The 143,734-nt window shown below is 45.8% G+C and overlaps 1 protein-coding gene across 10 annotated transcripts; it reads left to right on the top strand.

The window, feature by feature from the left end:
• The first annotated feature begins 52,311 nt into the window (after positions 1-52,311).
• METTL16 (methyltransferase 16, RNA N6-adenosine) lies at positions 52,312-142,469 on the top strand. Of its 10 annotated transcripts, XM_065532251.1 has the most exons (12): positions 52,312-52,441; positions 54,677-54,846; positions 60,561-60,688; positions 79,793-79,992; positions 85,128-85,268; positions 90,882-90,997; positions 96,205-96,347; positions 115,880-115,949; positions 120,223-120,312; positions 137,528-137,701; positions 137,828-138,167; positions 141,819-142,469. In XM_065532251.1, exons 3-12 carry the CDS (start codon positions 60,561-60,563, stop codon positions 141,872-141,874), a joined length of 1,458 nt encoding a protein of 485 aa, XP_065388323.1. In that variant the 5' UTR covers positions 52,312-52,441; positions 54,677-54,846; the 3' UTR covers positions 141,875-142,469. The 10 variants fall into 10 exon arrangements, with proteins under 10 accessions (XP_065388323.1, XP_073874310.1, XP_073874311.1 ...); XM_074018209.1 differs by lacking the exon at positions 54,677-54,846; XM_074018210.1 differs by lacking the exon at positions 60,561-60,688.
• The last annotated feature ends 1,265 nt before the right edge of the window (positions 142,470-143,734 follow it).

Below are 143,734 nucleotides of genomic sequence, written 5' to 3'. Positions count from 1 at the left end.
CTTCTTTTTTCTTTCTTTCTTTTTTTTTTTTTTTGGAGACGGAGTTTTTGCTCTTGTTGCCCAGGCTGGAGTGCAGTGGTGCGATCTCGGCTCACTGCAACCTCTGCCTCCTGGGTTAAAGTGATTCTTGTGCCTCAGCCTCCCGAGTAGCTGGGACTACAGGCACCCGCCACCATGCCCGGCTAATTTTTTGTATTTTTAGTAGAGACAGGTTTCTCCATGTTGCTCAGGCCAGTCTGAAACTCCCGACCTCAGGTGATCTGCCCGCCTCGGCCTCCCAAAGTGCTGGGATTACAGGTCTGAGCCACTGCGCTCGGCCTCTTTTATTTCTTTTCTATTTTTGTTGTTATTTCTGCAATAAAAGCCACACTTGTTGTATGTTTTCAATTTAAATAAACAGTATTGGTCCAAGAATCTTTTTCTATTCCTTTCCAATACTGTTTTCATGTTTGTTTGAGACAGAGTCTCGCTCTGTTGCCCAGGCTGGAGTGCAGTGGCCCAGTATTGGCTCGCTGCAGCCTTCACCTCCTGGGTTCAAGCGATTCTCCTGCCTCAGCCTCCATAGTAGCTGGGATAACAGGCGCATCACCACGCCCAACTAATTTTTGTATTTTTAGTAGAGACGGGGTTTCACCATGTTGGACAGGCTGGTCTCGAGCTCCTGACCTCAAGTAATCCACCTGCCTCGGTCTCCCAAAGTGCTGGGATTACAGGCGTGAGCCACTGCATCCAGCCCCAACACTGTTTTTCTGACCTTCTCCAGCCGCTGCCTGTCCACCTCGCTCCTAGATCCTACTGCCGAACAGCAGCACATGAGATAAACCCAAATATTCCACTAGTGCTGGACACCAGCTCCTCATTTTTACAACAAAGCTGCAGTGAACATCCTTGCACACGACCCCTTGTGGATGGGCGAACTCTCAGATGTACAGAATTCACCTCCCAACCTAGGCTGAGATTGCTGATTGCTGGGTCTTGTATCCTTGACTTCCCCAATTCAGCCACATTTGTTTCTTAAATACCTGCACCAGTCTGCATTCCCATAATGAGAAAGAAGGATGATGATTTCTCTGATCTTCACTCTGCTATTTTCTAACGCTAATTTTTTCCCCTCTGCGAGGTATAAAATGGTATCTCATTGTTTTAACTTGCATTGCTTACCAATGAGTTTGAATATCTCTTAATTTAGCCGGGCGCGGTGGCTCAAGCCTGTAATCCCAGCACTTTGGGAGGCCGAGACGGGCGGATCACGAGGTCAGGAGATCGAGACCATCCTGGCTAACACAGTGAAACCCCGTCTCTACTAAAAATACAAAAACTTAGCCGGGCGAGGTGGCAGGCGCCTGTAGTCCCAGCTACTCGGGAGGCTGAGGCAGGAGAATGGCGTGAACCCGGGAGGCGGAGCTTGCAGTGAGCTGAGATCCGGCCACTGCACTCCAGCCTGGGTGACAGAGCGAGACTCCGTCTCAAAAAAAAAAAAAAAAAAAAAAAAGAATATCTCTTAATTTTATTTTATTTTATTATTATTATTATTATTATTTTGAGATGGAGTCTCACTCTGTCACCCAGGCTGGAGTGCAGTGGCCGGATCTCAGCTCACTGCAAGCTCTGCCTCCTGGGTTTACGCCATTCTCCTGCCTCAGCCTCCCGAGTAGCTGGGACTACAGGCGCCCGCCACCTCGCCCAGCTAGTTTTTTGTATTCTTTTAGTAGAGATGGGGTTTCACCGCATTAGCCAGGATGGTCTCGATCTCCTGACCTCATGATTTGCCCATCTCGGCCTCCCAAAGCGCTGGGATTACAGGCTTGAGCCACCGCACCTGGCCTTTATTTTATTATTTTATGAAATGGAGTCTGGCCCTGTCTCCCAGGCTAGAGTGCAGTGACTCGATCTCGGCTCACTGCAACCTCCACCTCCCAGGTTAGAGCTATTCTCCTGTCTCAGCCTCCCGAATAGCTGGGACTACAGGCCCGTGCCACCACACCCGGCTAATTTTTTGTATTCTTTTTTGTATAGACCGGGTTTCACCGTGTTGGCCAGGATGGTCTCAATCTCCTGACCTCGCCATCCGCCCTCCTCGGCTTCCCAAAGTGCTGAGATTACAAGTATGAGCAATGGCGCCTGGCCGGGAACTGCTTCTTTTACAAATTGTCAGCTAATGATGATGTTTAGCACTAACCCCCACTGCACTTTGAGTTATTCACTGCTCCCAATTCCCGAATCTTTCCAGTCACCCTGCTGCTTTTTGCTTTTCGTGGTCTTACCTCTCTGCAGGACCTAGCCGAAAAGAAAAAGCTGAAACCTAAATCAATTATCGCTAATCCTTCCTGTCTTCCAAAATGGGGTCGACATCACTCATATATCTTCTCTGCAACTGTTCTCTTTGACCTGTGGATTTATTACATTTTTAGTTCTTTGCTGTGACTTTATTGGAGTAACAGGAAGAACCAAATAAATATTCAGATTTAGGCCAGAACTATGGCTCTTGCCTATAATCCCAGTACTGTGGAAGGCCAAGCAAGGCAGATCACTTGAGTCCGGGAGTTTGAGACCAGCCTGGGCAACATGATGAAATTCTGTGTCTACAAAAAATGTAAAAATTAGCTGGGTGTGGTAGCACATGTCTGTAGAGTCCCAGCTACTCGGGAGGCTGAGGCAAGAGGATCACTTGGAGATGGAGGCTGCAGTGAGCTGAGATCACGCCACTGCACTCCAGCCTGGGTGACAGAGCAAGACCCTGTCTCAAAAAAACAAAAAAAAAGATTTGATAGGCATGTTTAACCAGACATTCATTATCGATTTTTTCCTATTTTACCTTATTTTATTTTTTTTTGAGACAGATGGAGCCTTGTTCTGTCACCTAGACTATAGTGCAGTGGTGCAGTCTCGGTTCACTGCAACCTCTGCCTCCCGGGTTCAAGCAATTCTCGTGCCTCAGCCTCCTGAGTAGCTGGGATTACAGACGTGCACTACTACACCCAGCTAATTTTTGTATTTTTTGTAGATACTCGGGAGGCTGAGGCAGGAGAATCACTTGAACCCACAGGGCAGAGGTTGCAGTGAGCCAAGATCGCGCCATTTCACTCCAGCCTGGGCAAAAGCACGAGACTCCATCTAAAAAAAAAAAAGAATTTTTATTTTTCAGGCTGAATAATATTTCATGTACCTGTATACCACATTTTATTTATCCACTCATCCGTTTATTATTATTGAGTTTAGAGTATTGATCTTTTTTTTTTGAGACGGAGTCTCGCTCTGTCGCCCAGGCTGGAGTGCAGTAGCGCGATCTCGGCTCACTGCAAGCTCTGCCTCCCGGGTTCACGCCATTCTCCTGCCTCAGCCTCCCGAGTAGCTGGGACTACAGGCGCCCACAACCGTGCCCGGCTAATTTTTTGTATTTTTAGTAGAGACGGGGTTTCACCGTGGTCTCGATCTCCTGACCTTGTGATCCGCCCGCCTCGGCCTCCCAAAGTGCTGGGATTACAGGCGTGAGCCACCGCGCCCGGCGAGTATTGATCTTCTATTTGGTCTTACTGCTAAATTTTATTTCTAAGATCTTGTTGATTCTGGTAAGGTGTATATATATATATATATATATATATATATATATATATATATTTTTTTTTTTTTTTTTTTTTTGAGACAGAGTCTTGCTCTGTCACCCAGTCTGGAGTGCAGTGGCGCGATCTCGGCTCACAGCAACCTCTGCCTCCTGGGTTCAAGCAATTCTCTTGTCTCAGCCTCCTGAGTAGCTGGGACTAAAGGCGCCCGCCACCATGTCCAGCTAATTTTTTTGTATTTTTAGCAGAGACAGGGTTTCACCATACTGGCCAGGCTGGTCTCGAACTCATGACCTCAGGTGATCTGCCCACCTCAGCCTCCGAAAGTGTTGGGATTATAGGCGTAAGCCACTGCACCCAGACATCCTTATATTTCTCATTTTTAAATTTGGTCTATTTTACTGGCCATGACATAAATGTTACAACTTTAATGGCTTAAAGCAACATACATTGGTTATCTTATGGCTTACAGCTACATACTTTTGTTATCTTATTACAATATATCAGAAGTCCAAAATGAATTTCACTGGGCTAACATCAATGTGCTGGTAGCCCTGCATTCTTTTCTGGAAGCTCTAGAGGAAAATTCTTTTTTTTTTTTTTTTTTGACATTTTCCACTTTCTAGAAGTTGCCTGCACTCCTGTGCTGGTGGCCCCCTTCCATCTTCAAAGCCATCAGTGTGCCAGGCCTGGTAGCTCACACCCGTCGTCCCAGCACTTTGGGAGGCCAAGGCAGGAGGATCACTTGGGCCCAGGAGTTTGATATCAGCCTAGGAACATGGTAAAGCCCTGTCTCTACAAAAAAAAAAAAAAAATTAGTTGTGCATGGTAGCATGTGCCTGCAGTCCCAGCTACTCGGGAGGCTGAGGTAGAGGCTGAGCCCAGGAGGTCGAGGCTGCAGTGAGCTGAGACTGAGACACTACACTCAAGCCTGGGCATCAGAGAGAGACCCTGTCTCAAAAAACTCCACACCTCCAGCCAGCAGAGTCTTTCTCTCACAGTATCACTCTGACCCTCCGTTTTCCTTCTTGCATTTATAAATGTTTTGTGATCACATTATCCACCCAGATAATCCAGAATAATCTCCCAATCTCAAAATTATTGTAATAGTCACATCTGCAAAATCCCTCCTGCCATGAAAGGTAACACGTTCACAAATACAGGGAGCTGGAACATGGACATCTTTGGGGGCCACTCTTCTGCCTACAGTACCTGCTTGCCCTTATACTCCTTTTAAAAAAAAAAATTTGTTGTTTTGAGGCAGGGTCTCACTCTGTTGTCCAGGCTGGAGTGGAGTGGCACAATCTGGGTTCACTGCAACCTCCAGCTCCTGGGCTAAAGTGATCCCCTTACCTCAGCCTCCCAAGTAGCTGGGACTATAGGCCTGTGCCAGTATGCCTGGCTTTTTTTTTTTTTTTTTTTTTTTTTGAGATAGTCTTGCTCTGTCACCCAGGCTGTGGTACAGTGGCATGATCTTGGCTCACTGCAACCTCCGCCTCTCAGGTTCAAGAGATTATCCTGCCTCAGCCTCACGAGTAGCTGGGATTACAGGCACCCACCAACACACCGGCTAATTTTAGTATTTTTAGTACAGACAGGGTTTCACCATGTTGGCCAGGCTGGTCTCGAACTCCCAACCTCAGGGGATCCGCCTGCCTCGGCCTCACAAAGTGCTGGGGTTATAGGTGTGAGCCACTGTGCCCGGCCACCTGTCTAATTTTTGTGGGTTTTTTGTAGAGACAGGTTTTCACCATTTTCCTCAAGCTGGTCTTAAACTCCTGGACTCAAGCTATCCACCTGCCTCAGCCTCCCAAAGTGCTGGGATTACAGGCGTGAGCCATGGCACTCGTACATCCTTATATTTCTCTCTCTTTTTTTTTTTTGAGATAGGGTTTTGCTCTTGTCGCCCAAGCTGGAGTGCAATGGCGAGATCTCAGCTCACTGCAACCTCCGCCTCCTGTGTTCATGTGATTCTCCTGCCTCAGCCTCCCGAGTAGCTGGGATTACAGGCATGCGCGACCACACCTGGTTAATTTTTGTATTTTTAGTAGACACAGGGTTTCACCATGTTGGCCAGGATGGTTTCGATCTCCTGACCTCAAGTGATCCACCCACCTCGGCCTCCCACAGTGCTGGGATTACAGGCATGAGCCACAACGCCCGGCCTTGGAATGTTTAAAATAGGGCTTTTGACAGCAAAGAGTGTTACTAATTATAGTAACAAGGAAGTTGATAACCCTCGTGACGCAATGGAAAAATATTTGATCAACGTGTATAACCTTTTGTTCTTGTCAGTGAGAAAGCTCTTATTGAAAGTAAGAGACAACCCAAACAAGGTGGCTTGAATACTAAACATAACATAACAACTTCCGTAACTCAAAGTCCACAGGTCAGCAAGGCGCAGTGGCTCGCGACTGTAATCCCAGCACTTTGGAAGTCCGAGGTGGGCAGATCACAAGGTCAGGAATTCGAAACCAACCTGACCAACATAGTGAATCCCTGTCTCCACTAAAAATACAAAAAAATTAGCCAGGCGTGGTGGAGCATGCCTGTAATCCCAGCTACTCGGGAGGCTGAGGCAGGAGAATCGCTTGAACCCGAGAGACAGAGGTTGCGGTGAGCCGAGATCGTGCCATTGCACTCCAGCCTGGGCAACAAGAGTGAAACTCCATCTCAAAAAAAGAAAAAAAAAAAAAAAAGAAAGTCCACAGGTAATGCAGCTTCAGGGGTAGAACAATAAAGCCTGGTTCTGTTTCTCTGGATTCTACACCTCCTTCCTGTGCTGTCAAATCCTCAGGCTGGCTTTCTACAGAGTAACAAGATATTGGGCCGGGATCATTTAGGACTGTGGGGGGTGGATTCTCATTCAAACCTGGAGGGCTTTCCACAATCATAGAGAGGAAGATAGGATTATTTTGCTTGATTTATTTAGACCTAATGTGGTATTGCTTCTTGGCCTTTTAGCTAAGATCAAGTGTAGACCTAATGTGGCTTGCATCTGGAACTACAGGTGAGTTACATCCTACTGAAACCATTTTTTCATTTAAAAAAATAATAACAGATTGGGCGCAGTGGCTCATGCCTCTAATCCCAGAACTTTGGGAGGCCGAGGCGGGCGGATCACCTGAGGTCATGGGTTCGAAACCAGCCTGACCAACATGGTAAAACCCCATCTCTAGTAAAAATACAAACAAATTAGCTGGGCATGGTAGTGGGCAACTGTAATCCCAGCTACTTGGGAGGCTGAAGCAGGAGAATCACTTGAACCTGGGAGGCGGAGGTTGTAATGAGACGAGATCGCACCATTGCACTCCAGCCTGGGCAATAGAGTGAGACTCTGTCTCAAATAATAATAATAATAATAATAAATAGCAGTGAGGTCTCACTATTTTGCCCAGGCTTGTCTCAAACTCCTGGGCTCAAGTAATCCTGCCTAGGCTTCCCAAAGTTCTGGGATTACAGGCGTGAGCCACCGTGCCTGGCCCTACCCAAACGATATGACTAACCCCAGAGAAGGTGGAGTGGACGCTGGAGAGACAATCAGAATGTCAACCACTCTTTGATTCAGCATTGGATTTCTAAGAATTTTTCCTATAGAAAGTACCTACTTGCTGCTACAAGAAGAAAGTGACATAAAGTCTGGACAGGCAAAAACAAGAGCTAGCCACTAAAGGTAAGGTAGGAACAGACACCGAATGAAGAAACGATCACCTATAAAGTACCGTCTATATCAGTTATTGATCACTGCCTTACAAACCGTGGCCAGACTTAACGGCTTGCTCACGAATCTGGATCAGCAATTTGGGCTGGGGTCACCACAGTGCTTCTACTGCTGGTCTTTCCTGGAGTCATTCATGTGTCTGTAGTCCTCTAGGGTCTTAAATGGGGCTGGATGGCCTAAGATGACCTCACTCACATGTCTGGCATTTGGCTGGTTGGACATAGGCAGGCTGCTGCCTGGGCTCAGCCCTGTTGGCATAAGGCCTTTCTATTAGGCCAGCTCAGGCTTGCTCACATCACCGGTCTTAGGGTTACAGCCACTGTCAAAAAGGGGTAATTCCTTTTGTGCAAGCGCTTTTCAAGCCTCTGCTTGCATCACATTTGCTAATGTCCCGGTGGCCAAGCCCAGATTCAAGGGGTGGAGGAATAATCCCTATCCTTTGATGCAGCGTAGTCATGTGCAAAAGGGATTTGCATAAAGGAATGGGAAAAACTATTGCAGCCAGCCAAGCATGGTGGCGTGTACCTGTAATCCCAGTTATCCGGGAGGCTGAGGCAGGAGAATCGCTGGAACCCAGGGAGGCAGAGGCTGCAGTGAGCTGAGATTGTGCCACTGCGCTCCAGCCTGGGTGACAGAGCAAGACTTAGTTGCAAAACAAAAAACAAAAAACAAAAAACAATTACAGCCACCTTTGTAAACAACTGATCATTCCTACCACCTACTCAATGTATGTTTTAGTTAGTAAATATCATGTGCCATGTGCTAGACCCAAGGTTTGAAGGGAAAATCGCTTGACAGGAAATCGTTTTTCTGTCCTCAAGAATGTTTGATCGAGCGAAGAACAAAGACAACTAAATGAGCACCGCAGTGCAGCTGAATTTGTACTCCAGTGAAGTTTAGGGGACATTACGCAGGGAGGTAGAAGGCACGGGATTCACACGGTGTGGGGGACTGAGCAAAGGCTGCCTGGAAGAAGGGATGGCTGAGGAAGGTCCTGAGACCAAAGGGGCAAAATAGAGAAGTAGGAGAAGAAGCAGGGAACAATACAAATTACAATTAGCAGCTTCAACCAGCCTTTACCCTCCCACCATCCTCCTTTCTTTCTTTCTTTCTTTTTTTTTTTGAGACGGAGTCTCACACTGTCGCCCAGGCTGGAGTGCAGTGGCCCGATCTCAGCTCACTGCAAGCTCCGCCTCCCGGGTTCACGCCATTCTCCTGCCTCAGCATCCCCAGTAGCTGGGACTACAGGTGCCGCCACCACGCCCAGCTAGTTTTTTGTATTTTTTAGTAGAGACAGGGTTTCACTGTGTTAGCCAGGATGGTCTCGATCTCCTGACCTCGTGATCCACCCACCTCAGCCTCCCAAAGTGCTGGGATTCCAGGCGTGAGCCACCGCGTCCGACCTCTTTTTTTTTTTGAGATGGAGTTTCACTCTTGTTGCCTAGGCTGGAGGGCAGTGGCGTGATCTCGGCTCACTGCAACCTCCGCTTCCCGGGTTCAAGCGATTCTCCTGCCTCAGCCTCCCAAGTAGCTGGGATTACAGGTGTGCACTGCCACCCCCGGCTAATTTTTTGTATTTTTATTAGAGACAGGATTTCACCATGGCCAGGCTGGTCTTGAACTCCTGACCTCAGGTGATCCGCCCGCCTCGGCCTCCCAGAGTGCTGGTATTACAGGCATGAGCCACCGCACCCAGCCTCAAAATTTTTTATCTTTAATAAAATAATATAGGAACAGAGTTTTTTGTTTTTTTTTTTTTTTTGAGACGGAGTCTCGCTCTGTTGCCCAGGCTGGAGTGCAGTGGCGCGATCTCGGCTCACTGCAAGCTCCGCCTCCCGAGTTCACGCCATTCTCCTGCCTCAGCCTCCCGAGTAGCTGGGACTACAGGCGCCCACAACCGCGCCTGGCTAATTTTTTGTATTTTTAGTAGAGACGGGGTTTCACCGTGGTCTCGATCTCCTGACCTTGTGATCCGCCCGCCTCGGCCTCCCAAAGTGCTGGGATTACAGGCGTGAGCCACCGCGCCCGGCCAGGAACAGAGTTTTTTAAGAGTCCACTAGAAGGAAAAGGCTTAAAGTTTCCTTAAAGCAGCCGCCTTCTGCTCCCCAACTCCCTACCCAAGTCCTGCTTCTCAGATCCAACCACTTTGAACTCCTTTTTAGCTATTTTTTTCTGGTATTTATCACCATATCTCCAATAACAAGCTTATATTGGCATTTCTTAAAATTTCAGTTGCAGATATCACCCATGGGCTTCCTTGGAGGCAACTTAAGGATTTATGAACTTGGAGGATTTAACTGTCTTACTTCACCTCTTCGCCTACCTTCTCAACATCTCTTTTCTGAGACTGAGTTTTGCTCTTGTTGCCCAGGCTGGAGTGCAATGGTGCAATCTTGGCTCACTGCAACCTCCGCCTCCCGAGTTCAAGCGATTCTCCTGCCTCAGCCTCCTGAGTAGCTGGGATTACAGGCACCCACCACCACGCCCGACTAATTCTGTCTTTTTAGTAGAGACGCGGTTTCTCCATGTTGGCCAGGCTGGTCTCGAACTCCCGACCTCAGGTGATCCGCCCACCTCGGCCTCCCAAAGTGCTGGGATTACAAGTGTGAGCCACCACGCCCGGCCCTTCTCAACTTCTTTTAACACAGTTTTGGCTAAAGCCGTATTTAGCGTCTTCCTTATGATGGCTATGTAGATACCAGTGACAAGTACATGTATTTCTCTTTTGTTTTCCCTGGGGTGAACATCTTGGTTTTTTTCATGTGCTCAGCTTTGTTGGAACCTGAGTCTTCCCACACTCTCCAAGGACTCTGTAAACCCGTCCTAATCCAATTTTCCGCATAGTCAAACTTGCCAGCTAGTCCCTCCGTTCTGTTTTCCTCGCGGGCCCCTCTGCAGCCCCTCACCCCACCTGGACAGGCCGCTCTCCAGGCCGCCGCAAGGTTCCCTTTCTGAAACTTTCCTTTGCTGTCCTCCTGGGAACCCCAAAGAGAATTGTTTTATAACTATTTTTATACCTTTCAAAAACCCGACCGGTTCATTGTAGAAAAACTAAAAAGGCACAAGAAAGAAAAATAAAGGTGATATATAATTTTTCTACCCAAACATAACCATTGACATTTTGGTAGATATCTTCTTGGTCTTTTTCTACACATCAGTATACATCAAAGAGGGCAGAGTGTGGGGGAGGCGGGGGGGATGCTATTTTGAAAACCAGGCTCGGGGGTGCTGCATTCCTGATCCCGGAAGAGCAGCAGGAAGATTCCGCTGTGCAGGAAAATGGCTTGTTGGGCCTCATCCGTTGATGAATAGCAAAAGTGCCGCCTGCCCCAGGACGCGGTTAAGAGAGCACAGGAGAGAAAATGCTTTTGAAAAAACAGAGCAATCAAATGCTTTGCCGGCAGGCAGTGGTAGGAATTAAAGACGTTGAAGACCCACTGCAAGGGAAGAAGTGTCTAGAGTCACACAGTCTACTATGGTAGTCACTAATCTCGTGAAGCTATTTCTTTATTATTAATTAATGTATTTATTTATTTTGAGACAGAGTTTCACTCTTGTTGCCCAGGCTGTAGTGCAATGGCACGATCTTTGCTCACTGCAACCTCTGCCCCCTGGGTTCAAGTGATTCTCCTGCCTCCACCTCCTGAGTAGCTGGGACTACAGGTGTCTGCCACCACACCCGACTAATTTTGTATTTTTTTAAGTATTTTTAGTAGAGACGGAGTTTCACCATGTTGACCAGGCTGGTCTCGAACTCCAGACCTCCAGTGATCTACCCGCCTCAGCCTCCCAAAGTGCTGGGATTACAGGCATGAGCCACTGCGCCCAGCCTATATTTTTAAAGACAGAGTCTCACTCTGTCAACCAGGCTGGAGTGCAATGGCACAATCTTGGCTAACTGTAGCCTCTGCCTCCTGGGTTCAAGCAATTCTCCTGCCTCCGCCTCCAGGGTAGCTGGGATTACAGGCACGCACCATCATGCCCAGCTGATTTTTTGTATTTTTAGTAGAGACGGGGTTTCGCCATGTTGGCTAGGCTGGTCTCGTACCCCTGACCTTAAGTGATCCGGCCTTGAAGTGGAAATATCTTCATCTGAGGCAGCAGGCACGTGAAAAAATAAATAGGCCTGGCATAGTGACTCACGCCTGTAATCCCAGCACTTTGGGAGGCAAAGTGGGAGGTTCGATTGAGCCCAGGAGTTCGAGACCAGCCTGGGCAACATGGTGAAACCCCATTTTTACCCAGGAGGACGAGGTTGCATTGAGTGAGCAACACCTGGGCACTCGAATCTGGGTGGCAGAGCAAGACTGTGTTGCAAATAACTAGGTAAGAAATATCTTTTCTTTCTTTCTTTTTTTTTTTTTTTTTGAGACGGAGTCTCGCTCTGTCGCCCAGGCTGGAGTACAGTGGCGCGATCTCGGCTCACTGCAAGCTCCGCCTCCTGGGTTCCTGCCATTCTCCTGCCTCAGCCTCCCGAGTAGCTGGGACTACAGGTACCTGTCACTGCGCCCGGCTAATTTTTTGTATTTTTAGTAGAGACGGGGTTTCACCGTGTTAGCCAGGATGGTCTCGATCTCCTGACCTCGTGATCCGCCCACCTCGGCCTCCCAAAGTGCTGGGATTACAGGCGTGGGCCACAGTGCCCAGCAATAAGAAATATCTTCAGGCAAGAGAATGGCAGGTGGTTATTTTGGACAGTGATATCCGATGTTCAATTTTGAGCCATACTGCACACTGTAGTGTGTTGTGTTTCTCTACCTCAAATCTTCAGTAAAGGCCAGACGCTGTGGCTCACAACTGTAATCCCAGCATATTGGGAGGCCAAGGTGGGTGGATCACTTGAGGTCAGGAGTTCAAGACCAGCCTGGCCAACATGGTGAAATCCCATCTGTACTAAAAATACAAAAATTTGCTGGGCATGGTGGCAGGTGCCTGTAATCCCAGCTGCTCAGGAGGCTGAGGCAGGAGAATCGCTTGAACCTAGGAGGTGGAGGTTGCAGTGAGCTGTCTCTACCAAATATACAAAAATTAGCTGGGCGTAGTGCCGTGCTCCTGTAGTCCCAGCTACTCGGGAGGCTGAGGCAGGAGAATCGCTTGAACCCGGGAGGTAGAGTTTACAGTGAGCCAAGATCACTCCATTGCACTCCAGCCTGGTAACAGAGTGAGACTCCATCTCAAAAAAAAGAAAAAAAAAAAAATCTTCAGTAAAGTCTGCTGTACACCTGGTTTGAGAGAAGTGGTAGAGTATTTGGGAGAAATGAAGGAATGAGATGGCACAGCATGGAACAGCATGGTGGGAAAGCAGAATGGGAGAGACAGAGTAGAGACTGAGAACCTCCACGCATTCAACAATGAGCTAGCTCCTTGAAAAATCTTAGGAATTTGTTTTTCCTTTGTAGAGACAGGGTCTTGCTCTGTCACCCCAGCTGGACTGCAGTGGTGCCATCACAGCTCACTGAAGCCTTGACCTCCCGGGCTCAAGAGATCTTCCCACCTCAGCCTCCTAGGTAGCTGAGACTACAGGTGTGTGCCACCACTCTCAGCTGATTTAAAAAAAAAAAAATTTTTTTTTTTTAGAGATGGGGTCTCACTGTGCTGCCCAGGCTGGTGTCCAACTCCTAGGCTCTAGTGATCCTCCCACCTCAGCCTCCCAAAGTGTTGAGATTACAGGCATCAGCCACCGTGCCTGTTCTAGGCACACGTAATCTACACAACTGAAAGATGACCAAGTCCCTGGAAGGGCAGGAGGAGCAGACTCAAGGATTTCTTTCAGGAGTGACTCCCAGAACACTCCCAATGGAGTCATGATCTCTGTCACCCACAGGAGCGCTGAGTCGTAGGACATTCTGTTCTAGTGACAATCCAGGTACCAGGAAGCTGGGCCCAAGAGGTTGCTGCCACCGCCCCCACCGATACACGAGAATGTGGAATTCTGCCACTGCTACCTCCTCAGACCTGGAGACGTGACATGGGTATCACATGGCCTTCTTGCCAAAAGCAAACAGCTAAGAACAACAGGAACACAGCAAGACCCCCTTCCTCTCCCTTCCCTTCCATTCCCTCCCTTCCCCTTCCCCTCCCCTCCTCTTCCTCTCCTCTTCCCTTCCCCTTCCTTCCCTTCTCCTTCTCCTCCCTCCCATTCCCTTCCCCTCATCTCTTCTTTTCTTTTTTTCTGAGATGGAATCTTCCTCTGTTGCCCAGTGGTGTGATCTCAGCTCACCATAACCTCCACTTCCCAGGTTCAAGTGATTCTCCTGCCTCAGCCTCCCGAGTAGCTGGGATTACAGGTGTAAGCCACCATGCCTGGTTAATTTTTGTATTTTTAGGCCGGGCGCGGTGGCTCAAGCCTGTAATCCCAGCACTTTGGGAGGCCGAGACGGGCGGATCACGAGGTCAGGAGATCAAGACCATCCTGGAGAACACGGTGAAACCCCGTCTCTACTAAAAAATACAAAAAAAACTAGCCGGGCGAGGTGGCGACGCCTGTAGTCCCAGCTACTCGGGAGGCTGAGGCAGGAGAATGGCGGGAACCCAGGAGGCGGAGCTTGCAGTGAGCTGAGATCCGGCAACTGCACTCCAGCCTGGGTGACAGAGCGAGACTCCATCTCAAAAAAAAAAAAAAAAATTTGTATTTTTAGTAGAGGTGGAGTTTTACCATGTTGACCAGGCTGGTCTTGAACTCCTGACCTCAGGTGATCCACCCGCCTCGGCCTGCCAAAGTGCTGGGATTACCGGCGTGAGCCACCATGCCTGGCCCACTTCCACTTTTCAAATCTCGAAGAAATGCATTTATTAATAAGTAGCAACCTAGAACCCAGGTTGCGCCCAGAATCTGAGCTGCAGGCAATCTGGGAAGTGCAGCTTTCTCCTCCCAGCCTCCACAGCACAGGAAGGCCCGCTGGAATAGCTGCTGAGGCTCACCCTATGCTACCCAGCAGAGGCTGGTCACCTCTAGGAAATCTCATGGTCTCTGTGATGCACAGAGCTATTTTTGCCCTTCCTGCTCTCTGTAGCCCTTTCTTCTAATAATAGAAGGCTTTCCTTTGAGGAGCCACATCTCCTACTTGCAATGCATATGATTGGGCGTGACTGACGCCAGGCCCCAGTCCCAGGGGAGGGCACATGTACCTACCCTGAGTAACTAGTATATTCCATCTCCTGCCTGTAATCCCAGCATTTGGGGAGGCCGAGACGGGTGGGTGACTTGAGGTCAGGAGTTCGAGACCAGCCTGGCCAACATGGTGAAAGCCTGTCTCTACTAAAATACAAAAATTAGCTAGGCATGGTGGCGGGCGCCTGTAATCCCAGCTACTCAGGAGGCTGAGGCAGGAGAATCGCTTGAACCCAGGAGAAGGAGGTTCCAGTGCGCAGAGATCGCACCATTGCACTCCAGCCTGGGCGACAGAGCGAAACTCCGTCTCATAAAAAAAAAAAAAAAAAAAGAGAGCCGGGCGCGGTGGCTCAAGCCTGTAATCCCAGCACTTTGGGAGGCCGAGACGGGCGGATCACGAGGTCAGGAGATCGAGACCATCCTGGCTGACACGGTGAAACCCCGTCTCAACTAAAAAAAAAATACAAAAAACTAGCCAGGCAAGGTGGCGGGCGCCTGTAGTCCCAGCTACTCGGGAGGCTGAGGCAGGAGAATGGCGTGAACCCGGGAGGCGGAGCTTGCAGTGAGCTGAGATCCGGCCACTGCATTCCAGCCTGGGCGGCAGAGCGAGACTCCGTCTCAACAAAAAAAAAAAAAAAAAAAGAGAAAAAAAAAAGAAAAAAAAAATTAGCAGGGCATGGTGGCACATGCCTGTAATTCCCAGCTGCTTGGGAGGCTGAGACATGAGAATCGCTTGAACCTGGGACGTGATGGTTGCAGCAAGCTGAGATTGCACCACCGCACTCCAGCCTAAGCAGGCGCGAGACTCTGTCTCAAAAATAAATAAATAAACTGTAGCAGGACAAGCCACAGACAAAAGCCCTCAGACACCGAGTTAAAGAAGGAAGGGCTTTATTCGGCTGGGAGCTTTGGCAAGACTCATGTATCCAACAACTGAGCTCCCCGAGTGAGCAGTTCCTGTCCCTTTTAAGGGCTCACAGCTCTAAGTGGGTCTGCATGAGAGGGTTGTGATCGATTGAGCAAGCAGGGGGTACGTGACTGGGGGCTGCATGTACCGGTAATTAGAATGGAACAGAACAGGACGGGGATTTTCAGAGTGCTTTTCTATACAATGTCTGTAATCTATAGATAACATAACTGATTAGGTCAGGGGTTGATCTTTAACCAGGCCCAGGGTGTGGCGCTGGGCTGTCTGCCTGTGGATTTCATTTCTGCCTTTTAGTTTTTACTTCTTCTTTCTTTGGAGGCAGAAATTGGGCATAAGACAATATGAGGGGTGGTCTCCTCCCTTAAAACTAGTATACTCCATCTCCTGTTCTTGCTTGGTGTGTAATTCTTTACAGAATATATGAAAGGACATGATAGCATATCCCTGGAGACAGCCAAGAAGGGCAGGGATAGCCATTTATCTTGGACTGCTGGGATATTTACTAACCTAGAAGCCAGAGGCAGAATACTATGATTCGATGTCATTTTCTGCTCTAAGATTTGGTAATTGTCAGGTCTCAGTGATCCAGATGAGCCAATTATTCAACAGCTATCTTTCAGAATTTCTTTTTTTTTTTTTTTTTTGAGACGGAGTTTTGCTCTTATTGCCCAAGCTGGAGTGCAATGGCACGATCGTGGCTCTCTGCAACCTCCGCCTCCCAGGTTCAAGTGATTCTCATGCCTCAGCCTCTCCAGTAGCTGGGATTATAGGCGCGTGCCACCACGCCTGACTAATTTTTTGTATTTTTAGTAGAAACGGGATTTCACCATGTTAGCCAGGCTGGTCTCGAGCCCCAGACCTCAGGTGATCCGCCCGCCTTGGCCTTCCAAAGTGCTGGGATTACAGGCGTGAGCCACTGCACCCGGCCTCTTTCAGAATTTCAAACTGTCTACAAAGAAGACAGTCCTGATTTTATTTTATGTTTGTTTTTTAGAGACAGCATCTCATTCTGTCGCCCAGGCTGGAGCGCAGTGGTGTGACCGTAGCTCACTGTAACCTTGAACTCCTGGGCTCAAGCATTCCTCCTTCCTCAGCCTCCTGAGTACCTGCAACTGCATGCGTACAGTCTCGCTCTGCCGCCCAAGGCAGGACTGCAGTGGCGCGATCTCGGCTCACTGCAAGCTCCACCTCCCAGGTTCATGCCTTCTCCCGCCTCAGCCTCCCGAGTAGCTGGGACTACAGGCACCCGCCACCACGCCCAGCTAATTTTATTTTTGTCTTTTTAGTAGAGACGGGGTTTCACCGTGTTAGCCAGGATGGTCTCGATCTCCTGACCTCGTGATCCGCCTGCCTCGGCCTCCCAAAGTGCTGGGATTACAGGAGTGAGCCACTGTGCCTGGCCTATTTTATTCTGGAGATGGAGTCTCGCCCTGTTGCCCAGGCTGGAGTGCAATGGCATGATTTTGGCTAACTGCAACCTCTGCCTCCAGGTTCAAATGATTCTCCTGCCTCAGCCTCCGGAGTAGTTGGGATTACAGGCACCTGCCACCACACCCGACTAATTTTTGTATTTTTAGTAGAGACAGGGTTTCACCATATTGGCCAGGCTGGTCTCCAACTCCTGACCTCGTGATCTGCCCGCCTCAGCCTCCCAAAGTGCTGGGATTACAGACGTGAGCCACCGCACCCGGCCCTAATTTTTGTATTTTTAGTAGAGAGGGAGTTTCACCAAGTTGGTCAGGCTGGTCTCAAACTCCTGGCCTCAAGTGATCCACCCGCCTCAAATCCACCCAAAGTCCTGGGATTATAGCCGTGAGCCACTGCACCAGCCAGGACAGATGATCTCTAATGGCCTTTCCAGCTCTGAGATCCTGTTTAAGCTCATGACCCAAAGTCACCAAGAAGGTGTCAGCCCTAACATTTTTCTGGGGGAGTAAATCAGAAAGGAAAGTAAAAGCTCTCAGTTAATGAAGGGGCTGCTCCTGAGATCTTTGGGCGCTTCCTGAATTCATGGGCGTCTTCCTGGCCATTTGTTCCCATCTTACTGTCAAGCTTGAGGTTTCAGGGCAGGAACTGGCACACGCGAGACCCAAAGCCAGCCTCATGAGCAGGACCTTGAGTTCTGCTGAGTCCTGCCACAGTTGGAGTCCAAGGGTTGAAGAGTAGCTTTTCCCGGCTGCTGATCAGGGCCTTTTACCGGCCCAGCCCAAGTGACTACTTGGCAGTGGACTTTGTGTAATCTATTGTTAGGTGCCCCAGAAGTACCACTTTGGCTGACAGCCTCATCCACACCGGGCCCCACACCCCACAGGACCTGTGACCTCTGAGTCTGTCTGTCATCAAGGGCAACTCTCCTAGAGGATTTTCCAGGCTGAGCCACTTAAGAGAGGTGTCACAAGGGCGAGCCTTTTTTTTTTTTTTGAGATGGAGTCTCGCTCTGTCGCCCAGGCTGGAGTGCAGTGGCGCCATCTCTGCTCACTGCAAGCTCCTGCTCCCGGGTTCACACCATTCTCCTGCCTCAGCCTCCCGAGTAGCTGGGACTATAGGCGCCCGCCACCGCGCCAGGCTAATTTTTTAAAATATATTTTTAGTAGGCCGGGTGCGGTGGCTCACACCTGTAATCCCAGCACTTTGGGAGGCTGAGGCAGGAGGATCATGAGGTCAGGAGATCGAGACCATCCTGGTTAACATGGCGAAATCCCGTCTCTACTAAAAATACAAAAAATTAGCCAGGAGTGGTGATGGGCGCCTGTAGTCCCAGCTACTCAGGAGGCTGAGGCAGGAGAATGGCGTGAACCCGGGAGGCGGAGCTTGCAGTGAGCCGAGATTGTGCCACTGCACTCCAGCCTGGGCGACAGAACGAGACTTCATCTCACATACACACACACACAAATATATATATATTTGGTAGAGACGGAGTTTCACCATGTTAGCCAGGATGGTCTCGATCTCCTGACCTTGTGATCCGCCCACCTCGGCCTCTCAAAGTGCTAAGAATATAGGCATGAGCCACTGACCTTTCTTTTTTTTTTTTGAGACGGAGTCTTGCTCTGTCCCCCAGGCTGGAGCGCAGTGGCCGGATCTCAGCTCACTGCAAGCTCCGCCTCCCGGGTTCAGGCCATTCTCCTGCCTCAGCCTCCCGAGTAGCTGGGACTACAGGCGCCCGCCGCCTCACCCGGCTAGTTTTTTGTATTTTTTAGTAGAGACGGGGTTTCACCGTGTTAGCCAGGATGGTCTCGATCTCCTGACCTCGTGATCCGCCCGTCTCGGCCTCCCAAAGTGCTAGGATTACAGGCTTGAGCCACCACGCCCGGCCTGACCTTTCTTTTTTAACATCATAATTGCATAAGTTTTATCCTTTGGCTCAGCAATTCTATTAGTGGTAAAAATTTTAAAGAAAATATCCAGATTACATACACATAAAGAGTTTATGCTGAGGCTCACTGCAAATTGTAATCACTCTTTATGTGATTACATACACATAAATAGTTTACACAGGCGTGGTGGCTCACAACTGTAATCCCAGCACTTTGGGAGGCTAAAGCAGGTGGATTGCTTGAGGTCAGTAGTTCGAGACCAGCCTGACCAACACGGTGAAACCCTGTCTCTACTAAAAAAATTACAAAATTAGCCAGGCATGGTGGCTCACGACTGTAATCCCAGCTACTTGGGGAGGCTGAGGCAGGAGAATCACTTGAACCTAGGAGGCAGAGGTTGCAGTGAGCCGAGATGGCGCTACTGCACTCCATGGGCAACAAGGGTGAAACTCCGTCTCAAAAAAACACACAAAAAAACAAACAAACAAAAAGTTTATGCTGATAGACTAGTAGATTTTTTTTCTGGCTGTCTGAGCAAGCCGATTGCTTTGGACAATCATCTCTGTATCGGGTGGATTGGAAAGGGTGGCCTTAATTGTCTGAGTCTGTGTCCCAGCTGTCTTACTGAGGGAGGAGGGGCGGGCAACAACTTGCAGCTCCGCAGACAGTACAAACCACGGTTGTTCAGACACCCACAGTCCGCACCCTTCTCCTTTTTCACAGAGTGAACCACCTGCCTATGCTGCTGTCTTTACTATCAGCCTCCCCAGCTTCACCTTAGCTTCCTCAATGACATCGGGTCTTGGCTCATACACAGCTGTCTGCCCCACCCTGTCTGCCAAAGGTCACTGGTGACATGTGCCCAGATATTTTTGCAGCATTATTTATGAGGCGGGATAATAATTTAAGATGATAACGAGTTTCTTCTTTCCCTTTCTCAAAATCCCTTTGAATCCAAGGCCACCATCCCTTCTAGGATAGAACCAGAGAAAAAAGTCAACAACATCTTGGCTTTTAAATGCACAAGCTGTGCATTCAAGAGTAAAACCAAAAGACTCAGGAAGAGGTATGATAGCCGGACACAATTCTCCCCACCTCCGCTCCAGATAAGATTTTATTAGAGAGGAAAGACAGGTGGGGCGTTGGAAGACGAAGCAAAAGAGCAGGAACTGTGCACCCAGCCTCATCTGAAGTTCAATAAACCCCTTTTAATTGGCTATTGAAAAGATCTTGATTCCTGAGCAAGCCCCAGGAGGGCAGCAAGCCCCAGAGGCAAATCTCCTACCACAATGGCATGGACACTATGGAGTAGAAATGGTAGCTTGGCATGTCTAGGCTTGGGATCAGAAACAGATTCTCGGCCGGGCGTGGTGGCTCACGCTTGTAATCACAGCACTTTGGGAGGCTGAGGAAGGTGGATCACGAGGTCAGGAGTTCGAGACCAACCTGGCCAACATGGTGAAACCCCGTCTCTACTAAAAATACAAAAATTAGTGGGGCACGGTGGCAGGTGCCTGTAATCCCAGCTATTTGGGAGGCTGAGGCAGGAGGATCACTTGAACCCAGGAGGCAGAGGTTGCAGTGAGCCGAGATCATGCCACAGCATTCCAGCCTGGGTGACAGGGCAAGACTCTGTCTCAAAACAAAAACAAAAAGAAATAGATTCTTCCAGCTTCTACACTCTACTCCTTTAGAGAGGGGGGATCTCATGGCTGTGATAAGAGAATGACACATGGATGGATGAGGATGTGGCCACAAAGCAGGTTATCCAAACTCAGGACAGACCCTTCCTGCCTCCCACTCATACATTCCCTCAGTGCTGCTGTCCTACCCTCTTTTACCCCAGCCTGAGACAGACAGGGATGATTTATCTTGTACACCTGGAACAGGAGACCACCATGGAACAAGGCTAACCAAGATCAAGAAGCATGACCCGGCCGGGCGCGGTGGCTCAAGCCTGTAATCCCAGCACTTTGGGAGGCCGAGACGGGTGGATCACGAGGTCAGGAGATCGAGACCATCCTGGCTAACACGGTGAAACCCCGTCTCTACTAAAAAAATACAAAAAACTAGCCGGGCGAGGTGGCGGGCGCCTGTAGTCCCAGCTACTCGGGAGGCTGAGGCAGGAGAATGGCGTGAACCCGGGAGGCGGAGCTTGCAGTGAGCGGAGATCCGGCCACTGCACTCCAGCCTGGGCGACAGAGCGAGACTCCGTCTCAAAAAAAAAAAAAAAAAAAAAAGAAGCATGACCCCTCCCCATTGGCTCTTTGGTGACATTTACATAACTCCCTCAGCAACAGAGAGGTGAAGACTTGAGAACAGCAGAGTCTGATTAAGGCAGTTTACCTGGGCCCAGCGCGATGGCTCATGCCTGTAATCCCAGCACTTTGGGAGGCTGAGGCAGGTGCATCACCCGAGGTCAAGAGTTTGAGACCGGCCTGGCCAACAGGGTGAAACCCCGTCTCTACTAAAAATACAAAATTAGCCGGGCGTGGTAGCACACGCCTGTAATCCCAGCTACTTGGAGGCTGAGGCAGGAGAATTGCTTGAACCGGGACCCGGGAGGCGGAGCTTGCAGTGAGCCAGGTTGGTACCACTGCACTCCAGCCTAGGTGACAGAGTGAGACTCTGTCTCAAAACAACAACAACAATAAGCAAACAAGAAAACCACAAAACAAAACAAAAGAAGCAAAAGCAATGTTTAAAAGAAAACCCTCAAAACATAGTTGAAATAAAATTTGGGAAGTCAATAGACAAAACAGACAAAGTGTTAAGTGTTTGTCTTTGGGAAGCTGTGAGTAATTTTTTTCTTTTTTTCCCTAAATTTCCTCTATGAACATGTATGTATGTATTATGCATGTATGTATGTATGCATGTATGTGTGTGTGTATTTATTTATTTTTGAGACAGCCTGAGATCTGTCACCCAGGCTGGAGTGCAGAGGCATGAACACGGCTCACTTCAGCCTTGACAACATGGGCTGAAGTGATCCTCCCACCTCAGCCTCCTGAGTAGCTGGGACTATAGGCACCCACCACCACACTCGGCTTATTTTTGTAATTTTTTTGCAGAGACAGGGTCTTGCCATGTTGTGCAGGCTGATCTAAAACTCCTGACCTTAAGCAATCCTCCTGCCTCAGCCTCTCAAAGTGCTGGGATTACAGGCATGAGCCACCATGCCCAGCCCATGTATTTCTTTTTGCAGGTTGAGTATCCCCTTATCTGCAATGTTTGCAACCAGAAGTGTTTCAGATTTCAGGTTTTTTTTTTTTCAGATTTTGGAATATTTGCATTATACTTATGTGTTGAACATCTCAAATCCAAAAATTCAAAATCTGAAATGTTCCAATGAGCATTTTCCTTGAGTGTCATGTTGATGCTCAAAATTTTTAGATTTTGAAACATTTCGGGTTTCAGATTTTGGGATTTGGGATGCTCAACCTGTAATGAAATGTATGCATCAAATATATATGTATTATATATTTAACATATACATATTTAAATATGTATTTGTGTGTTTTTTTTTTTTTTTTTTTTTTTTTTTTGAGACAGAGTCTCGCTCTGTCGCCTAGGCTGGAGTGCAGTGGCGCGATCTCGGCTCACTGCAAGCTCCGCCTCCCGGGTTCCCGCCATTCTCCTGCCTCAGCCTCCCGAGTAGCTGGGACTACAGGCGCCGCCACCACGCCCGGCTAATTTTTTTCTAATTTTTAATAGAGACGGGGTTTCACTGTGTTAGCCAGGATGGTCTCGATCTCCTGACCTCGTGATCCGCCCGTCTCGGCCTCCCAAAGTGCTGGGATTACAGGCTTGAGCCACTGCGCCCGGCTTGTGTGTTATTTTAAGCATGGTTTGGATCCATGGCTTAATGCTTTGAAGAGGCTGGAGAAAAGCAGAGTAAAAGGGATTCTGCAGACCCCGTTTAGTATCGTCCTGCTCAGTCAGTCATCAGCTGTCTCCTTCTTCTTGCCTCGTGGTAAATGTTGGGTGACGTCATGGACAGAACGAAACAAGAAATGGCAGACTGTGATGAATAGGAGCCTTTGTTCATAGGAAAGGCAGGAAACCCACGTACTACTTTACATTTTAAGTCAGCAGTTCTCAAAGTGTCATCCTCAGATCAGCAGCCTCAGCACTGCTTGTTAGAAATGCAACTTCTCAGCAGGGCACAGTGGCTTATGCCCGTAATCCCAGCACTTTGGGAGGCCGAGGCGGGTGGATTATGAGGTCAGGAGATTGAGACCAGCCTGGCCAACATGGAGAAACCCCATCTCTACTAAAAATATTAAATTAGCCGGGTATGGTGGCACATGCCTGTAATCCCAGCTACTCAGGAGACTGAGGCAGAAGAATCGCTTGAACCCAGGTGGCAGAGGTTGCAGTGAGCCAAGATCGTACCACTGCATTCCAGCCTGGGCAACAGACCAAGACTCAGTCTCAAAAAAAAAGAAAAAGAGAAAAAAGAAATGCAAGTTCTCTGGCTCCACCCTAGACCTTCTGAATCAGCAACTCTGGGGCTGGGACCCAGCAAAGTGTATTTAATAAGCCTTCCAGAGAATCCTGCTAAAGTTTGACAATGACATTCTTTTTTTTTTTTTACATCAAATTTTGTTCAGTAAACTTATTATTTTTTTTCGGTAAACAGTTTTATATTTACAGAAAAATGGCAAAGATAGTAAGTACAGACAGTTCAATATCCTCCGCATTCAGTTTCCCTATTAACACCTTACAATAATATGGTACATGTGGATAACTGCTTTTTTGATTAATAATCATGGAAGAGCTGGCTTGCGATTAGTCATTGGAGTGGATATCAGTATGGAGGCTGGAAGGAACTAAGAACTCTGCTTATCATCATTTTGACCGCCACCTCTGCCATGAAGTGGTGATATGTTATTCGTCTAATTATTTCTATTTTATTTGAATTATTTCATTTGATTCTCAGTACATGCCTGTGAAGTAGGCCAAGGAAGTTATCCCCACCTTACAGATGAAAAAAACTGAGGACCAGAAAGATCACACAACTAATAATCATGGGGCTGATGTGTCTTTGTCTATTTGTTTGTTTTTGTTTTGTTCTGTTTTGAGAGAGGGTCTCATTCAGTCGCCTAGACTGGAGCGTAGTGGCACAATGCTGGATCACTGCAGCCTCAACCTTCCGGACTCAAGCGATCCTCTTGCCTCAGTGTCCTGAGTAGCTGAGACTACAGGTGTGCACCACCATATCCTGCTAATTTTAAATTTTTTTGTAGAAACAGGGTCTCCCTATTTTGCCCAGGCTGGTTCCAAACTCCTGGACTCAAGCAATCCTCCTGCCTCAGCCTCCCAGAGTACTGGCATTACGGGTGTGAGTCACTGCGCCTGGCTGACATGGCTGATGCTTATTAAACATTTCCAATAAGGCAAGTCTTATTGATAATGTGTCAATAATATGTCAACAATTTATATGTATTATCTCATTTAAGCCTCAAACTAGCATAGAAGTTTTTACACAAATAAAAATTTAAAAGGCTGGACGTGGTGGCTCACGCCTATAATTCAAGTACTTTGGGAAGCCGAGGCGGGCGGATCACCTGAGGTCGGCAGTTCAAGACCAGCCTGACCAACATGGAGAAACTCTGTCTCTACTAAAGATACAACATTAGCCAGGCATGGTGGCGCATGCCTGTAATCCCAGCTACTCAGGAGCCTGAGGCAGGAGAATCGCTTGAACCTGGGAGGCGAAGGTTGCGGTGAGCTGAGTTTGCACCACTGTACTCCAGCCTGGGCAACGAGAGCGAAACTCCATCTCAAAAACAACAAAAACAAAACAAAAAATGAAAAGGAAATAAAAATAATTTTAAAAACCCTGAAACTCAAATAACTAAGCGCTACTGTTAGATCTTCATTTTACAGACAAGCAAACGGAGGCCCAGAAAGACTAAGAAACTTACCCTTGGACATACGACTTGAAATAAAGGAAACAGATCTAACCTGAGAAGTCTGACTTCGGGTCCTCCATCCACAGCCATTAAACTATATGGTAAATATGGCGACTGAATTCCCTTTCCCAGAATCCCTTCCCCAGAGTTCCCTTTCTTGTGTGTTTCCAGTTAGCATGGGCCACAGATGATTCTTTTTTTTTTTTCCCACCCCTGAATCCAATTGAAGACTACACAAGAGAGTCTTGTGAGAGACTGGAGGGCTGGATTGAAGCAGAAGCTGTTCCACAGCTGACACTTGGTTATCTGATGCCTCAACTCATTGGCAGGAGGCAGCAGCTACACCTGGAATTGCTTCACCTTCCCCTGAATCTTCCTTCAGCTTCTCTGACTCCTGGGCCAGGTGTCAGTGTTTATCTCTGTGCAATGAGCCCTGGTTTCTCCCGGACACCCACACCACCAATATTAGAAGCAATAAGAACTGCCACGGTCTCCAGCTTGCCCTCATGGGCTCCCGTTTACGCTAGTGAGTTCCAGCTCATTCTCCACTTTACCAACTGCCTGCCCTGGGGACCTCAAACTCCAGCATCAGATGTGAAGACACCAACCATGTAGAAACTGCTTACCCAGCAGCCTTCACTTTGCATGGCCATGCAGGACCACAGATAGGACAGTGCAAGCTGAAACCATACAACGCAATTCTTTTTTTTTTTTTTTTTTTTGAGAGTTTCGCTTTGTCACCCAGGCTGGAGTGCAGTGGTGAGATCTCGGCTCACTGCAACCTCTGCCTCCTGGGTTCAAGTGATTCTTCTGCCTCAGCCTCCCAAGTAGCTTGGACTACAGGCGTGCGCCACCATGCCCACTTAATTTTTGTATTTTTAGTAGAGATGGGGTTTCACTATATTGGTTAGGTTGATCTTGAACTCCTGACCTTGTGATCCACCCACCTCGGCCTCCCAAAGTGCTACGATTACACCGCGCCCGGCCCTTTTTTTTTTTTTGAGACAGAGTCTCGCCCTGTCACCCAGGCTGGAGTGCGGTGGCGCAATCTCGGCTCACTGCCAGCTCCGCCTCCTGGGTTTATGCCATTCTCCTGCCTCAGCCTCCTGAGTGGCTGGGACTACAGGCGCCCGCCACCACGCCTGGCTAATTTTTTTTGTATTTTTTAGTAGAGATGGGGTTTCACCATGTTGGCCAGGATGGTCTTGATCTCTTGACCTTGTGATCTACCCGCCTTGGCCTCCCAAAGTGCTGGGATTACAGGCATGAGTCACTGTGCCCGGCCATCCTTTTCCGACTTTTACTTTCAAAAAGTAGTGCTTAATTTCCCTTGCCTTGAATGTTGGTTGGACTTAGTGGCTTGCTTCTGGTTAATAGTGTATAGTGAAGTAATGGTTATGTGACAAAAGATGTTGAGTTTTCCTTCTTGCTTGCTTTCTTGTATTACTCACTCCTAGGGTTACCATGGTCCACCATGCTGTGAGGATACTCAGGCAGCCCTGTGGAAAGGTCTATATGGTGAGGAACTGAGGCTTCCTGCCAACAGCTGTGTGAATGAAATATGATAGAAGTGGACTTCTTTTTTTTTCTTTTTGAGACAGAGTCTTGCTGTGTCACCCAGGCTGGAGGGCAATGGTGTGATCTCGGCTCACTGCAACCTCCGCCTCCTGGGCTCAAGAGATTCTCCTGCCTCAGCGTCCTGAGTAGCTGGGATTACAGGCATGCACCACCACGCCCAGTTATTTTTTGTATTTTTAGTAGAGACCACCATGTTGGCCAGGCTGGGAAAGCGGATTCTTCAGTCCCAGTGAAGCCTTATGATGACTATAGCCTCAGCAGATATCTTGATATGTTGACTGAACCTTCCTGAGCAACCACAAGCCAGACCATCCATCTAAGCTCCTCCCAAATTCCTTGACCCCAGAAACTGTGTAAGATAATCAGTGTTTATTGTTGCTTAACATGTTCCCCCTTCTATGTTCGGGGTAATTTGTTATCCAGCAAAAGATAACAATCAATAATTGCAATTAGGCTAAACACTCCGATTAGAAGAAAGACGTTCTCAAACTGGATTTTGAAAAGAAGCATATGCTTCTTTTATTTATTTATTTACTGATGGAGTTTCGCTCTTGTTGCCCGGGCTAGAGTGCAATGGCGCTATCTTGGCTCACCACAACCTCTGCCTCCCGGGTTCAAGCGATTCTCCTGCCTCAGCCCCACAAGGAGCCGGGATTATAGGCACGCGCCACCACGCCCGGATAATTTTGTATTTTTAGTAGAGATGGGGTTTCTCCATGTTGGTCAAGCCGGTCTCAAACTCCTGACCTCAGGTGATCTGCCTGCCTCCACTTCCCAAAGTGCTGGGATTACAGGCGTGAGCCACCACTTATAATACACACTTTAAATATAAGGATGCAGAAGGTACATCATTCACTCAATAACAGAAAATAATAATCATAGAATAAAACGGACAAGGCTGGATGTGGTGGCTCACGCCTGTAATCCCAGCAGTTTGGGAGGCTGAGGCAGGCAGATCACAAGGTCAGGAGACTGAGACCATCCTGGCGAACACGGTGAAACCCCATCTCTACTAAAAATACAAAAATTAGCTGGCCGTAGTGGTAGTCACCTGTAGTCCCAGCTATTTGGCAGGCCGAGGCAGGAGAATGGCTTGAACCCGGGAGGCGGAGCTTGCAGTGAGCTGAGATCGCACCACTGCATTCAAGCCTGGGCGACGGAGTGAGACTCTGTCTCAAAAAAAAAGGGCAAAAGACTTAAACAGACATTTCTCCAAGAAGGTATACAAATGGCCAAGAAACATGTGAAAAGATGCTCAAAGTCACTAATCGTTGAGGAAATGTAAATCAAAACCTCATTCCCTTTAGGATGGCCACTACAGAAAAAAAGCAGAGAATTAAGAGTGTGGGCGAGGATGTGGAAACATTGGAACCCTCATGTACTGCTGGTGCGAATGTAAATGGTTAAAAGTAGCAGGACAGTTTGTTTGTTTGTTTGTTTGTTTGTTTGTTTTGAGATGGAGTCTCGATCTGTCGCTCAGGCTAGAGTGAAGTACAATCTCGGCTGACTGTAACCTCCACCTCCCAGGTTCAAGCGATTCTCGTGCCTCAGCTTCGCGAGTAGCTGGGATTACAGGCCAGTGCCACCATGCCTGGCTAATTTTTGTTTTTGTTTTTTTTTAGTAGAGACGGGGTTTTGCCATGTTGACCAGGCTGGTCTCAAGCTCCTGGACTCAAGTAATTCACCTGCCTCAGCCTCCCAAAGTGTTGGGATTACAGGCCCCACCACCACGCCCAGCCAGCTCCTTAAATATTTTTATATAACATTACAAACCACATTATTTCAGTAATTTCTATATATTGTAGAAACAGGCACAATCTGGGAAAACGAAAATTATCACAAGAAGAAATGATGAATGGTAAAAGAATGTCCCAAGAAAGAAATATTGTTGAAATTAAATCCATTCCCACAAAGTAACTCCAGACCCAGATGGCTTTATCATTGAATTCTACCAAAATAGTTGAAGAAGAAAGAATGCTACTTTTATACTAACTTCATACCTGGGCCTCAGTTTTCTCATCTGTGTAAGGCAGGTGTTGGACCAACTAAATTCAAAAGTTTCACTCTTGGCTGTTTACTGGGAGGCCTGGGGCAAGAGCAAAGGTGAAGATATTTCACTTTGAAAAAGGCTTCACAATTCTGTGGTTTGATATGGCGGGGTGCGGTGGCTCATGCCTGTAATCCGAGCACTTTGGGAGGCCAAGGTGGAAGGATCACTTGAGCCCAGAAGTTCAAGACTAGCCTGGGCAACATAGTGAGACCCCGTCTCAAAAAAAAAAGGTTGTGTGGTTTGGTACTGGCTAATCATCAGAGGACGAGTGAAAGCCGCCTGGGCTCTGTTCTCCATGGTCTGTAATCTGCCATCATCAGAGGATGAGTGAAAGCCGCCTGGGCTCTGTTCTCCATGGTCTGTAATCTGCCATCATCAGAGGATGAGTGAAAGCCGCCTGGGCTCTGTTCTCCATGGTCTGTAATCTGCCATGGATGTTCCCATGTGAACTGAAGTGGGTGCTCCTCCAGGGGTCCTATGATCCCTACCACCTACTTTTCCTCCTAGGGGAGCATAGGAAACTTAAAAGTATCCTGTAAGAAGGACAGGAGCAGTAGCTCACGCCTGTAATCCCGGCACTTTGGGAGGCTAAGGCGGGAGGATCACCTGAGGTCAGGAGGTTGAGACCAGCTTGGCCAATATGTGAGCCGAGATCGTGCAACTGCACTCCAGCCTGGGAGACAGAGCGAGACTCCTTTTCAAAAACAAAAACAAAAGCAAAGTATCCTGTAAGACGAACCCCAGGATCAAGGGCAGATGTGGTCTTGAGTGTAATATTAATTTCAAAACTTCAACTATCCAGAACCTACAGATTTACCTCTCTAAGCACCAAAACTTTTTATTTTTACCATCTTGCTTGGAAACTGTGCTAAACATATTCTACCCATCTCTTCTTTCCTAGGTATAGGTTAACAAATCTATGTTCTCTGGCTTTTTGTTCAGAATATAGGATTATAGTGATAAATATCAGTTATTGCGATGTCAGAGAAGCAATTAGGGAAATTATAATACATATAATTATCTGCTCGTATACCAACTAAATCTTTCCCTTTGTTTTTTATTTTTTATTTTTGAGACAGAGTCTCGCTTTGTCACCCAGGCTGGAATGCAGTGGTGTGGTCTCAGCTCACTGCAAGCTCCACCTCCTGGGTTTACACCATTCTCCTCCCTCAGCCTCCCGAGTAGCTGGGACTACAGGCGCCCGCCACCACGCCCGGCCAATTTTTTGTATTTTTAGTAGAGACAGGGTTTCATTGTGTTAGCCAGGACGGTCTCGATCTCCTGACCTCATGATCTGCCCGCCTCGGCCTCCCAAAGTGCTGGGATTACAGGCGTGAGCCACTGCGCCCGGCTTTTTTTTTTTTTTTTTTTTTTTCGAGACAGAGTCCTGCTCTGTCGACCCTGAGTGCTGGAGTGCAGGGGCAGGATCATGGCTCATCACAACCTTAATCTCCCAGGGTCAGTAATCCTCCTCACTTCAGCCTCCCCAGTAGCTGGAACTATAGGCTCATACGACCATGCCCAGCTAATATTTATATATATATATATATATTTTGTACAAATGGGGGTTTAACCATGTTGCCCAGGCTTTTCCAATTTTCTGTGATTTTTTTGAATTCTCATCTGCTATTAAAAAAAAAAAATCTTCGGCTGGACGTGGTGGCTCATGCCTATAATCCCAGCACTTTGGGAGGCCGAGGCAGGTGGATCACTTGAGGTCAGGAGTTCGAGACCAGCCTGGCCAACATGGTGAAAACCCATCTCTACTAAAAATACAAAAAGAATTAGCCTGGTGTTGTGGTGCAAGCCTGCAATACCAGCTACTTGGGGGGCTGAGGCAGGAGAATCGCTTGAACCCAGGAAGCGGAGGTTTCCGTGAGCTGAGATTGCGCCACTGCACTCCAGCTTGGATGACAGAGTGACATGTGTCAAAAAAGAACAAAAACAAGGCCGGGCGCGGTGGCTCAAGCCTGTAATCCCAGCACTTTGGGAGGCCGAGACGGGCGGATCACAAGGTCAGGAGATCAAGACCATCCTGGCTAACACGGTGAAACCCCGTCTCTACTAAAAAATACAAAAAAACTAGCCAGGCAAGGTGGCGGGCACCTGTAGTCCCAGCTACTCGGGAGGCTGAGGCAGGAGAATGGCGTGAACCCGGGAGGCGGGGCTTGCAGTGAGCTGAGATCCGGCCACTGCACTCCAGCCTGGGCGACAGAGCGAGACTCCATCTCAAAAAAAAAAAAAAAAGAACAAAAACAAAAATAAAAATCTTCTGTATGTTTCAGGGTGTTTTCAGTTATCTTAGGCATGATGTGTTATTTATTTATTTATTTCTATTGTTTTTTGTTTGTTTGTTTGTTTTGAAACAGTCTCACTCTTGTCTCCCAGCCTGGAGTGCAGTGGTGCGAACCTCAGCTCACTGCAACCTCCGCCTCCTGGGTTCAAGTGATTCTCCTGCCTCAGCCTCCTGAGCAGCTGGGATTACTGGCGCCCACCACCAAACCCAGCTTATTTTTGTATTTTTAGTAGAGATGAGGTTTGCCATGTTGGCCAGGCTGGTCTTGAACTCCTGACCTCAGGTCATCCACCAGCCTCGGCCTCCCAATGTACTGGGATTACAGGCGTGAGCCACCACGCCCGGCCATTTTTATTTTTATTTTTTTTTAGAGACAGGGTCTTGCTGTCTTGGCCAGGCTGGAGTGCAATGGCACAATGATAGCTCACTGCAGCCTCGAACTTCTGGGATCAAGCAATCTTCCCACCTTGGCCTCTCAAGTACCAAGAATGACAGGGGCATGCCACCACACTCAGCTAGTTTTTTGTTTTGTTTTTTAAAAATTTTTTGTGGAGACAGGGGTCTCGCTATGTTGCCCATACTGGTCTTCAACTCCTGGTCTTGTGCAATCCTCCCACCTGAGGTTCCCAAAGTGCTGGGATTACAGGTGTGAGCCACCATGCCCAGCCTCAGTATTATGTGTTTTCTTAGCAGCTGCTGATCAGACTTTTCTAATCTGCTGCTTCTATTTTCCTTTAAGAAAAGAGATAGGGCTGGGTGCAGTGGCTCATGCCTGTAATCCCAGCACTTTGGGAGGCCGAAGTGGGTGGATCATGAAGTCAGGAGTTCGAGACCAGCCTGACCAACACGGTGAAACCCCGTCTCTACTAAAATAGAAAAATTAGCCAGGTGTGGTGGTGCGTGCCTGTAATCCCAGCTACTCAAGAGAGTGAGGTAGGAGAATCGCTTGAACCTGGGAGGCGGAGGTTGCAGTGAGCCGAGATCACACCACTGCACTCCAGCCTGGACGACAGAGTGAGACTCCATCTCAAACCAAAAAAAAAAAAAGATTATTTGTGAGCCCAGGAGTTCAAGGCTGCAGTGAGCTATGATCATGCCACTGCATTCTGGTATGGGCAACAGGGCCAGACTCCATCTCAAAAAGAGAAGGGAAGGGAAGGGAAGGGGAGGGGAGGAGAGGGGAAGGGAGGGGAGGGGAGCTAAGGGAAGATGATTAGGCATGTTAGGATTGTGTGTAAACACCGTAAAGGTAACATGGGAAAATGTTATAGTGAGATATTAACCATCCGTGGCTCCCACCTGTCCACTCATGGTCAGAGAGCACCAAACCACATAGTTCTGAAATCTTTTCCAATTAAAGCCAAATGTCCTCCACTTTGCCCTTCGACTGGGGCCTGCCAGAGGGAGCCCAGAGACACACCAAGGGCGGGCACTGGGTGAGAACTGCGAACCCACTGTCTCCCGCTCTTCGTTCAAGCAGGTAATAGATCTTGGGCTGCTTGTCTCTGGAGGCCTTGGGACTCCTGGGGAAGAGTTGGATTGAGAAGGGATGAATTTCTTGAGGCCAGGATGTCTTATGACCTGGGGTCCTTGAATATGGATGGGAAAAACAATTGCATCTTTTTAAAAATTATTATTGAGATGGAGTCTTGTTCTGTCACCAGGCTGGAGTGCAGTGACATGATCTCAGCTTACTGCAACCTGGGCCTCGCGGGTTGAAGCGATACTTTTGCCTCAGCCTCCTCAGTAGCTGGGACTACGGGCGCCCGCCATCACGCCCGGCTAATTTTTGTATTTTTAGTAGAGATGGGGTTTCGCCATGTTGGCCAGGATGGTCTCAATCTCTTGACCTCGTGATCCACCTGCCTCGGCCTCCCCAAGTTCTGGGATTACAGGCGTGAGCCACTGCACCCAGCCAAAAAATTACATCTTTGTATTCACTAATTTGTATCTAAAATATAGATTTCTGGCTGGACGAGGTGGCTCACGTCTGTAATCCTAGCACTTTGGGAGGCCCAGGCAGGTGCATCACCTGAGGTCAGGAGTTTAAGACCAGCCTGGCCAACATGGTGAAAAATAAAATAAATAAATAAATAAAATATAGCATTTCTTTCCATTATGAGCATAGGCAACAAACTACTGAAGTATTAATGGTACCTGTGCCTTTGTCCTCAGCAGAAATCAGATATTTTCATATCATATTATGATGGTTGCACTATGTTGAAATGCTCTTTACACTTATCACTACTTTAAAAATATGAAAGCCAGGCGCCGTGGCTCACGCCTGTAATCCCAGCACTTTGGGAGGCCGAGTCGGTGGATCATGAGGTCAGGAGATCGAGACCATCCTGGCTAACACGGTGAAACCCCATCTCTACTAAAAAATACAAAAAATTAGCCGGGCGAGGTGGCGGGCGCCTGTAGTCCCAGCTACTCGGGAGGCTGAGGCAGGAGAACGGCGTGAACCCGGGAGGCGGAGCGTGCAGTGAGCCGAGATGGTGCCACTGCACTCCAGCATGGGAGATGGAGCAAGACTCCATCTCAAAAAAAAACAAAACAAAATAAAACGAAAAGCCTCTCATTGGATTGCTCAGAGGCTGTGATGGAATTGCTGAACAGTGGCTAAGTATGGCCGTCTTCATGACACACCTGAAAGGCTGTGGCCCTGGGAAAGGCGTGTCTGGCCTCTGCATTTGTTGCCTCCCAGCTCAGAGAACCAAACTGGGACCCCAGACATCTTTGCACTGAGTCCACTCTCCAGTGCCTCTGTTAGAGGCTACATGGGCAGCCGCACCAACAAAGTCAGCTCTCCGTCTAATCTCTCATTTCTCCATTTTGTACAAAAACTCACAACTCATGGCCTGAAAGAAGGACCAGCCAAAAGCTTCTTCCTCCTCCTCATTTTTTTTTTTTTTAAGATGGAGTCTTGCTCTGTGGCCCAGGCTGGAGTGCAGTGGTGTGATCTCGGCTCACTGCAACCTCTGCCTCCCGGGTTCAAGTGATTCTCCTGCTTCAACCTCCTGAGTAGCTGGGACTACAAGTGCCCGCCACCAGGCCCAGGCCCGGCTAATTTCTGTATTTTTAGTAGAGGCGGGATTTTGCCATGTTGGCCAGGGTGGTCTTGAACTCCAGACCTCAAGTGATGCATCTGCCTCGGCCTCCCAAAGTGTTGCGATTACCGGCGTGAGCCACTGTGCCCGGCGCTTCCTTCTCCTTTCCATGTTTTTGTTTTTTGTTTTGTTTTTTGAGACAAGGTCTCACTCTGTCACCCAGGCTGGAGTGCAGTGGCGCAGTCTCAGCTCACTGCTGCCTCCGCCTCCCGGATTCAAGAGATTCTCCCTGTCTCAGCCTTCTGAGTAGCTGGGATTACAGGGGTGAACAACTGCGCCTGGCCTACGTGGTGTTTTGTTGTTGTTGTTGTTGTCTCTTTTTTTTTTTTTTTTTTTTGAGACGGAGTCTCGCTCTGTCGCCCAGGCTGGAGTGCAGTGGCCGGATCTCAGCTCACTGCAAGCTCCGCCTCCCGAGTTCACGCCATTCTCCTGCCTCAGCCTCCCGAGTAGCTGGGACTACAGGCACCCGCCACCTCACCTCGCCCGGCTAGTTTTTTTGTATTTTTTTAGTAGAGAGGGGGTTTCACCGTGTTAGCCAGGATGGTCTCGATCTCCTGACCTCGTGATCCACCCGTCTCGGCCTCCCAAAGTGCTGGGATTACAGGCTTGAGCCACCGCGCCCGGCCTTGTTGTTGTTGTCTCTAAGACAAGGTCTTGCTCTGTCACTCAGGCTGGAGTGCAGTGGTGCACATCATGGCTCACTGCAGCCTCGAACTCCTAAAGCCATCCTCCTGCCTCAGCCTCTCAAATAGCTGGGACTACCAGCATGCGTCACCACGCTTGGTTAATTTTTAAAATTGTATAGACAGGACCTCGCTATGTTGCCCAGTTTGGTCTCAAACTCCTTGGCTCAAGCGATTCTCCTGCCTCAGCCTCCCAAAGTGTTGGGATTACAGGTGTGAGTCACTGTACCCAGCCTCTTTTCTATCTTGTCCACAAATTTCCTCCCTGAAATAAAAGACATTTCAGAGGTGAGAAAGAGTACTAGCCCTGCCCCCTTCAACTCTTACAGAGAAACTATTTTCCTATCCCTGCTTCCCTGATAGGCCTCTCTTAACTTCAACCCATCCCAATCCCTGCAGGGAGAGGGAGTAGGACCTGAGGGGGAGGTAGGACTAGTGTCCAGCTTCCTTGTTATTCCCCGCACCCTAACCTTTCCCCTCTACAGCTGGACCTAGTGTGGGAAGAGTCCCTGGCCTCAACTTGTCAAGTTGTGCAATGGACCGGCTGACAGGTGAGGCAGGCTCTTCCCGCCCCCAGAGTGGTAGCCTTATTAACTGCTTAGTAGCCAGCATCTTCAAAGGGCTGAGTGTTGAGGCCTTGGGAGGAGCTGGGGCAAGGCTGAGCTAGTGGCTGTGGGTCCTTCTCCCTCACCTCTATCCCTCAGGAGACACAGGGGATCTGGGTTCTGGTCCAAAATCTGTCACGGAAGAGCTAAGCATCCCCGGTCCATTCAAGTCTCCTTCCCACCCTAGCATTACTTTTTCCATTTTTAAGACAAATGATTAAAACTAGATGGAGCTGGACCCAGTGGCTCACATCTAAAATCCCAGCACTTTGGGGCCGGGTGCAGTGGCTCACGCCCGTAATCCCAGCACTTTAGAAAGCCAAGGTGGGCAGATCACCTGAGGTCAGGAGTTTGAGACTAGCCTGGCCAACATGGTGAAACCGCGTCTCTACTAAAAAATACAACAATTAGCCAGACGTGGTGGTGCATGCCTTTAATCCGAGCTACTGGGGAGGCTGAGGGAGGAGAATCACTTGGACCAAGTAAGCAGAGACTGCAGTGAGCCTAGATTACGCCACTGCCTGGGCGACAGAGCAAGATTCCGTTTCAAAAAAAAAAAAAAGCCTCAGGAGAGCTCTAGGCCAACTGCTGAGCTTACAAACAGTGAGAAAGAGCCAAGGAAGGCTCATCACGAGAAATGCAAAAGGAAACCTAGAGGCCTAGCCAGGTGTGAGGCTGGAGGATGCAAAAGAGGAACAGTGGGAATGGTTTGGAGGCAGTACGATAGGAGAAGGTAGATGCTGGAATGACTTACTTGTCCAAAAATACAGTGTCCCACATAGTCCTGTTGTCATCAGAGAAAAATGTCGTATTAGCCAAACATGCAATCAGCTCGGCTGGGAAATGAGGCCATGCTTTCGTGACAGATGTAGGCTGTGAGACACAGACTGGGAGGAGCAGGACAGGGGCTGGTCGCAGTCTGCGTGGTGGAGGCGGAGGTGGAGTTTTACAAGCTTCCATTGGCCTCTTGAGGCCTAACATCTTGTTTGGTTTTTTTTGAGATGGAGTCTCCCTCTATTGGCCAGGCTGGAGTGCAGTGGCGCAATCTCGGCTCACTGCAGCCTCCACCTCCAGGGTTCAAGCGATTCTCCTGGCTTAGCCTCCCAAGTAGCTGGGACTACAGGCTTGTGCCACCATGCCCACCTAGCTTTTGTATTTTTAGTAGAGACGGGGTTTCACCATATTAGCCAGGCTGATCTCGAACTCCTGACCTCATGATCTGCACACCTCAGCCTCCCAAAGTGTTGGGATTACAGGCGTGAGCCACCGCGCCCGGCAGAGGCCTAACATCTTGCTCCCTGGTTGCTAGTGCCTGATGGAGGAGAGATGAGGTACAGAGGGTAAATAACCTCAAGAGATTCCAGTAGTGGCTAAGGAACTTTGTCTTTCTCTCATTTTATTTATTTACTTTTAAATTAATTAATTAATTTTTTTCTGAGCTAGTGGCTCAGAAATCCCAGCACTTTGGGAGGCCGAGGTGGGAGGATCCCAGCTACTTGGCAGGCTGAGGCAGGGGAATTGCTTGAACCCAGGAGGCGGAGGTTGCAGTGAGCCAAGATCGTGCCACTGCACTTCAGCCTGGGTGACAGAGGAGACTCTGTCTAAAAAGAAAGAAAGAAAAAAAAAGGTACAAAAATTAGCCAGGTGTGGTGGCGTGCACCTGCAGTCCCAGCTACTCAGGAGGCTGAGGTGGGGGGATCACTTAAGCCCAGGAAGTTGAGGCTGCAGTGAGCTACAATGGTGCCACGGCACTGCAGCCTGGGCACAAAGGGAAACCCTGTCTCATTAAAACAGAAAAAGAAAAATCAATGCTGCTAAAAGCATCCTGGGTGTTTAGGTTTCCTAGACTCCAAGTGTAAGAATTTCTCTGGGATATGTACCCTGGAGTGGAACTATTGGGTCAAATTATTTTTCAGAGTGGTCAGACCCACTTACATTCCCCCCATCAGTGTTCCTATTGTGCCACATCCTCACCAAGACTAGGTTCTGTTCTCCCAGTTTCCAGCAGCCTATCTCTGCTGGTGTCCCCGGAGTGGCTCTCACCTTTCCCAACCACAGCCAGTGGACATTTTTTTTTGAGACCGAGTTTCACTCGTTGCCCAGGCTGGAGTGCAATGGTGCAATCTCGGCTCACCGCAACCTCCGCCTCCCGGGTTCAAGTGATTCTCCTGCCTCAGCCTCCCGAGTAGCTGGGATTACAGACATGCACCACCACGCCCAGCTAATTTTGTATTTTTAGTAGAGATGGTGTTCTCCATGTTGGTCAGGCTGGTCTTGAACTCCAAACATCAGGTGATCCGCCTGCCTCGGCCTCCCAAAGTGCTGGGATTACAGGCATGAGCCACTGCGCCCGGCCACCAGTGAACTTGTTAATGCTCCAGTGAACATGCTGAGATACTTCTAGTCCTGTAGTCCTAACTGAATGACATAGAGGACAAGAGAGGGGAGGAATTGCCAGATTAGGGAGAGACTAGGGGACTTGCGGTCTTTCTATGTGACTCTCAGAATCCCTGGACTTTCTTAGAGAGTGGAGGCCAGCTGGTGGATTTGTTATTAACAGTTCTGTTCTAACCCAAAGCACACGACTGCCTGATCCTCTGGGAAGGATTGAAGATGCCTAAGTAACTGTGTTTCCTCTCCGACCCGCGACAGCCTCTCCTGCTTCTCAGGCGAACCTTGTTTACTTCCCTCTCCTCTTGAAGTCAGTGTTTCTCCAAGTGTGGCTCACAAGCCACTCACATTAGAATCAGCTGGCGTGCGCGGTGGTTCAAGCCTGTAATCCCAGCACTTTGGGAGGCCGAGACGGACGGATCACGTGGATCACGAGGTCACAAGATCAAGACCATGCTGGCTAACACGGTGAAACCCTGTCTCTACTAAAAATACAAAAAATTAGCCGGGCGTGGTGGCGGGCGTCTGTAGTACCAGCTACTCGGGAGGCTGAGGCAGGAGAATGGCGTGAACCCGGGAGGCGAAGCTTGCAGTGAGCTGAGATCCGGCCACTGCACTCCAGCCTGGGCGACAGAGAGAGACTCAGTCTCAAAAAAAAAAAAAAAAAAAAGAGATTCTTGGCTGGGTGCAGTGGATCACGCCTGTAATCCTACCATTTTGGGAGGCCAAGGTGGGCAGATCACCTGAGGTTGGGAGTTCGAGACCAGCCTGACCAACATGGAGAAACCCCATCTCTACTAAAAATACAAAACATTAGCCAGGCATGGTGGCACATACCTGTAATCCCAGCCACTCAGGAGGCTGAGGCAGGAGAATCGCTTGAACCTGGGAGGCGGAGGTTGCGGTGAGCCAAGATTGCACCACTGCACTCTAGCCTGGGCAACAAGAGCAAAATTCCATTTCAAAAAAAAAAAAAAAAAAGCAGATTCCTGGCCAGGCGCGGTGGCTCACGCCTGTAATCCCAGCACTTTGGGAGGCCAAGGCGGGTGGATCACCTGAGGTCAGGAGTTTGAGACCAGACTGGCCAACATGGTGAAACCCCATCTCTACTAAAAATACAAACATTAGCTGGGCATGGTGGCACGTGCCTGTAATCCCAGCTACCTGGGAGGCTGAGGCAGGAGAATCACTTGAACACAGAAAGCAGAGGCTGCAGTGAGCTGAGATCACACCTTGCACTCCAGCCTGGGCAATAGAGCAAGACTCTGTCTCAGAAAATAAATAAATAGGCCGGGCGCGGTGGCTCAAGCCTGTAATCCCAGCACTTTGGGAGGCCGAGACGGGCGGATCACGAGTTCAGGAGATCGAGACCATCCTGGCTAACACGGTGAAACCCCGTCTCTACTAAAATACAAAAAAAATTAGCTGGGCGAGGTGGCGGGCGCCTGTACTCCCAGCTACTCGGGAGGCTGAGGCAGGAGAATGGCGTGAACCCGGGAGGCGGGGCTTGCAGTGAGCTGAGATCCGGCCACTGCACTCCAGCCTGGGCAACAGAGCTAGACTCCGTCTCAAAAAAAAAAAAAAAAAAAAAAAGAAAGAAAATAAATAAATAAATAAAACGTTCAGTTGTAAGAGAACACCCAACTCAAGCTGCCTTAAACAATAAAATATATGTTTTGAGTTAAGAGTATTTATTTTTTATTTATTTATTTTTTTGAGACGGAGTCTCCCTCTGTCGCCCGAGCTGGAGTCCGGTGGTACAATCTCAGCTCACTGCAACCTCCACCTCCTGGATTCAAGTAATTCTCCTGTCTCAGCCTCCCAAGTAGCTGGGACTACTGGCACGCACCACCATGCCCAGCTAATTTTTGTATCTTTATTAGAGTTTTAGTAGAGATGGGGTTTCACCATGTTGGCCAGGATGGTCTCGATCTCTTGACCTCATGATTCACCCACCTGGGCCTCCCAAAGTGCTGGGATTACAAGCGCGAGCCACCGCGCTCAGCCGAGAGTATTTAAAAACACAATACCCCACGTGCATCTTTTCCTTTACTCTTCCAGGGCCTAAGAGACTACTAAGCTCCCAGACCCCTGCACACAGGGCCCTGGAAGTAATCGGAGAGCCTATTCTGCAGAGGTGCTGGAAAGGACAAGTACATAGCGGAGAGGGAAGATGATGCCTAAAAGCCAGACAGTCATTTGAGCTCTGATTCAGCCACTTACTGGCTGCAATACATTCTTTAAAATTCTTTGTTTTTTTTCTTGTTTTTTTTTTTGAGACGGAGTCTAGCTCTGTCGCCCAGGCTGGAGTGCAGTGGCGCGATCTCGGCTCACTGCAAACTCCGCCTTCTGGGTTCACGCCATTCTCCTGCCTCAGCCTCTCGAGCAGCTGGGACTACAGGCGCCGCCACCAAGCCCGGCTAATTTTTTGTATTTTTAGTAGGGACGGGGTTTCACTGTGGTCTCGATCTCCTGACCTCGTGATCCGCCCACCTCAGCCTCCCAAAGTGCTGGGATTACAGGCGTGAGCCACCGCGCCTGGCCAAAATTCTTAATCTCGACTGGGCGTGGTGACTCCAGCCTGTAATCCCAACACTTTGGGAGGCTGAGGTGGGAGGATCACTGGAGTTCAGGAGTTCGAGACCAGCCCAGGCAACACAGTGAGACCCTGTCTCTATTGAAAGAGAGAGAGAGAGAGAGAGAGAAAAAAAAAAAAAGAAAGATTAGAAGAGGTAATGTTTGGGCCAGGCACAGTGGCTCATGCCTGTAATCCCACCATTTTGGGAGGCTAAGGTGGGTGGATCAATTGAGCCCAGGAGTTTGAGACCAGCCTGGACAACATGGTGAAACCCCGTCTCTACAAAACATACAAAAATTAGCAGGGTGTGATGGTGGGCGCCTGTAGTCCCAGTTACTTAGGAGCCTGAGGTGGGAGAATGGCTTGAGCCCAGGGAAGTCGAAGTTGCAGAGAGGCAGAGGTTGCAGTGAGCCAAGATTGCACTACTGCACTCCATCCTGGATGATGGAGACAGACACTGTCTCAAGAAATAAATAAAACAGTGTTTCAACGAGGGGTTCACAGACAACTTATGGGGATTTGGGTTTTTTTTTGGGGGGGCGGAGTTTTGCTTTTGTTGCCCAGGCTGGAGTATAGTGGTGCGATCTCGGGGCTCATCGCAACCTCCGCCTTCCTGGGTTCAAGTGAGTCTCCTGCCTCAGCCTCCTGAGTAGCTGGGATTACAGGTGTGCACCACCATGCCCGGCTAATGTTTTGTATTTTTAGTAGAGACGGGATTTCACTATATTAGCCAGGATGGTCTGGATCTCCTGACCTCGTGATCTGCCCACCTCAGCCCCGCAAAGTGCTAGGGACTACAGGTGTGAGCCACCGCGCCCGGCCAGGAAACTGTGGGAAGAAGAGGAGGAGGATGTTTCAGAAAGAGAGACTAGTTTGGGTGAAGAGAAAGGGGCAGAAAAGAACACAGAGTATGTTCAGAGACCAGATGATGAAGTTGGCTGGAAGGTGGTTAAACACTGAAGGAAGTGGTAGGTTGGAACTGTTGTGAATGGCCTTGGATTCTGGGGTGAAGTCTTATTAAATATGGGTAGGAGAGTCAATATTGAGGAAATGCCAATCCTCTTGAAACCGATCTCTCTACAGAAAATGTAATGACAATAACAAAATCCCAAAAGGATTTTTGTAGAAAACTTAATAAAATGGTTCTAGAGTTTATTTAGAAGCATCAACATGTTAGGCAAATTCTGAAAAACAAGATTAACATAGCGGCCTTATGTTATGTGATACTGTATAGTAATAGAAAGCTGCACTAATTAAAACAAATGTGTACATGTATAGAAATAAGCTGACAGATCAATGAAACAAGCCTAGAAATAAACTCAAGCATATGTGGGAAGTACATAAATTACCAACAGGACAATTCAAATCGATGTGTTAAAAATGGTATTCACGTAGGCCAGGCGCAGTGGCGCATGCCTGTAATCCCAGCACTTCGGGAGGCCGAGGCAGGCAGATCACCTGAGGTCAGGAGACCGCACTGGCCAACATGGTAAAAACTCGTCTGTACTAAAAATACAAAAATTAGCCAGGTGTGGTGGCATGCACCAGTAGTCCCAGCTACCCAGAGAACTGAGATAGGAGAATCACTTGAACCCAGGAGGTGGAGGTTGCAGTGAGCTGAGATCATGCTACTGCTCTCCAGCCTGGGTGACAGAGTGAGACTCCATCTAAAAAAAAAAAAAGAAAAAAAGTAATAATAAGGTATTCATGCTGGGTGTGGTGGCTCACGTCTATAATCCCAGCACTTTGGGAGGCTGAGGTGGAAGGAAGGATTGCTCTAGGCCAATAGTTCAAAACTAGCCTGGGCGATATAGCAAGACTCTGTCTTTTTTTAAAATTAGCTGGATGTGATGGTGCGCACCTGTAGTTGTAGCTACTTAAGAGGCTGAGGTGGAGGCCGGGCGCAGTGGCTCATGCCTGTAATCCCAGCACACTGGGAGGCCGAGGTGGGCGGATCACGAGGTCAGGAGATCAAGACCATCCTGGCTCCTGGCTAACACGGTGAAACCCTGTCTCTACTAAAAATACAAAAAATTAGCCAAGTGTGGTGGCGGGCGCCTGTAGTCCCAGCTACTTGGGAGGCTGAGGCAGGAGAATGGCATGAACCCAGGAGGTGGAGCTTGCAGTGAGCAGAGATCGAGCCACTGCACTCCAGCCTGGGCGACAGAGCGAGACCTGGTCTCAAAAAAAAAGAAAAAAAAAAAAAAAAGAGGCTGAAGTGGGAGGATAATTTGAGCCCAGGTATGCATGGGTGCAGTGAGCCAGGGTCATGCCACTGCACTCCAGCCTGGTTCAACCTATGAAAATCTATCAACGAATATACAACATTAACAGAATGAAGGAAAAAAATCCCCATATGATTATCACCATTGATGCAGAAAAGCATTTGACAAAATTCAACACCCTTTCTTAAGAAAAACACTCAAAAAACTAGTAATAGAAGGAAACTATCTCAACATAATATAGGCCATATATGAAAATCTCAAGCTAACATTATACTCAATGGTGAAAGACCGAAAACTTTTCCTTTTTTTTTTTCTTTTTCTTTTTTTAAGAGACAGGGTCTTGCTCTGTCACGCAGGCTGGAGTGCAGTGGCACAACCAGGGCTCACTACAGCCTCAAACTTCTGGGCTCAAGCAATCCTCCCACCTCAACTTCCTGAATGGCTGGGACTGCAGGTGTGAGCCATGGTGCCTGGCCCAAAAGCTTTTCAGGAACAAGACAAGGATGCCTGCTTTTGCCGCTTCCACTGAACATGGTACCGCGCCGGAATAATTAGGAAAGAAAAAGAGATAGAAGACATCTAAATTGGAAAGGAAGATGTAAAAGTATCTCTAGTCATACGTGACATGATCTTATAGTAGAAAACCTAAAGATTCCACCAAAAAACTGTTAGAACTAATGAATTCAGAAAAGTTGCCAGATGCAACATTAACACAGAAAAATCAGTTGTATTTCTGCTTACTAGCAATGAGCAACACGGAAAGGAAATTAAGAAAACAATTCCAGACTGGGTGTGGTGGCACACGCCTGTAATCCTAGCACTTTGGGAGGCTGAGGTGGGCAAATCATGAGATCAGGAGATCAGAACCAGCCTGACTAACACGGTGAAATCTGTCTCTACTAAAAATACAAAAAATTAGCCAGGCGTAGTGGCACGTGCCTGTAGTCTCAGCTACTCGGGAGGCTGAGGCAGTGGAATGGCTTGAACCTGGGAGGTGGAGGTTGCAGTGAGCTGATATCACACCACTGCACTCTAGCCTGGGTGACAGAGTGAGACTTCACTTCATTTTTTAAATTTTTTTGAGATGGAGTCTTACTCTGTCACCCAGGCTGGAGTGCAGTGGCGTGATCTCAGCTCACTGCAACCTCTGCCTCCTGGGTTCAAGCCATTCTCCTGTCTCAGCCTCCCAAGTAGCTGGGACTACAGGCACCCGCCACCACGCCTGGCTACTTTTTTGTATTTTTAGTAGAGATGGGGTTTCACCATTTAGGCGAGGCTGGTCTCGAACTCTTGACCTTGTGATGTGCCCACCTCAGCCTCCCAAAGTGCTGCGATTACAGGCGTGAGCCACCAGCCTTCACCTCACTTAAAAAAAGTAATGAAAATTGGCCGGGTGTGGTGGCTCACGCCTGTAATTCCAGCACTTTGGGAGGCTGAGGTGGGCGGATCACCTGAGTTCAGGAGTTTGAGACCAGCCTGACCAACATGGAGAAACCCCGTATCTACTAAAATTATAAAATTAGCCGGGCGTGGTGGTGCATGCCTGTAATCCCAGCTGAGGCAGGAGAATCGCTTGAACTTGGGAGGCAGAGATTGTGGTGAGCCGATATTGTATCATTGCACTCCAGCCTGGGCAACAAGAGTGAAACTTCTTCTCAAAAAATAAAAAAATAAAAAAAACAATAATAATAAAATAAATAACAAAACCTTTTTCCCTCCTTCACCCATTCCCTGGCAGTCACCTTTCTGCTTTCTGTCTCTATGAATTTGACTATTCTAGGTACTTTATAGAAGTGGAATCATACAGTATTTGTCTTTTTGTGACTGACTTATTTTGCTTAGCATAATGTCCTCAAGGTTCATTCATGTTGTAGCATGTCAGAATTTACTTCCTCTTGAAGGTGAATAATGTCAATATTCCATTGTATGTATGTGCCACAATTTGTTTACCCATTTGTTCATCATCGAACACTTGGCTGGCTTCCGCCTTTTGGCCGTTGCTAAGAATGCAGCCGTGAACAAGGGTGTATAAATATCACTGAGATTCTGCCTTCCGTTTTGGGGGGTATATATCTAGAAGTGGAATTGCCAGATCACAGGGCAATCCTATCTTTTTTTTTTTTTTTTTTTTTTTTTGAGACGGAGTCTCGCTTTGTCGCCCAGGCTGGAGTGCAGTGGCGCAATCTCGGCTCACTGCAAGCTCCGCCTCCCGGGTTCACGCCATTCTCCTGCCTCAGCCTCCCGAGTAGCTGGGACTACAGGCGCCCGCCACCACGCCTGGCTAATTTTTTGTATTTTTAGTAGAGACGGGGTTTCACCGTGTTAGCCAGGATGGTCTTGATCTCCCGACCTCTTGATCCACCCGCCTCGGCCTCCCAAAGTGCTGGGATTACAGGCGTGAGCCACCGCGCCCGGCCCGGCAATCCTATCTTTAATTTTTTGAGGAGTTGATCATTTTAGAGTATAATCCATATTCGTGTACATTTTGATTCTGTTTTGTCTGTCTGTGGTGCTTCTGGATGAGGTGTGTGTAGTGAACATCATCACTCTTCAGCAATATTTTGAGCACATGGAGGGACGGTGCGCCTGCCCTCTTCCCCAACCCAAGTTAGGTGGGGACATCTGACTTGATTTGGTTGTCAATGATGTGTGTCACTTCTGAGTGGAAGCTCTGAAAAGCCATCCTCTCTCTTTCCTTGCTGCAGGGGTCCTGGGAGCCCACGTTGACATGGTGGTGCCACAGGCTGTGGCTATGTGGATCACAGAATCATCACACGGAGGATGGCTGTCCTGAGCAGCTGCTGAGGCTGAGGCCACAGGAGGCTTTGCTTCCCCTCTGAACTGTCTTTTCTTGCGTAAGTGTCAGGCTGTGATGTTTTTTTCCAACAGATTTGATTTTCTCTTCTTTTTCTTATTTTAAATCTTTTTTTTTTTTTTTTTTTTTAGACAAGAGTCTCACTGTCGCCCAGGCTGGAGTGCAGCAGTGCGATCTCGGCTCACTGCAAGCTCCACCTCCTGGGTTCACGCCATTCTCCTGCCTCAGCCTCCCAAGTAGCTGGGACTACAGGTGCCTGCCACCACTCCCAGCTAATTTTTTGTATTTTTAGTAGAGATGGGGTTTCACCGTGTTAGCCAGGATGGTCTGGATCTCCTGACCTCATGATCTGTCCACCTCGGCCTCCCAAAGTGCTGGGATTACAGGTGTGAGCCACTGTGTCCAGCCTTAAATCTATTTTTAAGTCGTACAAATGATGTATGAATCCATTATCATTGTAAAACATTCAAATGATATAGACAAAATTAAAGACTCTCATGTCCCACTTCTAACATTCCAACCCAGTTTCCCTGAGGTTTCCCTAAGGTAACCACTGTTTTCAGTCTAGGGTTTTTCCTTTCAGATCTTTTTCTATGGCTACTTTTATGCTTTAAATTTTCATATTGAAATGTGTTCTGGTTTTACTTTATACAAACAATATCAAACCGAACCTACTGTTTCACAATTTCCTTTTACCTTATTCCATATTTTGGAAATTTTCCGTGTCAGTAGATATAGATTTCCCTTTTTTTTTTTTTTTTGAGACAGGGTCTCGCTTTGTCACCCAGGTTGGAGTGCAGTGGCATGAACGTGGCTCACTGTGGCCTCGACCTCTCTGGTTCAAGCCATCCTCCTGCCTCAGCCCCTCAAGGAGCTGGGACCACAGGCGCACACCACCACCCCCGGCTAATTTTTGTGTTTTTTGTAGAGATGGGGTTTTGCCACGCTGGCTTCCTAGGCTGGTCTCAAACTCCTAGGCTCAAGCGACCCACCTGCCTCAGCCTCCCCAGGTGCTGGAATTACAGGAATGAGCTATCGTACCTAGTCAATTTTATTTGTTTTTATGGTTATTTTGTTTCTTAATCCATATGGGATTCTTTTTTGTATGGTGTAATTTTAATTTTTTTCCAAGTGGAAAAACATTATTTGCTATTCTTGCACATTTTGTTCTCCAGCCTAATGTTATCATCATCTTAAGCTTCCTATAAAAAACTTCTTGGCATTTTAGATGGTATTCCTATTCATTCTGTATTTTTTCAGAGAATTATCACATTTTCTGGGGTGTCAATAACACTAATTCTGAATTTTCAGCTCGATTTGAAATTTACTATTTAATTTTTAAAATAAGTATGTTCTGTTTTATGAGACTTGGAACAGGAAGCAGGGCAGTAGTAAGATGTACATTTATATTCAATTATTCCACCAGCTATTATTATTATTTATTTTATTTATTTATTTATTTATTTATTTATTTATTTATTTATTTAATTTTTTGAGACAGAGTCTCCCTCTGTCGCCCCGGGGGGTGCAATGGCGTGATCTCGGCTAACAGCAACCTCTGCCTCCCAGGTTCAAGAGCCCAGGAAGTTGAGGCTACAGTGAGCTGTGATCATGACCCTACACTCCAGCCTGGGTGACAGAATGAGATCCTGTCCCAAAAACCATAAAGAAATGAAAAAGAAGATATGGTATCCTTCGTGCAGAGGATCACTTGAGTGGCTCTCTCAGTTACATAAATGTAAGCTGAGAAAAAATCATTGTTCTGTGAACAGGATATAACTTTTTTTTTTTTTTTGACAGGGATTCTTGCTCTGTTGCCCAGGCTGGAATGCAGTGGCCCGATCTCAGTTCACAGTCATCTCTGCCTCCTGGGTTCAAGCGATTCTCCTGCCTCAGCCTCCCGAGTAGCTGGGATTACAGCCATCTACCACCCCGCCTGACTAATTTTTTGTATTTTTCATAGAGATGGGGTTTCATCGTGTTGGCCAGGCTGGTCTAGAACTCATGACCTCAGGTGATCCGCCCTCCTCAGCCTCCCAAAGTGCTGGGATGACAGGCGTGAGCCACTGCACCCACCTGGATATAGCTTTTGTGACAACTATAATGACTATTAGATCCCTGATATGTAAACTTGGTCCCTAAGAAGGACGTGGACGAATTTCCATAAGGAAGCTAGGGTCTTCTAAGCTAGAAGAAATTGACACTCAATTATTACTTTCTGAAACACAAAGTCGGAGAGACCTGTGGCTGTTGACAGGCTGGCTGTGGCCAAAGGACAGTGACAGGGAAGGGCCACAAAGTCCTTGAAATAATTAATTTCAGTAAAGAGGGAGCCCAGTCTGATGCCCTCAAGGGTTGATTCCAGCCCAGTAGGCAGCTGCTGCTGAAAGCGGCTCTGATAACCTGCTAGGCAACATTTCATAATTAGCAGCATTATTTATTGGATGTGCAGAATGAGTTTCCTGCTACAAAGAGGTAGCAAAGGAGGTAATTGGTTAATTGGACATCTGCACTGTCCTTCCTGGGGTATGGAAGTTTGAGAGACTTCTCTGACCAGTTACATCCTTGAAGATTTGAGGGTAAATTTGGAAAAAGGCAGATGTTGAATATCTTGTTAATCTATTCTGTGGAGTCTCCAGATAATTTTCATTTTATACAAAAAAGTTTTCTATATGGCCGGGCGCAGTGACTCAAGCCTGTAATCCCAGCACTTTGGGAGGCCGAGACGGGCGGATCACGAGGTCAGGAGATCGAGACCATCCTGGCTAACACGATGAAACCCCGTCTCTACTAAAAAATACAAAAAACTAGCCAGGCATGGTGGCGGGCGCCTGTAGTCCCAGCTACTCGGGAGGCTGAGGCAGGAGAATGGCGTGAACCCGGGAGGCGGAGCTTGCAGTGAGCTGAGATCCGGCCACTGCACTCCAGCCTGGGCGACAGCGAGAGACTCTGTCTCAAAAAAAAAAAAAAAAAAAAAGTTTTCAAGGATATGTATTTATCATCGTATCACAATATTTGGTAATAGGTCATACCAGATACATTGGAAAGAACCTATATCCATCCACAGGGGAATTAGTTTTTGTTGCTGTTGTTGTTGTTTGTTTGTTATTTTTGAGACAGAGTCTCGCTCTCTCACCCAGGGTGGAATGCAGTGGCACGATCTTCACCGCAATCTCCGCCTCCCGGGTACCGGTTCAAGCAATTCTCCTGCCTTAGCCTCCCGAGTAGCTAGGATTACAGGTGCCCACCACCACGCCTGGCTAGTTTTTGCATTTTTAGTGAGACGGGGTTTTACCATGCTGGCCAGGCTGGTCTCGAACTCCTGACCTCAAGTGATCCACCCGCCTCAGCCTCCCAAAGTGCTGGAATTTCAGGCGTGAGCTACTGCGCCCCCCCTTGTTTGTTTTTGAGATGGAGTCTCACTCTGTCGCCCAGGCTGGAGTGCAGTGGCGTGATCTCGGCTCACTGCAACCTCCGACTCCCGGGTTCAAGCAATTCTCCTGCCTCAGCCTCTTGAGGAGCTGGGATTGCTGGTGCCCACCACCACGTCTGGCTAATTTTTTTGTATTTTTAGTAGAGATGGGGTTTTACCATGTTGGCCAGGCTGGTCTCAAACTCCTGAGCTCAAGTGATACACCTGCCTTGGCCTCCCAGAGTGCTGGGATTACAGGTCTGGGCCACTGAATCAGGCCGCGAATTAGTTTTTTAAAAAGTGGTATATCCAGCCGGGTGCAGTGGCCCATGACGGTAATCCCAACACTCTGGGAGGCCAAGGCAGGTGGATCACTTGAGCTCAGGAGTTTGAGACCAGCCTGGCCAACATGGTGAAACCCCATCTCTACTAAAAATACAAAAAAAATTAGCTCGGTGTAGTGGTGGGCACCTGCAATCCCAGCTACTCGGGAGGCTGAGGCAGAAGAATCGCTTTGACCCGGGAGGCGGAAGTTGCAGTGATCCGAGATCACGCCACTGCACTCCAGCCTGGGCGACAGAGTGAGACTCCATCTCAAAAAAAAAAACAAAAGAAGAAAAGTGGTATATTAATTCACTGGAATACTGTGCACCTATCACAAAGAATAATATAGAACTATATTGATGGAAGTGGAGGAATCTCCAAGAGTTATATTTGAGTATATATGCGTGTGTATGTATATATATATATGTAATTACATATATATACTAATGTGTATTATTTGTATAAAAATTATTTGGTTATATATCCTTATGAGATATAGAGGTTTAGTGGTAAGGTTACCCAAATTTGATGGCGCTTGCCTGTGAGTGGTGAGATTTTAGATAATTTTTGTCTTTCTGATACCTTTATGTGTTATTTAAGTTGTTTACAAATTTTCAATTATTAACATGTTTTATCTTTATGGAATACTTAAAAAAAAACTGACCAGATAAGTTACAAGGAGCAATATTATAATTATTAGGAACTTACTATATGCTAGACATTCTGTTGTTTTATATGCATTGTCTGATTTTAATTCCCACAACCCTATGAGATTATTAACCTGTTTTGTAATATTGAGCAAACTAAGGCTTCAAGTGTTTAAGTAAATTGCCTATAATCACAGGGTTAGTAAATGGTGGGCAGGATTAAAGGCCAGGTTTCCCAGCTGCAGTGCTACTAGGGTCCCTCGGGCCTGACCTATAGGTAAACGGGGTTGCTCTTTGGAGCTAACAGAAAGTTACCAGTATCTTAAATAGAATCACTTCAACCCCACCAGTCCTATCTCTGAGGCCATCTTTTCTTTCACCTTTCCAGTAGCACACACTAAATAAAATGCTATAAGTAGTATCAAAGCCACTACCAACTAAAGATGGAAAACTTTCTGTACTAATATGTTACATTGATTGCCGAAATGAATCATGCCTTCTAATATTGGAAGGTATCCTGGCATAGTCCCCTCCCCTTGAATGGCCGGGGGCTGGCCCTTTTACTTGCTTTAACCAAGAGTATGGCCAAGGTGGTAGTTCTGCACCTAAGCTTTAAGAAGGCCTGGCAGCTTCCACTTTTGCCCTTTTGGGAGCCCTGAGCCAACATGTAAGAAGTATTCTGACCGGGCGCAGTGGCTCATGCCTGCAATCCCAGTACTTTGGGAGGCTGAGGTGGGTGAATCACCTCAGGTCAGGAGTTTGAGACCAGCCTGGCCAACATGATGAAACCCTGTCTCTACTAAAAATACAAAAAATTAGCTGGGCATGGTGGCGGGCGCCTGTAATCCCAGCTACTCAGGAGGCTGAGGCAGGAAAATCGCTTGAACCCAGGAGGTAGAGGTCGCAGTGAGCCAAGATGGCACCATTGCACTCTAGCCTGGGCAATAAGAGTGAAACTCCATCTCCGGGGTGGGGGGTGGGGAAAAAAATCTTCCTACTCTGCTAGACAAATTATGTGGAAAGGCTATATGGGCAGGGAAATAACTTGGACTATAGGGAGAGAGACCCAGTTCTTTCAGCAGAACCAGCCCCCACTTGATGCTATGACCACTGGCAAGACCAGCAGAATGGCTGGCCTAATCACAGCCCAGATTGCAGAACTGTGGGCAAATAAAATGGTTGTTTTAAGTCTTACGTTTTGGGGCGGTTTGTTACACAATAGATTATGAAAACACCTCCTCAGCTTTCCTTGGGTGACTGCTGGTACACTCACTTGTGCATAAGGCTGAAGTCTCCATTCCTTAATCCTTACTATCTCCCAATTTTTATCGCAATAGTTTGCCAGAAGCGTTCACATTAACGATGAGGACGTAGGCAGGCCTTTTTTTTTTTTTTAAATGGAAAGAGGTACTAGGTCCAGAGGCTGACTTTAGCCCTCACTTTGTTACTACTTGTATGCCTTTTGAAAGTCACTAACCTTTCTATCTCAGCCGCAAACTGGGGGAGATTTATATTCACTCCACTTACAAGAAGGTAAAATCGGCCGGGCGCGGTGGCTCAAGCCTGTAATCCCAGCACTTTGGGAGGCCGAGACGGGTGGATCACAAGGTCAGGAGATCGAGACCATCCTGGCTAACCCGGTGAAACCCCGTCTCTACTAAAAAATACAAAAAACTAGCCGGGCGAGGTGGCGGGCGCCTGTAGTCCCAGCTACTCGGGAGGCTGAGGCAGGAGAATGGCGTGAACCCGGGAGGCGGAGCTTGCAGTGAGCTGAGATCCGGCCACTGCACTCCAGCCTGGGTGACAGAGCGAGACCCCGTCTCAAAAAAAAAAAAAAAAAAAAAAAAGAAGGTAAAATCAGTAGAAATGAGTTTAAAAGAAATTGAAATGCATTAACAGAGCTTCCAGCTTAGGGCAGGCAGACTTGATGTCATCCAATTTTTTTTTTTTTATTATTTATTATTTATTTATTTATTTTTTGAGACTGTGTCTTGCTCTGTCTGCCAGGCTGGAGTGCAGTGGTGGGAACTCGGCTCACTGCAGCCTCGACATTCCGGGCTCAAGTGATCCTCCCACTTCAGCCTCCCACCTCAGTCCCCCACGTAGCTGGACTTCTGGCGCACCACCACCACACCTGGCTAATTTTTGTATTTTTTTGTATTGACGGGTTTTTGCCATGATGCCCAGACTGGTCTTGAACTCCTGGGCTCAAGAGATCCGCCCACCTTGGCCTTCTAAACTGTTGGGATTACAGATGTGAGCCACGGCATCCGGCCTCTGAGTGTAAGATCTTGAACAAACCACTTAATAGCTCTGATCCAGCTGGGCACGTGGCTCACACCTGTAATCTCAGCACTTTGGGAGGCCGAGGCAGGCGGATCACCTGAGGTCAGGAGTTCGAGGCCAGCCTGGCCAATATGAAGAAACCCCATCTATACTAAAAATACAAAAATTAGCCGGGCGTGGTGGCGGGTTCCTATAATCCCAGCTACTTGGGAGGCTGAGGCAGGAGAATCGCTTGAACCCGGGAGGCGGAGGCTGCAGCGAGTCAAGATCGCGCCACTGCACTCCAGCCTGTGCAACAGAGCGAGACTCCATCAAAAAACAAACAAACAAAAACCTCTGATCCTCAGTTCTTTAGCTGTAAATGAGGGTACTCTTCCCCACCCCAATGAATCTCTCATGATTCAGTGAGTGAGACATCGCCTGAGGACACACCTGTTGCACAAAAAGCGCTCACCGCACGCCATGACGCCCAAGTCTCATACCCTTATCTTCATAACCTGTCCAATCCCAGTGGGTGTGAGAGGTAAGTCTGCAGCACGGCCCGGAAAACTTGTTTCTTTTTCTTTTAAGTGCTTTCCCGCGAATTCGAGCGCAGGTCCTCCTCCTGCCATACTGCAAAGGACTCCGCTTGCCACCACGCCCCCGCCTTCTGTCAGGAGCAGCCAACTCCAGGTCTCGCGACGGTTTCTTCTTTCTTCAGGATCAGCCACAGGTCGCGCGAGAGGGATTTGTCCAATCAGGAGGCTAGATGGCTTCACAAGATGGCGGCGCGCTGGGAGCGTATCCTCTGCGTTTCTAGGAGTTTCGCTCTGCGGCTTCTTTAAGATTCTAGGGTTGTACAGGCCCACGCCAGACACGACGTCTGGCAGGAACCTCGGCCTCAGAGGTGGGTCACTTATATTTCTCACGCAGATCTACTATCATGGGTCACTTAACCTGTGGATCACCCGGGTTCCTCATTCTTGAGTTTTGGGCTAGTGAGGTGCCGACTTCGGGGTCTACGAGGGGGAGACCTGATGTGGCTGCGTGTGCGCACGCGGGGGTGTTTGAGAGTGGATGAGTGGGAGGAGTTGGCGAATAGAATAGAGACTAGGATCGAAGTAGGAAAGACTCCCCGGGGTTTAGGAGGTTTAGAGAAATCCAAAACTGAGGCGGGAAGACAAACTGAGCGGATGAGATGAGGGCGTGGAAAGAGTGGAAGAGATGGAGAAGTGGCAGTGGCAGGACTAGTGGGAAAAGTCGAATTTATGAGAGAAGGCGAAGAGAGAAGATGTAGGTTGGTGTTGAGGTGGGAAGGATCTGTGCAGAAAGAATATTAAGTTTTGAAATTGGAATTTAGGCTATTTTACAGGCCATGTATTAAGAGAATGGTAGTTGAAGAGGGTTAATGGTCAAGAGGAACCAAGGAAACAAGCATGGAGATGAGAAAGAAAAAAAAAAAGTGAAAGCCTCATTCTCAGGGTTCTACTATTAACTGTAGCTTTCTGGACTGACTCAAGTAACCAGGAAGAAAAGTTTCAGTCCTTGGAGTGAGCTTTTTTTGAAACTCAATGAGGGAGCTTTGTGTCAGTGGTCCGGACGTCGTGCTTTCAATCAACAAATACGTGAGTGCCTACTCTCTCAGGCACTATTTTAGGCGTTGGGATATGCAATGAACAAGACAGACAAAATATTTTCGCTCTTGAACCTTACTGACGGGAGATTTTTTTAAAGTAAAATATATGGAATGTCAGATGGGTAAATTCTGTGTCGAAAATTGAAGCTGGAGCCTGGGTGGCAAGGCCAGACTCCCTTTCTACAAAAAATGAAGTAAATTAACCAGGTACAGTGGCCTGTGCCTATAGTCCCAGGTACTTGGGAGGCTCAGGCGGGAGGATTGCTTGATCTCAGAAGTTGGAGGCTGCAGGGAGCTATGATTCCACTATTGCATTCTGAGCAACAGAATGAGACCCTGTCTCAACAAGAAGGAAAAAAAAAAAGTTGATGCCCAGTTAAACTCTGAAGAATAGTATATATTTAGCTAAGAACTCATTGCCCATATTGGGAGGTTAGTTAGAAAAGAGGTGGTTGTATTGACTCATTCTGTATCTGTTCTGACCAGAAAAGTTGAATAATGTAGGAAATGAATTGAATCTGCCGTATCTATAATTTAATTTGTTTCACATATATTCAGAGTATCGTGTTGTGTGTGCACTGTGTCAGCTATGTAGTCTGTAGAATTTTCCTTAATGTGTTACAGAGCCCTCACATGCCACTGCCTCTTTAGTCACTGTTAGGGTATGGTGACTATAGTCAGCAACAATGTGTATTTCAAAATAGGTAAAGAGAGGGCTTGAAATGTTACCAACACATAGATATAAAAAATACTTAAAGTGATGAATACTCCACATACCCTGACTGGATCATCACACATTCTATGCGTGTAACAAATACCCCATAAAGGTCACATGTCCCCCATAAATAGGGAAAATATTTTCTATCAGCTTAAAGAAATTACTCTTAGTTTTCTTTTTTGTTGCTTGCCAGAATCACAAGAAAGGACATTTTCTCTTTTTTCTTTTTCTTTTTTTTCTTTTTTGAGGCAGAGTCTCACTGTCACCAAGGCTCGAGTGCAGTATTATGATCTCGGCTCTCTGCAACCTCCACCTCCCGGGTTCAAGTGATTCTCCTGCCTCAGCCTCCTGAGTAGCTGGGATTAGAGGCATGCACCACCATGCCTAGCTAATTTTTTTTTTTTTTTTTTTTTTTTTTTTTAGAGACGGAGTCTTGGTCTGTCGCCAGGCTGGAGTGCAGTGGTGTGATCTTGGCTCACTGCAACCTCCGCCTCCCAGATTCAAGTGATTCTCCTGCCTCAGCTTCCCGAGTTGCTGGTACTTCAGGCAGGTGCCACCACACCTAGCTAATTTTTGTGTTTTAGTAGAGACAGGGTTTCACTATGTTGACCAGGCTGGTCTCCACGTTGGCCAGGCTGGTCTCACAAACTCCTGAGGTGATCCTCCTGTCTTGGCCTCTGAAAGTGTTGGGATTATAGGCATGAGCCACCGTGCCCAGCCAACACTTTCATTTTTGATATTTTCTTTTTAATAAAGTCTATTATTTGTATTTGTTTATTTTGAGACAGGATCTCATTGTGTTGCCCAGGCAGGACTGGAACTGCTGGATTCAAGCCATCCTCAGCTTCCGTAGTAGCTAGGACCACAGGCACGCACCACCTTGCCCAGTTGATGTTTTCTTAAGGACTGGGGGCCATCCTCGTTTTATGCTCCTCTCTTTCCTGATGGTCAGTAAAAGGTATGTCAATGCTAGGAAATTAAAACAGGTATATAGTCAGTTTTAGTCATAGTGTAAGGGGCAAAATGTAACGGTATGCTGAAAAACTTTCAAGTGACTACTAATCCCCTCAAATTCTGAATTGTTTACTTAACAAATATTTATTGTATAGAAGTTGCTGGGGGTATAGTGAAGATTAGGATGGATATGGTTGCAGATCTGTGTGTGACATATGCAAATTAATTACACACCCAGTAGTAAACTGAGGATCTCTGAGGGAGAAGCAGCACAGGGTGCTTTGAAAGCATGTAGATGGGCATCCGATTGGATTGTGGGGTCAGAGAAAGCCTGCCTGAGTAGAATGATGCTTAGGTTGTGATACGAGGAGCTGGTGGGCCTTCAGAGGTGAAAGGCGATGGTGGCAGGGTGAGGAGAGTCTTGCAGGCAGTAAGAATAGGAGATGGTGAGACAATCCTCCTACCTCAGTCTCCTGAGTAACTAAAACAAAAACAAACACACATACGCACAAAAACAAAAACCAAAAACCACTGATCATAGATCACTACAACAAAGTTGGAAATATTGTGAGAATTACCGAAATGTGACATAGAGACATAAAGTGAGCATGTGTTATTGGAAAAATGGTGCCAACAGACTTGCTAGATGTAAGATTGCCACAAACATTTGATCTGCTAAAAATACAATGTATATCCCATATACCCCCTAAATATATATACCTACCATGTACCCATAAACTAGTAAATCTTGACTGGGCACAGTGGCTCATGCCTATAATCCCAGCACTTTGGGAGGCCAAGGTGGGTGGATCACTTGAGGCCAGGAGTACAAGACCAGCCTGGCCAACATGGTGAAACAGACTACCATGCAGCAGAGAAAGTGGAAGAAGACCAGTGTGTCTCGAAGGGGAAAGTGGCTGGGAGCGTATCCTCTGCGTTTCTAGGAGTTTCGCTCTGCGGCTTCTTTAAGATTCTAGGGGAAAGTGGCAACAAATGAAGTTGGAGGGACAGATAAGGCCTGGATTATGCCTGCCTTGTTAATGATTTCAGACTTTATTAGCCTAAGAGCTTTGGGACGCCACTGAAGGGATTTAATAAGGAAATGTTCACATTTGCATGGGGGGAGTGGCTTGTCTGCTGAATGAAAAATGGCTGGTAGAGGGCAAGACTGGTTATGAAGAGATCAGTTTGAGACTCTTAGAGCAACCCAAGAAAGACATGATAATGATCTGGGCCAGAGAGGTGGTGTTGTGAAGGGTGAAGAACGGGATAAGGTCAATAAATAATTGGGAGATAGGGAGTATTCAGGACATGGTGTGTTGTGAATGGGAGAGGCAGCATGGAGAAGGTGTTGAAGATTTTTGATGTGTGTATCACAAGAAAGATAGCAGTGCATTCGGTGAGGCATGGAAGATGAGGAGGACCAGTTTGGGGTGGGTAGAAGTGATTTAATTTTGCGCATATTGTACATGTATTTTTGAGCCCTTCAAGTGAGAAATATGGTAGGCAGTTGGATATGTGATTTGGAAAAGTCTGGATTGAAGACAACGCTTCTTTTTTGAAATTGGTTTAATTTCCAGTGTAGGAAGCTGTCAAAAAGCCATCTGAAATAGCATTGACAGATTTATGACTATGTAACAAAGATTGCAAAGGAAAAATATTTATTGCTAGGAGATGTTATAATAGAGGATTTGTCTTAACTGGGGAGATTAGGGAAGGAAAGATCTTTTCTTTTCTTTTTTTTTTTTTTGAGACAGAGTCTCGCTCTGTCGCCCAGGCTGGAGTGCAGTGGCGTGATCTTGGCTCACTGCAAGCTCCGCCTCCCGGGTTCACGCCATTCTCCTGCCTCAGCCTCCCGAGTAGCTGGGACTACAGGCGCCCGCCACCTCGCCCGGCTAGTTTTTTTGTATTTTTTAGTAGAGATGGGGTTTCACTGTGTCAGCCAGGATGGTCTCGATCTCCTGACCTCGTGATCCGCCCGTCTCGGCCTCCCAAAGTGCTGGGATTACAGGCTTGAGCCACCGCGCCCAGCCGGAAAGATCTTTTCAGAAGAAATGCTTGAACTGTGAGCCCAAGGATGACTAAGAATTCGCCAACTGAAGAGAGGGAGAGAAGAACATTACAGATAAAAAGAATAGCCTGCTTAGGAGGCTGAGGCAGGAGAATCACTTGAACCCGTGAGGCAGAGGCGGCAGTGAGCCAAGACCGCGCCACTGCACTCCACCCTGGCAACGGAGCGAGACTCCATCTCAAAAAAAAAAAAACAAAAAAAAAACCCAAAAAGAATAGCCTGCATAAAGGCCGTGTGGTCAGGGTGGAAGGACACAAAGAGCAACGGCTTGTGACTTAAACTGAGTGGTGAAAAGATAGGCAAGGCCAGGTCGTGTAGGGCCTTGTATGTAGGCTGAAGTGATGTTTTTTATTTTATCTTAAGAGTAAGGTTTTGAGCAGGTGGACATAGGGGAAGGACATACTGAGATTTGTGTTTAGAAATGATCACTGCGCGGTGGAAGGAGGGATAGTGAGAACAAGAGTGGATATGGGGAGACCAATTAAGAGGCTACTGTAAACCAGGTGCAGTGGGGCACACCTGTAGTCTCAGCCATTTGGGAGGCTGAGGTGGGAGGATTGCTTGAGCCCAGGAGTTCAAGTCTGGCCTGGGCAATGTAGTCTCCAAAATAAAATAAAGATAAATAAATAAAAAGGCTGTTCTGGCCGGGTGTGGTGGTTTACAACTATAATCCTAGCACTTTGGGAGGCTGAGGCGGCAGGATTGCTTGAGGCCAGGAGTTCAAGACCAACCTGGCCAATATGATGAAACCATGTATCAAAAAAAAAAAAAAAAAAAAGGCCTCTGGGCTTAACATTGTTGGGGACAGGGAAAAATAGATTAATTTAAGAGGTATGTAGCAGGTAAAACCTACAGGAGTGGTGATTTCTTGGATATGAGAAACTATCAGGTGACTCCTAGATTTTTGGCTTACATAATACTGTTTAGAAGAATGATCATTATTTAAAAAATAGAAAATAAAGATATTAAGAAAATAAAAGTCACTTCCACCCAGAGAGCTATACATATATAATAGTTAACTATTTTTAAAATTACCAACTACCTGGAGATTTACTAAGCCATTATAATAGTTTCTCTTTCTGTTTTTATTTCTTGCTATATGTACATTTGCTTTTATTTCTTGTTGTAATCTGGAAGAAGACAAAATTATATTTGTTTTCATTTGGTTTTAGCTACCTAGGAATGACAAGATTGAAACTTTAAGTTGGAATCAAAGATATTTTTTCAAACTTTGGTGACATTGTGGTGCGTTACCAAATATTCAGTCCTTGTAAGGACACTGTAAAAGCTAACCTCCAGGCTGGGTGTGGTGGCTCATGTCTGTAGCTGTAGCACTTTGGGAGGCTGAGGCAGGAGGATCATTTGAACTCAGGAGTTGGAGACCAATCTGGGCAACAAAGGGAGACCCGATCTCTACAAATAATAAAATTAAAAATAAATTAGCCAGGCATGGTGGCATGTACCTACAGTGCCAGCTCCTCAGGAGGCTGAGATAGGAGGACTCTGAGCACCGGAGGGCGAGGCTGCAGTGAGGTGTGATTGTGCCACTGCACTCCATCCTGGGCAACAGAGTGAGAGCCTGTCTCAAAACAAGCAAAACAAAACAAAACTAACCTCTAACTTATATCCTTGGCTATGGATCATATAGACAGACTGTGTTCTGTCACTTTGATGCTTTTCTTTTTTTTTTGAGACCGAGTCTCCCTCTGTCGCCCAGGCTGGAGTGCAGTGGCGCGATCTCGGCTCATTGCAACCTCCGCCTTCCGGGTTCACGCCATTCTCCTGCCTCAGCCTTCTGAGTAGCTGGGAGTACAGGTGCCCACTACCACGGCCGGCTAATTTTTTGTATTTTTAGTAGAGATGGGGTTTCACTGTGTTAGCCAGAATGGTCTCGATCTCCTGACTTCGTGATTCGCCTTCCTCAGCCTCCCAAAGTGCTGGGATTACAGGCGTGGGCCACCGTGCCCGGCCTGATGCTCTTAAAGGAATAATTTTCAGCTTTCTTCCCTTGATTAAAAAAAAAAAAAATTCACTCTTACGTTGTCTACATTTTTAAAATTATGGAAAAATAAACATAAATATACCATTTTGGCCATTTTTAAGTGTACCATTCAGTGACATTAAATGTATTAATTCTCTTGTGCAACCATCACCTCTATCTCCAGAACTTTGTCATCATTCCAAAGTGAAACTCTGTACCTATTAAACAGTAACTCATTCTTCCCTCCCCCAGCCCCTCATCACCTCTATTCCACTCTCCGTCTGTGTGATAAGTTTACCTCTTCTGGGTGCCTCATATAAGTGGAAGCATACAATATTTGTCCTTTTGTGTGTGGTTTATTTCCCTTAGCATCATGTTTTCGAGGTTCTTCCATGTTGTAGCGTGTATCAGAATTTCATTCCTTCTTAGGGCTGTGTGATATTTATTGTATGGCTATACCGTATTTTGTTGATCCATATTGATTGTATGGATATTCCATATTTTGTTGATCCATATTTAGTGTTTGGATAATACCGTATTTTGTTGATCCATATTTAGTGTTTGGATATACCGCATTTTGTTGATCCATATTTAGTGTTTGGATATACCGCATTTTGTTGATCCATATTTAGTGTTTGGATATACCGTATTTTGTTGATCCATATTTAGTGTTTGGATATACCGTATTTTGTTGATCCATATTTAGTGTTTGGCTATACCGCATTTTGTTGATCCATATTTAGTGTTTGGATATACCGTATTTTGTTGATCCACATTTTGTTGATCCACATTCATCTGCTGATGGACACTCGGGTTGTTTCCGACCTTTTCACTCTTGGGAATGATACTACTGTGAACACTGCTGTACAAATATCTGTTTTAGTTCCTCCTTTCAGTTCTTTTGGGAATATACCTAGGAGTGGAATTGCTGAATCAGATAGTAATTCTATGTTTAGCTTTTTAAAGAACCGCCAAGCGTTTTTCGACAGCAGCTGTGCCACTTCACATTCCCACCAGCAATGCACGAGAGCTCCAATTTCTTCACATCCTTGCAGAACACTTGTTGTTTCTGTTTTTTTAATTTTTAATTTTTGGTTTTTTGTTGACGGTAGCCATTCTAGTGGGTATGAAGTGGTATCTCACGTGGTTTTGATTTGTATTTCTCTAATGACTAATGATGTTGAGCATCTCTTCATGTGCTTATTTGTTGTATATATTTTTTAAATGTAGTTTCTACTTTCTCACTTGATCGGCAAAGACATGTTGGCTATAACTATTAACTTGGCATCCACAGCTTTCCCCACTGATTTTTTTTTTTTTTTTTTTTGAGACGGAGTTTCACTCTTGTTGCCCAGACTAGAGCGCAGTGGCACAATCTCGGCTCACTGCACCCTCCGCCTCCTGGGTTCAAGCAGTTCTCCTGCCTCAGCCTCCCGAGTAGCTGGGATTACAGGCTCCTGCTACCACGCTTGGCTACTTTTTGTATTTTTAGTAGAGGTGGGATTTCATCATGTTGGCCAGGCTGGTCTCGAACTCCTGAATCAGGTGATCCACTTGCCTTGGCCTCCGAAAGTACTGGGATTAGAGGCGTGAGTCACCGCGCCTGGCCCCCATTAATGGTTTTTAATAAATATGCTGATTTTCTCTCTCTCTTTCTCTCCTTAAGATGGCTCTGAGTAAATCAATGCATGCAAGAAATAGATACAAGGACAAACCTCCTGACTTTGCATATCTGGCATCCAAATATCCAGATTTTAAGCAGCATGTTCAGATAAATCTGAATGGAAGAGTGAGGTAGGTAACGGATGAAAACTTACCGTATTATTCTTGTGTGATTCAAATGGATACGATATAACAGAAAGCCCACCTGAATGTTAATCTGAGACATTCGATTAAACTTCCCATGCGACCTAGGACAAATCGCTTAACCTCTCTTGGTCTCAGCTTTTTAATGTATCACATTAGAGGAATTGACCAAATGCATTTCAGTTTCCTTCTGGAAAAATTCTCGTGCTGTCCGAATTATTGCTTACCCTACAGAAATCCCAGAGTGACTGCAGAGACTTAGGGTTGTGCTCTTCATGATCTAAAACGTAGTGACTGGTAGGGATCTAGAGACTTTTTTTTTTTTTTTTTTTTTTTTTTGAGACGGAGTCTCGCTCTGTCGCCCAGCCTGGAGTGCAGTGGCCGGATCTCGGCTCACTGCAAGCTCCGCCTCCCGGGTTCACGCCATTCTCCTGCCTCAGCCTCCCGAGTAGCTGGGACTACAGGCGCCTGCCACCTCGCCCGGCTAAGTTTTTGTATTTTTAGTAGAGACGGGGTTTCACTGTGTTAGCCAGGATGGTCTCGATCTCCTGACCTCGTGATCCGCCCGTCTCGGCCTCCCAAAGTGCTGGGATTACAGGCTTGAGCCACCGCGCCCGGCCTTTTTTTTTTATTTTTTGAGACAAAATCTCGCTCTGTTGCCCAGGCTGGAGTGCAGTGGCATGATCTCGGCTCACTGCAACCTCCGCCTCCCGGGTTCAAGCGATTCTTCTGCCTCAGCCTCTCGAGTATCTGGGACTACAGGCGCCCGCCACCACGCCCAGCTAATTTTTTGTATTTTAGTAGAGACAGGGTTTCACCATGTTGGCCAGGATGGTCTCGATCTCCTGACCTCGTGATTTGCCTGCCTCAGCCTCCCAAAGTGCTAGGATTATAGGCGTGAGCCACCACGCCCAGCCTTTTTTCTCTTTTTTCGAGAGAGGGTCCCTGTCGCCCAGGCTGGAGTGCAGTGGTAGGATTATAGCTGGTTGTAGTCTCAAATTCCTGGGCTCAAGCAATCCTCCTACCTCAGTCTCCTGAGTAACTAAAACAAAAACACACATACGCACAAAAACAAAAAACAAAAACCACTGATCATAGATCACTACAACAAAGTTGGAAATATTGTGAGAATTACCGAAATGTGACATAGAGACATAAAGTGAGCATGTGTTATTGGAAAAATGGTGCCAACAGACTTGCTAGATGTAAGATTGCCACAAACATTTGATCTGCTAAAAATACAATGTATATCCCATATACCCCCTAAATATATATACTTACCATGTACCCATAAAAACTAGTAAATCTTGACTGGGCACAGTGGCTCATGCCTATAATCCCAGCACTTTGGGAGGCCAAGGTGGGTGGATCACTTGAGGCCAGGAGTACAAGACCAGCCTGGCCAACGTGGTGAAACCCCATCTCTACTAAAAATACAAAAATTAACCTCCCAGCAACTCGGGAGGCTGAGGCACGAGAATCGCTTGAACCCAGGAGATAGAGGTTACAGTGAGCCAAGATTGCACCACTGCACTCCAGCCTGGGTGACAGAGTGAGATTCTGTCTCAAAAACAAAAAGAAAAGAAATTAAAAGTAATAAATCTTTTTTTTTTTTTTTTTTTTTTGAGACGGTGTCTCGCTCTGTCCTCCAGGCTGGAGTGCCGTGGTGCAATCTTGGCTCACTGCAAGCTCTGCCTTCTGGGTTCACGCCATTTTCCTGCCTCAGCCTCCCAAGTAGCTAGGACTACAGGCGCCCGCCACCACACCTGGCTAATTTTTTGTATTTTTAGTAGAGACGGGGTTTCACGGTGTTAGCCAGGATGGTCTCGATCTCCTGACCTTGTGATCTGCCCACCTCGGCCTCCCAAAGTGCTGGGATTACAGGCGTGAGCCACCGTGCCCGGCCAAAAGTAATAAATCTTTAAAAAGTTTTTTAAAAAGACTCTTGTTACAGGGAAAAAGAAATGTGTCTGTGAGGGAATGGGAAGAAGATATGGCAGTCTTGAGGAGGACTTCCTTGTTTTTCTTTTAGAGATGAGAGCAGTGTGAGCCTATGTATAGTTGGCAACCTCAGACGTTTTGCAGGGACCTGTGGTAGTCATAGGAGAGAGGAGATGCGCTCTTGGTGTAAATGACCTGGCGGCTCCCAGAAATCTTCCCCCTTCCTGCCTGCTTAAGTAGGAGTTGTTGATGGTTGTTTGCACTGGTAGAATGTTCTTCCTTTTTACAATCTTTTTTTTTTTTTTTTTTTTTTGAGACAGAGTCTCACACTGTCACCTAGACTGGAGTGCAGTGGCCCGATCTTGGCTCACTGCAACCTCCACCTCCCGAGTTCAAGTGATTCATGTGTCTCAGCCTCCTGAGTAGCTGGAATTACAGGCATGCGCCACCACAGCTGTCTAATTTTTGTATTTTTAGTAGAGATGGGGTTTTACCATGTTGGCCAGGCTGATGTCTAACTCCTGACCTCAAGTGATCCGCCCACTTTGGCCTCCCAACGTGCTGGGATCACGAGCATGAGCCACCACGCCCAGCCTACAATGGCTTTGTATTTAATTTTGTGAGTTGTATTAAAGAAGAATCACCGGGCCGGGTGCGGTGGCTCTTGCCTGTAATCCCAGCACTTTGGGAGGCCGAGGCGGGCAGATCACGAGGTCAGGAGATCGAGACTATCCTGGCTAACACAGTGAAACCCCGTCTCTACTAATAATACAAAAAAATTAGCTGGGCGTGGTGGCAGGCGCCTGTAGTCCCAGCTACTCAGGAGGCTGAGACAGGAGACTGGTGTGAACCCGGGAGGCGGATGTTGCAGCTGAGATCATATCAAAAAAAAAAAGAAGAATCACCAAAATTATAAACTCAACTAATATGGAAAAGAAATGTCAGACAAAACATTAGACCTTCGATGGGTTAGTGTCACTTATTTGCTTAACTCCTAAGTGCTCTCTTAAGGGAATCAGGGGTGTTTTGGAAAGGGGACATTTCTAAGATAGTCTTGTTAAGTATCAGTCTTGAGGGTGCCATTTCTAGCTGTGAAATTTTTTTTTTTTTTTTTTTTGTGACAGAGTCTTGCTCTGTCCCCCAGGCTGGAGTGCAGTGGCGTGATCTTGGCTCACTGCAACCTCCGCCTCCTGAGGTTCAAGCAATTCTCCTGCCTCAGCCTCCTGAGTAGCTGGGGTTACAGGTGCCCACCACCACACCTGGCTAATTTTTTTATTTTTGTTTTTAGTAGAGACGGGGTTTCACCATGTTGGCCAGGCTGGTCTCGAACCCCTGACCTCTTGATCCACCCGCCTCGGCCTCCCAAAGTGCTGGGATTACAGGCGTGAGCCACTGTGCCCGGCCTTAGCTGTGAGATTTTATGTAATTTTCTTAGCTTTACTGAGACTGAGTCTCCTCACCTGAAAAGGAGAGATGAGAGGACATCCTCGGACGGTTGTCATGAAGGTTAGCAGTAATGCACGTAGAATGACTAGCATTCTGTAGACACTGGTTCATGGTAGGTGCTCGTATTGTTGTTAAGCCTGGTATAATTAAGGTGGCAAGATGGCTAGTGTGATACCTTGTTTTTCTTCCCTGCACGTGCCACTGCTTTGTTATAATCATATCTGACCATTACAATGAGATTTTAGTTTGTTTTTTCAGAATAATCAGTTCCATAGGAACAGCCTGCAATTTAGTTCAGCGCTGTCAGTTGAGCTTGAATAGAATGTGACACTTAACTGATTTGTTTTTATTTATTTATTATTTATTTATTTTTGAGATGGAGTCTCACTCTGTCGCCCAGGCTGGAGTGCAGTGGTGCGATCTTGGCTCACTGCAAGCTCCGCCTCCTGGGTTCACGCCATTCTTCTGCCTCAGCTTCCCGAGAAGCTGAGATTATAGGCGCCCGCCACCACGCCGGCTAATTTTTTGTATTTTTAGTAGAGATGGGGTTTCACCGTGTTAGCCAGGATGGTCTTGATCTCCTGACCTCATGATCCCCCCGCCTCGGCCTCCCAAAGTTTTGGGATTACAGGCGTGAGCCACTGCGCCCGGCCCTATTTGTTTTTGTTTTTATTTTTATTTATTTGTTTATTTATTTTAACTGATTTGTTTTTAAACCAAAGACCCAGCATTGAAGGGCTTTATCATGCTGGGTAGACTGTACCGTTTTTAGCACCTCAGTGACCATCTAAAGACTAGAAACCAACTTTGGAGTAACACTGGGAGGCTTTTGGCTTTTGTTGTTGTTATATCAGGTTCAGCTTCTATAGGATTAGAATGATTGTTATTTTAGCCATGGATTACAGAAATGTGTCTGTTCAAAATCCGTCTATAATGGTGATACTGTATTCATCAGTGGCAGAGCGGGAGTCATTCTGGGGAAATCGGCCATGAGCCTGTTGACAATGGGCTATTTTGGGGAGCTGGATGTGTTAAACAAACAACAAAGACTGAAAATGAATAAACTGCTGATTTTCACGTGAGAGCTAATTTTAGTTCCTGGGCCTCCCTGTAATCTCGGAAATGAGAATGAAAAAAGATCTTGCCTGTGTTCAGGATTTTTGAATGTCCCAGGGTGCTAACAAGACCTAGATACTTAACTAGTGAAGTCGAGTGACTTGACTTTGCCCTACAAAAGTATTTCTAACACTCAGACTAGTGTCTGGATCTTTTCAGAAACAAAAAATAAACAACAAAGTCTAAGAATCAGGTCTTCATTGGTGTTCACTTTATTTCCTCCCATTAAACCAGCCTCAGCTTAATGTCTTGTACTTTTTTAGGATATGGTTCCTTGTGATTAGATTGTGTGCTGTAGTTCATCATTTTGTAAGTTGAATATATATAAATATATTTATGAATATATATATATATATATTTGAATAACAAGAATTGTTTATGTAAGCAACAGCTTTCTTCGAAGGCCCTTGGAAAACATTAATTATATTGTTCCCTTGCCCAAAATGTCTCTTGAAGCTGTATGATGAGTGCTACAGCTGCAGCACTATCTTTTGGTGATTGCTGTCACCGTGTTATGGAAAGCAAGTGTTCTAGAACCAAAGACCCGTTTTCCATTTTTCAGAAAAGGAATTCTTTTTTACTATACAGATATTATAGACTCCTTAATGAGAAATTACAGAAATCTATTTTTCCTAACTACATTTATAATGGTGATGTCACATACGTACAAAAAGTCACAGTTCTTTTACCCTAAAAGATGAAATGAGTCCGTAATCTCATCTTTCTAAGCCCTTGTCTTTATTCATACGTAGTAATTTTTGTGGTTGTCATTTTAGTTACATACAGTCATGCGTCTTCTCCCCCATTTGACATTATCCTGTAAGCATTTTGCATAAAGTTACAAAAGCTGTAATACATCCACCCAAGCGAGTACAGTGTAGTCATTAAAAAGAATAAGACCGGGCTGATCCACATATACTTGTATGAAGAGAGTTTACATATTTAGTAAAAAAAAAAAAAGTGGAATTATGTAATTAAATGTGTTTAGATAGTATAGAAAAGTGAGGTGAGTGGAAGTCTCCACTTGATTCATCTACCCACCTACATGCATATCCAGAGTCCCTGCTTAGCCTTCCAGACTTTTCCTCTGCATCTATTTATACAGGGTCTTTTTATTTTGTTTTTACAAGAATGCAGTCGGAATGTACATACATACTTCTGCTCAACTTCTTTTTCAAACGTAATATATTGAGGAACCCTCTTCATACAAGTATGTGTAGATCAGCCTAATCTTACTATTTTTAATAGCTGCATCGGGTTTTCTTGTATTATAGCTTATTTAGCCAATTCCATATTGATTACTTTTAGCTTGTTCCTAAATTTTCTGTAGTACAAAACTTAAATTTAACAGTTCCTCTTTTATCATTGGACTTTTTTTTAAGTTTCACTGAAATTAGGGTAAGTCACTGGGCATTGCTAGGAAATCGCAGTATTCTTTTTTTTTTTTTTTTTTTTTTGAGTCTCGCTCTGTCACCCAGGTTGGAGTACAATGGCGTGATCTTGGCTCACTGCAACCTCCGCCTCTCGGGTTCAAGCATTCTCCTGCCTCAGCCTCCTGAGTAGCTGGGATTACAGGCACGTGCCACCACGCCCAGCTAATTTTTTTTGTATTTTTAATAGAGACGGGATTTCACTGTCTCTACTAAATGGCAATTACAGTCACCTGCCACCATGCTCGGCTAATTTCTGTATTTCTAGTGGAGACGGGGTTTCACCGTGTTGGCCAGGCTGGTCTCAAACTCCTGACCTCAGGTGATCTGCCTGCCTCGGCCTCCCAAAGTGCTGGGACTACAGATGTGAGCCACCGCGCCCGGCCAGAATCACAGTATTCTTAACCATGCCCGGAAAGGGCAAAGAGGTATTTGGATGACTAGATTTTTCTTTTCTGTTATTTGCTCTTTAGTTAGCATAGGCATGGTCATTTAAAAGATCAGCCTGAAGGCCAGGCTTCAGGCTGCTTCATGCTTGTAATCACAGCATTTTGGAAAGCTATTGCTTGAGGCCAGGAGTTCAAGACCGGCCTGGTCAATATAGTGAGACCCCCCTTCTCTATAAAAAATAAAATAAAAAAAAAAAATGAAAAGATTAGCTTGATTGATCAAGGTACAATTTCATATTTTGCCAGTAGGATTTTGGATTCTTTGCTTAATTTAGGGTTATCAGTAGTGGTTGTTTCCATTGTTTCAGGATCTGTGTTTTTGTATATTACTATCTAATTGCTTATTTGACCCATGAGAGTGTTTAAAAATTGGACATTTTCTTCAATAAGTCTTCTGTATCAGAGAGTTGAAAAAGTGGGAAGGATGTCAGCACAGTACTTGAATAATAATTTAGGGCCACTTAATTTTTTTTATTGTTGTGAGAAACACAACATAAAATGTCCCACCTTAATCGAGTTGAAGTGTACAGTGTGTTAACTTTGTGCTCGTTGTTGTACAGCAGATTTCTAGAACCTTTTCATGAGTTAGACGACTTTAGATACCTTTACCTTAAAGTAGAATCATGCAGTATTTGTTGTTTTTGACTCACTTGTTTCACTTAGCATGATATCCTCAAAGACTCTGCCATGTTCTAGCACGTGACAGGATTTCTTTTTTTTTTTTTCTTTTTTTTTTTTTTTGAGATGGAGTCTCACTCTTGCCCAGGCTGGAGTGCAGTGATGCAATCACGCCTCACTGTAGCCTTGACCTCCTGTGCTCAAGTGATCCCCCTGCCTCAGCCTCCTGAGTAGCTAGGATTACAGATGTCCACCACCACACCTGGCTAATTTAAATTTTTTTTTTTTTTTTAGTGGAGACAGGGTCACTCTTTGTTGCCCAGGCTGGTCTTGAACTCCTGGGCTCAAGCAGTCCTCCTGCCTCAGCCTCCCACACTGCTGCGATTACAAGTGTGAGCTTCCACTCCCTGCCCTCATTTAATCTTTAGCTGATTCCGGGGTGGTTTATAACTCTGCCACTACCAAAGCAGCTCTTTAAAAGGTCTCCAGCAGCGTCATGTCACTGACTCTGATTTTCAGCCCTCCATTGCCTTCTGAGCAGCAAGTCACTCTGCTGGTTGGTTCCTTCATGGATCCACTCTTGCCGTGGCCTCCTTGGCACCAACTGAAAACTCTGGTTTTCCTTCTTCCACTCTGGTGTTCCTTTGTCTCCTGGTGGAGCTTACTCTGTGATGACTGTGCATACAGCTATTAAAGGAGTTTTCAAAGCTTGCTCTCCAGCTCTCTTTCCTTCGCACTTTACATTTTCTCCCTCATCGCTGTCATCCGTGCCAGGGCTTCACTTGTTTGTTTGCAAATCACTCACACGTTTATTTCTACACACCTCTTCTCTGGGCTCCATCTCCACTTAAATGTCTCAAATACAGCTCAGATTTATATTTCTCCTCAAAAACGGTTCTGTGCCAGAGTTACTAACTTCAGTTAGGGTGGCACTGCCTATCCTGTTGAACAAGCCAGAACCTTGGGAGACTCGTGCGAAACACGGCATCCCTTAGCTCACATGTGATTCCATTGCTAAATCTCACAAATGTTCCCTCCAAAATATCTGATTCCTTTCAGTTTTCCCTATCTCTGCCATTGCTACCTTTATCTAGATCTAGCCTTTTTTTTTTTTTTTTTCTGAGACAGGATCTCACTCTGTTGCCCAGGCTGGAGTGCAGTGGTACAATTTCAGCTCACTGCAGCCTCCACCTCCCAGGCTCAAGTGACCCTCCCACCTCAGCACTGCGCCCCACCCCCCAGTCCCCCGCCTAGAGTAGCTGGGACCACAGGTGCATGCCACCACACCACCACACTGAGTAATTTTTGTGTATTTTCTAGAAGCAGGGTTTCACCATGTTACCCAGGTTGCTCTCAAACTCCTGGACTCAAGCTATCCACCCACCTCGGCCACCCAAAGTGCTGGGATTACAGGCGTGAGCCACCACACCCAACCTTTAGCCTCTTAATTCAGGTATAGCAGTAGCTTCCTGATTAGAGCCTTTGCTTCCACTTTGTTCCAGCTTTGTTCTATACCAGACTTAAATCCTTAACATAGAATATAATTTTATCAACTGGGTGTAGTGGCTCATGGCTGCATCACTTTTGGAGGTCGAGGTGGGCAGATCACGAGGTCAGGAGATCGAGACCATCCTGCCTGACACGGTGAAACCCCGTCTCTACTAAAAATACAAAAAATTAGCTGGGCATGGTGGCACGTGCCTATAGTCCCAGCTACTCGGGATGCTGAGGCAGGAGAATTGCTTGAACCTGGGAGGTAGAAGTTGCAGTGAGCTGAGATCGCGCCATTGCACTCCAGCCTGGGCGACAGAGTGAGACTTTGTCTCAAAAAAAAAAAAAAAAAAGAATATAATTGTATCCTGGTGTGATTATTAATAGTTTTTACTTTCAGAAAAGTTTCAGATGGGATATGATAAAATTATATGGTCACTCTAATTATAATGCGCTACATAATCTGGAACCTGCCTTCCTCCCCAGCTTCACCTTGAATTGTATGTGCTTACTTTGCTCTCTGCAAAGTTTAGACACAGTGACTGTCTCTTAGTACCTGGAATACTCCAGAAGTTCTGCCCTAGGGTCTTCGTACTTGCTGTTTGCTTTACCTAGGACCCTAGAATGCCACGTTCCCTTCCCTCATTCCTTCCTTTGTGAATTTTTCTTCCATTGTCAGTTCTTAGATCAGTTGTCTCTGCAGGGAAGCCTTCTCTGACCTTCCTAAGGCAGATCCACGAATTAGGGAGGGTCAATAGTATCTTTTACCTGTGTTTTATAGCATTTGTCGCAGTTATAGATTTACAGGTATTTAAGTGATTTCTGGATAAGACCCATCCTCTGCCAGACCATCCGCTTCAGAAAGGGAGGGATTGTCTGTGTTCGCTTTACTGCAATATCCCTAGCATTTTGCATAATACCTGGCACATAGTTGATACTTAATAACTGTTTGTTGAATGAATAAAGGAATACACGCCAGCTGTCACAGTTTCTTAAAAATTCTGACCTATTCTGTATACCTCAGTTGAACAAAGTGTGCTCAAAGGAAACATATTTATATTTCACTTTTAAAAGTAGAGTAGCCAAGTACCCCAACTTTCTTTACAATTCTACTATTTACAATAGAGTACAGCAGTGGTCTCCAGCCTTTTTGGCACCAGGGACCAGTTTCATGGATGACCATTGTTCCATGGACCTGTGGTGGGGGAGGGGTGGGTTTGGGATGATTCAAGCACTTTGCATTTATTGTGCATTTATTTCTGTTATTATTACATTGTATTATTTCATTACATGAAATAATTATACAACTCACCATCGTGTAGAATCAGCTTGTTTTCCCGCAGCTTGCTTCCCCTCAGCTGGGCGGTCCCATGTAGGGGTGATGGGAGACAGTGACAGATCATCAGGCATTAGATTCTCAAGAAGTGCTCAACCTCGATCCCTCGCATGTGCAGTTCAGGAGGGTTCATGCTCCTGTGAGAATCTAATGCTGCCACTGATCTGACAGGAGGCGGAGCTCAGGCAGTAATGCGAGCAATGGGGAGTGGCTGTAAATTCAGATGAAGCTTTGCTTGCCACTCGCCTCCTGCTGTACGGCCCAGTTCCTAACAGGCCACGGATCAGTATCAGTCCATGGCCCAGGGCTTGGGGACCCCTGTAATAGAGGGGACAGCCCATTAGCCTGTGAGTTGTATAAGGCTTGCAGTTATTATTTATTGCCCATATTAATGTTGAGAATCAGATCCATTTCATATGAAAACATGGATCACTGGTTTTGTTTGAAAGTGTTAGAGAGCTGGCAAAACTGGGCGGGCAAATCCACACGACATTAACTACTTAGAACAGAGTGGTGGTCACTGGGCGCGGTGGGTCACGCCTGTAATCCTAGCACTTTGGGAGGCTGAGGCGGGCAGTACACCTGAGGTCAGGAGTTCGAGACCAGCCTGGCCAACATGGCGAAACCCCGTCTCTACTAAAAATACAAAATTAGCCAGGCATGGTATTACATGAGTGTAGTCCCAGCTACTCGGGAGGCTGAGGCAGAAGAATCGCCTGAACTCGGGAGGCGGAGGTTGCAGTGAGCCGAGATTGCACCATTGTACTCCAGGCTGGGCGACAAGAACGAAACTTTGTCTCAAAAAAAACCAAAAAAAGAACAGAATGGTGGTCATAACCTTTGAAATGGCCATTTGTGGCATCTGGCATAGTGCTACTAAAAGTGGTTATTACTGGCTGCTTAACCACAAACTATTTGTTACTGTCCACAGAGATAAGGACCTTGTGCCGTATGTTTAGGTTACTTCACATTTCTTTGGTTTCGTTGACTTTTTAATGTGTTGTTTACATTCTGGCACAAGCTCCTTATCTTATCAGGGACTGGCATTTTGAGTAGTACCAATAGCTATTCCTTATAAATATTTTGAAACCCCTGATTTTCACAGTTACTTTGAAATGCCAGTGCAAAATAGCAATACTTTTGTTACTATTTGCTGCCCTTAGATAATACTCTTTATCAAATTTATTTTATAAAGTATCTAAGTTATTAAGTTTCTTTAATAGAGATTTTCTGAAAACATTTTTCTCCTCAAATGCCTTTTACCATGAAATTTTACATTTGAGATTTTAAGCCTTTGAACACAGACATAGATTATTTTTTCTTTTGTGTGTTTAGCAGTGAAATTTAGTTACAAGGTCGGGCTGCCATTCTAATTAAAGACACGAATGTGTTTGAATGCCTTAGCATGGTACTTAGATGTGAACTTCTTCCTCACATGTAAAACTTGACTTTCGTTCCTGTATCATTGAAGAAAATGGAATTGGCCCATCCTTCTCACACACTTGACTGATTTCACAGGAATGAAATATTCTTGTTAGAAGTAAAACTGAAGTTTTTATAGATTTTATACCTTTTTATTGCTCATCATTTATCTTGTTGATCCTGAGTTTATACTGCTTTTAATTGAATAAGAAATACAAAGATAGTGCAAATCTTTTTTTTTTTATGTGAAAATTGATTGAGGCCATTGCTGTGCTGTTGAGTAAAGCAGAAATGTGTTGGTGGCTGTTGTCCCTGGATTAACCCTCTTTTATTAGCCCCCACAAATGACAATATTAATACATATCCAATTCTGATCTCTAAGAATAAACTTAATACCCCTTTAAATAGACTTAATGTATTTTAATGAGACTTTCAATTGCTAGCATATATTTATGCAATAAACATCTGCTTCCACGGTCCTATAGAAGCTGTTCTTTAAAACCAATACCCACAGAAATGGAAAGTCAGTCACTTTTTAAAGTTATTATTCTCTTGGCCTCCATCAGCATTTTATATCTTTAACCCATTCTGCATAGTTGCTCATTTAATCCTTTTGATCCAAAAATTAAGGTTGTCTGTTGTAAAATAACTCCTGTTTTTTTTTTTTTTTGAGACGGAGTCTCGCTCTGTAGCCCAGGCTGGAGTGCAGTGGCCGGATCTCAGCTCACTGCAAGCTCCGCCTCCCGGGTTCACACCATTCTCCGGCCTCAGCCTCCCGAGTAGCTGGGACTACAGGCGCCCGCCACCTCGCCCGGCTAGTTTTTTGTATTTCTTAGTAGAGACGGGGTTTCACCGTGTTAGCCAGGATGGTCTCGATCTCCTGACCTCGTGATCCACCCGTCTCGGCCTCCCAAAGTGCTGGGATTACAGGCTTGAGCCACCGCGCCCGGCCTGTTTTCCTTTTTATTTGTAGTTGTCTGGGATACTTTTGGTTAAGCTTTTATCTTCAACCTTTGGCTCATTTTGTTTTAACTGTAGTTTTTGTTTAAAACAGTTTATTATAGTGAGTAGATTTTGACTTTTGTGATGTAATCTGAGAGTATTATGAGTTTACTATTTACATTCATTTCACATTCGTATCATGCTTTGTTCTTGTTACGTTTCTTTTACACTATATAATCTGATTTTCACCTACCTTTCCTTTACTGCCCCTGATTTTATTTGATTATATTATTTATCTTCATTCTTCTGGTGTTAATATTTTTTTTTTTTTGAGGCAGGGGCCCACTCTCACCCAGACTGGAGTGCAGTGATGGGATCTTGGCTCACTGCAGCCTTGACCTTCTGGGCTCAAGTGATCCTCCTGCCTCCTGAGTAGCTGGGGCCACAGGCTCACACAACCACCATCCTCCCACATCCAGCTGATTTTTGTACTTTTTGTAGAGACGGGCTTTCGCCATGTTGCCCAGGGTGGTCTCAAGCTCCTGAGCTCGAGCAGTCCGCCCACCTCAGCCTCCCAAAGTGCTGGGATTACAGGTGTGAGCCATCGGGCCCAGCCAGTTTATCTTCTTAAATGTGTGCTTCTATCTCTGCTACTTAGTTCATCACCTTTAAATGAAGTCTTTTGACCCTGTGTATAAAAGCTGAGGAACTCCCTCTCCCTTTTCTGTTTCCTGTCCTGAATTTTGATTATGTGTATGTTGTTGTGGTTTGTAAACACTGACATTTTATTATGTAGCCACAGTTCACAGGTGTTTTTATCTTAGCTCTCTGGTTAAAAAGGCTTAAATGCTCAGTGCCGGTTGTTTTGCTATACAGTAAGTCCTCACTTAGTGTTGCCAGTAGGTTCTTGGAAACTGCGACATTAATGAAATGATGTGTAGCAGGTCCTCTAATAACGTCATTTCCTTGTAAGTGATGAGAAAAAAAATTGATTTTGTTATATATGGTTTCGCTTCAAGTCAAAGAACCTATTGTCAATGTTAAGTGAAGACTTACTGTAGTTCCTTAATTTATCTCTATTGATTAAACTTTTTCCATTAGAAATTTCTTCACAGGCCGGGCGCGGTGGCTCAAGCCTGTAATCCCAGCACTTTGGGAGGCCGAGACAGGCGGATCACGAGGTCAGGAGTTCGAGACCATCCTGGCTAACACAGTGAAACCCCGTCTCTACTAAAAAATACAAAAAACTAGCCGGGCGAGGTGGTGGGCGCCTGTAGTCCCGGCTACTCGGGAGGCTGAGGCAGGAGAATGGCGTAAAAACCCGGGAGGCGGAGCTTGCAGTGAGCTGAGATCCGGCCACTGCACTCCACCCTGGGCGACATAGCGAGACTCTGTCTCAAAAAAAAAAAAAAAAAAAAAAAAAGAAATTTCTTCACAAAGAGCTCATGAAAACTCTACTCCTTGAGTTCCTGTACACTCAAAATGTTTATCTGTCGTCATTATAATCAAAGTAAGTTTGGCTGAGTATAAAATTGTGTCACGCTTCTTTTCCTCTAAGAGCTTTGTAGTCAGTGTTCTTTTATCTTCTACTATTGAATGGTGCTGTGTGGAAATACAAAGGTGGCCTCATTTACCCTACTGCGTCCCTAACCCCAAAATCAATTGTTTAACTTGTTTGCCTAGATATCTAAAGGATTTTTTTTTTCTTGTAAGCCTTAAAGTCTGGTAATTTTTCTGGGTGTTGGTATTGCTAATTTTGTATCTTTTCCTAGGAACATAGTGAGCCTTCTATTTCTAGAAAGTTATCTTGAATCATATCTTTGAATATTTCTTTATTCTAATCCTTTGGTTCTGTTATTCAGAATCCCCAGTTATATGTAAGGGGGTCTTCATTATTGACCTCTCTTATGTTCACTACTTTTTCTTTACTTTTTAAAACTTCTCACTCCTTTCCATTTCATTTGTTTATTGAGATATAGTTCACATACTATAAAATTCACTCTTATAACTCAGTGGTTTTTAGTATATTGATACTTGTACAACCATGTCTACTATCTCATTCCTGAATTTTGTTTAATTTTGCCTGGTTTTTTGAGTCTTGCTTGCTTTATCCCTTTCTCTTCTTCTCTGTATTATTGAAGCATATAATATCATTTTGTTTCGTAATTAGGGGTATTGACTTTGGTCGCTTCGTTAAGGGGGTATCTGTCAGATTTCTTTATTGTACTGTTATTATTTTATCCTTTTATAGTCTGGTAATTGATATCATTATCAAGGTAATTAATAATTTCTGGGGAAGTATTTTGTGACTGTGTAAATATCCTGTTTTCTTTTTTTGTTTTCTTGTCAGTGTTGTTTTTTTTTTTTTTTCTGAGACATGGTCTCACTCTGTTGTCCATACGGGAGTGCAATGGCTTGATCTAGGCTCACTGCAACCTCTGCCTTCCAGGTTCAAGCAATTCTCCCAGCTCAGCCTCCTGAGAAGTTGGGACTAAAGGTGTGTGTGTCACTATGCTCAGCTAATTTTTGGATTTTTTGATAGAGATGGGGTTTCACCATATTGGCCAGGCTGGTCTTGAACTCCTGACCTCAAGTGATCTGTCCACGTTGGCCTCCCAAAGTGTTGGGATTACAGGTGTGAGCTGCTGTGCCCAGCCCAATATCCTGTTTTTCAACAAACTTTTACTCATTATTTTTAGCATCCATTGATAATTCTTAAGTGAAACAATTATTAGCATGGTGATTGCCACATGTAAATTATCTAACTCTTTCACTGCTTCTATGTTTAAGGATGGACTCATAGGTTTTATTCTATGGGCCATAAATCCCTTGTTAGCCTTCTTCATTCACGTTGACACAGGTTTGGCCAAAGATAGCGCCATCAAGCTGGGTCTAGTATACTTTTGATTTGTTCCTACCTTCCTTTCAGCATGTCCTGTTTTCTAATACAATACAATGTTTCGGGTTCATCTTGTACTTCCCTATCCAGTTGTGGAATAATCATTTATCCAAGGAACTCTGATTCCTTTAGGGAGTACTATTTAGAAACCAAGGTCTGGAACTCTAGGTATGCTCATAGCGATGGGAGCGTCGTTGCTTCTAGGCTTTGGCTGTGTCTCTTCAGAGTCCACTATAGTCATCCTATTTCTGTCTGCTGTCGATGATACTAAAGTTCCATTCTTCATCCCTTCCATTTCCCTCCCTATAAGTTAGTACCTGGAAGCATTCTTAGAGGTCACAAGAAATCATTATATTCAGGTATGGAATGCAATTTTTGTGTAGATAACAAATCTATATCCATGAAATGTGATTCTGCTCATCATCCATCTTTTTGCAAGGTCTTTTCCTGTGAAAGGTATGTTTTTTCTTTTCTTTTCTTTTTGAGACAGAGTCTCTCTCTGTTACCCAGGCTGGAGTGAAGTGGCGCAGTCTCAGCTCATCGCAACCTCTGCCTCCTGGGTTCAAGCGATTCTCTTGTCTCAGCCTCTCTAGTAGCTGGGATTACAGACATGCGCCACCACGCCCGGCTAATTTTGTGTTTTTAGTAGAGACGGGGTTCTCCATGGTGGTCAGGCTGGTCTCGAACTCCCGACCTCAGGTGATCTCCCTGCTGCAGCTTCCCAAAGTGCTAGGATTACAGGTGTGAACCACTGTGCCTGGCCAAGGTGTGTTTTTTCTTTCTTTCTTTCTTTCTTTTTTTTTTTTGAGACGGAGCCTTGCTCTTTCTCCCAGGCTGGAGTGCAGTGGCGCGATCTGGGCTCACTGCAAGCTCCGCCTCCCGGGTTCACACCATTCTCCTGCCTGGGACTACAGGTGCCCGCCACCTCACTCAGCTAATTTTTTGTATTTTTAGTAGAGACGGAATTTCACCGTGTTAGCCAGGATGGTCTCAATCTCCTGACTTTGTGATCTGCCTGCCTCGGCCTCCCAAAGTGCTGGGATTACAGGTGTGAGCCACCGCGCCCGGCCCAAGGTGTGTTTTTTTCTAAACAGTTTTTTGAAAGAGTAGGTCGTGTTACCTAACAACCACTGGCTGTCTATTCTTTAATATGTGTTCAATTGTGTTGCTGTATTCTTGGCATCACATAACAGAAGAATAAAGAAATTTTCTTCACATCAGACTGGAAGGTAATGGAAATGTTTACTGTTTATTCTGTTTTCAGTAGCCGTTTCAACCCTTCCATGTCTATAATTTGCTTGATAAATAATTAATGACTCCCATTGTACTAGGTCATAGTATTCCTCATAGTCATAAAATGCCAGCAAGAAGGACCCTTAGCCTGTTGAGTCCAATCCCTTACTTTTTTTTTTCCTCCAAGATGGAGTCTCACTCTGTCACCCAGGCTGGAGTGCAATGGCATGATCTCAGCTCACTGCAACCTCTGCCTCCCAGGCTCAAGCGATTCTCCTGTATCAGCTTCCTGAGTAGCTGGGATTATAGGCATCCGCCACCACGACTGACTAATTTTTGTATTATTTGTGCAGGTGGGGTTTCACCATGATAGCCAGGCTGGTCTCGAACTCCTGACCTCAGGTGATGCACCCGCCTTGGCCGCCCAAATTGGTAGGATTGCAGGCATGAGCCACCACAACTAGCCAATCCTTTACTTTTATAGGTGGAGAAACTGAGACCTAAGAACTGAACTGACTTAAGTCCGTGGCTAATTGATTGCAGAGCCAAAAGTGGAGTCCAGGGCTCCTAACTTCCGTTCTAGAACATTTTTGCTGTAGGTAGTGGAGAGAGATTGGGTTGATGGAACCTGCCTGAAGTTTCCATGGTTGCTGGGTGGAAACAGCACGCTTCCTTCTCTCTTGGCACTCAGGTATCCAGATGGGCATTGAATTTTTCTGGTGATTGGTCATTTGATGACCAGGCAGGGGAGCAGAAAAGGAGATGGTCCAGACCAGAAGCTGTTTGAGGATGTGGTGTTGCCTGACCAGACACCTTAAGGCCAGAATTCTAAGTAGTTTCAAAACTCCTCCTCCCTTTCCTAGCCCCATCTACGGACTTTCTGCTTTCTTCAAAATGCTCTGTTGGGCAGGTGCAGTGGTTCACACCTCTAATCCCGACACTTAGGCCAAGGCGGGAAGATTACGTGGGCCTAGGAGTTCAAGACCAGCCAAGGCAACATAATGGGCTGGGCCCTTTTCTCTACAAAAAAAAAAAAAAAAAAAAAAAGCTGAGTGTGGCGGTATGCACCTACAGTCCCAGCTACTTGAGGGGCTGAGGCAGGAGGGTCACTTGAGCCTGGGAGGTTGGGGCTGCAGTGAGCCGTGATCACACTGCATTCCAGTCTGGGAGACGGTGAGGACCTGTCTCAAAAAAAAACCCCGCAAAACCAAAAAAGACCCTGCTCTGTTTATAAAAAAGGTCTGTTGGTTTTCTTTTTTAATATTTTCAGTTTAGCAGTATTTTGACATCAACATAGTTACATTCGTACAATTTTCTTAAAAAGTTAAATACAGGCCAGGTGCGGTGGCTGACGCCTGTAATCCCAGCACTTTGGGAGGCCGAGGCGGGTAGATCACAAGGTCAGGAGATGGAGACCGTCCTGGCTAACACAGTGAAACTCCGTCTCCACTAAAAATACGAAAAAATTAGCTGGGCGTGGTGGCGGGCGCCTGTAGTCCCCGCTCCTTGGGAGCCTGAGGCAGGAGAATGGTGTGAACCCGGGAGGCAGAACTTGCAGTGAGCCAAGATCGCGCCACTGCACTCCAGTTTGGGCGACAGAACGAGACTCCATCTCAAAAAAAAAAAAGAAAAAAGTTAAACACAAATATATCTTATGATCCATTCCTGACTGTCTACCCAAGAGCGGTGAAAACGTATGTCCACCCGAAGACTTGTATGTAAACAGCAGCATTGTTCGTGATGGTCAACAAGTAGAAACAAGCCAGCTGTCCAGGAACTGGGGAATATGGATAAACAAAGTGTAGGTATTCTTACTGTGGAATATTATTCACCCATAAAAAGAAGTGAAATACTGACAAGTTATAAAGTGGATGAACCTCACAAACTTGTGTTAAGTGACCAGAAGACCTCATTATGATTTCAGTTCCTTGAAATATCCAGAAAAGGTAAGTCTGTAAAGACAGAAAGTACATCAATGGTTGCCTCAGGCTAAAGTTGGAAATGAAGAAAGACATGCAAATGGTCATGAGTTCTCCTTTTTGGGGTGATAAGGGTGCTCTAAAAGTGGGTTTTGGTGATGGTTGCACAACTCTGTTAATATACTAGAAACTATTCAATTGTACACTTACAGGTGAATTTTATAGTGTGTGAATTATACTTCATAAAGCTTTAAAAAATTATATTTTAAATTTGATGTCTGTAATAGTTGTCATATTTAAGTATCTTATCCTGTCTTCATTATTAAACATTTTTATACTGCTTTCTTTCCACTTTTAAGTAGGATTTTCAAGGAATGCTAATGTCAGATGATGTTAATGGTAACAGTAAAAATAGCTAGCATTTGTAAAATAGTTACTATGCACCAGACATTATGCTAAGTACTTCTAGGTTATCTCACGGTAGCATTGTGATATTGGTACTACTATCCTCATTTTACAGCAGAGGAAACAGTTTCCTAGAGGTAAATGACTTGTCCAAAGCCACACAGTAAGGAGACAGTGAGACAGGAATTTGACCGAGTCATTTAATCTCTGTGCTCTGTATATGGACATGCAGTGTTTTTGGTGGAGGATTGTACTGCTTTTCATATGCCGTGACTGTTAGACACTCATGTATATATGCCGCTGGGATGAATGCTCTGTATAACTATTTATGTGTGATCTCTCCAGGAAATTCAGATGGGCATTTGGTTTTGCCTGTTTGTCACAGAGCTTGTACAACATAGTGAATCTTATTAATCAGTTTTACTTCTTTTTCTCTATTCCTCAGCCTTAATTTTAAAGACCCCGAAGCAGTCAGAGCTCTGACTTGTACTCTCCTAAGGGAAGATTTTGGACTTTCTATTGATATTCCATTGGAAAGACTAATTCCCACAGTTCCCTTGAGACTCAACTATATTCATTGGGTAGAAGATCTGATCGGTCACCAGGATTCTGACAAAAGTACTCTTCGAAGAGGAATTGACATAGGTATATAGTTTTAAATTCTTTTTTGGCTAAACATAGGTTTCGTAAGTTTTGCAAGATCAAATTCTTTGTTAACTTTTCTACTGGGTATTTGTTGTTGTACGAAAGAAGCTGGCTACAGATACAGGTTGAGCATCCTTAATCCGAAAATCCAAAATGCTTCCAAATCTGCAACCTTTGAGCACTGATATGCTGCTCAAAGGCAATGTGCATTGGAGCTTTCCAGATTTGGGGGTTAGGGATGTTCAGCCTGTAAATATAATGCAAATATTTCAAAATCTGAAAAAAAAAAACCTGAAATCCAAAACACTTCTAATCCCAAGCATTTTGGATTAGAGATCCTCAACCTGTATTACCGTCTTATTTACTACACCTGTTACCGTTCTTATTTACTACACCTGTTACCATTCTTACTTGCTACACCTATTACCGTTCTTATTTACTACACCTGTTACCATTCTTATTTACTACACCTATTACCGTTCTTATTTACTACACCTGTTACCATTCTTATTTACTATACCTGTTACCATTCTTATTTACTACACCTGTTACCATTCTTTCTTACTACACCTATTACCGTTCTTATTTACTACACCTGTTACCATTCTTATTTACTATACCTGTTACCATTCTTATTTACTACACCTGTTACCATTCTTACTACACCTATTACCGTTCTTATTTACTACACCTGTTACCATTCTTATTTACTATACCTGTTACCATTCTTATTTACTACACCTGTTACCATTCTTACTTACTACACCTATTACCGTTCTTATTTACTACACCTGTTACCATTCTTATTTACTACACCTATTACCGTTCTTTTTTTTTTTTTTTTTTGAGACGGAGTCTCGCTCTGTCGCCCAGGCTGGAGTGCAGTGGTGCAATCTCGGCTCACTGCAAGCTCCGCCTCCCGGGTTCACGCCATTCTCCTGCCTCAGCCTCCCGAGTAGCTGGGACTACAGGCGCCCGCCCCTGCGCCCGGCTAATTTTTTCTATTTTTAGTAGAGACGGGGTTTCACCATGGTCTCGATCTCCTGACCTTGTGATCCGCCCACCTCGGCCTCCCAAAGTGCTGGGATTACAGGCGTGAGCCACCACGCCCGGCCTACCGTTCTTATTTACTACACCTGTTACCATTCTTACTTGCTACACCTGTTACCGTTCTTATTTACTACACCTGTTACCATTCTTATTTACTACACCTATTACCGTTCTTATTTACTACACCTGTTACCATTCTTACTTGCTACACCTGTTACCGTTCTTATTTACTACACCTGTTACCATTCTTATTTACTACACCTATTACCGTTCTTATTTACTACACCTGTTACCATTCTTATTTACTACACCTATTACTGTTCTTATTTACTACACCTGTTACCATTCTTATTTACTATACCTGTTACCATTCTTATTTACTACACCTGTTACTATTCTTATTTACTATACCTGTTACCGTTCTTATTTACTACACCTGGCCTTTTCTCCCACTGATTTCTCTTGAGAAGGGATTGTCAGTCCAAACAGGGAGTAAGAGGTTAAGGGAAGTACAAAATGAAAGTGAGGCTCTTACTTACATAGCTTTTCATTTTTTAAATTTTTTTATTTTGAAATAGGGTCTCGTCGTGTTGCCCAAGGTTGGTCTTGACTCCTGGGCTCAAGCAGTCCACGTGCCTCGGCTTCCCAAAGTGCTGAGATTACAGGCATGAGCCACGACACCTGGCCCTACTTAGCTTTTCAGATTACCACATTGATGTCTGTGTCTGTTGGGCTTAATTTTTACTCTGGTGTCTTCATATTGTGATTTTTTTTTTTTTGAGGTGGAGTTTTGCTCTTGTTGCCCAGGCTGGAATGCAATGGCGTGGTCTCAACTCAGTGCAACCTCCGCCTCCCAGGTTCAAGCAATGCTCCTGCCTCAGCCTCCTAAGTAGCTGGGATTACAGGTGCCCTCCACCACACCTGGCTAACTTTTGTACTTTTAGTAGAGATGGGATTTCACCATGTTGATCAGGTTGTTCTCAAACTCCTGACCTCAGGTGATCTGCCCACCTCGTCCTCCCAAAGTGCTGGGATTACAGGCGTAAGCCACCACGCCTGACCACTGCACCTGGCCTCTATTTCGGACTCAGTGGAATTATTAGCATTCCTCACTCCTAGATAGTAGTAAGTGTTCAACTTTGATGTTTGTATACGGTTTTTCAGTCCTCATCCTACATGATCTTTTCAGCGGCATTTATTGATCCCTCCTTTCTCTTTTGTTCGCTCTCCTTCATTTGCTTTCATGACGCCAGACTGTTGGTTTCCTCTTTCGTTTCTGTGCACTGTTCTCCACTTTTCAGGCGTACCTGCCTGTATCTGACCACTAGATATTGGTATTCCTTGCATAAAGCTCAGCCTTTAGCTCCTTTCTCACTCAGCACCCTACCCTGGCAATTGCATTCACTTCTATGATGATTTCCCACCTCTATACAAATAAATCACATGTTTATATGTTCCTCCAACTCAGATTACTTTCCTTGACCTCCGATCTCATATATAAGAGAAACTTGGATTTCTGAAAAACATCTCAGACTTGCTGTGTCCAAGACCAAACTCACACTCTGTTTCCCTAATCCTGGTTCTCTTTGTTTCTTGTTTCAGTGAGTCTACCATAGTCCACCCTGTGATCCTTGGTACTTACCACTCAGTAAAAAAATGTCTATGACTGTTTCCTGTTGACTTTCTCTCTTAAATACTTCTGAAATCATCTACTTCTCTCCATCTCCACTGCCGTCCTAGCCAAGTCATCATCTCTTACCTTTTTGCATTTCTGCATTTCTCACCTCTTCTGCTTCTCACCTAGTTTTGCTTAAAAAGCTTGACAGCCTAGTTGGTACTAATTTGATTTTAATTATGCCCCAAACCCTCTAAAATAGCATTTGGGGATAGAGGAGGTTAATGGATTTTAATTCTTCACAAGGGGCACTACCTAACTGCAATCACGTCCATTCTAATTAGGGCTTTATATAAATTCTTCCCCCAGACTCCATCAGTTTGCTCTAGTTCTACGATTACGTACTTTCCATTTTTATTTATCATTACAAAGATTATTACCCATTTAAAAATGTCATTTGGCTTTCTGAGGGGATTTTGTCCTGTCCTATAAAGGACTAGTAAAGAATCTGTTGCATTCTATTAGAGTACAAGTCTTTGGGTCTTGAGAATTAAGAAACTTCTTTTGGCGCTGACAAATCTTTTATGTATATTTATTACCCTGGAGGTAAGTGTACTTTTTTAATCTTTTAAATGAAATTGAAGTTTGAAGAGAGAGGCAGTTGTGTAAAAGTCAAGGATCTGGTCTGGATTTTTTTCCTACAGAGTAGAAAGTACAACTGAAATGTTCTGAAATGTGTGTGTGTCTGGCTTACTAGAACGGCCAGCAGGAGCTAAAGCAGTGTGGTTTCTGAGAAGACCTTGAGTACCCTTTACCACCCTTTCCCTCACCACCCCCAGGTATCCAAGGAGGTGCTTGTCCAGTAGCACCGGGCCCAGGATACTCTCGGGCAAACATGGCAGGCAACGCAGCATTCACCGTGACCATCAAAGAGCTTAAATGTTGGGGCCGTCAGCTTTTAGTAGCCTGTTCTGGATGCGTAATGAGGAAGCAGTATGACAAGCCTGGATTTCCTCTGGGTTAGGAGTATCTAGCCCCTGCTTCTCCCTGGCAAATCCTTACAAGGCTAGACCGGAACTGGGATATGGTCAGATGAGAGCAGACCTACAGTGGCTGGTGGAGGCTGACTGCTTTAGGCCTCTGGGAGAAACACTCTTCTCTTGAATATACTCTTTAGGATCTAATTGGCCAAGATAGTCAATATTGTAAAAGAGAGGGAGATTGAGATTTGCTCTGTCACCCAGGCTGAAGTGCAGTGGCAAGGTCTCGGCTCACTGCAACCTCCACCTCCCAGGTTCGAGTGATTCTCCTGCCTCAGCCTCCTGAGTAGCTGGAATTGCAGGTGCCCACCATCATGCCCAGCTAATTTCTGTAGTTTTAGTAGAGACGGGGTTTCACCATGTTGCAGGCAGGCCTGGAACTCCTGACCTCAGGTGGTCCGCCTGCCTCAGCCTCCTAAAGTGCTGGGACTACAGGTGTGAGCCACCATGCCCGGCCTTTAAAAACAATATTCATGGTTAGTATATAGTCCAGTCCAGGGCTCGGGGTTCTACATAATTTAGTACCAAACCCTAGTGGTCAAAGAGTGTTTTTTTTGCCTGGAGTGTTTGCCTTTTGAATACCTCCCTTGACACTGGTGAGGCGAGCCAGTGACTCTGATGTCTTGGCTTCAAACCAAGTATTTTCCCATGTCTCTACAGCTAAGAGAGAGATGAGTTATCTCTAATCTCTTTAGTTTGTTTGTTTGTTTGTTTGTTTTTTCCACTTCTTATTTCTTTCAGCTGACAACTTACAGACATTTGGGTAATTCAGCAGTTTAATAAACATTTTATACCCTACATATTTTTTCTTGCTTTTGGAGAATGGAATGTACATTGATCTGTTTTAAGATATTACAAAGGCATTTTAACAAATAGCATTGTTTTCTTTTAAGAAAATTGAGTTTTGTGTGAGATTTAAAATGAAGACTCTTTACAAAGTAAATCAGCTGAGTTTTGAGCATTTTAGGTGAATTAGTCACATATTCCTTGACCTCTGCTTGTGTGTTCTTCATTTTTTATACAACACACGAAAGAGGAGGCCAGCAAGGTTTCGATACTTTAGGAAGGTTGAGTCTAATTAGGAGGTAAGACTAATATACACGAATGACTGAGGAACCCAGTAGCCATAATATATGTGGAATCAGGTACTAGCTTGTGATTTCTCTACCAAAAAATACAAAAATTACAGAAAATACAAAAATTAGCCAGGCATGGTGGCATGCACCTGTAGTCCCGGGAACTCGGGAGGCTGAGTGGGGAGAATCGCCTGAGGCCAGGAAGTCGAGGCTGCAGTGAACCATGATCACACCACTGCCCTGTAGCCTGGGTGACGGAGTGAAAACAGAATTCTGAGAAGAGTGGTGTTTTCATGATGATTCTAACCTTTCCCTCTGGTGTGTGGAATGTGTTTTGAATTTTCGTTTTACTAGGTACGGGGGCATCCTGCATCTACCCCTTACTCGGAGCAACCTTGAATGGCTGGTATTTCCTTGCAACAGAAGTGGATGATATGTGTTTCAACTATGCAAAGAAAAATGTGGAACAGAATAACTTATCTGATCTCATAAAAGGTTAGCGCCACAGAATGAATACCTCCACACTCTGTGTCTTCACCTGCCTTTTTAGTTTAACACATTTCATTACCTTTTTCTTGAATATGCAGACTTCGGCAATTTTAAAAAATCCGGCATTTTGTAATTGGGTTTGCTGTCTGTCTTGATACCAGAATTAACTCAGAAGGAAAATAGTAACTATAGTTGATCATTAATTGTTTGTGGATTCTTTATTAGTGAATTTGCCTGCTTGCCGAAATTTATCCATTCATTTATTTTAGTAGATTTTCTTGAATAAATGTTTATTCGTTATAACCCCTTAGAAACATTTCCAGAGACTTTAAGTGGCGTTTTTTTGTTTGTTTGTTGAGTTTATTTTTTAGGGCATTTTTAGGTTCATAGCAAAATGAAGTGGAAGGTTCAGAGATTCCCTGTATATCCCTGCCCCCACACATGCATAGCCTTCTCCATTATCAGCATGCCCAAGCAGAGTGGGATATTTGTCACAGGTGATGAACCTATGCTGGCACATCATTGTCACCCACCGTTCGTGCTTTACATCACGGATTCCACTTGGTGGTGTACATTTCGTAGTTTTGGACGAATGAAGCGGACATGTGTCTCCCAGTACAGTATACACAGAATCGTTTCACTGCCCTGCCGTGTTCTGTGCCTCAGCTGTCCGTCTCTCACTGGCCCCAGCCCCAGGAAACTACTGACCTGTTTACTGTCTTCATAGTTGTACATTTTCCAGAACGTCATATAATTGGAACCACACAGTAGATAGACTCTTCGGAGTGGCTTCTTCCGCTGAGTGACGTTTATTTAACTTTCCTAATGTCTTTTTACAGTTTGACAGCTTTTTAAAAAATTCTTTTAATTTATTTTTTTTCTGCTGCCTCTCTAATTGCAGAAAGCTCATTTATTTTTAGCACATTTCATTTTGATATTCGATTATCTGGGTGTACCAGAGTTTCTCCATTCACCTCTTGAAGGACATCTTGATTGTTTCCAAATTTTGACAATTACAGATAAAGTTGTGAGAAACACCTGTGTGCAGCTTTTTCTGTGCGTGTAAGTTTTTGACTCCTTTAGGTAAATGCCAAGCAGTGTGCTTGCTGGATGGTATGGTAATGGGATGTTTAATTTTGTGAGAAACCACCAAACTCCCTTCCAGAGCACCGTTTTGCACTCCCACCAGCAGTGAACAAAAGTTCCTGTTGCTCACATCCTTGCCAGCACTGGGTGTTGTCAGTGTTCTGGGTTTTGGCCATTCTAATAGGTGTGTAGTGGTACTTCCTTATTTTAATGTGCATTTTCCTGATATTGATGTAGAGCATCTTTTCATGTGCTCATTTACCATCTGTATATCTTTTTTGGTGAGATGTCTATTCAGGCCTTTTGCCCCCCCCCCCTTTTTTTTTTTGAGACTTAGTTTTGCTCTTGTTCCCCAGGTGGGAGTACAATGGCGCGATCTCGGCTCTCTGCAACCTCTGCCTCCCAGGTTCAAGTGATTCTCCTGCCTCAGCCTCCCAGGTAGCTGAGATTTCAGGCACCCCCCCACCATGCCCAGCTAATTTTTGTATTTTTAGTAGAGATGGGGTTTCACCATGTTGCCCAGGCTGGTCTCAAACTCCTGTCCTCAAGTGATTCTCTTGTCTGTACCTCCCAGAGTGTTGGAATGATAGACATGAGCCATTGCCCCCAGCCAAGTCCAGCTTATTGATCTTCTTTTAAGGAATTATATACAGTACCGTTGGTATTATATCCAAAAGTGCTGTAATCTCAGCACGCTGGGGGCTGAGGTCGGTAGATCTTTGAGGTCAGGAGTTTGAGACCAGCCTGGCCTACATGACGAAACCCCATCTCTACTAAAAATACAAAAATTAGCCAGCGTTGTGGTGCATGCATGTAATCCCAGTGACTCAGGAGGCTGAGGACCAAGAATCACTTGAGTCTGGGAGGTGGAGGCTGCAGTGAGCCGAGATCACGACACTGCACCCCAGCCCAGGAAACAGAGCAAGACTCTGTTACTTCTAGGAGTTTTATAGTCTTGAATTTTGCATTTAGGTTTGTGATCTGTTTTGAGTGAAATTTTGTGAAGGATATAAGGTCTGTGTCTAGCTTCATTTTATGCATGTGGATGTCTAAGTGATGTTCCAGTATCAGTTCTTGAAAAGACTGTATCTGTTCTGTTCTATTGATCTATTCATTCACTAAAAACATGCTGTTTTGATTATAGTAGCTTTGTAGTAAGTCTTAGAATTGGGTAGTGTCAGTCTTTCAACTTGCCTCTTCTCTTTCAATACTGTGTTGGCTATCCTGAGCCTTTTGCCTCTCCAAATAAACTTTAAAATTAGTTTGTCAATAGCTAAAATGTATGCATGTAGGTTTGTACGTATGAATGTGTTTCCTTATTTAATTTTAGAGTCAGGGTCTCACTGTCACCCAGGCTGGAGTGTAGTGGTTCACTGTAGCTTCAACCTCCTATGTTCAGGTAATCATCCAGCCTCAGCCTTGTGAGTAGCTGAGACTGCCGGTGTGTTGCCACCACGCCTGGCTAATTTTTGTGTTTTTTTGTAGAGATGGGGTCTTGTCATGTTGCCCAGGCTGGTCTTAAACTCCTGGGCTCGAGTGATTTTCTGGCCTCAGCCTCCCAAAGTGCTGGAGTTACAGGCGTGAGCCACTACCCCCAACCAAAAATTTATTTTTAACTTAAAATTGACATTCATGGTACTTTTATGGTCATTCACAGACACGTGCATAGTGGCATATAATTGGAGTTGCCCAGTGTGCGTGTTCCCAGCTGAGGCTCAGCAAAGCGATGCTCTGCCTTCTTACTCCAGCTTCCTTTCTGTGGACCAAGTGTCCTTTTCTTGGTCTATTTAATACCACGTTTTGGGTGTTTTTTAAATTTTTATTTTGCATTTTTGTGCTTTCCCTTGGTGATTTTGCTGTTTAAACTAGTCCCTAAACATAGTGCTGAAAGGCTGTCTTGTGTTCCTCAGTGCAAAAAGGCTGTGATGTGCCTTACAGAGAAAATACATGTGTTAAATAAGCTTCCTTCAGACACGAGTCATAGTGGTGTTGGCCATGAGTTTAGTGTTAGTGAATCAGCAATGTATATTCGATAAAGTGTCTTTAAACACCATAAAACAAGATTGTGTATCTATCAATTGATGAAAACGTGATGAGAGACTTGTAGGAACCTAACCCTGTATTTCCCCCGGGAACCAGTGGTTCAGTATTCACTCATTGACTATTTGTGGCTACTTTTTACAACATAACTAGTGCAGATAATGAGAATTGACTATATGTGAAGTAACTTAGTCATCAAGATTTTAAAAGGAAGGAAACCCTACTGTTGCTTAAACTATACCATCTTTTTAATTTCAGTACATAGGCAGGGTGCGGTGGCTCACGCCTGTAATCCCAGCACTTTGGGAGGCCGAAGCAGATTGCCCGAGGTCGGGAGTTTGAGAGCAGCCTGATCAACATGGTGAAATTCCATCTCTACTAAAAATACAAAAATTAGCTGGGCGTGGTGGCATGCACCTGTAATCCCAGCTACTCGGGAGGCTGAGGCAGGAGAATCGCTTGAACCTGGGAGGCAGAGGTTGCAGTGAGTGGAGATCACACCACTGCACTTTATTCTGGTCTACAGAGTGAGACTGTGTCTCAAAAACAAATAATAATTTCAGTACATAGAACTGTGCTAGAAATAGTCAAATCCCCTTGTGATTTGTTACTTTTTATTTTTGTGGCCAGGCGCGGTGGCTCAAGCCTGTAATCCCAGCACTTTGGGAGGCCGAGACAGGCGGATCACGAGGTCAGGGGATTGAGACCATCCTGGCGAACACAGTGAAACCCCGTCTCTACTAAAAAAATACAAAAAACTAGCCGGGCGAGGTGGCGGGCGCCTGTAGTCCCAGCTACTTGGGAGGCTGAGGCAGGAGAATGGCGTAAACCCAGGAGGCGGAGCTTGCAGTGAGCTGAGATCCAGCCACAGCACTCCAGCCTGGGCGACAGAGCAAGACTCCGTCTCAACAACAAAAAAAATAAATAAAAATAAATATTTTTGTGACCATTCTGTGTATAAAGCAGTGTTAATTTTTTTTTTTCCATTGAAGAGATTTTATGTCTCTTTATGAAGGAAATAAGACTTTTCCTCATAGTATTGAACATATTTTTGTAAGGGGAGACATTCATATTATTAGTGCATTTGTTTTATTTCTCCATTGTTGTGTAACAAATTATTCCAAAATCTAGGAGCCTATTTACTTTTATTTATTTTTTATTTTTTGAGATAGACTCTTGCTGTGTCACCCAGGCTGGAGTGCAGTGGCACAGTCTCAGCTCACTGCAACCTCTGTCTCCCAGGTTCAAGCGATTCTCCTGCCTGAGCCTCCCGAGTAGCTGGGATTATAGGTGCCCACCACCACACCCGTCTAATTTTTGTGATTTTTTTTAGTAGAGACATGGTTTCACCATGTTGGCCAGGTAGGTCTCGAACTCCTGACCTCAAGTGATCCACTTGCCTCGGCTTCCCACAGTGTTGGGATTACAGGCATGAGCCACCTCATTGTTACATTGTTATTGTAACAATATAACAATCCCGGCCCTAGGAGACTTAAAAAAATTTTTTTTTTTTTTTTGTTAGAGACAGGGTCTCACTCTGTCATCCAGGCCGGAGTGCATTGGCGTGATCATGGCTCAAGCCTCCTGGGCTCAAGCAGTCTCTCACTTTAACCTCCCAAGTAGCTAGAATTACAGGCTCATACCTCCATGGTCAGATAATTTTTTATTTTTAAAGTTTTTGTAGAGCTAGGTTCTTGCTATGTTGCCCAGGCTAATCTGGAACTCTTGGTCTCAAGCAGTTCTCCCACCTTGGCCTCCCAAAGCACTGGGATTACAGGCATGAACCATCGCACTTGGCCCTAGCAACTTCAAACAATACACATTTATCTCATTGTTCCTGTGGGTCATACATTCTGGCATAGCTTAGTCGGGTGGTTCCAGTTGAGACACTTTCATGCATTTGCAGTCAAGTTGTTGGCTAGAGCTACAGTATCTGAAGGATTTACGGGTGGTAGAGATTTGCTTCCGAGATGGCTTACTCGCGGCTCACTCACACGACTCTTGGAAGGAAACCCTAGTTCATAGCCATGTGGATCTCTCCGTGAAGCTATTTGAGTGTCCTTAAAATGCAGCCGACACTCTAGGGGAAGGAAATTAAACTCCATCTCCTGAAGGGAGTAACGTCAAAGGGTTTGAGGACATACAGTCACGCATTACTTAACAGCAGGAATATATTCTGAGAAATATGATTTCATCGTAGTGTGTGCTCATGCACACCTAGGCCTGTATGTAATACCTGTGGCTCCTATGCTGTAACCTGAACAGTATGTTACTGTATTGAATACGGAAGGCCGTTTTAACACTATGGTAAGTATTTGTGTATCTGAGCATATCAAACATAGAAAAGGTACAGTAAAAATGTGGTGTTACAATCTTACGGGACCAGCGTCATATATGCAGTCCATTGTTACCAAAGCATCGTTATGCAGGGCGTGATTATGCTTTAAAACCACCGCGACAGTGATGAGCTCACAGCCCTGTTTTTCCTCCTAGTGGTGAAAGTGCCACAGAAGACGCTCCTGATGGACGCTCTTAAAGAAGAATCTGAGATCATCTATGACTTTTGCATGTGCAACCCTCCCTTTTTTGCCAATCAATTGGAAGCCAAGGTAAAATGTCTTCTGCTTTAAAATAATTGAATATAGGCCGGGCACAGTGGCTCATGCCTGTAATCCCTGCACTTTGGGAGGCTGAGGTGGGCGGATTATGAAGCCAGGAGTTGGAGACCAGCCTGGCCAACATGGTGAAACCCCTTCTTTACTAAAGATACAGAAAATTAGGCAGGCGTCGTGGCCCACGCTTGTAATCCCAGCTACTGGGGAGGCTGAGGCAGGAGAATCGCTTGAACCCGGGAGGCGGAGGTTGCAATGAAAACTTTAAAAAATTAACTTATGGCTGGGCGCGGTGGCTCAAGCCTGTAATCCCAGCACTTTGAGAGGCCGAGATGGGCGGATCACGAGGTCAGGAGATTAAGACCATCCTGGCTAACACGGTGAAACCCCGTCTCTACTAAAAAAATAGAAAAAACTAGCCGGGCGTGGTGGCGGGCGCCTGTAGTCCCAGCTGCTGGGGAGGCTGAGGCAGGAGAATGGTGTAAACCCGGGAGGCGGAGCTTGCAGTGAGCTGAGATCCGGCCACTGCACTCCAGCCTGGGCGACAGAGCGAGACTCTGTCTCAAAAAAAAAAAAAAAATTAACTTACTATTTTTTAAAGAAAACTTTAAAAAATTAACTTACTGTTTTTTAAATTAATATATTTGAAATGAGAACTTGCTGTGTTGCTCAAGCTGGTCTTGAACATCTGGACTCAAGCAGTCCCCCTCCCGTCAGCTCTCCTAGTAGCTGAGACCATAGGCGCGTGCTACAGTGCCTGGGGTTTGAAAGCTGTGTCAGTTAGGGTGCTTTTGGTTTGAGGTACTCTCGGCTCTCTGTGTCTATAGGTCCTACACCTGTGGGATCCACATCTGTGGATTCAGCCAACCACGCATTGAAAGCGTTGGGAGAGGCCGGGCGCGGTGGCTCAAGCCTGTAATCCCAGCACTTTGGGAGGCCGAGACGGGCGGATCACGAGGTCAGGAGATCGAGACCATCCTGGGTAACACAGTGAAACCCCGTCTCTACTAAAAATACAAAAACTTAGCCGGGCGAGGTGGCAGGCGCCTGTAGTCCCAGCTACTCGGGAGGCTGAGGCAGGAGAATGGCGTGAACCCGGGAGGCGGAGCTTGCAGTGAGCTGAGATCCGGCCACTGCACTCCAGCCTGGGTGACAGAGCGAGACTCCGTCTCAAAAAAAAAAAAAAAAAAAAAAAGAAAGCGTTGGGAGGCTTGCAGGGTGCCTCACACTTGTAATCCCAGCACTCTGGGAGGCTGAGGCGGACGGGTAGCTTGAGCTCAGGAGTTCGAAACCAGCCTGGGCAACGTGGTGAAACCCTGTCTCTACAAAAACTATAGAAAGAATTAGCCAGATGCTGTGGCGTGTGCCTGTAGACCTAGCTACTTGGGGGAGGCTGAGGTGGAAGGATGGCTTGAGCCCAGGAGGTGCAGGTTGCATTGAGCCAGGATCGTGTCACTGCACTCCAGCCTGGGTAACAGAGCAAGACCCTGTCTCAAAAAAAAAATTGGAGAAAAAAAGAAAACAATAAAAAATAACAGTGTAACAATGAAAAATAATACAAAACTACAGTAGCACTATTGTTACATAGCATTCACATTGTATTAGGTATTATAATTAATCTAGGAATTATTGAAAGTAGATGAGATGACGTGGGCAGGTGAAATGCAAATCCTACCCCATATGATAAAAGGGACTTGAGCTTCCTTGGATTTTGGTATCTAAGGCAGATCTTCCTCAGATACTGAGGGAGGACTGTACCTAAAAACCCAATTTAGGTTGACTTAACGACAAAGGAAGTGTATTGGCTGACATATTTGAGAAACCCAGCAGTAGTTGGGATTTCATAATGATTTGATTAAGGTGTTCACAGTATTAAGAGCTCTGTTTTTCTCTTGGTTGTGACTTGTTCCGTGGTTGTTTTTGTTCATAAGCTGGTTTACTTGTGCTACAGCAATATTTAGAGGGTGGGAGGGTGCGGAGACAGCTCTTTTCTTCCCTGAACCATTGAGCAGTTGATTTGCTTCTCATTTGACCAACTTGGGTCATAGTCCACTCCTGGACTGAACTTCTTGGCTTAGGAAGGAAATCAATGTTTTTACTGCTACATGGCCTGCTTTTTTTTTTTTTTTTTTTGGTGACAGCGTCTCACTCTTGTCACCCAGGCTGGAGTGTAGTGGCGCCATGTCGGCTCACTGCAACCTCCTTCTCCCAGGTTCAAGCAATTTTCCTGCCTCAGCCTCCAGAATAGCTGGGATCACAAGCATGCACCAACATGCCCGGCTAATTTATGTATTTTTAATAGAGACGGGGTTTCACCATATTGGCCAGGCTAGTCTCAAACTCCTGACCTCAAGTGATCTACCCGCCTTGGCCTCCCAAAGTGCTGGGGTTACACGTGTGAGCCACCGCACCCGGTCAACACTTATTTGTCCTTTTTTTTTGGGGGGGAGGGATGGGGGGATGGAGTGTTGCTCTGTTGCCCAGGCTGGAGTGCAGTGGTGTGATCTCCACTCACCGCAACCTCCACCTCCCAGGTTCAAGTGATTCTCGCACCTCAGCCTCCTGAGTTGCTGAGACTCCTGGCGGATACCACTGCCCTCGGCTAATTTTTTTTGCATTTTTATTAGAGACAGGGTTTTACCGTGTTGGCCAGGCTGGTCTCGAAATTCTGACGTCAAGTGATCTGCCCATCTTGGCCTCCCCAAGTGCTAGGATTACAGGCATGAGCCACCATGCCCAGCCTGATCTGTCGGGGTTTTTTTTGCTTTTGTTTTTTTGAGACGGAGTCTTGCTCTGTCGCCCAGGCTGGAGTGCAGTGCCGCGATCTCGGCTCACTGCCACCTCTGCCTCCTGGGTTCAAGCGATTCTCCTGCCTCAGCCTCCCCAGTAGCTGGGACTACAGGCGTGAGCCACCACGCCCGGCTAATTTTTTGTATTTTTTTTTTAGTAGAGACAGGGTTTCACTGTGTTAGCCAGGATGGTCTCGATCTCCTAACCTCGTGATCTGCCCGCCTCAGCCTCCCAAAGTGCTGGGATTACAGCCGTAAGCCACTGCACCCGGCCTGATCTGTCTTTTTGATTATAGCCATCCTAGTGGGTATAAAGTGGTATCTCATTGTGGTTTTGATTAGGATTTCCCAGATGACTGATGATGTTGAGCATCTTTTCACGTGGTTATTGGCCATTTGCATATCTTCTTTGGAGAAATGCTTATTCATATCCTCTGCTCATTTTTAAGTTGGTTTATTTTTCTTTTTTATTATTAAGTTGTAAGCATTCTTTATACATCCTAAAAACAAGTTACTTATTAGACAGTGATTTGCAAACATTCCCTTCCTGTGGGTTGTCTTCTCACTTTTTTTTTTTTTTTGGAGACCGAGTCTCACTCTGTCGCCCAGGCTGGAGTGCAGTGGCTGGATCTTGGCTCACTGCAAGCTCTGCCTCCTGGGTTCATGCCATTCTCCTGCCTCAGCCTCCCGAGTAGCTGGGACTACAGGTGCCCGCCACCTCACCCGGCTAGTTATTTTGTATTTTTTAGTAGAGATGGGGTTTCACCGCGTTAGCCAGGATGGTCTCGCTCTCCTGACCTCGTGATCCGCCCGTCTCGGCCTCCCAATGTGCTGGGATTACAGGCTTGAGACACCGTGCCCGGCCAATCTTCTCACTTTCTTTTTTTTTTTTTTTTTTTTTTTTTTGAGACGGAGTCTCGCTCTGCTGCCCAGGCTGGAGTGCAGTGGCCAGATCTCAGCTCACTGCAAGCTCCGCCTCCCGGGTTCACGCCATTCTCCTGCCTCAGCCTCTGGAGTAGCTGGGACTACAGGCGCCCGCCACCGCCCCTGGCTAGTTTTTTGTATTTTTTAGTAGAGACGGGGTTTCACCGTGTTAGCCAGGATGGTCTCGATCTCCTGACCTCGTGATCCGCCCATCTCGGCCTCCCAAAGTGCTGGGATTACAGGCTTGAGCCACCGCGCCCGGCCTTCTTCTCACTTTCTTGATGGTGCCCTTTGCAGCTCAGAAGTTTTTAATTCGGATGAAGTCCAATTTATCTGTTCTCTTTTGTTGCTTACGCTTTTGTTGTTATGTTTCAGAAACCATTGCCTATTCCAAGGTCGTGAAAATTTACTCTTATGTTTTCTTCTAAAAAGTTTTATAGTTTTAGGTTTTACTTTTAGGTCTTTGATGAATTTTGAGTTAACTTTCATATGGTATGAGGTAAGGGTGGATTAGATATTTAAATGTGAAAAGCAAAACCATGAAAATGCTAGGAAAAAACATAAGTTAATATTTATCTAATCTTTGGGTGGATTTTCTGTACATGAAAAAGAAAGCATAAAGAAAAAGTGACAGATTGGGCTATATAAAAAGGTAAATAATTTTTATGTTTAATCACAAAAATGGAAAGTAAAAGACCTGGGAATAAATAGTTAATCCCAGCACTTTGGGAGGCCGAGACGGGCGGATCACGAGGTCAGGAGATCGAGACCATCCTGGCTAACCCGGTGAAACCCCGTCTCTACTAAAAAATACAAAAAACTAGCCGGGCGAGGTGGCGGGCGCCTGTAGTCCCAGCTACTCGGGAGGCTGAGGCAGGAGAATGGTCTAAACCCGGGAGGCGGAGCTTGCAGTGAGCTGAGATCCGGCCACTGCACCCCAGCCTGGGCGACAGAGCGAGACTCCGTCTCAAAAAAAAAAAAAAAAAAAAAAAAAAAATAGTTGCATGAAGTAGCTGCTTAAAATAAAATACTTTAGGCCAGGCACGGTGGCTCACGCCTGTAATCCCAGCACTTTGGGAGGCTGAGGCGGGCGGATCATGAGGTCAGGAGATTGAGACCATCCTGGCTCACGCAGTGAAACCCCATCTCTACTAAAAATGCAAAAAATTAGCCGGGCGTGGTGGCAGGTGCCTGTAGTCCCAGCTGCTCGGGAGGCTGAGGCAGGAGAATGGCTGAACCCGGGAGGCGGAGCTTGCAGTGAGCTGAGATCGCGGCACTGCACTCCAGCCTGGGTGAAAGAGGGAGACTCCGTCTCAAAAAATAAATAAATAAAATATTTTATTGGCTATGTGATTTTAAAATCTAAATCTAGCGTACTATTTGGAAAGTAAAATTGCATCTAAACATTCTAACTTAGAGATAGGTTACATTCAGACTCGGTTCTTGGGTGTACACATTTTTCACCAGTGTTTTTTTGTCGTCGTTGTTCAGGGAGTAAACTCAAGAAATCCTCGAAGACCTCCACCTAGTTCTGTTAATACAGGAGGCATCACAGAGATCATGGCAGAAGGAGGTGAATTAGAGTTTGTTAAAAGGATCATCCATGACAGTCTACAACTTAAAAAAAGATTAAGGTAAGTCTGTTTTTACAACATAGAGTCCGTTTTTACAACACAGGAATATTTACCCCCTATGTAGTTCTCTTTTTTGTGGTGGGGGGATGGAGTCTTGCTCTTGTTGCCGAGGCTGGAGTGCAGTGGCACCATCTCAGCTCACTGCAACCTCTGCCTCCTGGGTTCAAGCTTTTCTTGTGCCTCAGCCTCCAAGTAGCTGGGATTACAGGCACCTGCCACCTGTCATTTTTGTACTTCTAGTAGAGACGGGGATTTCGCCATGTTGGCCAGGCTGGTCTGGAACTCCTAGCCTCAGGTGATCCGCCTGCCTCGACCTGGGATTACAGGCATGAGCCACTGTGCCCAGCCTGCAATCTTCATCTGCTTGTTCTTCTGACCACTAGGATTACTTTTCCTCTGAGCGACATGGTTTGTTTTAGAACGACATAGGGGAGGTGGGGCGCAGTGGCTCATGCCTATAATCCCAGCACTTTGGGAGGCCGAGGCAGGCGCATCAGAAGGTCAGGAGTTCAAGACCAGCCTGGCCAATATGGTGAAACCCCATCTCTACTAAAAATATAAAAATGAGTCAGGCGTGGTGGCGGGTGCCTGTTGTCCCAGCCACTTGGGAGGCTGAGGCAGGAGAATCACCTAAACCTGGGAGGCGGAGGTTGCAGTGAGCCGAGATTGCACCACTGCTCTCCAGCCTGGGCGAGAGAGTGAGATTCCTTCTCCAAAAATAAAAATAAAAATAAAGATTGCAAAGGTAGTGGCTCCTACAATCTGTGAAGACCCTGTTTCTGAGGATGTTCCATGCCTTTAATTGATTAGTGTTTACTGTATTCGTGTATATTACATAGATAGGAAAGAGGAAAATACCATATGATTGTATTGCTCCCATTAGGATGGTCCTGTGGGGGAACAAAACTGATTCAAATACAGCTTTTGATTAGAAAACAGATGGGTTCAGTTCTGTCCCATGAACCAGAATAAATGTGTTGCCTAGTCCTTTCAGCAATTTAGGTTCTCGGAATTAGTCTCCCAAACAGTGACAGATGTGAGGACATTGAGCTGTCAAGAACTTAATGAAGGGAAACTGAGATCACTAACCAGTTGCAGAGGAGGGTTAAGGCCATTCCTTTTGAAAGCTAATTATTTTGGACAGTACACCTGTCGTTAAGCAACATAAGGTACTCAAAAAGAGCTATTTGTCTCGCTTGACTTCTCACCCTGCCACATGTTGTTGAAATGATGGATAATGTGGTAGTTCAAAAACTGAAAGAGCTTTCAACCCTAGAATTTAGCTTTGGGACATAGGGAAGATTTTATTTGTTATTGTGTCAAATGCACATAACATAAAATTTACCATCTGTATTAGTCCATTCTCACACTGCTATAAAGAAATACCTGAGACTGAGTAATTTGTAAAGAAAAGAGGTTTAATTGGTTCACGGTTCCACAGGCTGTATAGACAGCATCGCTGGGGAAGCCTCCGGAAATGTACAATCATGGCAGAAGGTGAAGGGGAAGCAGGTACATCAGTACATGGCCAGAGGAGGAAGAGGAAGAGAGAAGGGGGGCGGCATGGTGCTACACACTTAAACAACCGGATCTAGTGAGATCTCACTATCACCAGAACGGCAAGGGGAAATCTGCCCTCAGGATCCAGTCACCTCCCAGCAGGCCCCCTCGCCAACACTAGAGATTACAGTTTGATATGATATTTGGACGGGGACACAAATCCAAACCATATCGCCATCTAAAATTTTAGAGTATAGTTTAGTGACGTTAAGTACATTCCCATTGTTGTGCAAGCAGTCTCCAGAACTCTTCATTTTGCGGAACTGGAACTCTGCTGCTTAAATAACTCCTCGTTCTCTTCTTCCCTGAGCCCCCGGCAACCATCATTCTGCTGTCTGTCTCTACGAACTTGACTACTCTAGGTACCTCGTACAAATGGAATCATACGGTATTTGTCCTTTTATGACTGGCTTTTTTCACTTTTCGTCATGTTTTCAAGGTTCATCCATGATGCAGCATATTTCTGAATTTTCTTCCTTTTTAAGGCTGATAGTGTTAAAATTCCATTGTCCATGTGTACCACATTTTGTTTCTCCTTTCATCTGCTGATGGAGAATACTTAGGTTGCTTCTACCCTTTGGCTATTGTGAATAATGCTATATGAATATGGGTATATAAATATCTCCTAGAGACCCTGCTTTCAGTTCTTTGGATGTAGACCTAGAAGTGGAATTCCTGGATAGGGAAGATTTTTTTCCCTATATGGTATTGTCCTCTTTTCTGTCTATGTAGTATAGATGATTATAGGAAACAAAATCACTTAAAGATGTGAGAAGGCTGGGCACGGTGGCTCACGCCTGTAATCCCAGCACTCTGGGAGACCCAAGCGGGTGGATCACCTGAGGTCTGGAGTTGGAGACTAGCCAACATGGTGAAACCCTGTCTCTAGTAACAAATACAAAAAATTAGCCAGGCCTGGTGGCAGGCACCTGTAATTCCAGCTACTTGGGAGGCTGAGGCAGGAGAACTGCTTGAACCTGGGAGGCAGAGGTTGCAGTGAACCAAGATTGCGCCACTGCACTCCAGCCTGGGTGACAGAGCGAGACTCCATCTGAAAAAAAAAAAAAAAAAGACAGGAGAACATCCTCAGAAATGAAAATATCCTCAGAAACAGGGTCTCTGCAGGCTATAGGAGCTACTACCTTTTCAATTTTTGTTTATTCTTATTCTATAAATCTTTCCTATCTCCCAAAGGTAGAAAGCTGCTTATTTTATTAAAGACTTATTCCAAAATCATCAAATAGCCTGATTTTTTTTTTTTCTTCGAGACAGAGTCTCACTCTGTCACCCAGGCTGGAGAGCAGTAGGGTGATCTTGGCTCACTGCAACCTCTCTCCGCTTCCCAGGTTCCAACGATTCTCATGCCTCAGCTTCCTGAGTAGCTGGGGCTACAGGCATGTGCCACCACGCCTGGCTAAGTTTTTGCACTTTTTTAGTAGAGTTGAGGTTTCACCATGTTGGCCAGGCCGGTCTCGAAGTCTTGACTTCAAGTGATTCTCCTGTCTTGGCCTCCCAGTGTGCCATGATTACAGATGTGAGCCACCACACCCAGTCTAGATTAACTTATTTAGACACATTAAACTATCTTGAAGAAGAAAGAGACTAAAATTATACTGAGCATTGAGAAAAGTCTGAGAAAGTAAAATAAAGAAGGTAAGAGCACTGAAATTCACAGAAAAGAGGTAACCGAGCCACGTGACCATTTCATGATGGCTTTTTTTAAAAATTGAGACTGAGTTTCACTCTTGTTGCCCAGGCTGGAGTGCAATGGTATGATCTTGGCTCACCGCAACTTCCGCCTCCCAGGTTCAAGCGATTCTCCTGCCTCAGCCTCCCGAGTAGCTAAGATTACAGGCATGCACCACCACGCCAGGCTAATTTTGTATTTTTAGTAGAGACGGGGTTTCTCCGTGTTGGTCAGGCTAGTCTCGAACTCCTGACCTCAGGTGATCCACCCGCCTCATCCTCCCAAAGTGCTGGGACGACAGGCGTGAGCCACCGCGCCCAGCCCTCATTATGGCTTTTGAGGGAACTGGAGCCAGCCAGGAAAATGGGGAACTGTAGGTGGCTCTTCTAGGCTACAATAATATTGGGGTTGTTCTCAGGAGGCTTTTAAACAGTAAGTTTCTGTCATTTCCAAAGTCCCATTTGAACTACAAAAATATGTTTGAACAGAACACCATTTTAAGGGGTGGAAATGGACTCAGTATGTTCCTAGTCTGCTTATCCCTGGCGCTGGGGCAGCCTGCGAACTGAATCAAGGGTGTAAATTTGCTAAGAAGGATAAAATGCAAGAGCCCGTCACAGCTCCGGAGAGCTGGCCATCTTGTGCTTGGTATCTCATATGGGAAACAAACCCTGTTAGGATTTATTTAAAACAAGGTGCAACTGTCTTCTCTGTGAGGACTCAGGCAGTTTGAAAGTTTAGATGAAAGAAAGGAAGAAATGCAGTTATTTTTATTGAGAAGAAAATAGAAGAGTGTTTTGTGAAAGGGTATTGCTTGCAAATATTGTTTTCAATCACATCCTACCATGATTACCCAGTTCGTGTCCCCATGCATATGTATATATATCTATCTATGTTTTTTGAGATGGAGTTTTTGCTCTTGTCGCCCAGACTGGAGTGCAATGGCACGATCTCAGCTCATTGCAACCCCCACCTCCTGTATTCAAGCAATTCTCCTGCCTCAGCCTCCAGAGTAGCTGGGATTACAGGCATGCACCACCACACCCAGCTAATTTTGTATTTTTAGTAGAGACAAGATTTCTCCATGTTGGCCAGGCTGGTCTCGAACTCCTGACCTCAGGTGATCTGCCTGCCTTGGCCTCCCAAAGTGCTGGGATTAAAGGCGTGAACCACTGTGCCCGGCCCCCATGCATATTTTTATAGTTGACATAATGTTTATACGTGTGTGACTCACATTTCGGAATGCTGTGAAAATTGTGTATTTTGAAGCTCTAAAAAATAAGAGATTACAAACAAGTATCGTAACCCTACCATCTGTTTCTTATGCCTCTAGAATGTTTTTTTCTTTGTCCCTGAAGAAATACAGGAACGAAGCAGAATTTGCAGCATTATGGGGTGAAATAAGTTAAATCTGTTGGACTGACCTCAGGATGGCGCTTATGATGCCTCGTCTCCCCTGGGAGGTTCATGTCTCACCTCTGTCATGCTCAGCAGCAGTTACAGTTTTGTTTTGTATCTTAAGGAATTTTGCAGCTGGAAAGACCTTGAGAGGTAAAGTTATCCAGCCTCTTGGTTTACAGTCTTGAAACTTTGAACTCAGATACCCTCATTCTAGTCCAGTGGTCTTTCTGCCGCCCCCACAGTCTCTGCAGCTCTAAGCTACAGGTGGACTCTGAAGAGCCTTTCTATTGTTGATGAAGATTTACAAGTGCTTGTCACCCTTACTTTGGCTTTCTGTGCCTGTGGCTTGAGCTTTACTTAATAGCTTTTTCTTCTCTGAAGTGACTCACCCAGGCCGGGCACAGTGGCTCACGCCTGTAATCCCAACACTTTGGGAGGCTAGGTTGGTGGATCACTTGAGCCCAGGAGTTCAAGACCAGCCTGGGCCACGTGACGAGATCCCTTCTCTACAAATAATACAAAAATTAGCTGGGTGTGGTGGCATATGCCTGTCTTCCCAGCTACTCGGGAGGCTGAGGTAGGAGGATTGCTTGAGCCCAGGAGGTCGAGACTGCAGTAAGCTGAGATTGCACCACTGCACCCCAGCTTGAGTGACAGAGTGAGACCCTATCTCAAAAAAGAAAAAAAAAAGGGACTCACCCACCTGACCTTCTAGATAAATTACCAGACTTTATCAAACTCCTCACGGTCTGAATTGTGTGTGTGTGTCTGTGTGTGTGAGACAGAGTCTTGCTCTGTCACCCAGGCTACAGTGAGGTGGAGTGATCTTGTCGCACTGCAACCTCTGCCTCCCAAGTTCAAGTGATTCTCCCACGTCAGCCTCCCGAGTTGCTGGGATTTCAAGTGTGTGCCCCCATACTCAGCTAATTTTTGTATTTTTAGTAGAGACGCAGTTTTACCATGTTGCCCAGGTTGATCTTGAACTCTTGAGCTCAAATGATCCACCCGCCTTGGCCTCACAAAGTGCTGGGATTACAGGTGTGAGTCACCATACCTGGCCCTGAATTTTTTTTTTTTTTTTTAAGTTTCTTCTCCACACCATAATTTTATATGTTTTGGATTGCCTCTTGTCATTGGTTACCAGTTCTATAACCGATGCCCTTGATGGCAATGATTTTAGGATTCTCTTAGGAACCAGAGATCTGTATTCCACAAAGCACCAGCGTGTCCCCTGCCAGATGACAGATACTGCTTGGATTTGGATATAACCCACATATTTGGGGGTGGGTAATATAATAATCTGGGCCTAGGCTGGGCACAGTGACCCATACCTGTAATCCCAGCACTTTGGGAGGCTGAGGCAGGAGGATGACTTGAGCTCAGGAGATTGAGACCTGCCTGGGCAACATAGCAAGACTCCATCTCTACAAAACATTAAAAAATTAGCTGTGTATGCTTGCACATGCCTGTGGTCCCAGCTACCCAGGAGGCCAAGGTGGAAGAATTGCTTGAGCCTGGGAGGTTGAGGCTGCCATGAGCTGTGTTTATTCCACTGCACTGCAGCCTGAGTGACAGAGCAAGAGCCTGTCTCAAAAAATAATGATAGCCGGGCGCGGTGGCTCAAGCCTGTAATCCCAGCACTTTGGGAGGCCGAGACGGGCGGATCACGAGGTCAGGAGTTCGAGACCATCCTGGCTAACACGGTGAAACCCCGTCTCTACTAAAAAATACAAAAAACTAGCCGGGCGAGGTGGTGGGCGCCTGTAGTCCCGGCTACTCGGGAGGCTGAGGCAGGAGAATGGCGTAAAAACCCGGGAGGCGGAGCTTGCAGTGAGCTGAGATCCGGCCACTGCAATCCACCCTGGGCGACATAGCGAGACTCCGTCTCAAAAAAAAAAAAAAAAAAAAAAAAAAAAAATGATAATTTGAGCCTTTTGAATGTGATTCTTTGGTTTGAAATTTTGATTTCTCATTGGTAAAATGGAATGATAGTAGCTATCTCATAGAGTGGTTATAGAATTAAATGAATACATATTTGACATAATAATAATAGTGGATATTAAATAGGGTGATTTTTAAACTCTTTTTTTTTTTTTTTTTTTTTTTTTTTTGAGACAGAGTCTTGCTCTGTCACCCAGACTGGAGTGCAGTGGCACGATCTTAGCTCACTGCAACCTCCACCTCCTAGGTTTAAGCAATTCTCCTGCCTCAGGCTCCCAAGTAGCTGGGATTAAAGGCACGTGCCACCACACCTGACTAATTTTTGTATTTTTAGTAGAGACACGGTTTCAGTGTGTTGGCTAGGCTGGTCTCAAACTCCTGACCTCAGGTTATCCACCCGCCTTGGCCTCCCAAAGTGCTGGGATTACAGGTCTACTGTGCCTGGCCGATTTTTAACTCTTGACTATTCTAGGAGACTGCAACATGTAGTGTAAATGTTAGATAATGGCATTATTATTTTTATAATTTTGTTCTCTCTTAAACAATACAACCACATTTACAGGAAATTAGAAAATGGAGAAAGCTGCTTTGGCATTAAAAAAAAAAAAAAGCTGGGCACGGTGGCTCACTCCTGTAATCCCAGCACTTTGGAGGCCAAGGCGGTCAGATCATGAGGTTCAGAAATCGAGACCATCCTGGTTAACATGGTGAAACCCCGTCTCCACTAAAAATACCAAAAATTAGCCAGGCGTGGTGGCGGGTACCTGTAGTCCCAGCTACTTGGGAAGCTGAGGCAGGAGAATGGCATGAACCCGGGAGGCGGAGCTTGCAGTGAGCCAAGATTGTGCCACTGCACTCCAGCCTGGGCAACTGAGTGAGACTCTGTCTTGGAAAAAAAAAAAAAAGATGCCAGGCATGGTGGCTCACGCCTGTAATCACAGCACTTTGGGAAGCTGAGGTGGGTGGATTGCCTCAGATCAGGAGTTCGAGACTAACCCGACCAACACGGTGAAACCCTGTAATCCTGTCTCTACTAAAAATACAAAAATTAACTGGACACGGTGGCATGTGCCTGTAATCCCAGCTACATGGGAGGCTGAGGCAGGAGAATCACTTACGTGGGAGACAGAAGGTTGCAGTGAGCTGAGATTGCGCCACTGTACTCCAGCCTAGGCAACAGAGCAAAACTGTGTCTTTAAAATAAATAAATAAATAAATAAATAAATAAATAAATAGCTTGACAGTCCGGGTGTGGTAACTCATGCTTGTAATCCCAGCACTTGCAAGGCTGAGGCTGGAGGATGGCTTCAGGCCAGGAGTTCAAGACCAACCTGAGAAACACAGCAAGACCCTGTCTCTACAAAAAATCAGCCTGGTGTGGTGCCATGTTCCTGTAGTCCCAGCTACTCGTGAGGCTGAGGCCTGAGGATCACTTAAGTCCACGGGGTCAAGGCAGCAGTGAGCTATGATCACACCACTGCATTCCAACCGGGGCAACAGAGCGAGACCTCAGTCAGTCAGTCAGTAGCTAGTGAGCTTAACAACAGTCCATGATTAACTAATTCTTTATTATTGGACATTCAGAGTTTTTCTTGTTTTCACTGTTACAAAGAACATACCACTTGTTTCTTACTGAACTGCCACCTGTTGAGGCTGTTATGAATGGCTACCTTTGATCTCTGCCTTCATCTTTGATTGGGACCCAAAGTAGGGTTGTCATTCAATAAAGGTGTTTTGGGTTATCATTACAGAGAATCGTGCCCCTCAACTTCCTACACAGATACCAGAGATAGAGAAGTATTGGGGGACAGATGGTGTACCAGCTTGTTCTCCAGGTAGTGCAGCATTTTTGCAATTAAAACATGAAGGAACACTTCCCAGTTATGAGCTCCACAGGGGGTAGATGCTGCTATTTTGATTTTTCCTTCATAAGAAGGTAGGAAAAAGAGGGATAAGCAGCCTGAAAGATAAGGGACTACTTTATTTTATTTTAGTTAATTAATTATTTATTTTTGAGACAGGGTCTTGCTCTGTCACCCAGACTAGAGTACAGTGGCATGATCACGGCTCACTGCAGCCTTCACCTCCTGAGCTCAAGCAATCCTCCTGCCTCAGCCTCCTGAGTAGCTAGGACCACATGTGCACAACACCATGCCTGGCCAATTTTTGTATTTTTTTGTAGAGATGGGGTTTTGCCACGTTGCCCAGGCTGGTCTTGAACTCCTGGACTCAAGTGACTCCACCCTAGCTTGACTTCCTAGAGTTTTGGGGTTACAGGCATGAGCCGTTGCACCTGGCCTTACCTTATTTTCTTTAATGAATTAGGTTATATGCATTTCATCATTTAAACTCAGGAATCATGCTTAGTTTAATCCCGTTCAGGATTGGTGTGGCAGCCTTGTTGATTGGTGTCTGCTCTCAGGTCTCAGGGAGAAAAGACTGGATCCAGCAGCTTGCGCCATGACGAGCTGGCTGTGTCAGCTTACATGGCATTTCTAAGACGTAGTCACTGCTTGGTTCTGCTTTTGCTGATGAAAGAAGAGAATTTTTTTTTTTTTTTTTTTTGAGACGGAGTCTCGCTCTGTTGCCCAGGCTGGAGTGCAGTGGCACAATCTTGGCTCACTGCAAGCTCCACCTCCCAGGTTCATGCCATTCTCCTGCCTCAGCCTCCCGTGTAGCTGAGACTACAGGTGCCTGCCTCCGCACCCGGCTAATTTTTTGTATTTTTAGTAGAGACGGGGTTTCACCATGTTAGCCAGGATGGTCTCGATCTCCTGACCTCGTGATCCTCCCGTCTTGGCCTCCCAAAGTGCTGGGATTACAGGCGTGAGCCACCGCGCCCGGCCAAAGAAGAGAATTCTTAAAATCAACAAGCATGTATTTTGAGTTCATCTAGCAGTCTAAAAAGGAATAAGAGGCTGGGCGCGGTGGCTCATGCCTGTAATCCCAGCACTTTGGGAGGCTGAGGTGGGTGGATCACCTGAGGTCAGGAGTTCAAGACCAGCCTGGCCATCATGTTGAAATCCTGTCTCTACTAAAAATATAAAAAGTAGCTGGGCGGGCCAGGCACGGTGGCTCGTGCCTGTAATCCCAGCACTTTGGGAGGCTGAGGTGGGCAGATCACCTGAGGTCAGGAGTTCAAGACCAGCCTGGCCAACATGGTGAAACCTGTCTCTATACAAATACAAAAAGTAGCCAGGCATGGTGGTGCATGCCTATAGTCCCAGCTATTTGGGAGGCTTAGGCAGGAGAATCACTTGAACCTGGGAGGTGGAGGTTGCAGTGTGCCAAGATAGCGCTACTGCACTCCAGCCTGGGCAACAGAATGAGACTCTATCTCAAAAAAAAAAAAAAAAAGTACCTGGGCATAGTGGCACGTGCCTGTAATCCCAGCTGCTTGGGAGGCTGAGGCAGGAGAATCACTTGAAACTGGGAGGCAGAGGTTGCAGTGAACCGAGATTGCGCCACTGCACTTCATTCAGCCTGAGCAACAGAGTGAGACTCCATCTCAAAAATAATAAATTAATTAACTAAAAGCCTTGGTTCCACTTGCTTGTTATAATGTAGTCTTTTGGCCGGGCACGGGGGCTCATGCCTGTAATCCCAGCACTTTGGGAGGCCAGGGTGAGCAGATCACCAGGGGTCAGGAGTTCAAGACCAGCCTGACCAACATGGTGAAACCCCATCTCTACTAAAATAGAAAAATTAGCTGGGCGTGATGGCGGGTGCCTGTAATCCCAGCTACTCGGTTTGCTGAGATGCGGAGAATTGCTTGAACCCAGGAGACAGTGGTTGCAGTGAGCCGAGATCACGCCACAGCACTCCACCCTGGGAGGCTGAGCAAGACTCCATCTCAGAAAAAAAAAAAAAAAGAAAATAATAATGTAGTCTTTCTTATCCATGTCAAAAAGTGACTAATTAAAATCACTGATTAATAAGAGCATAGGATAAAAGTTCATTTTTAGTTATATAGATTGGAAGTTTATGATAGTTTAAATAGTAAATTTTCAGATCAGGTGGACATTAGGGCTGCTCTGTTGAATGTCTAGGGGCATTCGTTCTAGTAATTTATTATAGGCAACAAGGTGTTAGATTTTACTACTTAGAGAACTTTTTAGGTAAGGTTCATAATTGCTTATACCCTAAACCTCTGCTTTCCTGTTTTTCTATATTATACTTCACTTTAGTTTTTAATGAGTTTCTAAATAACCGTTCCCCACTGAGGGGGAAAAAAATTTTTTGGAGAAATGGTAAATTCCAGTTCTGAGTTAGGATAAGTACACGATGAGCCTGGAATATCTTCTAGTACCAGAAAGTAATGACATACTCAAAAAATGACATGTCAGAAGAACCTAGAGTGAGCTCAGGGCAAAGCTGGGACAACATGAGTTTCAAGATGAATGACTTATAACCCACTGAATAAGATAAATGAAATACATACAGGGGATAGTGTGAATGCCGACGAACAAATATAGAAAGAATAATAAACTTAGACTATTACATTACTAATTTCATACTTTTAAAATTAATTAGATTTTTCATTTATGTTATTTAATGTATGAGGTTGAAATACCAGATTGCCAGTCTTCAATGGTTTTTGACCTATAAAACAGTTTTTGACTTATAAAACAGTTTTTGACATATAAAAATGTCAGTTGCATACAGTTTTAACCTAATTTGTGATTTTAGAGGCTCTTAAATTTTGCAACAATCATAGTAATAATTGATTCGTGGAACAATTGGCAAGGGGAAATTTGAAAAGGAACAGGATAATTACCTAGTTTCAAAGAACCACCCCCCCCTTTTAGGTTACTTATAATTACAAAGAGAAACGTAGGAGTTTACAGAGTAAACAAAGAGTTTGCTGTGTGCTTATTTCCTGATGTGATGCACCTGGAAGGACAAGCAGCACCTCCGTGCTCTTCTTGCCGAAAATGTGTAATCTGAATCTAACGACGTGGAAACTTCAGACACAGCGAATTGAGGGATTTTGTAAAAACAGCTCCTCAAAAACATTAAGGTCATGAGAGTAAAAGAAGACTGAGGAACTATTCCAGATTGAAGGAGGCTAAAGAGACATGACAAGTACACGAAATTCACAATCCTAATGGGCCTTGCATCAGGGGAGAAAATTGGGATAAACAGGTGAAATTTAAGTATGGACTGTATTCCGGATAATAGTATTGAATGAGTGTTAAGTTTTAGCAATTTGATAATTCTTCTGTGGTTACAAAAATGAATACACTTGTTTCCGCTGGGCGCAGTGGCTCACACCTGTAATCCCAGCACTTTGGGAGGCCGAGGAGGGCGGATCACCTGAGGTCAGGAGTTCAAGACCAGCCTGGCCAACATGGTGAAACCCCGTCTCTAGGAAAAATACAAAAATTAGCCTGTTGTGGTGGCACATACCTGTAATCCCAGCTACTCTGGAGGCTGAGGCAGGAGAACCGCTTGAGCCTTGGAGGCAGAGGTTGCAGTGAGCTGAGATAGCACTACCTCACTCCAGCCTGGGAGACAGAGTGAGCCTCTGTCTAAACAAAATGTTTAAAAAAAAACCCCAAAAAACCAAAAAACAATACGTGCTTTTAAAATGGACATGCCAAAATATTACAGTTAATGAGACATGGTGATGTCCATAGCTAATTCTCAAACAGCTTAGGAAAACACACACACATACAGAATGGGTAAATGAAGGAAGATGTAACTGGTGAATCTGGGTGAAGGGTATACTGGAGACATTTGCACAAATCTTGCCACTCTTCTGGAAGTTTGAAAGTATTTCAAAATAATTTTTATTGAAACCTACCATCTCAGAGGAATTCCTAAATGTTGTAATAAGTAGAGTGCTACTTTCATCATTAAAATAGTTTAATGGATTCAAAGTCTCTTGGGTGACTAGATCTTCCTTTTCTTCGTTTTTTTTTCCACTTGCATTTTGATTAGTTGTCACAAGATGCCTGTTGAGAGTAGCTAGGATCTAGTGGGTAGGCATATTTTAAATGTGCAGCTAAAATAGGATTTTTAACACATCCAGTGACTTCTGCTTTTTCCATAACAAATACAACTGTTGCTGTAAACAGTGTATATATGACATTCAATCTGAAAAGATTTGCTGTGTGGTATTCAGTTTAGTGCAAAGGTTAAAAGAAATATGAACTCCCTCCCAAGTGTCTGTTAATTGTCAATGGTATGTTTAACTCTTACTAGTCTTTCTTGTCTTCTAAATATTTCTTTTCCTTCATCTCCTGAAGAACCTTACGGTATCTTTTTTTTTTTTTTTTTTTTTTTTTGAGACAAGCGCTTGCTCTGTCATCCAAGCTGGGGTGCAGTGGCGCAATCACTGCTCACTGCAGCCCTGACCTCCCAGGCTCAAGCAGTCCTACCACTTCAGCCCCCCTAGTAGCTGGGGTCACAGGCATGCACCACCATGCCCAGCTATTTTTTGTAAGAGATGGGATCTTGCCATGTTGCCCAGGATGGTCTCGAACTCCTGGGCTCAAGTGATCCACCTGCCTCACCCTCCCAAAGTGCTGGGATTACAGATGTGAGCCACCAAGCCCATCCAGTATCTTTCTTTGTTGTTCTAGGCCATTTCTTGGCTTCTGATAGCTCCAATCTATTTAATCTGTTCAGGAGTGCTAGTTTTAAAGGAAAGTGTTAATTAACCTGTTTTATGCTGTTATTTTATCAGCACTAATTACTCCTTATTTTCTCTTACTTCATCTTGTTCATAACATACCCAAAGCTTTAAATTCCTGGTTAATGATTCCTCCATTTATACACTTGCTTTTCTGGTTTTTTTTTTTTTTTTTTTTTTTTTGAAACAGAGTCTACCTCTGTCACCCAGGCTGGAGGGCAGTGCCACGATCTCAGCTCACTGCAGCCTCCACCTCCTGGGTTCAGGCGATTCTCCTGCTTCAGCCTCCTGTGTAACTGAGACTACAGATATGCACAACCATGCCCAGCTAATTTTTTTTTTGTATTTTTAAATAGAGACAGGGTTTCCCCATGTTGGCCAGGCTGGTCTCGAACTCCTGACCCCAAGTGATCCTCCCGCCTTGGCCTTCCAGAGTGCTGGGATTACAGGTGTGAGCCACTGTGCCTGATGATAGTTTCTTAAAGGGAACATACTATTTTTCTTCTAAACATTTTTTTTTTTTTTTTTTGAGGCGGAGTCTCGCTCTGTCGCCCAGGCTGGAGTGCAGTGGCCGGATCTCGGCTCACTGCAAGCTCCGCCTCCCGGATTTACGCCATTCTCCTGCCTCAGCCTCCTGAGTAGCTGGGACTACAGGCGCCCACCACCTCGCCCGGCTAGTTTTTTGTATTTTTTAGTAGAGACGGGGTTTCACCGTGTTAGCCAGGATGGTCTCGATCTCCTGACCTCGTGATCCGCCCGTCTCGGCCTCCCAAAGTGCTGGGATTACAGGCTTGAGCCACCGCGCCCGGCCTTCTTCTAAACATTTTTAAACCACCAAATGAAATTTATTATCCTTTAAATAACTTTACTGGGGTTTGTTTAAAGTAGTTTAGCTATACCAATTATTTCTTTGTTTTCAAAGGGAAAAAGGATTGCCTAAACAAAAATAGGTGCAGTCACCTCGTGTTGAATTCACAATCAAGACAAAATATTTGTTGATGCCCACTATTTCTAACGTAATATAGTAGTATTTTTCATACTTTAAAAATAATTAATTTTTCATATATGTTATTTAATGTATGAGGTTGAAATACCAGGTTGCCAGTCTTCAACAGTTTTTGACCTATAAAATAGTTTTTGATGTATAAAAATGTCAGTTTTATACAGTTTTAACCTAATTTGTGATTTTAGAGACTCTTAAATTCTCTTAGAATTTTAGTCACTTGAAAATTCATCTTCGTAGTATGCATTTTGTATATAAACAATTAAATGTTGAGTGTATATCCTTTAATCTGAAATTTCCCTTTTAATGTGATTAGGTGAATTTTGTGACACAGGTGATTATAATGCTCAGTGAGAAAGGCAGGAGACAGAATATGTATTGTTTGGCTAAATTGTTATAAAACAAGAAGGAAACGTGTAAAACATTACGATATTGTTAACTCTTATTTTATGTGCATTTGAAGGTATAAGATAACCACATTTATATGTTTCAGTCAGTCGTTCTGAGGTAAACTTAAGTGATTCCCATTTATGTGTGCAGTTGCATGAGTTTAGACAAAAGTGGAACATTTCTGTCACCCTAAAAAGTTTCCTGTTCCCCTCTGCAGTCTGTCCACGCTGTGCTCCCAGCTTCCTGTAGTCCTGATGTACTTTCTGTCCCAACAGTTTTGTGTGTTCTAGACTTTTCATACAAATGGAGGCATAGAAAATGCAGGTTTTGATTGTCTGGTTTCTTTCATGTAGCATAGCCATGCTTTTTTTGTGTCAGTGGCCTGTCCCTTTTGTTGCTAAAAAGGCTGAGGATACCACAGTTTGTTCATCCATTTGCCAGTTGATGGACATTTGGATCATTTCCAGGATTTGACTAGTAGGAATAAAACTGAACATTTGCTTATAATTTTTTCTGCGTAATTAAATTTTCCTCCATCTTAAGTAAATACCTGAGAGGAGGACTCCTGGTCCTGTTGTAAGTATATGTTTAACTTTATAAGAAGCTGCTTTTCAAAGTGACTGTACAGTATTTTACATTCCCACCAGCAATATCTGAGAGTTTCCGTTGACACCATTTGGTACTGTTGTCACCTTTTGAAAATGTATCTGTTCTCATGGGTGGGTGTAGTGGTCTCTCATTATGATTAGAATCTGCATTTCTCTGGTGGCTGGTGATAGGAAGCATCCGCGTGTGCTTATTGGTCATTCCCGTATCTCCTTTTTATTGGTTTATTAAATTAATCTTACTGACTGGTCGTTCTTTTTTTTTTTTTTTTTTTTTTTTGAGACGGAGTCTCGCTCTGTCGCCCAGGCTGGAGTGCGGTGGCCGGATCTCAGCTCACTGCAAGCTCCGCCTCCCGGGTTTACGCCATTCTCCTGCCTCAGCCTCCCGAGTAGCTGGGACTACAGGCGCCCGCCACCTCGCCCGGCTAGTTTTTTGTATTTTTTAGTAGAGATGGGGTTTCACCGGGTTAGCCAGGATGGTCTTGATCTCCTGACCTCGTGATCCGCCCGTCTCGGCCTCCCAAAGTGCTGGGATTACAGACTTGAGCCACCGCGCCCGGCCTTTTTTTTTTTTTTTTTTTTTTTTTTTTTTTGTGAGATGGAGTCTCGCTCTGCTGCCCAGGCTGGAGTGTAGTGGCCGGATCTCAGCTCACTGCAAGCTCCGCCTCCTGGGTTCACGCCATTCTCCCACCTCAGCCTCCCGAGTAGCTGGGACTACACGCACCTGTCACCTCGCCCGGCTAGTTTTTTGTATTTTGTTAGTAGAGACGGGGTTTCACCGTGTTAGCCAGGATGGTCTCGATCTCCTGACCTAGTGATCCGCCCGTCTTGGCCTCCGAAAGTGCTGGGATTACAGGCGTGAGCCACCGCGCCCGGCCTGACTGGTTGTTCTTTATAGATTCTGAGTACAGTCCATTGTCAAATGTGTTTTGCAAGTATTTCCTCCCAGTCTGTAGTTGGGTTTGCATTTTTATGAATCTCTTTTAAAGAGCACAATTTTGAACTTTTAAGGGCCTTTGTTTAAAATCAACTGACCTTGGCCGGGCGCGGTGGCTCAAGCCTGTAATCCCAGCACTTTGGGAGGCCGAGATGGGCGGATCACGAGGTCAGGAGATCGAGACCATCCTGGCTAACACGGTGAAACCCCGTCTCTACTAAGAAATACAAAAAATAGCCGGGCGAGGTGGCAGCGCCTGTAGTCCCAGCTACTCGGGAGGCTGAGGCCGGAGAATGGCGTGAACCCGGGAGGCGGAGCTTGCAGTGAGCTGAGATCCGGCCACTGCACTCCAGCCTGGGCTACAGAGCGAGACTCCGTCTCAAAAAAAAAAAAAAAAAAAAAAAAAAATCAACTGACCTTATAAGTGAGTTATTTCTGGACTCTGCTCCATTCTGTTAATCTGTGTCTATCTTATGCCAGTACCATATGGTCTGAATTATCATAGCTTTATAGAAGTCTTGAAATCCGGCAGTGCACATCCTCTATCTTTGTTATTTTTTTTCAAAATTGTTTTCAGCCAGACATGGTGACGCACGCCTGTGATCCCAGCATGCTGGGAGGCTGAGGCAGGAGGACTGCTTGCGTGCAGGAGTTCGAGACCAGCCTGTGCAACATAGTGATGCCCTGGCTTTGTGGAAAAACATTCGTTTTAGCCAGTGGCAATCTTTTGCATCTCCATATAAATTTCAGCCTCAGTTTATCAGTTTTCATGAAAATTTATGGTTGGGATTGTGTTGAATTTATAGATTAAGTTGGAAAGAACTGATACCTTAACAATAATGAGTCTTCCATTCCAACCTGGTTTAGCTGTTCATTTATTTAGGTCTTATCTTTCAGCAGTGCTTTGTAGTTTTCTTTACACACATTATATGAATTTTATTCCTAAGTATTTTATGTATTTTCATGCTACCATAAATGGCATTTTACAATTTTAATTTCTAAATTATGTATTGCTGCTCTAAGAAAATACAGTTGATTTATTAGTATTTTACTTTTTTTTTTTTTTTTTTGAGACGGAGTCTCGCTCTGTCACCAGGCTGGCCTATAGTTTTCTTATCATTGTAAGAAATGATATGATTTGTCGATGTAATACTGGCCTTATGGGCCTGGTGTGGTGGCTCACGCCTGTAATCCCAACACTTTGGGAGGCCGAGGTGGGTGGATCACGAGGTCAGGAGATCGAGACCATCCTGGCTAACACGGTGAAACCCCCGTCTCTACTAAAAATAAAAAAATTAGCCGGGCATGGTGGCAGGTGCCTGTAATCCCAGCTACTTGGGAGGCTGAGGCAGGAGAATGGCATGAACCCAGGAGGTGGAGCTTGCAGTGAGCCGAGATCGTGCCACTGCACTCCAGCCTGGGCGACAGAGTGAGAGTCTGTCCCAAAATAAATAAATAAAAATAAATAAATAAATACTGGCCTTATGAGTTGGGAAGTGTTCCCTCTTGTAAAATTTTTTGGAAGAGTTTGCATAGAATTAATATTTTTTATTCCTTAAATGTTTAGTAGAATTCACTAGTGAAAGTGACTTGGGTCTGGAAAGTTTTTAATACAAATTCAGTTTCTTTAATTGATAGAGAACTATTCAAGTTATCTATTTCTTTGTCAGGCACAGTGGCTCATGCTTGTAATTCCAGCACTTAGGGAGGCTGAGGTGGGTGGATCAGCTGAGGTCAGGAGTTTGAGACCAGCCTGGCCAACATGGTGAAATGCTGTCTGTACTAAAAATACAAAAGAAAATTAGGAGGGTGTGGTGGCGCATGCTTTTAATCCCAACTACTGAGGAGGCTGAGGCAGGAAAATCGCTTGAGCCCGGGAGGCGGAGGTTGCAGTGAGTGGAGATCACGCCACTGTACTCCAGCCTGGGCGACAGAGTGAGACTGTCTCAAAAACAAAAAAATTAGCTGGGCCTGGTGGCACACACATATAATCCCAGCTACTTGGGAGGCTGAGGCAGGAAAATCGCTTGAGCCCAGGAGGCGGAGGTGGCAGAGAGTCCAGATGGTGCCACTGCACTCCAGCCTGGGCAACAGAGCAAGACTCTATCTCAAAAAAAAAAAAAAGAAGAAAAAAAAAACTATTCAAGTTATCTATTTCTTCTTGAGTAATCTTGGGTAGTTTGTGTTTTTGAAGGAATTTGTTTCATCAAAGTTGTGAAATTTGTTGGCAAAAAGTTGTTCTATACTCTCTTCACATCCTTTAATACCTGGAGGATCTGTGGGACGTCCGCTCTTTCAGTTCTGATACTGAGAGTTCACGTCTTCTTTTTTTCTTGACTTCAAGAAAATTTGTTTTCAAAGAACCAGCTCTTGATTTCATTATTCTTCTCCATTGTTTGTTTTCTCTTTCCTCAGTTTCTGCTCTAATCTTTATTTGTTTTTTCCTTTCTTCTTCTTACTTGGGTTTCATTTGCTGTTGTTAATTTGCTTTACAAATCATTAACTCCGTCAGCATGTGTGACCTTCGATCTGTGTCTCATCAACTCAGCAAGACGTTGGACTGTGTTCGAATTTCTTTTCCCTGTACTGCAGTCTGGGAATTTCCTTCAAGTAGGAAGCTCTGGCAAATGCAGACTCACCTTGTTTGTTTCTGGGACTGTAGGTCTGCACTGCCAGTTGTCCAGTGTCTGAAAAACAGCTCTTTTATATGTTTTGTCCAGTTTCCTGGTTGTTTATGGTGGAAGGGCAATTCCTGTAGTAACTCATCTTTCATGGGCTGAAGCAGAGGTCCTTTACAAACTTTTCAGAATAATCAGAAAAATAAATTCTGTCTCTTTACCTTTTAATCAGTTCAGTCCAACTTCTCCACATTCCTTCTTCTGGATTTGTTTTTACTCTAGAACAAATTGATTTCATGATCTGTTGAAACTCATTATCTATCCTTAAATTACTTGCAGATGAGGACATCTCACAATATAGGTTCATGCTGGATCTTATAAGTTCTCTTAGTATGATGTTTTTGTTGTTCTTTATTTTCTAATTTCTGTCCTAGAGCTAAACAGCCTTCATTGTAAGCATGACAGATGAGACTGCTTTACTCAAATATTTAATATATAGCCCTGAAGCACTGGAGAGGCTAAGTGCATTTATATATATATATATATATTTTATTAAGTTGCCTCGGGCTTGTTTTCCATCATTAGATTTGGTCTTTGTCTAAATACATTATATGCAATTCTTGTTATTTTTCACTTGTGACCTTACTCAGTGTTTGTTTGTTACTATTCTCATCTTATTCACTTGAATAAGCTTAGTTTAAAATTTTAACCACATAAACAGTGTTTACTTGTCTGATTTTTTTTTTCCCCTAGATGGTATAGCTGTATGCTGGGAAAGAAATGCAGCCTGGCGCCTCTGAAGGAAGAGCTTCGCATACAAGGGGTGAGGCTCCCTCATTACTGTTCTCACGTAGCTACTTTTCTTTGTATCCATGGGGCACAAGTACAGTTTTGCTACATTGATATATTGCATTGTGGTGAAGTCAGGGCCTTCAATGTAACTATCACTGGAACAATTAAGCAACCTCCCATCACCCGGTCTCCCGCTCCCCAACCACAAGTCTTCATTCATCCATCATTCCATACTTTGCTTCCATGTGTACACATTATTTAATTCTACTTAGAACTAAGAACATGTGGTGTTTGTCTTTCTATGTCTCAGTTGTTTCACATAAGATAATGGCCTCCAGCTGGCTGGGCACGGTGGCTCACGCCTGTAATCCCAGCACTTTGGGAGGCCAAGGCAGGTAGATCTCGAGGTTAGGAGATTAAGACCATCCTGGCTAACATGGTGAAACCCAGTCTCTACTAAAAATACAAAAAAAGTAGCTGGGTGTGGCGGTGGGCGCCTGTAGTCCTAGCTACTTGGGAGGCTGAGGCAGAAGAATGGCATGAACCCGGGAAGCGGAGCTTGCAGTGAGCCGAGATTGCACCACTGCACTCCAGCCTGGGCAACAGACTGGACACAGGCTGTCTCCAGACAGACTCCGTCTCAAAAAAAAAAAAAAAAAAAAAAAGATAATGGCCTCCAGTTCTATCCATGTTGCCGAAGACACAATTTCATTCTTCTTTATGGCTGAATAGTATTCCATTATATGTGTATACTACTTTTTTTTTTTTTTTGAGACAGAGTCTCGCTCTGTCGCCCAGGCTGGAGTGCTGTGGCCGGATCTCAGCTCACTGCAAGCTCCGTCTACCGGGTTCCCGCCATTCTCCTGCCTCAGCCTCCCGAGTAGCTGGGACTACAGGCGCCCGCCACCTCGCCCGGCTAGTTTTTTGTTTGTTTGTTTGTTTTAGTAGAGACGGGGTTTCACCGTGTTAGCCAGGATGGTCTCGATCTCCTGACCTTGTGATCCGCCCGTCTCGGCCTCCCAAAGTGCTGGGATTACAGGCTTGAGCCACCGCGCCCGGCCTACATTTTTTTTTTTTTTATCCAATCCTTTGTTGATGGATACTTAAGTTAATTCAAGTCCAGATATCTTTTCTTTCTTTTCTTTTTTTTTTTTTTTTGACCAGGTCTAGCTCTGTTCCCAGGCTGGAGTACAGTGGTGGGATCATGACTCACTGTAACCTTGACCTCCTGGGCTCAACCCATCCTCCCGCCTCAGCCTCCTGAGCAGCTGGGACTCTAGGCACATGGCACCATCCCTAGCTATTTTGTTTGTTTTTTATTAGTAGTGATGGGGTCTTGCTGTGCTGCCCAGGCTGGTCTCAAACTCCTGGGCTCAAGCAGTCCTGTCACCTCAGCCTCCCAAAGTGCTGGGATTACAGGTGTGCATCGTTGTACCCCACCTAATGATTTCTTTTCCTTTGGAACTAAGTCTTCTAGTATTTTGTATACTTTCAGGTATTACATTCAAGTCTTTAGCCCATCTTGAGGTTATTTTTCATATATACATATACTTTTTTTTTTTTTTTTTTTTTTTTTTTTTGAGACGGAGTCTTGCTCTGTCGCCCAGGCTGGAGTGCAGTGGCCCGATCTCAGCTCACTGCAAGCTCCGCCTCCCGGGTTTACGCCATTCTCCTGGCTCAGCCTCCCGAGTAGCTGGGACTACAGGCGCCCGCTACCTCGCCCAGCTAGTTTTTTTGTACTTTTTTTTAGTAGAGACGGGGTTTCGCCCGTGTTAGCCAGGATGGTCTCGATCTCCTGAGCTCGTGATCCGCCCATCTCGGCCTCCCAAAGTGCTGGGATTACAGGCTTGAGCCACCGCGCCCGGCCACATATACTTTTTTCTTTCTTTCTTTTTTTTTTTTTTTTTTTTTTTTTTTAGAAATGGGGTCGGGCTAGGTGCAGTGGCTCATGCCTGTAATCCCAGCACTTTGGGAGGCCAATGCAGGCGGATCACAAGGTCAAGAGATCGAGACCATCCTGGGCAACATAGTGAAACCCCATCTCTACTAAAAATACAAATATTAGCCAGGCATGGTGGCGGGCACCTGTTGTCCCAGCTACTCAGGAGGCTGAGACAGGAGAATCACTTGAACCTGGGAGGCAGAGGTTGCAGTGAGTTGAGATCGTGCCACTGCACTGCAGCCTGGTGACACAGCTAGACTCCATCTCAAAAAAAAAAAAAAAGAAAAAGATGGGGTCTTGCTCTGTCAACCAGACTGTAGTGTGGTTGCATGATCATAGTTTGCTGCAACCTCAAACTTCTAGGCTCAAGCGATCCTCCCACTTCAGCCTCCCAAGTAGCTGGGACTGTTGGCACACACCACCATGCCCAGCTAATTTTTAAATCTTTAGTAGAAACAAGGTCTCTCTGTGTTGCCCAGACTGGTTTCAAACTCCTGCACTCAAGTAATCCTTATTTTTTATAAAGATAGGGTCTCGCTGTATTGCCCAGGCTGGTCTCAAACTACTGGCCTCAAGTGATCCTCCCACCTTGGCCTCCCAAAGCGCTGGGATTACAGGCGTGACCCACGCACCTGACCTGTATCTACTCTGATGGTAGTTTTGAGTATAGAATTTTCTTTATACTCTAAAACTCTAAATATTTTTTTTGTTTTGTTTTCTAAGTTCTATATTTTTAGGGTTAAAATGTATTTTTTATAGATTATTAAAACAAGGCCTTTTTTGACAATTATAACAGAGAAGGGTGGAGAAAAACAGATGAGTAGAATGTCAGAGAGAAACCGGAAATCAAAAAACCTGGTATCTACCACTGACCTCACATCGAACTCCTTTTTATTTTTAATTTTTTTAAATTTTTTTTTTTACCATGCCTCCAAGACAAGTTCAACTCACTCCTTTATAGATCCAGAAACTCAAGCTAGGTAGGTGTAAGGTTTTGTTGTGGGCCATGCAGTTAGCTCTGGGGGAACAGCACCAGAACACAGTCTCGGTCCCGTGTGCTTCCCGCTAGGATGACATTCCGACATTCCACAAGAGTAGAGCCCCCTGCTCCTGTTTCAGAAGGCAGATCACAAGTAAGTACTCCCAAGCGGGGCAAAGTGGCTCATGTCTATAATCGCAGCACTTTGGGAGGCTGAGGCGGGCAGAATGCTTGAGCCCAGGAATTCAAGACCAGCCTGGGCAACACAGTGAAATCCCATCTCAACAAAAAAATACAAAAAATTAGCCAAGTATGATGGCGCGTGCCTGTAGTCCCCACTACTCAGGAGGCTGAGGTGGGAGGATCCATTGAGCCTGGGAAGTCGAAGTTGCAGCAAGCTAAGATCACACCACTGAACTACAGTCTGGACGACAGAGTGAGACCCTGTCTCCCAAAACAATTTTCTTTTAAATAAAATAAATGCACCCCCCGCCACTTCCACTTTCCTCCCAGTTTCTGGTGTTTGGTGTGAGTCAGAGGACTTCTCAGCAAAAGCGTCAGATGCACATCGGTGGGAGGAGCAGAGTTTCTGGTCTCTGGTTTCTCTCTGACATCCTATTCTTTCTTCCTCTTTTCCTCACAATACCATTTCTTGGGTAAATTGTGAGAGCTACAAACTTGTTCCTTTACCTTTCTTAAAATCTGATTGATAAAAGAGATTATCTATCTGTATCTAGTCAGGCTTTAGTTGGCTTTCTTTCTAGAAAAGAAAACAAAAAATCATTTGAGGCCACTTATGGTGACTCACACCTGTAATCTCAGCACTTTGGGCGGCCAAGGTGGGCAGATTGCTTGAGGTCAGGAGTTCGAGAGCAGCTTGGCCAAGATGGTGAAACCCCGTCTCTACTAAAAATACAAAAATTAGCTGGACATGGTGGCACTCACCTGTAATCCCAGCCACTCGGGAGGCTGAGGCAGGAGAATTGCTTGAATCTGGGAGGCAGAGGTTGCATTCAGCCGAGACCGCACCACTGCACTCCAGTCTGAGTGACAGGGTGAGACTCTGTCTCAGAAAAAAACAACAAAAAAAACTCACTTGAGTCATATTACAAATAATTCTCTAAAGAGCTGTGTTTTTGGTGTTTCATATATTTGAACCTTTAAGTCACATCTATAAATTCTCTTATGTTTTATGGGAGAAAAAAATACAACTTTATTGAGAGATGAGTTATTATTAGGTAGCTGTGTATAACTGTTGTTTGATAATATTGTTTGTTAGCTGATTAAAAAGAAGGATCAACATAATATAGCATGAGGCGGCAGCCAGAAACATATTGGTAGAATGATTTCAGTTTGATGAGATGCTATCTTTGTTGGTTTCAGGTTCCTAAAGTCACCTACACTGAATTCTGTCAAGGTCGGACGATGAGATGGGCCTTAGCTTGGAGTTTTTATGATGATGTAACAGTACCAGTAAGTACAGACCTTGCTCAGATTCGCCACCTGCCAGCCCATGGTGGGTTTCGGTCAGTCATAAGTGAACTGAATCACTAGTGTCCTGTTTAACTGAAGTTTGCCCCAAATACTTATGTCAAAATGGAAAGGGGTTGTCACCAAGACACCTAGAAGGCTGGTCCTGGAGCCCGTGGAGCCTTCCTCTGTGAGTTTGTATAACACAGTGGTATTTGCTCAGCAGACAGAAATGTGTCTTTTAGGAATTAAAAATGTGGCCGGGCACAGTGGCTTATGCCTGTAATTCCAGCACTTTGGGAAACTGAGCTGGGTGGATAACTTGAGGCCAGGAGTTTGAGACCTGCTGGCCAACATGGTGAAACCGTGTCTCTGCTAAAAATACAAAAATTAGCTGGACGTGGTGGTGCACACCTGTAATCCCAGCTACTAGGGAGGCTGAGGCACGAGAATTGCTTGAACCAAGGAGACAGAGGTTGTAGTGAGCTGAGACTATGCCACTGCACTCCAGCCTGCGCCACAGAGCAAGACTGTCTCAAAAGTATTAAAAATAAAATATTTTGCCGGGCGTGATGGCTCAAGCCTGTAATCCCAGCACTTTGGGAGGCCGAGACGGGCGGATCACGAGGTCAGGAGATCGAGACCATCCTGGCTAACACGGTGAAACCCCGTCTCTACTAAAAATACAAAAAATTAGCCGGGCGTGGTGGTGGGTGCCTGTGGTCCCAGCTACTTAGGAGGCTGAGGCAGGAGAATGGCTTGAACCCGGGAGGCCGAGCTTGCAGTGAGCCGAGATCGCGCCACTCACTCCAGCTTGGGTGACAGAGCGAGACTCCGTCTCAAAAAAAAAAAAAATAAATAAATAAATAAAATAAAATATTTAAAAAAAAACAAGGGCTGGGCCCGGTGGCTCAAGCCTGTAATCCCAGGACTTTGGGAGGCCGAGACGGGCGGATCACGAGGTCAGGAGATCGAGACCATCCTGGCTAACACGGTGAAACTCCGTATCTACTAAAAAAAATACAAAAAACTAGCCGGGCGTGGTCACAGGCGCCTGTAGTCCCAGCTACTTGGGAGGCTGAGGCAGGAGAATGGTGTGAACCCGGGAGGCGGAGCTTGCAGCGAGCTGAGATATGGCCACTGCACTCCAGCTTGAGCGACAGAGCGAGACTCCATCTCAAAAAAAAAAGAAAATTGAGGTAACATAACCTGTAGAAACATTTTGCAGGTATAATTACGCTGGTGGACATTCCTCAGGAATTGAAAGTGAGGTCTCTTCCGTTTCCTTACCACCGCCGCTTTCCTAGAATAGCTGCCTCCTGGGGCTCCTGGAGAACGCAGAAGTTGACTTTTTGGATTGCAGGTTTTGATGTGTAACACTCGGGGATCGTTCTAATGAAGGGTTCTATCTCGGCTTTCAGATTCGCACCAGAATGTTAACCATTTTTGAAGCTGGGTGATAGATCATTATCTCTTTCTATTTTGTGTATGCTAGAACATTTTCTGGAATAAAAAGTTTAAAGAAATGATTTGTGACCAGACCTGGTGGCTCACACCTGTGATCTCCACGCTCTGGGAGGCCGAGGTGGGCTGATCACTTGAACTCAGGAGCTGGAAACCAGCCTAGGCAACATGGTGAAATCCCGTCTCTACAAAACATACAACGATTTTTGTATTTTGATGGCGCATGCCTGTAGTCCCAGCTGCTGGGGAGGCTGAGGTGGGAGGATCACTTGAGCCCGGCAGGTGGAGGCTGCAGTGAGCCCCGATCGTGTCACTGCACTTTCTGCACTTCAGCCTGGGGCAACAGAGTGAGACCCTGTCTCAAAAAAAAAAAAAAAAAGATTTGTTCACAAATGTCTCTTTGTCCTCAGTGCTGCTATAGGTAAAGGAAAACCGCCTCTGAGCTGGCCAGACCCAATGATCTGGGCAGTGCTGAGAGGCAGTGACAGAATAGCCTCCGCTGGTTCTCACAGTTCCCTCCCAGGTGTGGTTGGCTTCTTGTTGCCTGGAGATTCCCAACTGAAGCGTCTGCACACCCTGCTCAGCACGGGCTCTTCCTTTCCTTATATGTGCGGGGACCGACACCTGCTGCTTTACGTCTCCCCCCAGCGCCTACGGCAGGCTGGTCCTGGGTGCCGCTCTCCCAAGCTCTTGGCCGCTCTTGGTCTCTGAAGTCATCTTACCTGTTGCTGTGTGTCTGAGTCTCTTTCCCTGCCCTTGTAGGGTAGAGGAGTAGAGACATGTAGCACAAGGGAACAGTTTGCAGACGCCGCCATGTTTCTGAAAACGGGAGCTTACATTCGAGGTGGAGCCTGTCCTGCTCTGCAGCTAGAAGCGCTGCGGGGTTGAAGTGCGCTCCCCAGTGCCATTTGAATGGCCCTTTCCCTGAAGCGTAGACTCCTGGCCAGTGCATAAGGTATCTAGAGGTCTGTGTTTGAAATAGTCTCTGCTTTAAAAGATGCTTCTCCTTGTTTAACACCCCTCACCACCCCGAAGGATTATCCTTTCTGTCATTTTCTAGAATACCAGGGCCCTCACACCACAGGGTTAAAATCATCAGTAATGCTCTGAGTTAGCCCCGTGGAGGCACAGCTGCAGGACAGTGGAACTGCACCTGTTTTCAAGTGCTTTCTGCTTAACCCGCCTCCCCCATGGGTCGGCAGCGCAGGTGGAAGAGCGGACAATGCGCCCTGGCACGCCACACCAGCTCGGAGACCGAGTCCTCCTGGCCCTCCTGGATGAGTAGTAATGTCAGGTCCACATAGTAAAGGGCACTGCTTCTGTGTTAACAAAACCAGCTTATTTTGAAAAGGAACCCCCTACGCTTCCCTCTCCTCCTCTTCTCTGTTTTTGGGGCATCCTTCAGCCCCGTTCTTAGTTCTCAACCATCAGAATGCTAAGGGCCCGAGATTTCCCCATGCCAGAGTCTTCCTCCCTCCCCACCAGTACCCCAGCCCCAAAAGCTGCTAATAATGCACTCCCAAGTGTTCCATTAGACGCACTTCAACCGCTACAGGAAAAAACGGCAATTCCTGATTTGTAGTAACCCAGCAACAGTTTCTTAGCGCTGCTGCCCTTGATCAGCAACTGCTTTCCCCAGGGGGTCGTCCCAGGGTACTCACGAGGCGTGTATTTGGCGGTCCTCTTGGTTCTCTTCCCTCTTCCTAGACCTCTCTCCCCGCCCTCGTTTTTTGAAAAGCCCATCTGACTTTCCCCCTCTCGCTCCTGTTGGGGGTGAGGAAGGAGGAGGATGCTCCTTTAGACAAGGAATAGAGCTAGTTAAGCAGAAACATTGACCTATTTCCCCACCCCCACTCCCGCCATTTTAGGGTAAATGTGCAAGTTACTATGGCAACTTCTGTTTTCACTTATCGCAGGCCTCCTGACTCGTTTCTGTTGGTGCTGAATGCTGAAAAATTCTAATTCACTGGTGATTCACGTGTCCACACTCAGCCCATTCCTGTTGTCTGGATTTATTTTAGCAACAAAAAGACAGGTCCTAATGTTGATAGAATTTCGTTCCATAATTTCAACTAATGATGAATATAAGGAAGCGTGTTCTACAAACTGTTCTCTGCAGAATTCTGACAAGCCACTTACCTCTTTGTTCCAGCTCTCCTCTCATTGCCCAAGGCATTATTTAGCTTTATTTTGGTTTGCTTTAAGGAAGTTTGACGTTTGTTAAGAGAAAAGGGGGAAAATGTCGCCCCAGTGAGTTGTTCACTCTTGGTGTGAGCGCTGCTCAGGAACTCTGGGCTTGAAAAGGATCCTCTACATTGAAGACATTACCTTTAAGCCTGGGACCTGACTGACTGTCTAGGGAGTGAGAACTAGAGAGCTTTTTGGAGAGCAGATGGAGGAGAGGTGTCAAATTAATTAGGCAACTTTGTGCGTGTTGGAGGTGGTGTCCTGACAGAGCCTGGCTCCCTTCTCCATAGGTTTTCAGAGCCTGGCTCCCTGCTCCATAGGTTTTCAGTCCCATCACATAGCTGAGGGGTGCCGTGCAGGGGCCCAGGGCGGGGCAGACATCAGGCTGGTACTTGAGGCCTCCCTCTCATTTTAAAGAGTTCATCTGCTTTTATCAATTTTATACATTGATTTATTTGTTGAAAGTGTCTTGCTGTTAAATGGTTTGGGCGGCCGGGCGCGGTGGCTCACGCCTGTAATCCCAGCACTTTGGGAGGCCGAGGCGGGCGGATCACAAGGTCAGGAGATCGAGACCACAGTGAAACCCCGTCTCTACTAAAAATACAAAAAATTAGCCGGGCGCGGTGGCAGGCGCCTGTAGTCCCAGCTACTCAGGAGGCTGAGGCAGGAGAATGGCGTAAACCCAGGAGGCGGAGCTTGCAGTGAGCCGAGATCGCGCCACTGCACTCTAGCCTGGGCAACAGAGCGAGACTCCGTCTCAAAAAAACAAAAAAAAAAAAAAAAAAAAAAGAAAGAAATGGTTTGGGCTGGCTGTGGTGGCTGATAATCCCAGCACTTTGGGAGGCTGAGGTGGCGGATCACCTGAGGTCAGGAGTTTGAGTCCAGCCTGGCCAACATGGTGAAACCCCATCTCTACTAAAAATACAAAAGTTAGCTGGGTGTGGTGGTGCGCGCCTGTAATCCCAGCTACTGGGGAGACTGAGGCAGGAGAATCGCTTGAACCTGCAAGGCGGAGGTTACGGTGAGCCGAGGTCACGCCACTGCACTCCAGCGTGGATGACAGAGACTTGGTTTCAAAATAAAAGAAAGAAAGAAAGAGTTTGAAAACCAGTACTGTATCGGGCTGTGCATTATGCTACCAAATGGATGTGATGGCCAGGGGCCTGAGCTCTTGAGCAAAGCCAAAGCTTATTAGGACCCTCTTCTTAGTTACTTTTCTTCTTAAGTGTGGTCTTCATTGTGATGATAAACAAATCAGACATTGTTTTCTGTTCTTTACAATGATCAGTTTTATAGGAAAGAAAAACACGTAGCGCTATTGATGCAGATTTGCATGTGAGTAAGTGTTGACATGGATGGTGGTAGCAAGAGTGGCCAGGAGTTGAGAAAAGGAAATGGCTCAGGCTGGGGCTAGTCAGGGACAGCTTTCCGGAGGAGGAGTCGCCAGCGTCTGGCTGTGGGCAGGTGGGTGGTGCTCCCAGTGTTTGTGGAATGTTTAAAGGAATGGTGTAGGACTTACATTGAAGAGCAACATTGTGAGCAAGAACCAGTAGATTTAGTATATTTGAAGCACTGGATATAATATTTGTTGTTATTTGAGTACTTCAATACATTATATTCTCATTTTATTTCCACCTGACAGCAGTCGAGTGAAGTAGATGGTATTACTCTCCATCTACTGGAGGCTCCAAAAAGTCAGTAACAGTATTCATAATAGCCCTAAATTAGAAGCACCTGAAATGTCTCTAGTAGAAACGGTAAATAAGTTGTAGTATATTCAGAAGCTGGAAACTACACAGTAATTCTGTTCCAGTGAATGAACCCGCTTTCACAACAATATGAATGAATCCCATACGCATAATTTACATGAAAAGGCTGGGCGCAGCAGCTCACGCCTGTAATCCTAGCATTTTGGGAGGCAGAGGCAGGTGGATCACCTGAGGTCAGGATTTCCAGACCATCCTGGCCAACATGGTGAAACCCTGTCTCTACTAAAAATACAAAAATTAGCTGGGCATGGTGGCGCATTCCTGTAGTCCCAGATACTCGGGAGGCTGAGGGAGGAGAATTGCTTGAACCCGGGAGGCAGAGGTTGCAGCGAGCCGAGGTTGCGCCACTGCACCCCAGCCTGGGCGACAAGAACAAGACTCCATCTCAATAATAATAATTTAATAATTTACATGAAAGAAGTCAGATACTGAAGACTGCAAACAGGTATAACCCGTGGTGATAGAAATCGGGATACTGAGAGAGGTTGGTAACGGTGAGTGAGCATGAGAGGGAATTTGGGTTCCTGGTAAATAAGACTTAACATTTATAACAGATACGCTTTTCTGTATGTACATTTCAATTTTTAAAATATATAAAAATATATCTGAATAGAACAGAATTAAGGCAACTGAAACTGTCTAAAGCTGATAATTCAACATTAAATACAGATAGAAGCATATTTTTAAGTACAGCAGCGCTGTCTCTACAAAAAAAAAAAAATATATAGCCAGGAGTGGTGGTATGCGCCTGTAGTCCCATCTACTTGGGAGGCTGAGATGAGAAGATTGCTTGAGCCCAGTAGTTTGAGTCTGCAGTGAGCTGTGATTGCACCACTGCACTCCAGCTTGGGTGACAGAGCAAGACCTTGTCTTAAAAAAAAAAAAAAAAAAAAAAAGGAGTGGGGCGCTGGGCATGGTGGCTCATGCCTGTAATCCCAGCACTTTGGGAGGCTGAGGCAGGTGGATCAGCTGAGGTTAGGAGTTTGAGACTAGCCTGGCCAACATGGCGAAACCCTGTCTCCACTAAAAATAGAAAAAAATTAGCCAGGCATGGTGGCGGGTGCCTGTAATCCCAGCTACTCAGGAGGCTGAGACAGGAGAATCGCTTGAACCCGGTGAACCGAGATCATGCCACTGCACTCCACCCTGGGCGACAGAGCTAGACTCTGCCTCAAAAAAAAAAAAAAAAAAGAAAAGAAGCTTGATCAGATACAGGGTTGATTCTTGTTTTTTTTCCTGTGGGAGGGGGAGCAAGAATACTTTGTAGGTGGTATGTGTAGGCGGTATGTGTAGGCGGTGTGTGTGGGCGGTGTGTGTATGTGTAGGCGGTGTGTGCGGGCGGTGTGTGTAGGCAGTATGTGTAGGCGGTATGTGTAGGCGGTATGTGTAGGCGGTATGTGTAGGCGGTATGTGTATGTGTAGGTGGTATGTGTAGGCGGTGTGTGTATGTGTAGGTGGTATGTGTAGGCGGTGTGTGTGGGCGGTGTGTGTAGGTGGTGTGTGTGGGCAGTGTGTGTAGGCGGTGTGTGTAGGCGGTGTGTGTAGGCGGTATGTGTATGTGTAGGTGGTATGTGTAGGCGGTGTGTGTAGGCGGTATGTGTATGTGTAGGTGGTATGTGTAGGCGGTGTGTGTAGGCGGTGTGTGTAGGCGGTATGTGTATGTGTAGGTGGTATGTGTAGGTGGTATGTGTAGGCGGTATGTGTAGGCGGTGTGTGTAGGCGGTATGTGTATGTGTGGGCGGTGTGTGTGGGCGGTGTGTGTAGGCGGTGTGTGTAGGCGGTGTGTGTAGGTGGTATGTGTAGGTGGTATGTGTAGGCGGTATGTGTAGGCGGTGTGTGTAGGCGGTATGTGTATGTGTGGGCGGTGTGTGTGGGCGGTGTGTGTAGGCGGTGTGTGTAGGCGGTGTGTGTAGGTGGTATGTGTAGGTGGTATGTGTAGGTGGTATGTGTAGGCGGTATGTGTATGTGTAGGCGGTGTGTGTGGGCGGTGTGTGTATGTGTAGGCGGTGTGTGTAGGCAGTATGTGTAGGCGGTATGTGTATGTGTAGGCGGTGTGTGTAGGCGGTATGTGTATGTGTAGGCGGTGTGTGTGGGCGGTATGTGTAGGCGGTATGTGTATGTGTAGGTGGTGTGTAGGCGGTATGTGTATGTGTGGGCGGTGTGTGTGGGCGGTATGTGTAGGCGGTATGTGTATGTGTAGGTGGTGTGTGTGGGCGGTGTGTGTGGGCGGTGTGTTTAGGCGGTGTGGGCGGTGTGTGTGGGCGGTGTGTGTAGGCGGTATGTGTATGTGTAGGCAGTGTGGGCGGTATGTGTAGGCGGTGTGTGTAGGCGGTGTGTGTGGGCGGTGTGTGTGGGCGGTGTGTGTAGGCGGTATGTGTATGTGTAGGCAGTGTGGGCGGTATGTGTAGGCGGTGTGTGTAGGCGGTGTGTGTGGGCGGTGTGTGTAGGCGGTATATGTATGTGTAGGTGGTATGTGTGGGCGGTGTGTGTAGACGGTATATATTACCACCTGGAAGTGCATAATGTTAGATTGTGTCTTCGTGATGTGAGCAGTCATTCATGATCATTGCCGAGATCCATTAATTCATTTAGAGTTGCAAATAATGACATTCCAATTCTATTTGTCCGTTCATACAGAGGAAACTTCTCCGTATTAGTTATTAATAACTTTGAAGTACAGTCCATCTAGTAAAACAGGATAAATGTTTGATTCTTGGCTGAGCACAGTGGCTCATGCCTAGAATCCCGGCACTTTGGGAGGCCAAGGCGGGTAGATCACCTGAGGTCAGGAGTTTGAGACCAGCCTGGCCAACATAGTGAGACCCCGTCTCTACTAAAAATACAGATTTAGCCGGGTGTGATGGTACATGCGTGTAGTCCCAGCTACTCGGGAGGGTGAGGCAGGAGAATTGCTTGAACCCAGGAGGCGGAGGTTGCAGTGAGCTGAGATTGTACCACTACACTCCGCCTGTGAGACTACATCTCCAAAAAAAAAAAAAAAAAAGTTTCATTCTTTTGCTTTATCAGTTTTAAAAATAATGAGTTGGCTGGGCACAGTGGCTCATGCCTGTAATCCCAGCACTTTGGGACGCCAAGGCGAGTGGATCACCTGAGGTCGGGAATTCGAGACCAACCTGACCAACATAGAGAAACTCTGTCTCTACTAAAAAAACAAAATTAGCCAGGCGTGGTGGTGCATGCCTGTAATCCCAGCTACTTGGGAGGCTGAGGCGGGAAAGTCACTTGAACCCAGGAGACAGAGGTTGTAGTGAGCCGAGATCGCGCCACTGCACTCCAGCCTGGGCAACAAGAGCAAAACTCTGTCTCAAAAAATAAATAAAATAAAATAAATAAAAACAATGAGTTGGTGGTTCCTTAGCATCTTCCAAAAGTGACCAAAGAGGGTGGTTTGGTATTATTTCGTAGAGTCTTATGAACTCATGGATTACTTTTTTTTTTCTTTTTATTAAATAGAGATGAGGTCTTACTATGTTGCCCAGGCTGGTCTCGAACTCCTGGGCTCAAGTGATCCTCCTGCTTCTGCCTCCCAAAGTGCTGAGATTATAGGCGTGAGCCACTGTGTCCCTCTGGATTACGATTTTTTAATATATTTTCAATTCATTACACTTACTATCTTTACTGAGGTACAGTTAACCATCTTTGGCCATGGAGAATTTATTCAGCTTGGCTTGTGAGTCTTTTTTATCATATCCACTGTAGTCTTTGATGGCTTTCTTGCTTTCTGGTATCACAGGTTGTTCTAGGCTCGTATTTTTTCCTCTCTCAGATCTGGAATCAACCATTTCTCCCAGGAGATCTGGTTTATTTTACTGGGAAGTCATATTTAAAGGTATTCATCTGGGCACTAGGGATGGTACCAGGTTAGTCATTGTTTCTAGAGGCTTTTTCAGCAGAGCTAGGAATTACTATTTTTAAGATAAAATATGTTGCGAGTTCTTGTCGATTCCTTTCCTTTCTTTTCCTTTCCTCCTCTCCCTGGCCCTTCCTTTCCCATCCCTCTCCTTCCTTCTTCACTCCCTCCCTCCCTTCTTCTTTCTTCCACTCCTCCCCTCCCCTCCCCTCCCCTCCCCTCCCCTCCCCTCCCCTTCCCTCTCTTCCTTGCCACCACACCCAGCTGATTTTTTTTTTTTTTTGCGGGGAGGGGGGGTTGGTGGTAAAGATGGAGTTTTGCCATGTTGCCCCATTCGGTCTCAAACTCTTGGGCTCAAGTGATCCTCCTGCCTCAACCTCCCAAAGTGCTGGGATTGCAGGTGTGAGCCACTGTGCCCGGCATATACTTGCTGATACTTTATTCAGTTTCACATCTGCAGGTTTTTACTTAATTTCATCAATTGTCCATCTATATCTCCCATTCAAAAATCTTGTGACGGCCGGGCGCGGTGGCTCAAGCCTGTAATCCCAGCACTTTGGGAGGCCGAGACGGGCGGATCATGAGGTCAGGAGATCGAGACCATCCTGGCTAATACGGTGAAACCCCGTCTCTACTAAAAAATACAAAAAACTAGCCGGGCGAAGTGGCGGGTGCCTGTAGTCCCAGCTACTCGGGAGGCTGAGGCAGGAGAATGGCGTGAACCCGGGAGGAGGAGCTTGCAGTGAGCTGAGATCCGGCCACTGCACTCCAGCCTGGGTGACAGAGCAAGACTCCGTCTCAAAAAAAAAAAAAAAATCTTGTGACTGCAGTGGTGCACACCTGTAATCCCAGCTACTCGGGAGGCTGAGGCGGGGGGATCACTTGAGTTCAGGTGTTTGAGGCCAGCCTGGGCAACCAGAAGACCCTAATCTCTTAAAAAAAGAAAAAAAATCCCATGCCAAAAAATCCAGTCCTCAGCAAACATATTACTCGTTAATTTCATCGCACAATAGACCACAAGAGTCTTGAAAGTAACGTTACCATCAACAAAGTGGTTTCTGGAAATAGCTATTTTTTTTTTTACTTTTACATTTCTTTTTTGTCCTTGGAGACTCTCACGGTGGATTTCAAAGTCATTTGGAATGTTTCCACTCTGAATTTTCTGCCATGGAGTCAGGACAGAGGTTCGTTTGTTTCATTTTACTTCAGATTTTTAGAAAGTGCCTTTTTTGTTGTTAATTTTGTTTTGTAATAAAATATATTTCTAATTTATCTACCTGTGAAATGAAAAAAAAATCAAATCTCAAAAGAATGGTCAGAAGTCTTAACTTCTTTCTCCTATCTCATTCATCCTAATCCTTTACTTCCTCATGGGTTACTATTTAAACAATTTTATACTTTATCATTCCTTTATTTGTATTTTTATTTTTGAGCCAGAGTCTTGCTGTGTTGCCCTGGCTGGAGTGCTGTGGCACGATGTCGGCTCACCGCAGGCCCTGCCGCCTGGGTTCAAGCAATTCTCCTGCCTCAGTCTCCCGAGCAGCTAGGATTACAGGTGCACGCCTCCATGCCCGGCTCTTGTTTGTTTGTTTCATATTTTTAGTAGAGATGGGGTTTCACCATGTCAGCCAGGCTGGTCTTGAATTCTCCTGACCTCAAGTGATCTGCCTGCCTTGACCTCCCAAAGTGCTGGGATTGCAGGCGTGAGCCACGGCGCCCGGGCCATTTTTTCAAATTCGAGGAAATACATGCCTGTATTTATTACTTATCATCACTCCTTCTCAAACAGGTAGCACTCTGCAGTGAGTTTTCTTCCCCTTGCTATTTTTACTTTTTTTTTTTTTTTTTGAGACAGAGTCTTGCCCGCCTCAGCCTCCCAAAGTGCTGGGATTACAGGCATGAGCCATGGCACCCGGCTGCTATTTTTACTTTTTACTGTTTTAACATAATCCTGGGGATGATTTCAGGACATTTTGAACAACGACCTGTCAGATTAAGATGAAAGAAATGGGCTGGGTGTGGTGATGTGCACCTGTAGCTGCAGCCACTTGGGAGGCTGAAGTGAGACAATCACCTGCACACAGGAGTTCAAGGCCAGCCTGGGCAACATTGTAACGCCCTATCTCTTTTTTAAAAACAGAAGGCCACTGCACTGGGGTCTCCTCTCTGCCCTGTCCCCTTTCCCCTTGAGATTTTTCTAGAAGCTGCTTTGTGAAAACAAAGAGGTTGTGGCTTCGTGCGCATCAAATCTCTCTGTAGAATGGCTCTTCTCTTCCTGTAAATACTAGAGAGAATTGAAGGATTTCATTCAGCCTGTGGCTTTTTTTTTTTTTTTTTTTTGCCTTAGCCATAATTAACAGAGATATAACATGCTACACTGATCTGTGTCAAACTACACCACATGTGAAAGTTTCTTGGCTGATTGCACCATTGAGATCTAGAAATTAAAGTGAAGACTCAAATTTGTACCAGCCTGGGCAACATGGCAGATCCCCATCTCTACAAAAAGTACAAAAATTAGTTAGGCACGGTGGCACACACCTGTAGTCCCAGCTACTCAGAAGACAGGTGGGAGGATCACTTGAGCCTAGGAGGTTGAGGCTGCCCTGAGCCATAATTGCACCACTGCACTCCAGCCTGGGTGCCAGAGCATGACCCCGTCTCAAAAAAAAAGACAAGAAAAGAAATTTGTAGACCACCCTGCTACGTAGCATATTTTAAAATTTAAGAACTGGTTTTTTGTTGGTTGGTTTGTTCGTTTTTGCCTGATCGATGGCTTCTGTGATCTAATGTGTTTTTAACGCTTGCAGTTCCTCCCTTATTGATGATCATTCCTTGACTACTTGGAATTCAAAAGATGTAAAACCTGTGTCCTCTACGGACCTACGACTCCTCACCAGGCTTCTCTCACATTGTAATTCCAGCATTGCATCTTCAAATCAAAAATCAGCCGTAAATTCACCTAGTTCTTTGCATTAAACTGGATTAGCCATTGTAAATGATTGGTTTTGGGGTAGACTTTAAAATCTTGCATTATTTATGTATGCCTTGCCTGCTACACTAGATTATGACAGTTTGAGTGTAGCACTCTTCATTTAAAATATTTGTGGTTTGCAATTATAAGGATATTAGCAAAATAAGATCATTTCACTTGGGGGAAAACTGACAGCTTCTGCGTACTAGTGTTTGCGGCAAAATGTAAAAATTGCCTACGACCAGAGACCTATGGTGTTGAATTTAACTATTAATTTCTTAGAACTCGATCCTATATTTTACCGTGACCCTGCCCACTAGGAATTTTCATGATAAACGAGAGGGGGACTGAACAATTGCTGGGAGCCATAGTTAAGTTAATCTTTCATCATGTAAAAGCCTTGCTTGAGAACTCCTGGAGTATGAATTGTCTCTTTTTTTTTTTGATGGAGTCTCACTCTGTCACCAAGGCTGGAGTGCAGTGGCGCGATCTCCGCTCACTGCAAGCTCTGCCTCCCAGGTTCACGCCATTCTCCCACCTCAGCCTCCTGAGTAGCTGGGACTACAGGCGTGTGCTGCCACCTCGCCGGCTAATTTTTTGTATTTTTAGTAGAGATAGGTTATCACCATGTTGGCCAGGATGGTCTCAATCTCCTGACCTCATGATCTGCCCACTTTGGCCTCCCAAAGTGCTGGGATTACAGGCATGAGCCACTGTGCCCGGCCTGTCTGTCTCTTAATGTCTAGTTTCTATAGTAGAGCACAGCCAGATTGAAGACAGTCCTAAGATGATGTGTGTGCGTGTGCATGGTAAAGCAGTTCATTAGGAATCTTCCGAAATGCAGCTGGCACAGTAGCTCAGGCCTGGAGTCCAAACACTTTGGGAGGCTGAGGCAAATGGAGGGCTTGAGCCTACGAGTTCCAGACCAGCCTGGGCAATATAGCAAGACCCCTCTCTATTTAAAAAAAAATAAATAAAAGGAAAATGTTTAAAAAAGAAATATTTGGGCCGGGCGCGGTGGCTCAAGCCTGTAATCCCAGCACTTTGGGAGGCCGAGACGGGCGGATCACGAGGTCAGGAGATCGAGACCATCCTGGCTAACACGGTGAAACCCCGTCTCTACTAAAAAGTACAAAAAACTAGCCGGGCGAGGTGGCGGGCGCCTGTAGTCCCAGCTACTCGGGAGGCTGAGGCAGGAGAATGGCGGGAACCCGGGAGGCGGAGCTTGCAGTGAGCTGAGATCTGGCCACTGCACCCCAGCCTGGGCGACAGAGCGAGACTCCGTCTCAAAAAAAAAAAAAAAAAAAAAAAAAAAAAAAAAGAAATCTTCGGAAATCCCAAGTTTGTTGACTGACCATTGTACTTGGGAAAGTCGGGTCAGGATGCAGGTGAAGGAGCCATATTTGAGACAGGGAAGTTTTCATTTTAGTCCTAAGATAACTGGGTAATAAGTGTCGATTTTGTGATTTCTGACTTCCTCCGAACTCTGAAAGATCCCTGATAGAGTTCTTGTCAGTTGGTCACGATGTATTTTCTTCTTTTAATCTCTAGAAGTGATGAAGCCCGTCCCTACTTCTGGAGAGAGTATCACAGGCCAGCTTTGGCATAATGAGAAACAGCAATATCTTCACTTCACTGGTCAGAATTTGTGAGCACATGATTGCTCCCCCTGTGAGAAGAGACAGGAAGTGCTGCCCTTTTAGCCGTCCTTGTAGATGACCTTTGCTGTGCAGGGTGGGCTGGCGAGGAGGACCAGGTTGCAGTAAGCTCTCCATGGCCATGTCCTTCGATGTTGGGACGGGGAATGGGGAGTCCTGATTCTCGGCCCCCATCATCTTCCCGCACACCAGCTTCATACACTTCGTCCCCAGCTTAATACTCTTATTGTAAGCTCCTTACTGCAAAGCGTTCGGCTCTCAGTAGACTCGAAATTGTTTCTCTTGCAGGATGATTGAGTAATAACAATATGACTGTCTTAATGTCAATATGAATTTGTCTCATCTTGTCTGAAACATAATTGAACAAGTTCAGGTTCAGACAGGTCTTAGAGTCCACTATTCATTTCTCAAGAGCAGTTTCTTCACACACATACACACACACACACACACACACAGACACACTTTGTTTTTTATCCTTTCTTAACAGTTTCCTAGTAGAATAAACTGGCTGGGTTGTTGTGTATGTATACACTGTGAGGCTGCTGATTAGTTCTTATTAGAAGACCTCCCCCAATAATCAGAGCCTATCGTGTGTGTGTGTGCGTGTGTGTGTGCTGTCAGTGTTGCCAGGTACAACAGGAATTATCAGTAGCAGTCATCAGATTCCTTTTAGCAGAAAAAGATCTTCAACTCTGACTTAGTGTTTTTTCTTTTTTATCCTTTTTGTTGTTGTTTTTGAGACACAGTCTCCTTCTGTCCTCCAGGCTGGAGTGTGGTGGCGCAATCTCAGCTCACTGCAACCTCCACCTCCCGGGTTCAAGTGATTCTCCTCCCTCAGGCTCCCGAGTAGCTGGGATTACGGGCGTGCGCCACCAGGCCTGGCTAATTTTTGTATTTTTAGTAGAGACAGGGTTTCACCATGCTGGCCAGGCTGGTCTCGAACTCCTGACCTCAGGTGATGCATCCACCTCGGCCTCCCAAAGTGCTGGGATTTCAGGTGTGAGCCACCACACCCGGCCGGGAGTCTTTCTTCATCTCACTCTGTCACCCAGGTTTGAGTGCAGCTGCGTGGTCATAGCTCACTGCAGCTTTGAACTCCTGGACTCAAGTGATCCTCCTACCTCAGCCTCCCAAGTAGCCGGGATTACAGGTGTGAGCCACTGCACCCAGCAACCAAGAGTCATTTTTAAAAATGCCATTTAGAAAGTTTTTACTTGTATTTGTTTACATACTTATTAATTTGACACAGGGTCTCCTATGTTGCCCAGACTAGAATGCAGTGGTGGGCTCTCGGCTCACTGCAGCCTCAACCTCCCAGGTTTAGGCAATCCTCCCACCTCAGCCTGCTGAGTAGCTGGGACCCCCATTTCCAGCTAATTTTTGTATTTTATGTAGAGATGGGGTTTCCTTATGTTGCCCAGGCTGGTCTCAAACTACTGAGCTTAATTCATCTGGCCGCCTCTGCCTCCCAAAGTGCTGGGATTATAGGCGTGAGCCACCACGCCCAGCCTAAAGTTTTTACTTTAAAGAAAGAAATTTTCAGGCTGGACACGGTGGCTCACGGCTGTAATCCCAGCACTTTGGGAGGCCGAGGTGGGTGGATCACGAGATCAAGAGATCGAGACCATCCTGGCCAACATGGTGAAACCCTGTCTCTACTAAAAATAAAAAAATTAGCTGGGCGAGGTGACATGCATCTGTAGTCCCAGGTACTCGGGAAGCTGAGGCAGGAGAATCACTTGAAACCAGAGGCGGAGTTTGCAGTGAGCTGAGATTGCGCCACTGTACTCCAGTGACAGAGTGAGACTCCATCTCAAAAATAAATAAAAAAATAAATTTTCAATACAGTGGTGCCATTGGTTTTTTTGTTTTTTTTGAGACGGAGTTTCACTCTTGTTGCCCAGGCTGGAGTGCAGTAGCGCAATCTCGGCTCACTGCAACCTTTGGCTCTTGGGTTCAAGCAGTTCTCCTGCCTCAGCCTCCTGAGTAGCTGGGATTATAGGTGCGCGCCCTCACACGCAGCTAATTTTTGTATTTTTAGTAGAGACGGGGTTTCACCATGTTGGCCGGGATGGTCTTGAACTCCTGACCTGAACTGATCTGCCTGCCTCGGCCTCCTAAAGTGCTAGGATTATAAGCATGAACCACCACGACCCGGCCGGTGCCACTGGTTTTTAAAGTGGAACTTGAGTCCCTCTAGTGGATAGGATATAATTCACCTTCCCAGCTTGAGATGGAATGGAAGCTGCCAGTCATGATTTTCTTGGAACCAGCTTTCAAATCCAGTCTTCTCATCAGCGCTGGTGTCACCCTCCCCAGCTAAACGGCAGTGCTTAGCTCGCCGCTGGGTTGGTCCTGACGTCAGCCAAGATTCAGGAGTCCTCCTCCTCTGCCCATGTGATCTGAGTGGCCCTGATCCTTCCTTGCATGTAATCTCACAGCTGTGATTCACCGGCTGCTTTATCTCAAGCCTCAGCAAATATAAACGCAAAACTACAACTTGACGATGTTTATGCCATGCAGTTCTTTCTAGCAAAGAACACAGTGCCCCCAGGGTCCTTGAGTTGTCATGGAAGAAATAATTGTGCAGGTCTGCTTTGGGTACCACAGGTACATGAAGGACGTTTAGCAGTTGGAGGAGTTACGTCGTGACAGGCAGAACAAAGGCAGTGTGGTACGGCTGGAAAGAACTTGGGTTGAGCGTTCAGTCCTAACTGCGGTTACTATGTGACCTTGAGCTGTGGTGACATAGCCTTTCTGTATCTTAGTTTTCCCTTTTGTAAAATAGGGAGATGCCAGAACTCTATCTTGTGGGGTTATTTTTTTAGTTAAAAAAATTTTTTGTTTAAAGAGACAAGGTCTCACCCCATTTCCTGGGCTAGATTGTGGTAGCACAGTCAGAGCTCACTGCAGCCTGGAAGTCTTGGGCTCACATGATCCTCCCTTCTCTGCTTTCAGAGTAGCTGGGACTCCAGGTGTACACCATTGTGGCTGACTGGTTTTAAACATTTTTTTAGAGATGGAGGTCTTACTGTGTTGCCCAGGCTGATCTCAAACTCCTGGGCTCACGTGATCCTGCCATGGCCCCCAAAGTGCGGGGATTATAGGCAGGGACGACCGCACCCTGCAGGGTTGGTTTAAGTGCTGGAAATAACACATACAAAAGCCTTTGTGTTTTCCGTGCTCTGTGATTGGTAGCAGAAGTTGTGGAAATTTTCTCTGAGTTCATTACAATGCATGAGGTTTAATTATTCGGATCACTTTCTTCTCTTTTCCATGCTTCCTTTTTCTTCAGTCACCACCAAGTAAGCGGAGAAAATTAGAGAAACCAAGGAAGCCCATTACATTTGTGGTGCTGGCATCCGTGATGAAAGAGTTGTCCCTCAGAGCATCGTCCCTGGGCTCTGAGACGGCGGAAGGCATCGTGGCTGTCACAGCATGGATTGAACAAATTCTCACGGATTTGAAGGTACCTGGGTGACCATACTGACGAAGTACTCATAACGATCCTTCTCTCTGTTTTCTTTTTTTCATCGAGAGTTTGGAGAGAGGGGAAAAGTGATTTCCCATAAAATTCTGTTTTTCCTCCAAACAGGTCCAGCATAAACGAGTTCCCTGTGGAAAAGAGGAAGTTAGCCTTTTCCTAACGGCCATAGAAAACTCCTGGATTCATTTAAGGAGGAAGAAAAGAGAGCGAGTGAGACAGCTGAGAGAAGTTCCTCGCGCTCCCGAGGATGTCATTCAGGCCTTGGAAGAGAAAAAGTCCACCCCCAAAGAGTCTGGCAATAGCCAAGAATTGGCCAGGGGCCCCCGGGAGAGGGCCCCCTGTGGGCCTGCTCTGCGGGAAGGCGAGCCTGCCGCTGTGGAGGGCCCATGCCCGAGCCAGGAGTCCCTGTCCCAGGAGGAAAACCCGGAGCCCACGGAGGATGAAAGGAGTGAGGAAAAGGGAGGGGGGGAGGTTCTGGAAAGTTGTAAAGGCTCTAGCAACGGAGCCCAGGACCAAGAGGCTTCTGAGCAATTGAGCAGCCCAGTGGCTGAAAGGGGGAAACGGCTCCCAGGAGTGGCTGGACAGTACCTGTTTAAGTGTCTGATAAACGTTAAGAAGGAGGTGGACGATGCCTTAGTTGAAATGCATTGGGTTGAGGGCCAGAACAGGGATTTGATGAACCAGCTTTGTACCTACATACGGAACCAAATTTTCAGGCTTGTTGCCAGTTAACTAGAAACTTCTTGCACAGTTGGAAAAGTGTTTATAGTAACTTGCTTTGCAGTGGCCTGTGGGGTGGCAAGAGGAATCCTACCAGTGGCCCATTAGTAGCATTATGTGGAATTGTCTTCAAACACAAAAACCAGTGAATCTGTCACCCACCTCCCCCAACCGCCTTCCTGCATTTTGAGTTACAGGGAGTTGTAGCGTGGCTCGTTTACAAGGAGGAATTGCTGTCATCAGTAACAACAAAAAGCCCTCAGTAAACTCCGAGGGATTGCAAGCTGGCTCAAGCTGCCCCTCAGCTTTGGACTGCTTCTTCAAGGCCAAAAGGGTTGTTTGTGGAGTCTGGGCTGGGCAGCACTGCCTAGAATGTCATGCTCTCTCTGTCACCCAAGGGTGTTTCTTGAGGAGGGGTGGCTCTCTCTGCCTCCAGTTGGAGGCCCTGGTACCCGCTTCTAGGTCATTCTTCGAGATGGGACCTACCTTGTGTCAGTCCCACGAAGGGAGCTAGCCATGGGTGGGTGGTGGGGAATCGGGGAGAGAAACCCTAATAATCCTAGAAGGAGGAGCAGAGTCTGGGGGGAGTACCCAGTAAATGGCACATTCCTGACACTTGGCTGTTTTGATGTTTCTTATTTCAGAAGCAGAATTAGGTAAGCAAAACCCCCGGGTGTGACTGAGGCACACAGAAGGCAACCGTACCCCCACCTCCAGCCTGTTGAAAGTACCATTTTGTAGCAGTTTTACTACTGTATGATTTTTGTTTGGACATTTGAAGTAGAGCTTGTTTTGTTTTTAACATAGAATATTCAAAAATTAAAAACCAGTGGTCCTATTTGAATCCTGGGGTTAGCTGAGTGAGCGGCTGATGACAGAAATGAGAAATGGAACAAAATAGTATATGCCGTAGGTAGCTTAAGAAAGTCTCAGATATTTTGTTGCTGATCAAATACTGTTTTTTGTGGCTTCACTTGTAATCCCCTCTGTACTTACCTACTCACATTGGAGAGTTCTGAGGCTGGAGTAACCGTGTCCTTAAAACACGTTTCTAGTTGGAATGCCAGGGTTCAGTAGCAGTGCCCCCGGAAAAGGGGTGTCCTTAAAACACGTTTCTAGTTGGAATACCAGGGTTCGGTAGCAGCCCCCCCGGAAAAGGGGTGACCTTTTGCTGTGCTTGACTTAACAGCTCGATGTTGCATCAGCAGCCTAGGGTTCTCTTTAGACTAAAATCTTCGCCAGGGCTCCTTGCCATCTGCTAAGAAGACTGGGGCTGAGTAGTTAAGCCAGCCTTCTGAGAGGTGGCTGTTGGTTAGGACAGGAAGCTGGTGACCTTGGCATATCTTGGCATCTGCTAGATCAGGCCCTTAGCAGAGACACAGGAAGTGGAACTACTGTGCTTTCGTTTGGCTGTGGAGCTGGAGCTAGAGAAGACAGCATACTGACCAGTGGCTTTTTGATTGTTTTGAGAGGGAGTTTCACTCTTGTCGTCCAGGCTGGAGTGCAGTGGCGCGATCTCAGCTCACTGCAACCTCTGCATCCCAGGTTCAAGCGATTATCCTGCCTCAGCCTCCTGAGTAGCTGGAATTATAGGCACGTGCCGCCATGCCCTGCTAATTTTGTGTTTTTAGTAGAGATGGGATTTCACTATGTTGGCCAGGCTAGTCTCGAACTCATGACCTCAGGTGATTCACCCACCTCGGCCTCCCAGAGTGCTGGGATCACAGCCGTGAGCCACCACACCCAGCCTCTGACCAGTGTTCTTAACTTGGTCCGTGGACCTCCAGAGAGTCCATATGCCTCCTAGAGTTACTTCTAAAAGTTCTGTGAGCGTGTGTGTGTGTGTGTGTGTGTGTGTGTGTGTTTCCTTTTTCCTGGAGAGAGGGTTCCCAGAACCCTCAGACATAGACAGAGGGGTCAGTAACCCACTAAGGGTTAAGAATCATTATTCTAGTTCAAGCATTCATGTGTCAGGCTGCAAAATCCAATACCCAGGGTCACACAGAGCCAAAATTCAATTCAGGACCGTGGATTCCCCTGGTCTAGTAATTTTCTGCTGTGCTAGCCCACACCATCCCACTCTCCTTACCTCGAGTGAATATCACATTTGAATCCTTTGCTGGACCCAAACCTAGTTTCCTTGGTATAATTTTAGGATAATTGGTTAAGTAGCAACTATTCACTCAGTAAGTAGTAAGAACTTATTGTTTGCTTGTTTCATTATAAAAGAGTGGCACATGCTCATCAAAGATTTGGAGAAATGAAAGTCAAAACAACAAAATCACCGCTAGTCCCAACCTTCTGTAACATAACCACTATTGGTATTGGCGTGTTTCTTTCCAGTCTCTCTATAGATGGGGTGTGTGAGTGTGTGGGTTTAACTTTGGTTGTACTCATGCTGCATATTCAGTTTTATATTCTGGTCTTTTTTTCATTTAACACCTTACGAGTATTTTTCCATGTTACAACAGGAGTGTATTGACTTATACTCCTTGCCTGTTCAAAACGTCTTTCAGGCACGGCACTGGCCTTTAAGTCTGTCTTAGGGATTTCCAGAGAATGCTCCGTGTACTGAAGCACAGACGGTGTTTCTGTGTCTCAGTGTGTTTCTGTCCCTAGGTTTAAGGCTTCATGTCATGGAGGAGATTTTATAGATGTTAAGCTAATGATCTTAGAGTTTTAAAAAATCTGTGACAGTGGCCCACGCCTGTAATCCCAGCACTGTGAGGCTGAGGTGAGCGCATCGCATGAGGTCAGGAGTTCGAGACCAGCCTGGCCAACATGGCAAAACCCCACCTCTACTCAAAATACAAAAATTAGCCAGGCATGATAGCACGCACCTGTAATCCTAGCTACTCGGTAGGCTGAGGCAGGAGAATCGTTTGAACCTGGGAGGTGGAGGTTGCAGTGAGCCGAGATCATGCCACTGCACTCCAGCCTGGGCGACAGAGTGAGACTCTGTCTCAAAAAAAAAAAGAACCTGAGTGAGACGGTCTCAAAAAAAAAAAAAAAAAAAATCCATGAGCAGGCCGGCTTTCACAGTCTGGAGCTGAGTGCCTTCTGTGCATTTGGATGTCTCCATTTCCTTCCCTGAGAAGATTTTCTTAGACTACCTAGTGAGAGAACATTGAACATATTTTTGAAAGGACACCTAAACATTGTTTTGGTCGTGCATGTGCTTTATAATTGTGGGTTGCGTCATTGCATATACCTCTGGTACAGGTGGCAAAGGTTTTCTTTGAAGAAATAGGTTATTGACTCATATGTCATCATCTTGAGTGTTACTCTCCTTACATGTCCGGAGGTCACATTCATGTTGTTGGGTTGGCATGAAATTAAATCTCTGTGGTGTGACCCTAAATTCTCTTCTGGTCCCTAGAATCGGCTTCTGGTCTCTTGATAACGGAAGTGGAGACAGAAGCTGACAGAAGCTGAGCCTGTTTTCCAGGCAAACTAAAGCTGCTTTTGTTCTTCGGAATCTGCTTTGCCTCCGTCAGCTTGGTTCCTTCCCCACACATCCTGGCCGCACAGTCCCCACTCCAGACCTCTGCTGCGTGTCCTGGCAGGGCTGCGGCTCTGCAGTGGCCTTTCAACTCATCCGAAGCTTCGTGTAGATTAGTATATATTTTTTATAAAACATAAAGCCCTTCCTCTCGATGGCAATCGAAGCTTACCACGTGAGCACTCGAACTTCTAAGTTCTGACAGGAATAACAAAACTGCAAGGAGTGGAAAAGACGGAAAAGCCTGTGGGGAATCCAAGGCCTTTTGAAAGAAGGGAGCCGATGACTTCATGACCAGCTCCCCGAGCCCCTCCTTTCTGCTGCAGCCGCGGCATTTCCCTCCGTGGCCACACGAGGGCACCCTTGGCCCTTTTATCAAACGCCTTCACTTCCCCGTGGGAATGGAGACAATTGTGTCCATGGTGTTTTCTTGAAACACCCAGTTGCTACCCAGATTTGTATTTTTCTGTAAACATACATTTTCACAGAAATAAAATTTGAAAAATAAAAGTAGAAAGAGGCAAAAAACACTAGCCATGGTCTCTTTACCTGGTATAATCCCTTTTGACCCTTTAATGTTTTTTTTCATGGTCCCAGCTGACTATTTTTTCTATTCTTTCCGGCTGTCCTTCTACTCTAGAATATATCCAGGTTGGGCCAGTCCTTTGGTTCAAGTTTTTCTTGATATCTAGTTAAGATACTAGAGGGGAAAGGCTGAGCGATCTTAAAACAGTAACTTTCCAAAAGCCTTATATTCCAGGAGGTGTCATACCAGGATCTCCAAGAAAGCAGCTGGGTTCAGTGTTCTTTTGTTGACCCTTGTTTGGGGTTTCTCTGGCTGGCTGACATGCATGTCGTGTGTTGCTTATATGAGAAGGTGAGGGTTCTGTGTGGTGTAGATGCTGTCGGTTAGCCAGGCCTTGCTTCTCACAAGGGGCGTTTCTGGGTAGAACGTGGATCTTACTCACCCTGGGGTCTGTGTGGGCTCAAGGAGGATCCCATCTCCCCTTATGTGTCTGGTACAGGATCAGATGTGGCCGCCCAGCAGCTGTGCACGTTGGGAGGAGGAGGGTCCAGGTGGGAAAAGTCAAGAGCCCTCTGGAAGAAGGAGCATTTCAAAGGTGCAGCAGTTTTATGGCGATAGAGGGGTCCCCTCAGGAAAGGGTCACGGCCACATGGTTTTTAGGGAATTTGGCGCACAGGAGACTTGGTTTGCTGGATGGGCGCTAACCTCGGTGAAACCCAGAAGAGGCTGAACAGAAGGAATTGGCTTCTGCCTCCGGCGGGCAGCGCTGATGGTGTTGAACCTTCCTAGTAATCCCGAGTACACAGCTCGCGGTGTGAGTGCCAGCACAGTATGAGAGGCCTGTGCGGCGCCCGCCCCACTGACGACGGGCGTCACGCGTGCCCGGCGTGCCTGCTCTGCTCTGTGACATTCACATTCACAGCGGCTGATGTTTTAAATTGCTGGTTGGAGCAGCTCATGCTGCCTGGCGGAGGCTGTGCTTTGTGCTCCAGGGACTACGTTGTGACTACGGAACGCCCTTGCCCCTCGAGGGGCCCTTGGAGGTGTGGCCTGTCTGCCGCTCTCAATCCAAGCAGAAGCTTGGGGTTCCTGAGGGAAGAGGAAGGCTGTGAGTGCCTCCCTCACTGGGGACCTGAGAGGAGAAGGGGTAGAGGAAACGTACAGTCGGACTTGGCAGAACTGGTTCACAAACGATGCTCTGCGAGGGCCGGCAGGTGTGACCCAAGCCTCTTTTCCACCCGCCCCAGGGGAGCGAGACACAGGAAAG

The sequence above is a fragment of the Macaca fascicularis genome, chromosome 16 (assembly GCF_037993035.2).
Source record: "Macaca fascicularis isolate 582-1 chromosome 16, T2T-MFA8v1.1".
Classification (NCBI taxonomy): domain Eukaryota; kingdom Metazoa; phylum Chordata; class Mammalia; order Primates; family Cercopithecidae; genus Macaca; species Macaca fascicularis.
The sequence above is the reverse complement of the archived record's forward strand: the minus strand, read 5'-3'. Positions and strand labels throughout refer to the sequence as shown.

What these genes read in the sequence shown, in the direction of transcription:
- METTL16 (XM_015437372.4), top strand. Translation starts at nt 60,561, where the DNA reads ATGGCTCTGAGTAAATCAATGCATGCAAGAAATAGATACAAGGACAAA. An exon ending in CTTATCTGATCTCATAAAAG is followed by an intron (nt 85,269 to 90,881) that starts GTTAGCGCCACA and finishes TTTTCCTCCTAG; the next exon opens with TGGTGAAAGTGCCACAGAAG. An exon ending in ATGATGATGTAACAGTACCA is followed by an intron (nt 120,313 to 137,527) that starts GTAAGTACAGAC and finishes CTTTTTCTTCAG; the next exon opens with TCACCACCAAGTAAGCGGAG.